General features: G+C 39.6%; 2 protein-coding genes across 4 annotated transcripts; both read right to left on the bottom strand.

Annotated features, from left to right (window-relative positions):
* Positions 1-17,331: 17,331 nt before the first annotated feature.
* Positions 17,332-62,205, bottom strand: LOC118805931 (POU domain, class 2, transcription factor 2). The gene is made up of 16 exons (XM_036567106.1): positions 61,155-62,205; positions 30,253-30,318; positions 29,667-29,701; positions 29,011-29,067; positions 27,652-27,765; positions 25,598-25,864; positions 24,824-24,929; positions 24,586-24,677; positions 23,877-24,077; positions 22,881-23,022; positions 22,600-22,748; positions 21,982-22,173; positions 20,695-20,743; positions 20,207-20,354; positions 19,248-19,321; positions 17,332-18,171 (listed from the first exon to the last, which is right to left on the bottom strand). The coding sequence occupies exons 1-16, from the start codon at positions 61,252-61,254 to the stop codon at positions 17,864-17,866; spliced, it is 2,100 nt and encodes a 699-aa protein (XP_036422999.1). The 5' UTR covers positions 61,255-62,205; the 3' UTR covers positions 17,332-17,863.
* A 19,377-nt stretch (positions 62,206-81,582) lies between these two features.
* On the bottom strand, positions 81,583-112,390 carry atp1a3a (ATPase Na+/K+ transporting subunit alpha 3a). 3 transcript variants are annotated; one of them, XM_036567105.1, is made up of 22 exons: positions 112,331-112,390; positions 112,042-112,180; positions 101,840-101,953; positions 101,089-101,148; positions 100,672-100,875; positions 99,762-99,875; positions 98,612-98,746; positions 98,354-98,471; positions 95,270-95,538; positions 92,887-93,085; positions 92,141-92,385; positions 89,737-89,929; positions 88,815-89,127; positions 88,311-88,461; positions 86,449-86,617; positions 86,126-86,280; positions 85,857-85,980; positions 85,074-85,219; positions 84,564-84,694; positions 84,032-84,133; positions 81,992-82,083; positions 81,583-81,858 (listed from the first exon to the last, which is right to left on the bottom strand). In XM_036567105.1, exons 2-22 carry the CDS (start codon positions 112,045-112,047, stop codon positions 81,830-81,832), a joined length of 3,069 nt encoding a protein of 1,022 aa, XP_036422998.1. In that variant the 5' UTR covers positions 112,048-112,180; positions 112,331-112,390; the 3' UTR covers positions 81,583-81,829. The 3 variants fall into 3 exon arrangements, 2 of the variants coding, with proteins under 2 accessions (XP_036422998.1, XP_036422997.1); XM_036567104.1 differs by having other exon boundaries at positions 112,042-112,349; XR_005007070.1 differs by lacking the exon at positions 81,583-81,858 and having other exon boundaries at positions 81,994-82,083; positions 84,565-84,694; positions 112,042-112,348.
* Between the last annotated feature and the right edge of the window lie 2,820 nt (positions 112,391-115,210).

Below are 115,210 nucleotides of genomic sequence, written 5' to 3'. Positions count from 1 at the left end.
CAACTCAGAAGAACTAAGGCCCACGTCTCCCTACCCAAAAAAAAATACTTACTAAACTGAAAAAAGATTCCAGATTTGAACTGTGCAAACGAATTTCTACAGATCCAACTCCACGCGACACACAGTCCTCTCCCTCCCCTTCTCCTTGTCCCAGCTGGTATTCACACATTTGTAATAGGATTAACACACTGTTTCTGAGGAAGAGAGGAGAGAGGGATGAGAAGGAAGAAAGGGGCGAAAGAGTAGAAAGGAGTTAGGAAGTCAAAATGGAGAAAATGAAAACGGAGGGAAAGAAAGAATATCATGCTCTCTTTAGTACTTCTGAACTTTTCAGTATTGATGTCGAATGGATACTTACAATTAAGCTGTACATGTTTGAAACAGTGAAATGTATATTGTTGTCTACAGATATGAATTGAGTCACACAGGCCAGTATGGGAATTTAGGGTAGCAGTAAGGTGATAACAAATGCATGGACAAAAAAGAAAGAAAGGGCTATTTAGCAGATAGGGAATGCTTCTCATAGCTACAGGCCACAGATAACACACAAGACACACGTACGGCTATTTTAAGTAAATATTTCAAAAGTGGTGCAGCCAGGTGCCCTGTGACCACTCAATAAAGTAAATAAAGTGTACTGTAACCCCACAGAGAGATTGACTGTGTATGTGTGTGAGGCCACGGTAAGTCAGTGAGGAAGAGAGACTGCGAGAGAGGAATTTTAAAGTTATATTTGACCCATTTCAGGCACGATGCCAAGTCTGTCTATAACACCCAGCCTGTGAGGAGATAGAGAGGAAGAAAGGGGGAAAGAAAGAAAGAGAGATATTGGGGGTGGAAAGTAAGAACATGAGACATGGTATAGAACTTAATGGAATAAAACAGCCTGTCACACAATGTTATTGTAAGATGTGGTTCATGAGTTATTTTGAAAATAAAAATAATAATAAAGAATAAAAAAGTAGGACAAAGAAAATATTTACCAGATACTTTTGCAGTTTTATACATATGAGCCACTGAATTCTCTATTAACACACCAAGTCATTAAAAACGACTGATGAACCACCATACTGATAAATGAATAGATGAGAAGAACCTGTTTTGTTTAAACTGAAGGGCTTACAACCCTAAGCTGACTCGGCAAATAGCTAACAGGCTAATCACTCATCCTTTACTACTTAGTGTTAGGCTTTAAACTGACATATTTACTGAAATATTCTCTGCAATATAAAAAGTAAAGAAAATGTTACTTGAATGTCAATGTCTGTGTTTTGCTAGATCTGCCATAAGTAATATTGACATAGTAGTAAAAAGGGATGTACAAACAGTTAGCTTGACGCTAACATAACCCTGGAAATTGCACAGAAGTGCTGGAACAAATTAGCACGATGGTTGCAGTGGTAATTTGGCAAGCTAAAACATATATACATATAAAGCAAAAGTTTCCGTATAAACTCCATAAGGTTGATGGTAGCACACAGAAAGCTCCAGTTCTACATGCTAAACGTTATAAAATGATGTTACTGTTGTATTTAAAAGATTTAAAAGAGCAGCTTCCTTTTTTTACTGCCCAGTACAGGGCCTGTTGGGTCCATAGGATTAAAAACAGCATAAAAACATATTTTCATTATTATATTACAACAATATAAAAAGTTCATGAAATGACTGCACTAAACATTGATGAGCGACTGAAAGCCCGTGTCCTCCTTCAGCCGTCCATGGTTGCATAGCAACAATAGCATACTGTAAACAAACTATTTCTTGGCAGAAGAACTGTCAGTTGCAATTATAAGTAGTAATAACTTTTTTTTTTAAACGCATATATTTTATCGTGTTTTAACATGCCACCATTTTAGAAAAGTAAAAAATCTGAGGTAGTGTGTTACTTTACCATATATTATTTATGTCTAAGAACACCTGCTTCAAATCACACCTAAGAACAGACGTTACTCATGCTAAAATCACAATAATCCATGGACTATAATGGCTTATTGCTTCAACATCATTGAAAGTGTTACTTGGATCACGAGGAGCAGAAAACACAACCAACTGCTGGGACTGAACTTTGGAAGTGCGGAAAAATATCCCTGAAAGCACTTCTGAATCTTAAATACTGAGAAGTGTGATGTTATATTTAGTTGTTGAGGCTTTTTGTGTAATTTTCTGTTTTTTTCTTGATGTTCAGTAGTTCAGAGTGAATGGGTATATGGATTATGTTGGGAAGTGAAGCATAAGATAGAGAGGTAGTAGGGAGGTTAGGGCCTAGCGAGTGTGTGTGAGAGGGACAGTGGTATGTGTGGAACGGTGTCAGTCTATATCGGGATGTGTGCGTGTGTGTATGTGTATGTGTGTTTACAGCGTCTCTCGTGTCTTCCCAAGGAACTCTCCCTTCCTCCTTCCATTGGCACTATGCATACCACTTCCCCGGTTCTCTCCTTTCCTACCATCCTCACATTCTCTCACTCTCTCTCTCTCTCCTAATCTTTCTCTCTCCATGGAAGACCCGAAAATAGCGACAAGGCAAAAAAATAAAACCAGCGCAAGTGGCCACAAACCGACGTCGCTGCTGTGTTTTGATTGGATGTGTTGTCAAAAAGACAAATGGAAAAAAAGACGGGTTTCATATTATAGAAACAAAGTATAGCTCTATTTGAACTCGGGCGAGGGAGGCCAGCGAGAAAAAGAAGAGGGAGAGAATTGAAATGATAGGGTCACGTTAGGCTATATGTTGTGTAGAGTAAACGAGAGAAGGCACAGCTAGTTCGGAAAGAGTGAAACGGTGCCCAGCTCTGAGTCTGGGTCTGGGGACTGTGTGGCAAAGCTGCTTCAACTGGAACCATCTACTCCTCCTTTTAATACATACGTTAAATGGAAAATGTGTGCATGTTTATGTCTATGCCTATGTATATCTCAACATGAGTTCATGTGGGTTTAATAGAACGTCATTAAGGTTCATGCCACCTCAGTCTGCGTTTCGGTGTTCAGTATATTCTGTTTATGGGCGTGCGTGTGAAGGTGCGAGTGGAAGTGTGAGACGGAGACTCAACGGGTCTGTCGTTTATGTCTGCATGAGCATGTGTGTGTGTGTATGAGTGTGTGCGTGTGTACCTTGCGAGGTCCAGTGCCAGGATGACTGTGGTGAGCAGCCGGCCTGCCAACGCTCCAACCGCAGCCACGTGCAGCGGGCGGCGAAAAAAAAACACCCTGCAGCATCTGTTGCCACGGTCACCACTCTCAGTCTACACAAAGGCCAAAGCCATGCTATTAATAACAGATTGTTAACAATAATAATAACAGCACATCACGTCATATTGCGGCCTACTCAATGGAGGAGGCAGAGTGAGCGTGTGTTTGTGTGTGTCCCAGGCATTGCATTTGTAGACTGGCCATTAGCTGAAAAGACTTTGGAAAACTCATTGTATGGCATCTCATATTAATAAATGCTATTCATCCATCATCTAAACCGCTTATCCTTCTGGGTCGCGGTGGGGTGCTAGAGCCTATCCCAGCTGTCATTGGGCGGAAGGCAGGATACACCCTGGACAGGTCGCCAGTCCGTCGCAGGGCAGACAGACAAACATACACATTCACACCTAGGGGCAATTTTAGCACGTCCAATTGGCCTGACTGCATGTTTTTGGACTGTGGGAGGAAACCGGAGTACCCGGAGGAAACCCACGCAGACACGGGGAGAACATGCAAACTCCGCACAGAAACGACCCTGGTCGCCCAGCTGGGAATCGAACCCAGGCCCTTCTTGCTGTGAGGCAACAGCGCTACCCACTGCGCCACCGTGCCACCCAAATGCTATTCATGACAAATTAAAAAATCGTAAGATTCCGCAATTTTTTTTTTCTAGACACGGGTCATAAGGTCAAATAACACCAAATGGCATTTTGGATCCAGGCAAAGAATGTACAACCCCATTTCCAAAAAATTTGGGACGCTGTGCAGAATGTACATAAAAATAGAATGCAATGATGTGCAAATCATATAAACTGTATTTTAAAGACAACATATCAAGTGTTGAAACTGAGAAATTTTATTGTTTTTTTGAAAATATATGCCAATTTTGAATTTGATGCCAACAACACGTCCCAAAAAAGTTGAGATAGGTGCATGTTTGCCACTGTATTTCATCACCTCTTCTTTTAACAGTACTCTGTAAGCCTTTGGGAACTGAGGAGACCAATTGCTGTAGTTTTGAAAGTGAAATATTTTCCCGTTCTGGTTTGTTATAGGATTTCAGCTGCTCAACAGTTTGGGGTCTCCTTTGTCATATTTTTTATTTCATAATGCACCAAATGTTTTCAGTGGTGACAGGTCTGGACTGCAGGCAGGCCAGTTTAGCACCTGGACTCTTAATACAGAGCCATGCTGTTGTAATACATGCAGAAAGTGGTTTTACATTGTCTTGCTGAAATAATCAAGGCCTTTCCTGAAAATGACATTGCCTGTATGGCAGCATATGTTGCCAAAACATGTATATATTGTTCAACATTAATGGTGCCTTCACAGATGTGCACGTCACCCATGCCATGTGCACTAATGCACCTCTATACCATCATGAATACTGGCTTTTGAACTGTGCACTGATAGCAAGCTGAGTGGTCTCTAGCCCAGAGGACACAGTGTCCATGATTTTCCAAAATATTTTCAAATGTTGATTTGTCAGACCACAGGACACTTCTCCACTTCACCTCAGTCCATTTTTTAAATGAGTTCGGGCTCAGAGAAGGTGGCAGTGTTTCTGGATCCTGTTTATATATGGTTTCTTCTTTGCATTTTAGAGCTTTAACTTGCATTTGTGGATGCAGTGACGAACTGTTTTCACAGACAGCGGTTTTCAGAAGTGTTCCTGAGCCCATGCAGCGATTTCCACTGCAGAATCATGTTTGTTTTTAATGCAGTGCCAAGTTTTTAATGAGAGTGCAAAGATCATGGCCAGCAAATACTCTTTTTTGGCCTTGTCCCTTGCATACAGAGATTTCTCCAGATTCTCTGAATCTTTTAAATGATATTATGTACCATAGATGATGAAAAGCAAACGTTCTTTGCTATTTTACATTGAGAAACATTATTCTTGAATTGCTGCACTATTTGCTTGTGCAGTCTTTCACAGAGTGGTGAACCCCTCAGCCTCTCTGAGGGGTTACTGACTGGTAACATGATTGGGTATAAAAAGTAATTAACCACCAGGTGTTTTTTTAGCATTACACAACTTTACCAGCCTTTTGTTGCCCCCATCCCAACTTTTTTGGAACGTGTTTGTTGGAATCAAATTCAATATGGCCAAAATTTTTTCAAAAAACAACAAAATTTCTCAGTTTCAACATTTGATATGTTGTCTTTGCACTATTTTCAATGAAATACAGGGTTTAAATGATTTGCACATCATTGCATTTTGTTTTTATTTACATTTTGGACAGCGTCCCAACTTTTTTGGAAATGGGGTACATTTCACAAGAAAGATAACACCATAATATATGAGATTGGGTCATTCTATGAAAAGAGTGCCACTTGAGTCCAAAACATTCAATGCAGTGTATAAGAGACAAAAATCTAATAGCTATAAGTTTGGCCCGTTTGGCACTAATCTTGTGGAATGACTCAATTATGTACTTCTGCATAAAAACATATGTAATGGCAACTGAGCTAATTTACCCTTGTGCCAGAGTGTAACATAACATGTGGTTTAACATTCCTCAAATCCGTTCCCATACATCAAAATGCAGCTGTCCAGAAATACTAAGTCAAGACAACTGGAACAGTTTTGAAGAACTCTTCTAATGAGCAGCCAGTCACTTTGACTTACTATTCTGGACATCCTCACCAACCTTGGAATCACTGGCTCTACATGGAAGTGGTTCAAGTCCTATCTGGAGGGTCGCTCGTATCAGGTAACATGGAGAGGGTCCATATCCTCTCCGTACAGGCTCTCCACTGGTGTCTCACAAAGCTCGGTGCTGGGTCCTCTTCTCTTTTCTCTTTACACTAGCTCTCTTGGTGATGTAATATCCTCTCATGGCTTCTCTTATCACTGCTATGCTGATGACACTCAACTAATGCTTTCTTTCTCACCTTCTGACACACAGGTTTCCAGTCACATCTCGGCATGTCTGACTGACATCTCTTCATGGATGGCAGCTCACCACCTGAAGCTCAATCCTAGCAAGACTGAGCTGCTATTCATCCCTGCAACTACAGGTCCTCATCATGATCTTGCCATCTCATTCAAGAATTCTCTGAATGTTCCGTCTGTAGAGGCGAGAAGTCTTGGTGTGATTCTGGATGGCCAGTTGTTGTTTTCGGCTCATATCGCGAACCTAACTTGGTCATGCAGGTTTCTCCTGTACAACATCCGGAGGATCCGACCCTTTCTCACTCGAGAGGCCACCCAGGTGCTAGTTCAGTCTCTTGTCATCTCAAGGCTTGACTACTGCAACTCGCTCTTGGCTGGTCTTCCTATGCAGGCCATCAAGCCTCTGCAACTCATCCAGAATACAGCAGCATGGCTTGTCTTCAATCTCCCTAAGTTCAGTAATGTCACCCCACTGCTGCACTCTCTTCACTGGCTTCCTGTAGCTGCACGCATCAGATTTAAAACGCAGACTGAAGACACATCTCTTTATACAGCACTTAAATGAGCACTGAGTTAAGTATTCATTGTAATGCATTGTATTGCACTTATTGAAATGTATTGTATTGCACTGCGCTGTGTTTAACTCTGTTCCTTTTTCTCTAGGTATCAACTTGGACTTTTGTTTCTAGCAGTATCTGAGCTCAGGACTAGCTTTCTCTCTAACCTATTGGTAACCAGCAAAGATACTTTCTCTAGATAGTCAAAGCACTTCTTGAAAGTCGCTCTGGATAAGAGCGTCTGCTAAATGCTGTAAATGTAAATGTAAATTCCATGGGAATTTAATGATCTGAATAACTGTAATCATTGAGTTTGGATCAGTTTGGTTCTTAGATGAATTTAAAAGAAACAAAGCTTATATTTGAAATATTTTACAACAATTATATCTGTCGTATTAAAATGACCAGCTGTCCTACTAATCATACAGTGGCCCACCTTTTTCTTTCTCTCTGAAAGTCAATGCGAATCTTAAGTCATAATGCATTTTTCTTCCATAACACGACATCATGAAACATGATTTCAGGTCTCTGAGCTAGCTAGGCATTTCGTTCAAGGGCTGGAAGGGTGAAAGAAGGGGCAGGTGAAACTGATGAAACTGTGAAAATTATTTTACTGTTTAATATTAAATTCCCCCACCCACTGGTGCAAGGTGATGTAATCAAAACTCATAGAACATTTTCCAGATGGGCAAATGTCATTACAATTTAATCAAAGATCACTGGTCATTAAAATGGTATGGTATGATAAATTGTGCTTAATATGATTAGATATGGTGTTGTGCAGTCTGATATGTCACAGACTGCACAACACCAGCTAGTTTCAGCTTTCAACTATACTTCACTTGTTCAGCTGCTGAAGGCTTTAGCCATTTTGTTCCCATCATTCAATGTTATTTCAGTAGCTTCAAGTCTTGGACTCCTACATTTGACTGAGTCATGTGAAGATTTTACACTGACAAAGAGGACATCATCACCTCAGCATGTGCACGTACAACCTTTAAGTGGGCATGCCTTTCATGACTCTTGCTTTCACAGTTAACCACATTGTGTAAAATACAGGTCAATAGGTCTAAATTACAATGTTTTTATTTATTTATTTAATCTGCAGTGGTTCCATTGTGGTCTTGAAGTCTTATTATGGTGACTTTTTATTGACTTCTCTGCTTATTTGTTTAGGAACGCTCCACTGCGGCTAATCATTTCTCTGACAGCCCCTGTGAGGTTCAAGTAAAAGGACAAAGGGCAAAGTCACTACCAGTTTGGGAAAGCCAAAAGTGAGTTATTGAAATGCTATGATTGTGGACATATTTCAAACTAATACAAAATGGGGGGTAATGGTAAACTCAGCTGACTAGATTTAAGGCACCAATCTTAAAACTTAACACAGCGATTATATCTGGACCATATAACATTCCCAATGGAGAGTGAAAGGATTTGAATGGAAATTATAGTCAAGGACAAGTCCCTTTCTTGGAAACCATTTCCAGCCATAGTGAAATTGGTGAAGAAGTTAACTTAGCTCGAGAGCAGAAAGGCTGATAACTTGTTTGTTTGGGACTCAAAGGAGCATTATATATAATATTTAACTTTCTTTTTATGAATAAAGCTCCTCATGTATTCACCCACTTTTGGTCTCTAATAGGTATTATTATAAACATAAATATACAAATGTCGCGATGTATACATGGAAACTGAGGAACAATATAGTCCGCGTTGTCATAGTGAGGTGAAAACACTGCAGTTGTAGTTCTTAACAGCCACAGCTAAAATTCAAATATGCAGGCTATTCAAAATAAGCTAACCGGCCAGACATGTTTGCGCTGGTTTTGTCACTAAATGGAAAGTTAACAGACAAGAAAGTATTTACATGAATTACCATCACAGTTACTCACTTGGCGTCCAAATTTTTTAATATCTGCCAAAGCTACAAATCCAGTTTTGTTAAACTTCGCTCGTTTGGAAACTCTTTAAAGACCAGACTTGGTTTCCATCTAGTGGTGCAAAGCGTTACTGCTGCTCTTCGCCCTTCGGTGAATTTCATAGTTGTGGGAGAATTTGGAGTGATACTGAAGCACAAATACGACTCAGCTAGTAGAAGCACTCATGAAATTAATTAATTAATTAATTAAATGCCTTCTTGGCCAAAATTCATTCATTTCGCTTCAATCTATTAAGGTGGGGGAAAACTTTTCTGTGTCAAACAAAAAAAGTCTTCCTAAATAAGTATGACATATCTTTATATTAGAGCAAGATTTCGTGAATACATGTATTAAACATGATTTGTGAAATTTAACATAACATAATCAACAGTCCCCATGTTGGTGCTGGTCGCCACAAGTTGCACAACATGAATTTAGTCATGAAGCACTAATTCCAACACAAACTCGTGCCGTGATTTTTTAAAAGTAATTTTAACACCTCATTTCTCCACTGAGTATTAGCACTGTATGATCTTTTATTAGAAAAGATTCTAAAACAGCTCCCATTTTATTCTCAGTGTACATGACCGTCAGCTCTGGAGTATATTTGCTTCAGTTGATTCAGGCCAAGCTTTTCTGCCCTTATATTTCTGCGTTGCCATTCCTCATCTAATAAAATCCCTGACAGTGGTGTTTACAGACTTTTGATGGCAATGATACTCTGATCATTTCCTGCAAAACCAGAGATCATGCCTTTGGCCCGTGGGTGTTCAAGACAATCTAGGACTCATTACATCACAGAAAGCCACAGAGTAATTACTGTGTTTGTAATTACGCTGTACAACCAATAAGCACCTGTGTTTTTGTCATTCACCATGGACTTTGTTTGATGCGTCATGCAGCTTCCAAAGACTTCCATAAACCACAGAGTTGAACTGCTCTCTGCATATTTGAACATGCAGGGCATTAAGAGCATATAAGGGGTAACATCAGGTCATTTTGTATTAAAACAACAACAAAAAAAAACTTTCTGAATTTCATATGGAGTGTGTTGTTTGATCAATTTTATCAACATAACCATTACAGGTTTTGACAGAGAGTCACTGTGGAAGTATAATTTTAGTGAAGATATGTCACGGTCCACAACATGTGGATTCTACCATTTGCCTTTGTCTCACACCGGCTCCAGCTCCATCCTGGCCCCATCCACTCATGGTCTATGTGCAACTTGTTACATCATCAGTTAAATAGAGCTTTTGGCTCCATGAAGATAAATACAATGATAACTTTAGAACTGACAGCTATGGAGGTGCAACTAGCTTTGGAAAAGCTGGTGCTACCATGGTGAGGTCTGCTGCCTGCTTGACTTCTTCTCTAATCAGCATGAGCAATTGTGTATTGGCAGCACTGAAAAAGACCTAAGGAAGAACCTGACAGATACTAAAGTACTTTCTGAGCTCCACATTGTGCCCTGAAATGCCTAAGAACAAGAAAAACAACATCTGATAGTGACCAGACAATTTAAAAAAAAAGAACTGGCCAAAAAAGTCTAGCAGCAAACTTGAGAGCAAGAAATAAAATTACAGAGACACAAAAAAATTAAAGAGTCTGTGTGCAAATTAGCTGTAAATATGGTCATTCCATATATTCACAATCGCTGTTGAGGAAGACCCATGTACGATTTATGACTGGTCTGATTGCCAAGACCGGTAGATTACAGAGAAATATGACTTGAGGGAGTGTAAAATTCTAAAATAAATAAATTAAATATTGTTCTTAAATACACATCATAATTATTGGCACCCCTAGGGCTAAGGGATATAAGGTACACTATATGGCCAAAAGTATCTGGACCCCCCCAATTATTGAGAATGGATCATACTGAAGAGCTACAGGATTTTAGGATGTCATCTTTTCCATAAGTTGGTTCATAAAATTTCTGCCACGCCAGATCTGTTCCAGTCAACTGTAAGTGCTATTATTGTGAAACGGAAGCATCTACAAGTAACAACAGCTCAGCCACAAAGCAGTAGACCACGCAAACTCACAGAGCTGTAAAAATCACCTATCCTCTGTTGCATCATTCACTACAGAGTTCCAAACTGCCTCGGGAAGCAACAGCAGCACATTAATTATGCTTTGGGAGCTTCATGAAATGGGTTTCCATGACAGCAGCTGTACACCAGACTAAGATCACCATGCGCGCCACCATTGGACACTGGGGCAGTGTAAACATGTTCTCTGGAGTAATAAACCACATTTCAATATCTGGCAGTCTGATGGACAAATCTGGGTTTGGTGGATACCAGGAGAACTCTACCCACTGGAATGCATAGGCCAATAGTAAAATATGGTGGTGGAGCAATAATGGTCTGAAGCTGTTTTTCAGGGTTTGGGCCCCTTAGGTCCAGTGAAGGGTAATGTTAATGTTACAGCATACAAAAACATTTTAGATAATTATATGCTTTCAACTTTGTGGCAGCAGTTTGAGAAAGGCTCCTGTGCACAAAGCAAGGTCAATAAAGACATGGTTTAATGAGTTTGCTGTGGAGAAACTTAAGTGGCATGCACAGAGCCCTGACCTCAACCCCACTGAACATCATTGCAAAGAACTGGAATGTTGATTGCGAGCCTTCCTGTCCAACATCAGTGCCTGACCTCACAAATGCTTGTTTGACCTAATGGGTTCAAATTCCCACAGACACATTCCAAAATCCTGTGGAAAGCCTTCCTTGAGGAGTAAAAACTGTTATAGCCGTAAAGGGGGGTGGAGGGGGGGGCACACCATATTAATGTCAGTGTTTTTGGAATGGTCCACCAAACTTATACAAGTGTGATAGTCAGGTGTCCACATACTTTTGGCCATATAGTATCTACTTCAAACACATTGAGTCTTTACAAATGACATACATCAACACAGAAAACATCAGAGAACAAATGAATGAGACAAAAAATGACCTTAATAAATCTTGTGATTGCAATAACAAAGCTTCACCCCTAAAAATACCCAGCTGCAATATTAAGGAAATATTTACCCTGAGTGCAATAATTTAAACAACTGGAGCTGTGATGAACATCCCTGAAAGAGGCTGCAAGTGTATTGTATGAATCATAGTGTTGAAGAAAGTTCTCTTGGATCATTTTATAAATTAAAAATTCAAATTTTTAGAAAGGAGTGGACAAAAAAGGTCTCCTGTCTGCAAACAAAGATTTTTGAGTAGACTGTGTTTCAAGTAGGTCTTCCACATTTGTTTAATCCACGTTCCACACCTCTCTGCTTGCATCTCCAGTTTAGGAAATGGGTCAAATATAGGTTGTTAAAGGTGCTTGTTATGGACTTTGTTACTAATTAATAGTGAAGAAGATGGTCTTGGTGGCAAACCTTCTTGAAGGATCACAGCTGGTCAACTGCAGGAGCTGTTTGTATCCTAATGTCACCAAGTCTGCAAAACTACATATGCCAAAAATCTTTCTGGACTGCTTTCCAGAAGAAAGACTCTGCTGGCATCAAACCACAATTGTGTACCCTCTGAGTTACCACCACTGGAACTTCGACTGTAAACAGGTTCTAAGATCAGACAAGACGAAAGATCATTTTGGTATCAAACACCAGAGTTGCAAGTGGCATTAAAACAGTCAGAAGTCAAGCAGGCAAGAACCTCATCCCCACTGTGAACTGTGGTGGTGTATATGTGATGTGAGGCTGGGAATGGCCCTGAGAATCACAAAAGGATACATGGCAACATGGACTCCAAGAAATAACAGGAGAGGTATTTCTCCTATTAATCTGGCTTCTTCTGACAAGAGGCTAAAATGGGATGTGGGAGATCTTCCTGAGGGACAATGATTAAGTGCCACCAAATCCACACTAAAAACGGTTAACATGAAGAACCTGAAGAAATTAGTATCTGGAGAGATTTTGTATGGATAAATGGTCTCAGAGCCCTTCTCCTCACCTCATCCAGCATTGTGAAAGAAAACTCACAAATATTATTATGTATAATACTGTATGAATAGGTGACAGTTGCTGCCAGGCAAGCCAATAGTTTAGGATACTACAGAAGAGTCAGAAGCTAGCAACATTGTTATCTGCATTGTTACCAACACATATATGAGACCAGTGATTCATGCAGAATGTAAATTGAGCATTGTTGTATTTATCTTTCAATATGTTTGTTCCTTAATATTTATATTTAACTTTATATCCTGACAAATATTTTGCTAGAAAACTGAAGTCTGGCTTCCACTTTGAAGAAACCGGTTTCAGGTTATGCACCAGCACTCATTCCCTCGAGCTTTTGTATATTCTTTGGTCTAGCTTTACACGCACAAGCACACAAGCACACATAGCTTTTAAGTAGACAGGTTTTCCCCAGACAAGCTGTTACAAAGGCAAAAGAGAAAGAGAAAACAAATCAGACTTGGACACTTCTTGGTCTAAAGTCGCACTTTAATCCTAACACATATTGGTTGGTTTGCCCACACCCTCCCCTCTCCATTCCCACCCCAAACAACAGGCACACAGAGAGCAATGAGTAAGGGACAGTTCAACAGTTTCTGAACAAAATCCAAAACGGGTTACAAACTCCATGGAGAGCTTCTGAGGTAAGAGCAGGAGAACACACAGACAAAGAGAGGGAAAAAGGATCCTAGCATATACAGAAATACAGAGTCAAAAAGTGACCATCATAAGAGTCGTTATCATCTACCAACATCAGCATATTTCATGAGGACATTTTCTGAGATATGAGAAAAAATGAAAGCTTCTGCATGTTTCATAAAAACATGTCAAGAGAAAAAGTTACGGTGGAACTCTTTGGTTTTCACTGTTGAGGTTCTTCTTTTTTAATCATAAGTAAAATCTTCCTTTGCTGCCCTCATCAAATTACCTTTGGATTAAAGCTGTATTGTTAAAACAAACAAAAAGGTAAAGAAAAAGAAAGGCAAATAATTAAAATGTTATCTACTTTTTCAAAAGGAAAAAGGGGGGAAAGGGTGTGTTGTTCTCTTTGTTGTAAATTTTCCATTCTGATATGTGGCATGTCACATAAATTTGGCTTTCAACCACTGTAAGGTTAGGTCACAAGTCTAGTCTAGGTTGTTAACAGTATAACTATTGAATTAAATATTTCCATAGGCCTAAATATCCCAAAGATATTCAACTAATACATGTAACTGTAACACTGGAACTTGGCCAAATAAAAAATTTGGCACTATAGTGCTTTTCTGAGGGATTTAAGAATCCAAAAATACAGAATGTGGTCTTATGACATCTCCAGCTGCACTTAAGCATGTCAGTGTCAGTTATATTTGACCTACATTATGAAAAAAGCTAATATGACAAACAAGGCAAATGAAGTCATTTTAGTTGCAGTGGCTGCTCCTGATCTGTTAGAGCTACTAACGTCTGTGTAAAAGGTCTGTATGTTTTATGAACGCTTGTGTGTCTATAACCTGTGGCAGTAGCCCTCAGGCGTTAACTTTGGTATCGCTCTAGGTTATCCTTTGAGGACACACATATACATGCACAAAGGAACAAATACACAACAAGTAAATGAAAAGAAACGGAACAGCCACCATTAACATATTAAGTTATTTTTCGTAAAATGTGTAGATTTCTATTGAGTTTCTTAATGTAGAGTTTGTGGGTCAGAAAGAATAGGAAGCTGCGTAATTGGGGAGAAGTTTGTGAACCCTTTTACTCACGCAAATGAAGCTAATCAAACCCTCTCCTGAGCAACATCTCCTCTGTTCACCTTTTTCAAAAAAGTTAAAGCTTTTGTATTCATCTATTTGGCATTTCTAATCAAACATGAGGTATTTGCAGTAAATCTCTCTTTCTCTCGTAGCTAACTCATCCAGAAAAAGAAAAAAGAGGACAGAGGAAAAAGGAATGAGTTAGATCCAGGGTATGGACGTTGGACCATGCTTATCAGTAACCAATCACTACAGGTAACAGGCTAACTATAGGCTGAGCAAGTGAGGCTTCCATGAGCCACTTCTCTCCGTTGGATAATTGTTCTTAACTTCTATTTTTTCTTCTATGACCCTTTGGTTCAGTTGGTTTAAAAGCAGTGGACAAATCAGGCGTCAGGCATCATCTTGCACCCCCCCAACAAAGAAACAGTCAATCTCTGTAGCTAATTTTGGTTTTAAAGAGATTGGAGATTAGGAAGAGATCATATTTTGCATTAATCTCAATTTGTTTCCCCCACATCTTTCCAGTTTGTTTACAAACATTAAAAAAGACCAAATCGATAAAGAAAAAAACTGCATAAATACATAAATAAGCCAATAAATAAAGATGAGAGTTGCTAACATACAAATTATCAAACAAACCATCGCAAAAACACCCCCCCCCCACACCCCCATTAACAATAAATACAAATCTCTGAATGAAAAGGAAAATCCAAAGAGAGACAGTTTAAAGCTTTTGGTCTAAAGTCATCATTATCGTCATTAACATTTCATAAGGACTTTTTTTTAATCACAGCCTTTTTTACATTAGCAATAAGTAAGCAGTAGAACATAGATCTTTTTTCCCTACAAAATCTATCGAAGCACTAACAGGTACATTCCCTCTAGAAGTGTATGACAACTGGTTTTACAGTTGATTTGAAACCCATTCCCTCCCCCCCTCCCGCTAGTTTTCTCATTGGTTTCTATGCGTCCGTGTTCTTATACATCTTTGAGCAAGATCACGTCATTAAACATTGTTTTTGGTGACACACTGGACAGAAGGTGTGTAGGCTAACTGGTTATTTTCAGTTTGGTTTACATGCTGGAGAATAGCTTCCTTGAACAAACACACACACACACACTCACAAACTCGCCCACACACACACACACACACACACACACACACACCCACTCTATCAGAGTTTCTCCCAGAGTCAGCTCACTTACATTCTCACTCTGTCTCTCCTCTCTCTATCTCTCTCTCTATAGAGCACCAATACAGTTAATAGTCTCCCTTCACCCATTGTGCATTGGTTTGGTTGCTATTTGGTTTGTTTATGTGTCAAAAAAAAAGTTTTGGTTTATCGGTTTTGGCTTATTTTTTCACAACATTCTTGATCAAAGAAAAACTTGGAAGCTACATTTTCACAGTATTATTTCAAACCACCTGATGAGAAACTCCCCCACAACAAGATCAAAACAATAAAACGGACAAAATATGAAAACAGGCAATACATTACCCCATCCCAAAAATAGAAACAATGAGACAAGGTCATACAGCATCAACGGACAGACCAAAAAAAAAAGCAATAAAACAAAAAAAACCCCAAAAAAACAAAAACAACAACAAATATATATATATATATATATATATATATATGTATATATATATATATATATATATATATATATATATATATATATTTCGAAGTTCAGTTCAGTGAGGTCAATAAATATTCCTCCGCCCAGGAAAAGAGAGTAAACGAATCGAGGCCATACATAATGGACAGGAGGAAAGAAGGAGCGGGCACGAAGCTCATCGGTCAGTCAACACTTTGAACTGTTGGACTGCCAATCATAGCTTGGTCACAACAGACAGACGCTGCCCCACCTCCATTCTCTAAAAAAAGCATCCTCCTTGTCCACCTCCTATTCGTCCACTCCTCGTATTTGGTTTTTGGGTTCCTGTGTTTTGTCATTCAGTCCTTCATTGGTTTTGCTTACGTTCATTTTTGGTTTGATCCTTGTGTTGGAAAAGGACAACAAAAAAGAAACGGAAAAGGAAATCAACAACAGCAACATTCTGCTTCCCGGTTTGGAGGCTCCCCATCCAGCTTGCGCTCGTTGAGCTTCCCCTGCACATCCCATGCGTCCTCTTCAGCCGCTGCTCCACGTGCTATCATTTTGTTTCCTCTTCTCCTCCTCCGTTTCGGCCTGATATTTTCCAAGGCGCAGGAGAGGGGTAGAGAGAGGATGGAGGGCAGGGGTTTGGGGGCTCAGCATGGGGGAACAGCATCGCTTTTTTAAAATGATAATTTCCTTTTCATTTCTTCATCTACTTGTGTGTCTGTGTTTTTTTTTTTCTTTTTTTGACATGTCTGAGGTCTTGTCTGAACACTTGTTAGCCAATGCTAAAAGGTCAGACAAATGCTTTGGTATCCAAGAGAATGAGGCTGAGTTATGGGTGTGTACAGGATGACAGTATGAATAATAAAAAGGCAGGTGATGATACGAAGATGATAAAGATTTGGGGAGAATATTTCCCGTGTTTCTGTAAAAGCGCATTATCTCTTAATACTCTTTTGTTTAAGCTACCATATTAAGCAGTAATGTCATTTGTACTTCACAGAGACATTTCAGAATCTCTCCAAATGCAACCTTTTTCATGCCATGGACGGATATGATGATGACAAACAGAAAGACAAAGCTGTGACTGGTTGGAAGTATCCGGAATAATTGTGATCTTAAATGGAGTAAATCTAACAGACTGACAGCAGAGGTAGACTGAAAAAGATCTGAATGTAGAGATTTTTTAAGAAAGAGTCTTAAGAAAGCAAAAATGATGCTCAGAAAAGTACAAAATTAGAAAGTGAATCTAAAGAAGGATACAAAATAAGCGACGTACTACAGAAAATGAAATGAAAAGAAACTTGAACAATGAGGAATATTTTTGGTGCTGTTTTGTGGAGTTGATGATCTGATCCTGGACGGGTCAGGTTTAAAAAGTCTTTCAGGTAAAGCTTTTCTCTCCGATTTTTTGGTTTCGGTTTTTGGTATTTTGTTTTTTTTGGCAATTTTGGCATGTTTGTCATTGTTTGTCTTTTTGTGTCTTTTCTTTCCACTTTCATCGTTCTTACTTTTTTTTTTTGGTTTAAACTCTTCCCTTCCATCCATTGACACATGTCAAATGTCCTTTCTTTCCTTTTTTTTCTTTGCCACCCATTTTTCTAAACACAGTCATCTTTTTGGATCTCATCCCTGCCCTCAGTTTCATCCATTCAAAGAAGTCTCTTTTTTGATTAGAAGGGAGTTCATGTACATGTTCATTAATGGCCAAAAAGGAAACTCTGTGATGCCACCTCTCCAAATGAATAGAGATCAATTTTTTTTTGGTTTAAACATCCTCCATTCTCCTGTTCTCTCCGCCTCCCCCGTTCTCTCACACTCATCCCTCCCTCTTTCAGTCTGTGTATTTTTGGCATTAAAAGACTCAGTGAGAGAGGGAGTGAAGGAGAGTAATGGAGGGAGTGAGAGATGGCTTTGGTTGAAAAGGCGAGGTTTTTTTCACGGTCCGACTGCTCCACTGTCTCCTCTCCCACAAGCGAGACGACAGATCACCGTGGGTGTCACTCGGCCATTGCCCCGCCCAGAGGCGGGGGAGAGGCTTCGCTAAAAGAACAGAATGAGGTGGGACTTGAGCATGGAGAAGCAGAGCATGAGTCAGGGCTCATGCGGCTGGCACTAGGAGGAGGAGATGCCCTGGCAGCACTGACCAATCCCAAGCTGGCGCCTGCTGCCATGGGCAACAGGGTGGGGCGGTTAAGGAAGAGGGAGGGACGCAGTCCGGCCCCCGGACCTCCAGCTCCACCGAGGAACATCTGACCACTGCCCTCAAGAGCTGTAATGGACATCTGGCCACCACTGGCAGCCAGAGCTGTTAGATGTAGAAAGGACAAGAAAGGAACGACAAATAAGCAAAAAATAAATAAATAGACCAATTAAACTTAGTGGGTGATTATGTGAACATAAGAAAATGGAAATGAGAGCATTCGACAGCATTGTAATTAAATACAACAATGGGCTCAGATGACAGTGAAAAGCTCTTTCACTCACACGCAAATACATGCACTCAGTGGGAACATGTTAGTGACAAGGATGTGAGGGGATGTGAAACAAAGTGAAATCCTGCTGTTCTCCAGCTTGTAATAAACTCTTAAAAATAAAGCTGCCAACAGGGCCTCTTTCAAGCAATGCCATTAAAGAACCCCCTACCTAAAGAACCTTTGGAATGATCTCTGAAAAACTCAAGTTCCTTTAGGTACCAAAAGTAGTTCTTCTGTTGCATCACTCCAAAGAGTGCTTTTTGGCACCTTTACTTTTAAAAGTGTATATCATGACGATGTTACTGTTTCCCAACAGTACACTGTTGTGAATCAATCAAAAGATCATTACCTGGTAACTAATGTAACTGTTGTGTTCAAATAATGTAATATAAACAACCTTCAATGAATTTATGTATCGCTGCTGTTGGAACAAAACATTGTATCTCCAAAACAGTAACCCTACAGGTGAAGGACAAAACACACTATATATATATATATATATATATATATATATATATATATATATATATATATATATATGCAGCTATTTTCGTGTGGCAGCCCAGCATTGTCTAAACTTTCTGCTCTTCCAGAGCAGATATACATTCATTTATTCAGATAAATATTCAAACATCAGCTTGAAATACTGGTCAAATCTAAACATCTCTTCAATGCTGATACTGATATAATTCCAGTATCATTGTGCATCACTAATATATTGAAATATATTGATAATTGTTTCTAAAAGCTGAAGAGGTTCTCTTGCTTCACTGCCTTTAACCAACACATTTCACTTGTTCTCTTTTAACAAGTTGTTCTTCTTGTTCTCTTTTGCTTCTTAACTAAATATGCATGTTCTAGACTTTTCTTTCTCCCTGTCTTGCCTCCTGCTCCTTCAATCACAAACCTTGCATGGTAGCCAAGGGGTTGCTGCTGATGAGAGCCTGGTTCATGCCTGTGCTTACACCCATCATTGTGTTCCTGCAATGTGTATGGTTCCATTTATACACAACCACACACACCCACACCAGCAAACATACATGTGCACACACATTCACACATGTGGGGAGAAGCGAGGATTTTAAAGGCATCTCAAAAGTCAAGCCTGTGTGTAAAAGCACATTTGTCTGCAAGAAAAAGATAGAAATCAAAAGAGCAAGAAAGCCGGTATGTGCATGTCTGCTGGCACATTCCAGAAAGATGAATTCTTTTCATCGGTCAGTCATCAATTCCGTCTTACTCAGCACTTCACAGGGTCTAAGCCGAATTTAGAGAGCCACATTCCTCGATTGCCGGAACACACTGCTAATAGACTGACAGATGTTTCTTCTGTACTTAACTGTTAGGACAGAGTGAACTTTGATAATGACTAGTGTATGCCTATGTGGCTGTGTTGCCTTGGAAGCAAAGTTTTATAAAATGCTTCCAGTAATAACAAAGGCAAACAAAAAAAATCATAAATTAACTGCTCCATGAGAAACAGAGGTGGCATGGATGAACTCGGTGGAATTTAGCAGATGCCGACCCCTGACTGCTCAAGAAACAACCTTCATGATTCATGTTGTCGCATTTTTCTCACTAGTACAGTGACAATTCTGACTGTGTCCCATCATCTTGTGAACACTTTACAGCTGACTTGCATGCTCTTTTTGATGAATATATTTTCTTACACTTTTTAATTAACACCAAGCATTTGTCTACACTACTCAGCCTTGCTTGTTGACTGAAGGACCTGTTTCAATTTGAATGGTAATTTGATTGTAAGTTTAACCCCATCCAATGAAGCTGAGACCATGCCATTAATCTTCTGTGTGAAAAAATGAACCAGACAGTGTGCAGGAAAGTGAGAGACAGTAAAGTGCTTACCCTGTGTTGAGACCAGGGCTGCTCAAATTGGGTGGGGCAGGGCTTGCTGTGCTGAGAGGAGGCGGAGTCACTGAAGGTTGAGCAGAGCTCATCGCTGCATGGCCTGTTGGGTTAGGAGGGCAAGCCACAGAGGAGGTGGGACTGACTGCTACAGAGAGATGAAACAGAGAAGCAACTGTGATCACTTCCTGAGTGCAGACACAGAATATCTTCTTAGAGTAAACTGCCAGTGGGGACTGATCTTCTGCTTAGGAAAATTGGAGTCAATATATAAATACATACATGCAGAAACCAGAACAGGTCACAAAGATGCTAAGCAGGCCCAGCTGACCTTGATTTTGGATCAAGATGGCAAGAGGAAAAGAGACTTTGAAAAAGGGCTCATTATCGAGTCACGGAGGACAAGAGCTTAATCACAAAGACAATTCACACATATAAAAATAAAATAGGCCTTCTATCAGATAAAAAGCAGCAGGTTAGGCTCTTACCTGTAGCACTAAGGCTGGTGGCAGCCTGAGCTAGTCCCTGACTGGACATCTGGCGAGGGAGAAAGAGAGAGATGTGCAGCGTTAGTCTTCATTATTCACAGCTAAGAAATGTTATGTAATATATCAGTGGTTCTTAATCTTTATTTGAGTCTCAAACTTTTTTTTTAACCGAAGAGTAACCAAAAAAAGTTATTTTCAGGGTGTGATGCCACAATGATCTAATGAAAATACATCTTATTTCAAAACTGATATGCCATTTATTCTCAACTCAGTCTACCTTAGATAGAAAGTGAGAAGCTAGCTGGCTTTTCAAACAGCTTGTGCTGGCAAAAAAGTTGATGGAAAGCATAGTAAGCTATTATAGCACTATTTGTGATTGCATTTTATTAGGTCTGGCATTCTTTCATGACATGGGAAGTCTTTGCGGATATCATTTTAGTCTCTTATCCACTTTACAGCCTGTCACTGAGGGCAAATCTGTTCCTCTCTCACCTCTGCCTAAAACTTTTAAGTGCTTTACTCCACTTGCCATTAGATGATATGTTTCACTGTAACTAGAAAATTAGAAAAAGCCTGTCCTTACAATTAAACTTTGCAAAATGAACAATTTTTTGTGGAAAACAAGTCTGTTTTATGTATACCTGGTTTTGTATTTGCATAGCAGCATAATGAACCAGGTGCAAATTCACACAAATAGTGGAGAATGCAGCCATAAGGGGGCACTGGTGCTAAATGTGTATATTTCAGGCCTACTAGGTTAAGCTGAGATGGTAAATTCAATTGGAAAAATATCAATGAATGTCAATTATGAACTGAATTTTTATAACCAAATTGATCATCTGAAAATTTAAATTTGATCAATTTCATCTGAAATGTAATGAAATGGTCACAATCTGAAGTCAAAGTCAGCTTCCTTCAGCAATTTCTAGTGAATCGTTTTAAAAATACGTTATATTAAAGAAATGATGGCAGTTGGTGTAATGTAGTGAGTAAAACTGCTGACCTCTACACAGCAGACTGGGGCTTGATTCCCTGTCAGGGCAAGCATAATACACTACACCAACAAGAGTCCTTGTGCAAGCCATCTATAACGTGATTCAACTGTAAGCTGCTTTGGGTAAGAGCATCTGCTGAATGTGAATGAATAATTTGACCTTTTTAAAACACACCTAGCACCAGAGAGACACATATTCCTCCAAAGCTCAAGCAGGGGGTTCAGGAGGGGAAGGATCAGAGGGTGTAAAGAAGTGAGGAAGAGGGTGGGAAAGGGGTGTGGGTGGGTCGTACCATCTGTGGGCTGTAGCAGGGGGGTTTGTGCGTCGCGGGGGGGGGCTGGCTGGGCAGGGGAGGGGTGGCGCTGGAGGGGTTGATGCGTTTCTCTTTCTGCCGGCGGTTGCAGAACCACACGCGGATCACCTCCTTCTCCATGTTGAGCTGCTCAGCCATCAGAAGGATCTCCTCTGAGGTAGGCTTCTGGTTCTGTATGGATTACCACACAAGTACCCCATAGAATGTTCAGTTTAACTATATATGATATGCAGATATGAATCTTGCTGGAAGGTCTGGTTGTAGAATAAATAATGTATAGTAGTTATAGCGTTGTCTTCAAACTATGGAAAAGTGTAGAAATATTATATATATATATATATATATATATATATATATATATATATATATATATATATATATATATATATATAGTATATACTGAGTTATATGAGCTTGCAGTTATCTTGGAAAATGTTGTGATTATTTAAAAAATCAAACCACTACAAGATTTTTTCAATATAGTTATGATTACTGTTAGCAGCCTCAAAATCATGCAGTATGTATTTTTCTCTGTTTGACAAAGACCCTGCAATGTTGTGTGGTGGCACTCTAACAAATTCTGAGTGTGTGTCTCACCGTCATAAAGTTGCGCTCCAGGGCCACTCGGACATTTGTTTCGATGCTGGTGCGTTTCTTCCTGCGTCTTCCAGGCAACCCCTCGAAGCCCAGCATTGGAGAAGACAAGGAGCTGGGACTGGGCAGCATGTTATCTATCGCCATGGTTTCTGTGCACACACACGCATGAGAATTTGTAATGTCAAAAGCCAATTTCTAAATAAGCATTCAAAATGCACTTATGCTACCTTACACATTTAGCCTGTGCAGCTTACACCCACTACCTCTCAAACCACACTCACCTGCATCACTCAACCATTTCTCCAGCAGTGGTTTAAGCTTGCACATGTTCTTGAAGCTGAGGTTGAGTGCCTCAAAACGAGAGATGGTGGTTTGACTAAAGTCATTGCCATACAGCTTCCCCATAGCCATCCCCACATCACCCTACAAGAGAAGTGTGAATAAAACACACAAACACAATTTGTCATCAGTGTAATTAGTGTCAATCAATGCCACAGTATGTTCAGTCCACTTGTTTAATGTACACACACACACTGCAAACTATAATACGCTGTTAATCAATTTGCTTTTAATTAGTTCACTAATTAGTTTAATTAGTTTAAACTAACACACAGATAGAGAAAAAACAGTACAAACATTCTTACACATGCTTGATTGTTGTATTTAAATTTACAAAAAAAGAAACAATTAGGGATCTGAGGTATATCTATTTAAAAGTAAACATCTAAAAGTAAATACCCGTTTGACCATGTTCCATTATATTGATTTCATTACCATGAGAATACCATGATAAACTCAGAAACAGCAAAATATAAATTGTCCTGCCTTCAAGACAATTCAAACATGAACAGCTTTAACAATTCTTATATGCCTAGCAAAAAGCACAATTACAATACATTTACATTACAATAAGCATTCTTTTCCCTTTTTTCCTAGTATCAATTTTTTTTGTTATAGCAAAATACCGTCATAGCGGGGATATTAAGCTTTTAATCTTGAGTTCATGCCACACAAGCAGCAAAAAACAAGAGCCTACTGCAAAATGCATAGTAGCGGTGCACTCACAACTTCTGGTCTCAAATGAGCTTTAGTTCAGTTTACTAAGCTGTTTTCATAGAGCTCATGTTTAATTTGTCTTGGGGGCAGGGCTGTTTGTTTTTGGTCTTATCGTGGTATGAACAAAACGGTAAAATCTAGTATACTGGCATACTTCCAATTAGATACAAAGGGCCATGACAACATTTTTTATTTTTTGGTCTAGACACAACCACACACACCTGTGTGAAGCCCAGTTTAATCCTCCTTTGTTTGAAGGTGCGAGCGAACTGCTCCAGCTCCTCCAGGTCATTGGGCTCTTCGGCGTGTGGGGTCACTGCAGCAACTGAGCTCATGGGCGAAGCTGCCGAGGGGGTTGAGCTTACGGCACTCTCAACGCTCTTCTCCCTCTGTAACGACCACAGCCTGTCGTCATGACGGCGCTACAGCACAAATGGGACACACAAACTGTGATCTTGAACACTTTTGTAGTTTGAGACCACAACCCCATCTGCAATAACACATTTCTCAATCTAATGGAATATTTTCCGAATTAAATATCATCCACCCTTCCGCCACACACTGAAGTAAAATGTTACTAGATGATAGCATTATGCAAATCTCCAAAATACAGCAGAAGGAAAAAACATTATTTACTTTTAATGTTGAATATTAAATGTGAAGTTAATGTAAAGAGTTAATTCCAAGCAATTTTGGAACATTTCTATTGGTCCATTCATCATGAAAGAAAAAAACGGAGATGCGTGTTTTTTTTTTTTTCTTCCATGCACTTTCTCTTACATGCTGTAAGTGATAGTTTAAAGCAAATTGAAACACTAATTACTTTAAATCTAATAACCCTTTTTTCAGTCCACTCGGGTCAGCAAGAAACAGACCTAAAGAAAGGAACATAATGGCTATTTCAGAGTGAAGCCTGAAGGTGTACTCTACCTGTGTCTGCATGCTCAGTCTGGGTGGGGTGGTCAGAAGGGCCCCTGGACTTTGCTGAGGTAGTGGAATCAGATTTGGTGTTGAAAGTAGACCTGAGTGAAAAGGAGAAAGATAGAATAAATATGCACAAAAATGAAATGAACATGCAGGATATTTGAATGGCAGTCATTAAAAATGAAACTTAAAAATGAAAAAAGTAAATTTGCATCGAGTCTTTATATGCATGTGTGTGACTCACCCTGCTGACTCTGTTGAGCCTGGGGTAAAAGGAACTGGGTGGGAGACTGCAGAGGGTGACCTGGCATCAGCACCAATTGCTGCAGCTGTAACAATTGTTGAATGTCCTACAGGGAAGTTAAATATTAATTTTAATTATTTTTCACTTGAATTTCAGTCTTTCTTCCATAATAGGCACAAACATGTCATGTCTATCATATCAAAACCTTCTACTGATATTTTTTTCTGTCATTTAAAATCAGTAGCCACCAATGACACTATGAATCTGTTGAATGAGATAACAGAAATGGGCTAATTGACTTAAGTTAAGAAAACATTTCTCTTCTCATTAAAAAGTTAAGATTTTCAAAAGATATATGAGGTTTTGTTACAAAATTGACAACATCTGTTTGAAACTAGCTGCATTGCATTGTTGATTGCTGCCCTGTAATTGGCTGGCATTTGGCATTGCAGCAGGGAAGACTGGAACCTGGGCATCCTTCCATTGCAAAATGCTGCCAATTGACTTCTTGGGGTTACCCTACCATGGATGCCTCCTAGGACTGCTGGGACCCAAACCTGAATCTAAGTTGTTAGATGCACCTCTGCAATGCTAAGCATGAGCTTCAAATGCTATTAACCATTACATACAAATAGCAATTAAAAGAACATTAATCACAGTATGAGCATGTCTTGTTCCTGCTGCGACATTTGAAATGACAAATCAAGATAAAGAAGCACATAGCACATTCTCTTATACAAAGAGGAACCATCCAATTTGAAACATCAGTCGTACCTGGGCAGTGAGCTGGATTGGCTGCGAGAGGGCAAGCGGGGGTGGGGCTTGAGTGGGACTTTGTTCAGGTTTGGTTTGCTGCTGGACCTGCACTGGGGCCTGGCTGACTTGCTGCTGCTGGGCCTGCTGCTGCTGATTGGCAGCAGCGGCAGCATGGGCAGCGTGGGCAGCATGTGCCGCGCTGGACTGCTGGACAGCAGCAGCCAGGAGCTGTGCCTGGGCTTGCTGGAGCAAAAGCTGTTGCTGTGCTGGGAGGAGAGCTGCCAGCTGAAAGTAGGAGCAAGGAATGGAGAAAAAGACCCAAAGGAGGGGAGAACAAAGGAGACAACAGTGTCACCGAAGCAGCAGCAGCTGAAGCAGCATGAGTGAGAAGGCTTCATAAATGTTAAAGTAGCCTGTGTGTGGAATTGCAGGGTTGTAGGATGGTAAGTTTAAAGGTGAGAGCAATAAAGGGTGAAAAAAATCTAGAAAATGAGAGGGAAAAAGAGGGAAGGAGTGTACAGCTCAGTTCACGTATGGTCTTAGCAAATTACTGTGTTATAAGTCATGTGTTATAAGATGCACTACGAAACTAATCAACTATTACCTTATTATCTGTCATTATCTATAATTAACTTACATGTTAAATACAGTGTGACCTGACACTAAATGGACAGCATCTCTTTTGGCTGTTTTTCTGCATATTGACAGTGGTAATGCAAGGACATTTATTAATTTATTCACATATCACGGAACAAAACCTCATATCTCCAAACAGGAACATGAAAAAACATCCTTAACTTTTAATGTAAGTTAATAGAGAAATTATTTATTATTTAATTACTAAATTATAGTAAGTTTGGAGCATTTCTATTGGTCCATTTATCATGAAATTCTGACACAATGTAAAAGACACAGTTTCACATTATGCAAAAAATGAAAAACGACTAAACTAAAGATACAAGGTTTTGTCCCGACAGCGACGATATATTCATAATATGGGAATCATATAGGGATCACAACCCTATATGATTGTCTACCATTTTCAGGAGCTCAGCTGTAAGACAATTAGCTTCTAAGTTGTTTCTTGTCCACCTCTCTGGGGTTGTAATCAGTTCATGCACAAGAGATGATGATTCTACATGTGGTGCTTGCATCTGGAGACTATCGCTGTGTCTTCTCAACATGAAGGTCAAAGAAGTGCAAATGGCAGTTAAGTAGGCCATTATGAGGCTGAAGGGATCTAAAACACTCACACACAGACACTAGCAAAACATTAGCTGTGTCAAAATCAACTGTTTGATGTATTGCTAAGAAGCAAGAACATACTGGTGGTCTTAGCATAAGCAAATAACCACTCTGACCATGGAAGACCCCAGTACTGGATGACACAAGAACTCTTTCAATCATGTAGAAAAATATGTATTCAACTGCTAAACAGATCCAAAACTCTCTCCAGGATGTGGGCAAATATGATACCAAAAATGAAAGAGTTCACCAGCATGACCTCAGAGAGTTTACCACAATATGCAACCAAGTACAAAACATCATAATTTTATTTTTTAAATTATTTTAGTATGATTATGTGTGATCCCCCCCAAATGAAACTATGAAGCCCAAAACGGGAGAACTTCTTGAAGCACAATGTCCTATATTACACTTATCATTTACAACAGTATCTTCTCTGTCATTTCTCTTCACAGAAAAACATTGTTTAGTATTGAGCTAATAAGAGGTGTTACAACACGCTTACACATGAATGTACAATGATATCAGAATCATTATCAATATCAGTACTGGCAGATTATTGCTTAAAAAATGATGTTTAGATTTGAGCAATATTTAAAACTGATATTTGATTATGTATTTATTGTAAAGCACAGAACGATTAGGTAAGGCTGGGCTTCCGTGCTAAATTCCCTCCATTTTACTCATTTTACTGCATTTCACTGTATATATTAAATATCAGATCTCAGCATCAGCCCACAATTCCCATATCGGTGCATCCCTACTACATACCCACAATGTTGCCATTTTGTGTGTGCGTTTGAGTGTTTTTGGGTGCATATGCATACCCCAGCAAGCTGACTACCAGCCAGCATGAGCTGTGTGTGTGGTAGGGTGGGCTGAGCAGGGGGAGGAGGTGGAGCATGAGAACTGGGCATCTCGGGTGGTTCTTCTGTTTTAACCTGTAACACAAACACACACATACAAGGTAATTAAAATGAGTCTTATTTGAAATGAAATATATTAATTCTACATACACTTCAAAAGAAAATCCATCTATGTTCTACTAGGTGCATTAGAATGTTGCCATTTGATTTTTTAAAAATGTGCAACAAATCTGCAAATTAATCTGGTGTGCACCATGGGTGGACTCTAAAATAGGAAGTTATATGGCAGAAACATTTTATGATACACATCACAATATTTTGACACAGACACAACATATTAGCAGTGCCGCATTTAAAAATAGCCAGCAAAAACTCTGGGTACAATGATTTTTATTTGACTCCTTAAAATGGCAGGTTTATTACATACTAAAGCTTATTATTCAGTAACTATAGGGACTTCAATGCAAATGGGTTGGGCTATTCTTAGGTTATAGAAGTGTGTAATAAAACTTTGGGCCTGCCAGTGGGCCCTGGCCGTTTAAGGGGTTAATGTTTGACAAAGCATAATACACTTTAAATTAAAAAGGACTAATTACGCTCATTTTGTAATGAAACGTGAATGTTCTGTGTTCTCCATGTTAAGTAGGGACGTTATCCGCAATGTGCTCAGAAAAGCGAACAAAATGTATCATGATAATAATAAAATTTCATCTTATCGCCCCCTTCTATGCTAAAATGTTACTGAAATATGACAACATGCATTGTCAAATTAACCAAAATTTACACATACACAGAATATTAGTAATTCTTTCTAATCTTTCAAATTCAGTCACTTAGTTGTCTACAGTACTGAGTTCACAGTTCGTAGTGACACATCACTCACAAATTCACTCATTCAATCACATACTCACGGATGTTTACAAAAAGGTAGCAGCAGGGCCTGTCCAAGCAGTTAATGCTATGCAAATAGGTGCTCCAGTGCCTGTAACTGTACATCCACCACCTTCAACCGTCTCACTCTCCTCTACGCTTTACCACTTCTTACTCTTTGCCTAACACTCACTTACTCACTCTCTCTCTCGCTCTCTCTCTCTATCTTGTCAGACATCTGGGCGGGGAACAGTCGTTATGAGACAGTCATTCAGTCTTATTTGCATATTACTGACTCTTTAAACAGAATCACCTGAGGGTTCCCACGCGTCAAAAGAAAAACATTCCCACACTGGCCAACGCACACGTTCCAAAACAAATTCACATACCTCCACGTGAACGCCCCCATCTACCTACCTACCAACCTACACCCCACACTGACACACTCACCTTTGTGTGGCTTGGGGTCGGAGAGAGGCAGAATGGACTCGTTTTCATCGGCTGGGTCTGAGTGGAAAGGAGGAAAAAAAGACCAACACACAGCAGGCGTTAGATTTCGCATGATACCACAGACGTAATCAGGCCTAAATACAACCACAAAAACCTTCCAACTGCATCTGCGGAACACTGGTGAAATGCTTGCAAAATCAAATATTTCTGATAGATAAGTGGCTATCGTAGACTGTCGGTAGAAATCCTCAGACCTTCTGCCCCAATTCATTGCATTCAATTTACAATTATGATTTAACTGAAAAAAGAACAAGAACAAATCAAAATATATGTTGTGAAATCACAATATACAATTAGGACAGAGTAAATTGTTTTAGTAAACAAAGAAATGTATATGCAATTCTTTTGCTATCTAATTAATATTAATCTTACCCATAAATCAGCATAATTATATGTAAATAAAATACAACAACCCAAATTTATTACATTGTTAAATACATTACTGATAACTTAGTCGTCTCATCTGCCCATGCATGCTTCTTTCGATAATGTCGCTTTATTGCTAAGACATGCCTTTTTATTCATTGACAATACAAAGTCATGATAAAATGAAAAATAAAGCATGTGGTATCTAGGAGAAATAAAAAATAACACACCTGATCGCTAGCCTCAGGACTGTTCCTCTCTGAGTCTGTAAGAGAGAATGCGCATAAACACACACACACACACACACACACACACAAGGTCAGAGTAGTGCCTCAGGCTTCGGCCCTCACATCAACAAAGAGTCAGCTGGTTAGCCAGAGGCATCACATTACTGGAATACCACAGAGCGTTTAACCTGTGTTTATGTGTGTGTGTGTGTTTGGGTGTGTGTGAGAGTGAGTGAATGCGTGTGTTGTGTGTGTATGTATGTACACATGTGTGTTGGCCTTTATTGTGGCAAAATCAGAGACTCTAGCTGACTAAAGTGTTCTGCGGATCTGATTCATGCTTAGTGGAAAATGTGAGAAATGTCACAAAACTGGATCCCATCAGAAATCCACAAACACACACACACACACACACACCTACAAGTACACTACATGAAGAAATTAATCACTGTGAGTAAACGTGCACAGTATGCCTTATTTCTCCCCCACACGTGCTCATGTAATAATGAATCACAGAATCTAACACAAATTCACTGCCATACACACGTTTTCAAAGAAGCAAACACACACACACACACACTATTTTTACCTGTGCTGTCTGCAGGAAAGTCAGCCCCAGTCTTCTCATCCTCAACTGCTTTAGACATCTTGATATCTACTGTGAAGAGAGTAAAAGCGAGACAGAAAATATCTATTGTGAAATCTTTGGCCGTGTCATTGTACTGTTGCAAGAAATGTCAGCGAGGCTCAATGTCCACTCATCAAGCACGACTGCGCTACATGGTACCAGCATCACGCTGAGACCCTGCATGAGGAAGGGACACACTAGCAAGGACAGTGGACAATATTTCTGTTCACACTTGGCTAGAAAAACAGTATGTAATCACTATTGTAACAAAGCCTAGTATTTCCAAAATAGTTGTGTACATTGTTAACTTTAATGCTGAATTAATGATTTTAATGTAAGAAATTCAACATGAAACGTTCACACAATTTAAAGACTGACTTTTTCTAAAAGTGTTAAAAAACAAAAACTGAAAAAAGTTACAAGGTTTTGACAGTGACAATATGCAAAATGGCTCGCTGGACTGCTCACATTAAAATAAAGGAAACGACTTCACACACACACACACAGCAGAACAAATCAGTGTCAAACAAACATGGAACACAAGGCAAATTCAACAAAAAGCACAAATGCTGTGCTGATGAAAAAGGGAAAAAACAAATTGTCTCTGTACTGTTAAGAGATAAAAAGAAAGGAAAAAGAAAGTTTTAAAAATTCTGTTACTATAAAAGGTAAAATGGTTTCCAAAAGGTAGCAGGAGAGAGGAGATTTGTTCCTAGATGCACTTTCTTCATAGCTGTGACAAATATATGAGATTTTAAAATAATCAAATTTAAAAAGAAATATAAAATTATTCTAATTTCTTAGAATTTGGGACACCCTCAGTGTCCTAAATGTTTCTTAACTGCCAGACACTGACCAACTGCTGTTCATTTGAGGTGACTTAGTGAATTAGCTCACCCTTGTATTTCAGTTTAGTTAGGGACTGATGTATAGAACTAGTAGACAGACAAAACGAGAAACTGGAGGAAAAAGAACTCAAATCTCAAAATTCACGAGTCGCCAAATAAATGTTAGCATGTGTTTTCAAATAAATATTCAGCTGCCATTAAATGCCACAAATCAACACTGTAATCAGTAAAAAGCTGGCACTGTTCAATTTACAGTAGGAAAAAGCACTAAGCACTGAATTTTGTTCCAAGATTTATGTGAGAGAGAGAGGGGGATACATAAGACCATAGGACTTAAACAAAAAATGACTGAGCTTTTATATTATATATATATATATATATATATATATATATATATATATATATATTTATATATATACACACACACACACACACACATTTTTTCCCTGTGGAACGGAAAGGTTTAATGCACAAACAATTACAGAAATTGTAATTTCCCTTGTTCACCATCCTTCTGAAGCACCTGTATTTCCTACACCTTTTCTGATGGAGAGACATGCCTTGTCCTGCATTTTACACACACACACACACACACACACACACACACACACACACACACACACACACACACACACACACACACACACACACACCTCAAGCTACTGGGAGAAAATGAGAAAAGGGGTCTCATCTAGCAGAGAAGTGCACCTTGTTTTCCACAGAGGGACTCCAAGCCTCTTTTGTTCCATCAAAGCCTGAAATCTGCACTTACCTCAAATAACCCCGAATCAACTAAAGAGCATTTTGCCATAAACAGGCTTAGATTACATTTCCCTATATTTCACAGATATGGACTAGCACTGGAGCACATCACCAAAATAACTTATGGATGTGTTACACCAATAAATTCTTTGATATATCTAAGCAAGAGAATCATATACAACAAATTTTCCATTACAGAGAAGAATATTGTAACCATGCAAAGAACCGTTTAGGCATTCAAATGTTTTTTTGAGTTGTCATGGCTCTGTATTTATCCGTTGCCTTTACTAAAGAGCTCCTGGAGAACAGTTTTACAAATACAGACACAAGGCCTACATGTTTTTTTAATGCTTAGGTTGGACAAATAGAAATTAACCTTCTTTTTGGGTGGACAAAAATGCACACCGTGAGGAACATAAAAAACAGCCTGATACTCCAAACGTAAAAAAGGCATTATAGTGTGAGTGGAGAAAGCAGCTGAAATGCCCTGAAAAAGACTCACGTTGCTGAATAAATCACAAAATCTTCGTTGTCACTAAATAAAGGGATAAATAAGTCTGAACACATAAGGTCAACACCGTAGGCCGTTTTTTCTCTCGTAAAATGTAATGTAGATGTAATGTCACCACATTCTGCCTACATCTCCTCCGCACATTTCTTCATCAGTGACATCCGTGTAATGAGGTGAGTTGTCTTTTCTCTTCACCTTGTGTGTGACTGTGAGACTCGGACTCCGTTACTGTGACTCTCCAGCATCCTCGCGCTTCGCTCTCCTTCTCCAAAACGGCGGGAATGCGCTAAAGCTAACGCTAACGCCTCTGCTCCTCTCAGCGGTTCATTGACTTCTTCTCGGTTGCTTTAGTCACACAGGCCGCCAAAGCTGAGCGGACAGATTCACTTTCCGACCGAGGTATTTGTTGTAGGCAGACTGAAACTCACAGCCTCCGCCACCCACGGACTTTGCGTTACTAATTTCGTCTGGCTTACTCACTGATATTAAAAAGCAAGCTCGCAAAATTCAACGAGGTTTTCCAACAGATATTGGCTTTATGTGTTTAAGCATTTCAAGACAGCAAAGACATACACGGATGCCCTGAAACTCCCGTCGATGCTGAATCGCCCCAAATTTCACAAAAACAGTAGAAACAGAGGTAAGTACGCCATGTGAGGATGAATAAAAATTATCTGAGCGTAAAATTATTTTGGTCGATGCAATTGAAGCAACCTGAGTAATGAACGTGCTGATTTGAGTCTTAAGGCTTCCTTTAAAACATAAAATATTTAAAATACCATTTGAAAAAAGAACACGTTTATGACAACAGGGACGTTTCAGGCAGTGTATCCAAACTCATCTGTCAGTGAAATATTATTTTCATCCAAGTACACGTTTATCTAAATTTGCAAAAATGCTAAGGCGGTTTTAATGACTAAATACATGCAGGCTAAATGACATACAAATCACATACGTATAATACTTATTTTATCTGGACACTCCTTAGACAGTCCCGCTCAGTGTATTATGAATTTTAGAGAATGGATTTCCTTTCTGTAGGTTAAAGATTAGAAACCGATGAGATAGTGGAAGGTAATACGACCGTATGGCGAAGACGAATGAGTGTCACTTTCTTACCCACAAATATCTCTGCAGTGACTCACTGTAACGTTACGTACAAACTTCCTGCTTCTTGTGGTCTTCCACACACCAGCACATGCATGTGGGTTTGTGTGTGTGTGTGCGTATGAGAGAGAACTGTTGATTCACCCAATAAGTTTTGTCAGCCATATTGCAGTTCAACAACTTGTTCATGCTTACTATAAGTTCTAAGACTCAAACATAAAATGCATAAATAGATTCTTAAATTGCAGGTTGACAGACTCATTGGGTGAACCATGCATGTGCTGGTATGTGGAAGAGAGACAGAGAGGTAAGTTAACAGAGAGGTAAGTCAACCAGACTGCAATTTAAGAACCTAAATTCTATGACTCACACACACAAAAAAGCATGAAAATATCTGGAAATTTCTAAATATAAACACTTAATTATACATGCATAAAATAGTCTCCTTACATAATCTTTAACTTGTGAATGTGTTTTTAAGTGAAAATGATTCTCACTACAGACAGTTTTAGGGAAGCATGACTAAGAGTTTAGTTATAAATTTAAGACTGGACCTAGACTTTATTTCAGGCGTCAAGGTCATGAAACAACTTAGCAGATCTCTGCATGTTTACCAACTAAATTTTACTGCTAACTAAATACAAATAAAATACTAAAATATTACTAAACAAATTAAGCAATATTAAAAAAAAAACTACTAGCAAACAAATTGTATAGAATAAATGCAAATCAACATAAACACAGTAAAAGGGTTATTTTTTGCTTTCAAAAAAGCAGTTGACGTAAACGAGTTAGAAGAACACAGGTTGGTACACCAGCCACAGCACGGATTTGTTTAAATCCAGCACCTGATTTAACTTAATGAAGGCTTGGTTAGCCAAACCATGTACTGCACGATAACTACACTGGTAGTATATATCAGTGAGTGTAAAATATGCCCAAAATAAGTAAACATACTGACATACATATATTCACTACTTACTGAATTAATATTATTTGTATTTATTCTAATATTTGCATTTTTTTGAGCAAACAAATGCATGATGCCCATTCAGATAATCAGCTTTTTACGTACAATTATTTTTCAGTGCCTATAATGTTTACACCGCATTGCTATATATTTCATAAAATAACCAAATGCACAATCTTCTGAAAAAGAGATCAGTATCACAGAAAAAATACACTTAAAAATGATTAAATAAGCAAACGTTTCTTCTTAAAAAGTAAATCTTAATGAGTGTAAGTACTGTGCATATAAAACAATATGGTTATATGGCAAATATATGTTAGCATGTCATAGCAGCGGAGGAAGGTGGCAGCAAGAGAGCATGTTCTCTTCCAAGAAATTCTCACATATGGAGTAAATGATGTCAACACACGTGTGCCTCTGAAAGCAGGTATGCACAAATGCACTGACCTCAGGCAAACATTAATTCATAGCAGTTACACCACTGTATGAAACCTAGAACACACATTTTGTGGACAGATAGATGGACACACACACACACACACACACACACACACACACACAGAGTAAAGTATGTGGTGTCCCACATTCCTCTGGAGAGTTGGCCTTGACATTTCATTACTATTGCTCTTACTCCAGCTGGTTTTGATGTTCTCTCATTAGCAGAGTACGTTACCAACGGCAAAGCTAATTAACCCCTAAACCCCACCTCAGGAGAGATCATTAGAGAGAAAGGGAGAGAGGAGAAGAGAGCGAGAGAGAGAGAGAGAGAGAGAGGGCAACACACTCACCTGGAATCCAGACATTTTGCCATGGCCGCCATTTTATAAATAAACTGCAGTTCTTTGTCTTCTGTTTCAAAGCTGTAAATTTGTCAGCATGGAGAGAAGCACTCACTCTTAAAATCGTTCCAAACGATGTTGTATGGACCAGTGAAGCAATGTCTTGCCATCCACTGTTCTAATTAACCAAATGAATGCAAAATCCAATATGAATATTTGTTGATATAGTTCAGCTTTGAATGGTGAGAACTTTAGCCTAAATCAATAGTCGTATGACTCTGAATACATAATCTGAATCTGTGTGAGGCCAACAGGTCAGAAAGATGAGAAAGAGTGATTGATGATAAAGAAGAAACACACACACACACACACACACACACACGCACACACACACACACACACTCACACACACAGTCACTCTCTCCTAACCTCCTCCCAGCCACCTCCTCCCTCTACTCTCAAAAGCAGTTCTGTCCTTCTCTCCACCACCTCCACCTCACTCAAACTGGCCGTGTGAGAAGAGAACAAGCGAGAAAAAAGAAAAGAGGAGACTGAGGAGGAGAAGGGGGCTTGCGGTCTGCTGGTATGGGGGCTAGAAATTTTAATGTGTTTAATATGTCGAAGAGTGCGAAAAGGACAGACAGAGAGAACAACCTAGAGACCAAGAAAAAGAGACAGAGAGAGAGAGAGTCATCACTGGAAAGTGCTGGGGTGGCTGGAAAGTGCTCATCACTCGAATGAAAAACAAGTCTCTGTCACTCTCGTGCTTCCTTTACTTCACCCTCCTCCCTTTTCCACTGCTCTAGCACAGCGTGCCATTATAACTCATGGAAAGGAAACTGCAACAGCGTGCCTTGGCCACATGGAGGCAGCCTCACCATGCAAGACTGATAGAAAATCAATCTGTCGGTTCATGAGTGAGGCCAAAAGTGCACTGTTAGTGTTGGCAGTCTGTAACTAATTATGAGTTAATACTGATATTTATCTAAAAAAGTACAACATTCAGAACCAACAAACAAAAAGGGAAAAAAGACCACTGTGTCAATACTGTTAAACACTGAACTGCGTGTACGCTCACAAACAAGCCCACCTGACAGCTTAAGCCCAGCACCCACTCAGTTTCATGATAGATCTGTCTTTGGGGCGCTTGCAAAGTGACAAAGACCTAGGATTTGTGTGTGTGTGTGTGACACTGGGTCACAGTCAGGAGTTTAGCAGATTTTGGGAGGCCCTCCTCCCTTTTGTACACTCATAACCTCCTCAGCAACGCCTGTCAGGTCTGTGACAGACGGCGCGTGGGTGTGTATGAGTGTGTGTGTTAGGGACAAGAAAAGAGGGGTGCAGGGTGACGTGTGTTGGGATCAGAGGTCAGTCCAACGCTAGCCCACTGCAACCATCCTGCCCATCCACACCCCCCTCCAAAAACCGGCCCAGCCCTCTGACCTCCGGAGAGGCCAGCCAAGGGGTTTGTCTGCCCTTAAGCTGAGGAGGGGGTTCAGAAGGATCACCAGCCAAAACAGTGACAAGACAAGAGCAGCTTATGTTAAGTTACAGTGCAGATATACATAGGGTGTAACTGAAAAAACAATATTTATTCTATATTTAGAATTTTTTCCAATAGTTAAAGTGAAGTATGACAGGTTCATGCTACAAATCTGAAATTTAAATTGTGCGTAAGTCTATGAATAATTCTAAGATGTTTCTCTCTCTTTATATTTAAATATTTTTTTCAAAAAGCATTAAACACCAATTTTTGCTTTCTGTTATTTCATGACATACATTGTTGGGAGTGGTTTTACATAAACAAGAAACATCAGTGCAGTGTTTTGATTAATGCCATCTTTATTAGTGAGACAGAAATGTGTTAAAAGTGCGTTATAAACCAGCTGTTATTCTTTTCAAGCCTCGTTACAAATATATATATATTGCATTGTGGAACAAAACTCTTCGTATATAAAAATTTCCTTGCTGTCCCATATCTTCAAAGTGGTAACTTTACAGGAGAAAAAAAGTTATTAATTTTAGTGTCTAATGTTAATATAGTAGGAGTTTATTCAAAGTTACTTTGGATTTTGGAGGTCTGTTGGTCCATTCGTTATAAAATGTTCACACAATGTAAATGGCAGCTGGTATTTTCCAATGATGTTAAGAATAAAAATGAAAAAAAGATTTTGCTATGTCAGTGATAATGTATATTTTTAATGATCTATTTTAAGTTAAATTATTTATGTATATATTTTTATGCATTTATTTTTACAAAAATTATCTTTAGCTATAAACACTGATTTAAAAATTTGATTTTCACACATTAAAAAAAATCTGAACTCAGTCATTTAGAAGTGGACCATCAACAGTGGTTAACACCACCAAATAGGCTAAGATTTGCAACTGCCGCAAAGGTGTTTTAAATATGGTTCATAAGGTTCATGCGCATCTACTTCGACTGCGCTCTCTCTCTTCCCAAAGGTGAAGTTCACGCTTGGATCCCCCTCTCTAAGAGGGGAGACGAAGGCAGGCGGGTTGGGCTGTTAAATCTTATTGGCTGTTGACCTGATTTAAAGACAATGGAGCAGAACAATGGAGGAGTACAGGTTTAAAATTAGAACCCCGAGTTCCTCCCTCTCTCTTTTGCTTCCTCTCTTGTTCCCTCCCTCTCACCAAATGGCCCAGGGAATGTGGCCAAGTCATGATCAAGTTCAATATTCACCATCTTGTTCTGTCACACAACATAGAGCACATAACGTTTATATAGTACACTTTTTTCCTAGAAAAGTGGCTGACAGACACTTGCTGATTTCTTGAACATTTCGTGCAAATTACTTTAATTTTTTGATTTTGACCCCTGAACAAAACTTTACAAGAAACTGTAAACTCTCTTCCTTCTTTTTTTCTCTTCCTGGCTGTTTTTCACTATTTTACTCCCCATCTCTCTTCATTCACACCCCCCCCCCTTTTCTCTCTCTCCCCTCACTGCAGCAGTGCTGGTCAGCAGCGGTCATGACATCACCGGACAGCACTGTTCGCCGATAGGGCACCAAGCCGCGTTGCTAAGCAACAGCAGTGATAGAGGAGTGTGTATTTATATATATATATATATATATATATATATATATATGTACATGTGTATATATGTGTGTGTGTGTGTGTGTGTGTGTGTGTGTGTGTGGGCATACATGTGATAGTCCAATCAACCTAAGGGCAAGTGCTTTCACCCATAACTAATAAGTTGTTTTGTGTACAGACTTCAAACCATTAAACTATTACAAGTCACTGTACTTTGACCCACAAACAGTTTTCTTCTTTTCAACGTGTAAAAAAATATATCATTTTAACAATGGGGGAGTATACTCAGTAAAGGACAAAGTGCTGATTTTTGTATTTACTTGGTAAAATTGGGGAATAAACAAGTGTACAAGGCACAAATATATGTGTACTAATGGATGGGTTTGTATGTAATTGTAAAGGCCTGAAAATAGTTATGGATTTATTAAGTTGTTTTATATCATGCTTTTGCCTGTATGGAAACCTCACTTAAGTTGTTTATGCATATTTATCTGTTTTTCAGATGAGTGTACATCGACGCTTTTGTGTGTGTGTGTTTGGTGCCTTTAGTTGGATACATGTGCACATGTTTGTACATGAATGTCTCTGGCTGTGCTCGCTTCTCGAAGAGAGTATTTGTAAGTACATATTTGTGTATGTGTGTGTGTGTGTGTGTGTGTGTGTGTGTCTCAGTGGGTATTCTGTATTTGTACATAAGTGTATGGGTGTGTGTGTGTGTGTATGTGTGAAAGAGAGAGAGAGAGAGAGCGAGAGAGAGTGAGTGCAAGCCCTGCGTCTCAGGAGTGTATATTATATCCGATACAGTAGCTCTTTCTCGCACCACATATTTCTGGGCCGATCGATACTTCTGACTCCCTACAAGACAATAATCGCTCCCCCCAACACACACACACACACACACACACACACACACGCACACACGCACATCCCTCCACCCCCTCCCCACATGGCTACCATTATTACAACCCTCCCCAGGGACCAACACAAAACAGGCAGAGAGGGCAATGCTGGCTGCCTTCCTCCTTCCATCCATCCATTTGTCCAGCCACCATCTCTCCATCCTTCCTTCATAAGGCCCCAATAAGATTCAGAGGACAGAGAGAGAGAAAGAGGGAGAGACGAGATGAGAAGAGGTAAGGGTAAGGGATGAGGGGAACAAGAAGAACACGGGGTTAAAGTGTTCAAAGGAAAAGGGAAGAAGAATAAGAGAGAGAGTGAGAGAAAAGAGGGAACAAGGGAGAAGAGTGACGGTGCATTGTGATCTTATAATAAAAGGAGGGAACGACAGGGAGGGCAACAAAGACTTACACAGCTGCCTCCTAATAAAGGAGAAGGGGTGAGAGGGAGGAGGGAGTGGGCTGAGAGAGAGAAAGAGACCAAAGAGAGAGAGAGAGACAGCCTCTATCTAATACATAGTGAATAATTATGGCCACTACCTGCTAGCAGTTTGGCCCTTGTTCGTTGGCAAACAGGGAATCCTGAGCCGGCTGCACATCAAAGTACGGCAAGAACAAGTTCAATGGCCAAAGGCGTCGGGCGAAACCAATACGTCTCCAAATCCCATCAAGGGCTAGAGACAGTGTCTGTTCATGACAGTGTCTACTAAGCAACTAAGCGCTGTGATGTATGTGTTATGGGGGCCGCTAGATTGCTCGCTATATGGCTCTATCGATTGGACCAGACTTAAATTGGCTCTCAATTAAAGAGAACGCTTATTTGACCCCCGCTCACACACACACACTCCTGTCTTTCTCTTCTTGTCCTTAAATATTCCCCTCTTCCAGCACCCCTTCTTCTCTCAGTCACTGGGACATCCATCTCTCTCTCTCTCCCTCTCTCTCTCTCTCTCTCTCACTAATACCTTTCCTCCCTCCCTCCGTCCTCTAAGGCCGGCACCTCAACCCCACTCCTGCTCCTCCTCATCCCCTTGTCTTCAACCCTCACATCCCTGGCTCTTGTCCACTCTCTCTGTCCAACTACTTCCACAGAAAAAAACGCTGTAATGAAATATTAAGTTTATTTATTCAAACACTATCAATAATATACTTACATGCACGACACCTCAGCTCATGCCGAGTTGTGAGGCGGCTGAGAGAGAGACAGAGAGGGAGGGAGAGAAAAGGCCAGGGAAAGAAAGAGAAAAGGTGGTGGTGAACGTTGTAAGATTTGGAGGGTAGAAAAGGTGGTGGTGGTGGGTGGGGGTTAGGAAATTGGTCTGGCTAGCGGAACAGCTTTTCACCCCTTTCTCGCCCCCCCCATCCCTCTATCCCTCCCTCCCTCCCTCTTCCCCATTCTGCTTTGTATTCTGTGGAGATGACAGGGAGAAAGCTTTATTGCTCCGAGTTGGTATCGATCGGGGCCCCTCACACGGGCAGCTCAGACACATGCATGTTGGAGGCACTTTTTCAGCGCCGGCTCTACTTTCCTGTTATCCACACTGAGATTCAATTCTATCTTTTTTTCTGACGTTAAGAGGCAACAAGCAAGTGCTGTGCTTTATTTACCCAACTGCCTTTACTTTTTTTCCCCAACATGAATGAATTAAATACACATGTAACAGCTCCTTCACCCAGAACCCTTTCCCTCTTCTCCCTTTTGTCCACCTTTCTCTCTTCAAATTTTGTCCCTCTCTTCATTGCACTGTAGTCAATGAACATTCGGCAACTGGTGGAACATAAAATTGCAGAGAAGCTTTAGTGTTTCCATTCAGTTGCAACAAAAAAGGGAGAGGTCAAATGTTCTTTTCCGCTTCTTCCTCTGGTTTGTTACTCAGGACAGGGGCTTTTGGTGGGCATTTCTATCAAAGGTTAGGGGAGGACCAGCTCGTGTATAAAGGAGAGGATGAGCTCGATGCTGGATTTGGGGATAAGAAGGGGGGTCAGCTTGATAGTTTCCCTGAGGGAAACAGCAAGGGTGAGATGGAGGGAAGGATGGATAGATGGATGGAGGGATGAAATGCCCCCCTGCCCTTGGGCGAGGTTTTTCACCCCTGCTCAACCGTCCTGTCCCGCACTAATTCTGTTGTTTAATAAAACCTTGCTCTGTGCTGCCATTCACTCAACATGAAGCTCAGGGCTGCTTGTGTTCTGATGCTGACTGCAACTCTGCCGGTAAAAAAAAAAAAAAAACAGAAAGAAAGAAAGAAACGGCGGACACCTTTCTCTCTATTTTTACCTCTCTCCATCAGCTGCCCTTCTGACCGCCTCAGAGCCACTTATGTTCACTCACCAAATGACACATATAAACCCCCCTCCCTCCTCTATCCATCCATCTATCTATCCGTACATCGCTCACACTCGCTCTTCATTGCTACGTTGTTGGCTATAAGGTCGTCAAGAACAGTAATTTCACAGAGGACACAAAAATGGAGGTGTGTGTGTGTGTTACTGTGTGCAATACTGAGGGCTTCAAGTTGTCTTTGAACACTTCACTTAGTAAATATGTAAAAGAAATGAACCAAACTTTATTTGTTTTCAGATAGCTTGAAAGTTAGAATAATTTATTTTAATATTTTTGTCTGGTGAAATCCTTGTGAAATAATCCATGAAAAAATCTGAAAATAAAAATCTAAAAATAAAACTGTATATGTGTGTGTGTATATACATACATATATATATATATATATATATATATATATTTATATGTATATGTGTGTGTGTGTGTGTGTATTATTTAGTGTCAGAGAATAGGTGTAAATTCATGATGAATGTATCCTATCAATTATTTATTTACACCAAGAAAGGGAGACCTCTATTAACTGCAAAGAAAGGCCTAGATCCATTTGACAAATTTGAGAGCACAAATCTAATACAGACCTGACCGTTATAACAGTTCATACAAGAATAATGAATTTCACCCAAATTCTGTTATTGAACAGAGATTTATACACCTACAATATAGCAAAGCCTTAATCAAGGCTGCAACATAGCCCTAAGAGCACTGAAAACTGAAAAATGAATGAAGCCTTTTTCCACTCAAATGAACAGAGTTTAGTTTGAAAACTCAAACTATGTGTCTGAGCTCACATGCTATGTGGCTGCTTGACGGTACATACATTCATTTTCATCTGATGCATAACACTGATGGTGTAAAAATTTGTATTTTTATATTTTTTATAAATAGCAAAATCTTTATTAGCACGCCTGCCAGACATGCTGTAACCTGTGTGAAAGAGTCAAAGCTTTTTAAGTTTTAAATATCAAAAGGTCAAGTGACACATGAGTATGGGTGTATGTACCTGTTGGTGTGTGTGTGTGTTTGTGTGTGTGTATAAAACCACATAAGTGTTGTCTCTTGATTGCAAGGCTGTGGTCATGCTGGGTGCATGCCGCTGCCAGGATAGTGAGGTGTTTGCTGAGTGGCATATAGAGAGAGTGAAAAAAAAGAGAGAGGCAGACAGAGGGAGAGAATGAGAGGGACTGAGAGGCTTTGGAGAGCTCCCGTCCCCCGGCCGACCGCCATTTCACACTGGTGACCAACACAAATTGGATCAGGCCGTGTTCTCATTGCACCAGCAAAAAAATAAGACACACAAAATGGCCGAATCTCCAGCACTGTGGTGCTGAGTGCCGAACCGCCAAGGGGTGCATATACCAACCAGAAATGGCCATCAAATAGTACATAAAAAAGCTTAATTTCACATAACACTACATTAAGTTGTTGAAAGGCATACTGTGGTCTTCGTAATGCCTGCCTAAGGAATACTCTAAGATGAAACTTTCTCTTTCCCTAAATTTTTAAAATTAAAGCAAATTTACAAATCACTAATACAGATAACCATCACCATGTGAAGCTGTTTCATTACATAATTACATAACGTCAAAAAATGTACAACAGTGACAGGATCTATTTATAGTTGGAATGAATCACCTAAATATGTAGCACATCTGCAGTGTTAAATCTTTTAACTTACAAGCTAAGTCTGATAATGCTAAATGTTGAGGTTTGCTATGAAGGCATCTGATCTTCCATTTGCCAGCAACTGTCACTCACTTGACATGGGTGACACGTTCATGGGCACTAGGATTCACAGCAAAAAACATAACTACAGAATTGTCCTTGCATTCTTACTGACTAATCAATCAGGCCTGCATTTTAAGCTTTGCCACTATGTGAGAGCACTGCACTATTTTCTTACGGGATTCAACAAAGCCTGTGAAACCTAACGCCACATTTTATACCTTTGCAAGGTCCAAGGTCATCATTGTATACTACTTCATCGATAGCTGAATAGGCTGCCGTGAAATGTATTAAGCGGATGTGGATGATGCTTAGGTATGTTAGGACTATAAATTGCCTAAGATCACTGTTATGTAGCTGCTTATCATTGAAAAGAATGGTTATGAAGGATGCTTCTTGAGATGTATTAAGTGTAAGATATGACTACATTAAGGGGCACAAGGCCATCACTTATTCAGAACTGAGTGACTGTTTAATGGCCTAAAGAAAGCATTCATGTGAAATCTTTATTTTTTAAATGTTTTAACACTAAACTGCGGTAAAAGGTGTTATGCTGAATTCTAAAAAAAATGTAGTGTTGGTTTCAGTCACACAAAAAAAAAAAGTAGAAACGAGAGAAATTCTGAATGTGCTGTATAACACTTAAATATAGGTCTATGAACAGTTCATAAAGATTTAATGAAGTGTCTTGAAGGTTCCCTCAGCATCTCATAAGGCCTCAGGTAAATTTTGCCAGAAAGTCCACCTCAGTTATAACTGTGTAACCACTGAGGCACACAAACAGTGCAGCGTCACCACTTGAGCTGCATAGGGGCCGAGCAAGTGTGTTTGTCTATTTGTTTATGCGTGAGTGTGTGTGCAGTCTTGGCGCCACGTGCGCGCTGTGTTTACACTGAGAGAGGGGCACGCAGGCCGATATCTCACGGCAATCGATGAGGATGGGGGGCAGAGGAGTTGGAGAGGGGAGGGGAAAAATCGGTAAGGAAAGCAGGTTATCTCCTGTCATTAATGGGGGGAATCCCAGGCGGGTGGGGTTTGTGTGTGTGTGCGGGTGTGTGTGCGGTGAGGGAAGACCTGGATTCATTCAGAAAAAACACAGACTGTTTGGCATCGGGAGAAAGCAGACAATTATCTGTATTGATTAAAGCCAGCCAGCCAGCACACTGAAGACAGAAAACTATGACTAGATCAATAGACAGAGAAAGAGAGAGAGAGAGAGAGAGAGAGAGAGAGAGAGAAGGGAGGAGGAAGGGTGCTGGAAATAGGGCAGGTTGTGAGTTTGCAGAGGAAAAAAGAGTGGAGCAACAGTTGGGTGAAAAGAAAGGGACAATATGAAGAAAAGAAAGAAGTGGGGGGAAAGTTTTGGGCCGTCTGAAAGAAAGCATATGATGAAGTTCAGAAAAGACTGACAGCTAACATAAGTCGTACTCTGTTCAGTACAAATCATGGTCACAATCCATCATGATTGGCTGCAGCACTGCACAATACTGCTGAAGCATTCAGTTTAGTCAATAAAGTGGTTTTATACAAAGTGAATATAAAATACAGCAGTAGTAAGTGTTTAAGTACTTGTTATAGCTGGTTCATACTGCTGATGAGAGTGTATGTAAAGCAGGAGTAAGTGCATGTATGAAAAGAAACACCAGCTTTTAGTATAGGGATAACATCTCATTTCTTATTTCTAGAGAGTGAGTAACACAGTCAGTAGAAATTACAGTGTGGCACAAATCTAAATGCCAGCTATGACAGCAAAGCACCGAAATTGCTATCATGTTTGCTGAATTGTGGTCTTAAATGTGAGAGTGGAGACAGAAGGTATGTTTCATCAAACCTGAAAGTTTAGGCGTTGACAATTTGATGTTATTTATCGTTATCGATACAAATTAGGTCGCAATAGGCTTTTCTGAGTGGATATTGTCAGTACTTCAGCCCTTAAGTGGCCAGGTCCCATCAGCAGGCCCAAAGTTTTATTACACATTTCTGTAACCTAAGAATAGCTCAACCAGTTTGCACTCAATTATCTGTAGTTACTGAATATGTAATAAACTTGGGATTTTTAGGGGTTAAACAACACTGACCAACTGAATGTTTCATTAGAGAGCATACTAATGTGCCGCTACTTATCAAACCTTTGAAAAATTGAGAAAATACCCAGAAAATCTAAAATAATAAAAGTATTGTAATGTTATATTTTTTGCAGTATCACAGATGCCTACTTGAAATTTCAAAAATCTGGAAGGTCCGAATTTGAAAGGTGTGAGGTTCAAATGTTAATGTTGTGACATGTGGCGCTAAACGCTAATATAGTTGAATAGTTGTGTGCAAAGTTGTGAAAAGCTATTGTTGGACATCACAAAGAAAATACTGTAACAGCTTCTAAGTTCTGAGTTGGCCTTTAAACCTCAATGAGACTGTGTCAGCATGTATATATATATATATATATATATATATATATATATATATATATATATATATATATATATGGAAAGAGAGAAGGAAGTGTGCGGGTGTAGTGACACAGTACAGGTGTATGCTTATGCATGGTTGACATCACAAGTCCCCGCCTCCAGCCCGGGAGAATATGGGCGCCTTGGAAACGGTCGCTAAGGGAACAGACGGCTAAAGAGCAATGTGTGTATGTGTGTGTGTGTATGTATGTGTGTGTATGTGTGTTTGTGGATATTATCAAGGATGTGAAGAAAGATTAGCCAAGATGGAGAAAAAGGAGTACTGAAAAAAAAAGAGAGTTGTGTGTATGTCCACACAAGTGTGTGTATGTAGGGTTTTTGTAGATTTGTAGATTAAGAAAAAAAAAACACCTTACTGCAACTAAACTTATGACAACCCCACTGTGCTAGCGCCTGTAAAAGGCCACTTCAGAATCAACAAACAATCATGGACACACACACACAATTACACACCAACCTGTTAGAGAGCCTGAAACCTTAGCAACATGGTAACACACAAATCTCGTCTGATTACTGTGTGTTTGTGTGCATGCTGTGTGTGTGTGTATGAGAGAGAGAGAGAGAGAGAGAGAGAGAGAGAGAGAGAAAGTGTGCACACAGGTCTTTCCTAGACTGTGAAGCCTGGGAGAAATGGAGCTTAAATGGCTCTCACTGGCTCTCAAACTCCAGTTGGCTTTATTGATGCGCTGGCCTACTGCCAACCAGGGCCCATTTCCACTTCAAAGGGTCCTCATTCTCACACACACGCACACACACACACACACACACACACACACCCTCACCTGTGAGCATGCAATGCACTTCAACCTCTATCTGTAGTCCAGGCCTCAAACCATGAGCTGTGCCTCCATGTGTAATCATATATAGAAAAAAGTGCACTCCAAGTCTGATTCATCGTGCAATTCAGGCCTCAGCTCTCTTTTACTCTCTGACCGGCACACAGACATATAGGATACTTCGAGCGCAAAGAACACTTAAGATTTACATGCCAGCTAGACAAGCTTTTATGCTTTTATTATTGCCCCTACTTTCAGTAGTGTAATGCGCTGTGGCTACAGACTGCTCGAATTTCAACTCATCTCAAAGAACATGTGCTTAGACTATGCAGTGACTGATACACACACAAGCTTGCATACCACCACAGGAACAGCTTATAAATCATGCCTTATTGCTTTTAAATTAAGATACTGTTCTATGCTATTCTACGCTCTATGCTTCTGCATCCACAGCAAAGACATATCAAAACAAACAAACAAAAGGGGAAACAAAACCCAAATCTTCCAATCTGACATTTGTTTGATATGCCATTTTGTATCAGTGTATTGCAAAAATAACAACATTTACAAAGCTAGTGCTTCATGAACAATTTTACAGTACAAGACACTGGGATTCACGGCAAACTGAAGTCAAATAAAACCTCAGAGACAATAACAAAAATGTATTTAAACTGCTTAAGAAAAAAATAGGCTTATAATGATTTCCAAACTACACTATATAGGATTCAGGTGTGTTTAATCCTTTGAAGTCACAGTTATGCAAAACATGGTGTAATCTGATTTACTTGTATCTTGTAGCTCCCTAAAACAAGCAGAGAACTTCTGTTGAAAGTGTGGATTCTAAACTTTGAACAGCTTCATACAATAGCAGACATTTAACTACATTTTGAATTTGCTTAAAAGGTGTGCGCTCTTGTTTTGTGGAAATAAATATTTTTGTCATTTTTTTTAACATCAAAACAAACGCAGATCAAATATTAATGTTAGGTAACTGATGATGTTTCTACATTTAAATAATTATGTAATGTAAATGGAAGGTACAGCTAATTAGACTAGAATAAATTACTAATTAGATATCTTATAAAAGTCAGGAATACATCAACATGAGGAGAAAAAGTAAAAGCATGTAAGCACTGAGCACCAGAATAATCTTACTCCAGAAGTTCTATGAGCTTTTAGTATTACTACAGAGGAATTCCATAGATTTTTCTAAACTTCTGCATAATTCCGTGGTTGAGATGTAATGAAGTAATTTAGGGTGGTTTTATGTAAAATGCTGTATTGTAAAGAAACTTTGCTCTGATTTCTCTACAAGCATGATGATAGGAACTAGGAGTCACTATGTCTACAACGCAAATATGACCATTTTATTTAGCATCCAAAATGACGGGTGAACCTGAATATGTCTTCTTTTCATGTGTAATGTTGATAAAGGTACATCTGGTAAAAACATTTTCTTTGCACACTTTGAGCTATACATTTCACATTAAACCGCTCTAAATTACTCTGTTTACATCTTCACAATTTAATTATGCAGAAATGTGGAAAAATTGCTGGACTTCCCCCACCAACATAATAGAAACTATAACTGTGGAAAGAAAAAGTCATGGGTCAAATCTTACAAAGCCAGAACAAATAAAATAGTCATAAACATGCACTTGAAAAATAGGCTGCAGTTTAGCATAAGCTAATGACGCATATGCAATTTCTCATAACATAAGCCTAAGCGTATGCCATGCATTTGAACTTCAACCAAAATGTACATATAAACAAATAGTGTGAGCTCAGATTAAATTGAAATAAAATTGAGAGACCTATGGATATTAGATGTAGGTATATGCTAACAATCAGTAACATTTTGGCTCCACAGGTAGAGGTGGAAACACCACACTCAGTAGATGATGAAATTCACAAACATCAATACAGTCCACATATCTACGCCTCAGCCTTTGCATTTCAATGCTGTCTCCTTAAATTATTTATGATGCTTTACCCACGTCAAAAAAGCACCGGCCTAGCCCCTTTCACACCTATCCCCATAGTAACCAGTTGCCAGAGCCCTATAGGTGCACACAGACACCCCCTCCCTACGGAATATGTAGTACACACACACACACACTCATGTCAGAGTGTGTGTTTATGTTTGATGTATATGTATATACATGTATAATGGTCAGTCGTTGTGTGCCTGCTGGAAAGGTGAGAGTGTGGTGAAGAGGGGTGTGCGAGTATATATCCTTGAGGTTTTTTCCACAGACTGAGTGTAAACATAAACCTGCATGCATGTATATGCTTTTCTGCGCAGAACCAATGTGGTCATGTAGTCAAACAGTATCCATGAACATGACAAGGCACGTTTGAGCCACAAACACATATTGTTGATACGGTTTTACGTTGAAAGTACGTTGGCTTGTGTGTTGGGGTTGAGCAAGTGTGGGCATGAACGTTTGTGTGTGTTTTGTGTGCAGGATTACTGTGACCACATCCACACGGCGACTCTTTCAGACTGTCCAGCTTTTTCCAGCATCTCCTCCCTCGAGTGTGGCTGGACAATAGCCCCCGCTCCTGCAGCCCTGCTGAGGGGTCCTCTCTTCTGCTGCTTACACTTAATGAACAACAACCCCCCCATCCTACCACCCCCCACTCTGCCTATTTTTACCTCCTCAATCTCTCTGTCTTTCTCTCCCCTTCAGTCCCTCTACCCCTCAATTGCCCCCCCACCCCCGACCAGCAACCACTGTTGTCCACTGTTCACCTCATCCATAGTAGACAGTATTGATTTTCAGTGAGCAAAATAAAAAAGGCCATGAATTTTAATGCCTTCTGTCTGCCCACCCTTTTCCACCCCCTTCTCTTCCTGACCCATCCCTCTGCTTACTCCCTCTCTCTCACTCTATCTCTTTCCTCGTTCTTTCCTGGGGGAAGGATAAAGGAGAGGGGGATGGGGCCAGGGTGGAGGAGGAGGAGGAGGAGGATAGAGGGAACAGTGTAGGGGGTTTGGTGTGTGTTGGTCATTTCTCATTTCCAAGCCCTGGTCTATAACACACACATACACCTACCCAAACACACACATACACACCCCCTTCTCTCTTAACTAGGCTCCTCATTGTGAGACAGTGAGAATAACAGGGAGAGATGGACAGAGTTTGAGTTTTGAAATTTAGCCTGTTGGGGTGCGTTTTCATTTCACTGGCCAAACTGCGCATGGATGTCCATCACACCACATCTCATTCACTTCATATATTGTTGCTGTCATGTCAAAACTTCCTAACTCTCTGTTCTCAGTTTTTACCACATCAGAAAACACCAGCTGTCCTTTACATTTTGTGAATATTTCATGATGAATGGACCAGTAGAAATGGTCCAATATTACTTTAAAGCACCAAATATTACATTTCCCTTATATTTCATTTTTATATCTCCATTTTTCCCCTGAAGTCTATAATCGTTTTGTTGTTTTAGGCACTGAAAATGGTCAGAATTTATTTTTATATGACCATTTCCTAAACCTTTCTTTATGCCTGAGAATTAAATTTTTTGTTTTTATTACTGTGGCTTTAAGACTGATATATGTAAATGACCTCTATTCTGACTGGCTGTGCTATACTGGGCTGAAAGATTTGTTATAACTTCAATGTCTATGGGCAGGGCTAAACTGCTGTAGGCTGACTAGGCAGAAGTATGTGAAGGTGTTGGTTTTTGTGACATCACAAAGAAAAATCAAGGGCTGTTTTTACAGCTTAGTTTTATATAATACATGGACTGTGGTGTAAATGATATGTTTTGGAGAAAAATTCCATTCTGTTTTTCCATATAGGCCTTTTAAAATTAAATCAGTTTGCTTGAATTTACATTAAACCTTTTTTTCTCTTTCTCCCTTATCAATTCCAGTTCAGAGATCTTTTGTTATGTATTACAGATTTATGAGATAAACTGTTTTCTCTGTTGCTCTCTTTAATGCCGTTTCTTTTTGATCCACTTGTGTTCAAGTGCGCTTGTCATGTAGCTGACAATGAACATATAGGCTGAATAAAAAATCCCTTGGAACGTGCTTGCTTCTTAAAACATGCTACTAAGGAATATTTATTCAGGCCTCTTTATTTATAGATGGAATCTGAATGCCTGCACTAATTTCGTCATGTATACAGTAGAAATAATGTAGGCACAACATAGACAGATAGCCCCTGCTTAGAGCACTCCATTGGCTTGACAAGTGTTTTAATAATTCTAGCAATGAAAAATGACAGTGCTGATGCATCACTGCTGTTCTCCTCAGCAGGAGGACTACAGATGGTCACCCATAGCTATAATTTCACTTCAGCATAAATAATCCAATATTCGTATTTGTTATGTCGCAAATTTGGTTAGATTAAAGTGGAACACTATGACTTCTCTTTAAGTAAAGGCATATGAGGTTTGAGATCTCAAAAGCACATTTTTTATGTGTTATTATCTGTATAGTGTTTTTCAAGGCCATCTGATATAAAAGCGGAGAGAGAGAGAAGCATGGAGAGAGGGAGAAATGGACAAAATTGCAGGAGCAAAAAGAGGGCTTTTAGGACAGAAAGCACAGACTGTGTGTATGTGTGTATGTGTGTGTGCGTGCACACATGTATGTTCGTGAAAAATCGAGAGAGATCTTAAAACTCCATCTGCAGATGGCACAGACATATAGTAATGTATTTCTGTTCTTTTAAGGGCCATATGGAAAACTGTAATTACACTACACTCTACAGCAGTTGTGACAGATTAAATTTTGTAAGTACATTTTCAAGTGCCTTTTAAACATCTGTACACAGTTTGGTTCGAATATAAAAAGTATGATTTTTAGAATAGTATGCTTGTTCTTAGAATAGTAAGAATAAGCATACTAGCAATTAGCTTTTAGGTTAATGAAATCTGTAAATTAACACAGTACTTTGTTAACAAATAAAAAAATGTAAAAAAAAAAATTAGAACGCATTGTTATTTGCTGATAGACCTCTCTGATAAGACCTCTTTCTAAACGATTTAGCTAGTTTGTGGAAATTTAGTTTTTCAGTTTTCTACACATCTAAGAAGGCTTGAAAGGCTTGAATATTGCAGCACAGTTCAATGCATTCTCAAAGATTGTCTTTAATACATCAACATATTTCACATAGTCACTCTCCAACTGGCTTAAATGCATTTCACCCAGAGGGGACCTACTGATCCTGAAACATTTTCGTGGTCAATTCTCAGCATGACCCTTTGTACTCTGTAATAAGAAACATTGCAGAGTCCCTCCTTTACAGCCCGCTATGTCTCTATTTTACCTTTTATTTGTAGTGAGGAATTTTTCAGGCATTAGTGTCACACCATTGCTAACTCCAGCCTCGAGGTCACTTTAGTAATCATTCAATTATGTAGCCTAAAGACAAAGCGGATTTATCCACGTTTTGTGCTATATATACATATATATAGAGATAGACAGATAGATAGATAGATAGATAGATGATACACACACACACACACACACACATATATATATATATATATATATATATATATATATATATATATATATATATATATATATATGTATATGCCCTGTGATGGACTGGCGACCTGTCCAGGGTGTATCCTGCCTTCCGCCCAATGACAGCTGGGATAGGCTCCAGCATCCCACCGCGACCCAGAAGGATAAGCGGTTTAGATGATGTGTGTGTGTGTGTGTGTGTGTGTGTATATATATATATATGTTCATAAAAAATTTAGTAATCAGTCAACTTTCTTCAGACTGGAGTTTACTTATTTAATTTTTTCTCTCTTTTTGTCCTTTCACAATTTGCTCTCTATTCTTCCTCCTGTCTGAGTGAACATGCTGAGGCACAAAAGAAGTGCTGCATGTGAATAAACACTTATGGACATGTTTACTTGCACTATGGGGTTCCTCCTTCAAAAGCCGCAAATGACGACAAGTATGTAATTGAAGTGTTTCAGTCCATTCAATAAAGCTGAATGTGCTGGTATTGCATTTTTTGTGCTCCGTTGTTCCATGCCACATGAGGAGGTTTATAAAATTGCTTTTATTTTATTTTACAGAATGTGACATACCATAGATAAGGTTTTCATCAAAGAGTTCCTGTTTCTTTTTTGAGAGCTGTACTGCTGAGGTGAATATAACCACAAAAGAAGTTTAAATTGCATTCGCTTTGTAACAGACATTAAAATCAACCTTAGATAATAGTGACTGAAAAAAGCATTACGTTTTTTTTTCCTTTAAGGCAAAAATGGACTGTTTCTGGGGGAAAATGAGTACATTCTCTCTGTGACATTACCTCAGGATAAAGAACTGAATGTCTGAGAGTTTCACTGGGAATTTGCACTAAGTACTAAGTAAAAATTCTTCACAGAGGATTCAGGATTAGCTTCAGAATATGGAACAGATGCTCATCCTGCATATGGAACAGACAATATATAAATGCATTTATATACTATCAAAACCTTGCTCTGGGTTTTGACACTATAGAAACACATTTAATAATATCATCTTTGAGAAATGGATTCTAGAACAAATTCATATCAGTGATTAATGGGCAGGTCTCCAAACTGACCAATAAACAGATGTGTTTTTGCATGTTAAGGTGCTGCTGAGGTCTTGTCTTAGCTGTGGCAGCCAGGCTAGGTCCTTGAACTTGAGACAGACACAGGTCAATACGAGACGGATGGAGGGGCAGATGAAAAAGTGGAGAGAGGTGATGGGCGTCTGCATATGAATGGAGGGGGCACAAGAGAGGGGAGGCAGAGTGGAGAGGCAAAGGTCAGGGGTCAACCTGTCGACCCCCACCACACAGACAAAAGGAGGTGAGAGGGGTTGGGCAGCTGAATGAACAACTGGTGAACGCATTCCAATCAAGAGCACCTCTTTAACCACACACACACACACACACACACACACACACACACACACACACACACACTATCTAACATCTCCTTTTAAAGATCTTTTTACCACTATACTCAGATTCTTTTCAAGGTCTTTAACAAGATACCATCGAACGCATACTTGGTCTTGACTTGTGCACAAAAGGCTTTTTCTACTATTTGATCTTATTAATATAAAACTCTAATAATGTTGCATAACCCACACATCCTGTGAAATGCTGAAGATATAAGTAGGTAAGCCAGGGTTAAACAACAGCCTCTGTTCATTGTCTCATTTATCTCTTCAACAGAGTGGAGAAACAGATACTGATGACAATACCCATAAGCCTTCACCTTTTTTTTACAAATGCAAATATTAGCATACCACAATTAAACTTACTGCTTACTGCTTTTTTCCTTCTCAAAAAAACTGTCACTCAAAAAGAACCCCCTAAAGATACGTTTAAAAATATATTCATGTGAACATACAAATGTATGTGCATGTGTGTGATGCCTCCCTTATTACTTAAACGCATGTTGCCTTGCAGAGCAGGAGGAGGGCACGTCCACTTTCGCTACACAGCGTGAATGGCTATTTATCTTATCTGTGGTATTAGCTAGCTGGCCTGTCAGGTAAACTCCACCCAGCTCCAACCAGCCGCTTCCGTGGCTGCCCCCTGGGTAATCAGCAAGACTTTCTTTAGAGAATTATGCAGCTGACCTCTCCGCATATTCACCATATTCATCCTGCATATGGAACAGAGGAAGAATAACAAGAGTAGGAGGATGGGAGGCAGGGGTTGTCACCTGGCCTAGTTATAGTTACGCACACAGGAAAAAGAAAACACAGCCACTATTACAAACACACACACACACACACACACACACACACAAACACACACACACAAACACACACGCTCACAAAAATGGACAAAAGTCCATTAGAGATCTTTCTCGTCTTTTCTTACTGACAAATATTAGAAAATGATATGTTATATTTAGAAGGATGGTAGATGTCAGGGCACTGATACACAAAAATAGTGGAATAAAAGAGTCCAGGTAATGTATTATGTTGAACAAACAGTGGGCCGATAGCGTTCCCCTCACACACACACAGGTTTGGATGAGAAGCTGTGTGCTTTTAGCTGAGCAGCCTGCTGGGCAGCTGATGTGTATCAGTGTGTGTGTGTGTGTGTGTGTGTGTGTGTGAGAGAGAGAGAGAGAGAGAGAGAGAGAGAGAGGGAGAGAGACAGAAAGAGAGACTGAATCCCCTGAAGAAACCATCAGAGGATGGCTTGTCAGGTTGTCAAGAACATGTGAGTGTGTGCATTTGTAGGTGTGCATGCCTGCGTGGATGTGTTTGTGTGCTGGCTCAGGTGTGTTTTTATATGCTTAGCCTACATGTGAGTGTATATAAATGCAAAGTTTTGAGGTGAGGGCTGTCTAACCGATTCATATCCAATATGAAGACATTCGAGAGAAGACTCCAAACCCTTCTTTATGAGAGTTGGGGGGAGGATGAAAATTGGTGTAGTACAACAGATTAATTTCATTTCATGGATTGAGGGAAAACACGCAAGAATGAAGACAGAAGGGAGGAGGGAGAAGCAGCAGAGGAAATGGGAAAATTACCTTTTTCTTCCAACTAGCTGTGTGCTTGTATAAAATTGCAAATGCTCATTTTGACATTGCACTCGGATTGTGCATGCCACATACCAATAGCTTTAGATACAGCTTCATGTTTTTGCCTTTTAACGTCTGCTAAACATTTTTAAAAATATTATCAATTTGAGCTTAACAAAACATTCAAGTGCAGATTCCAATTTTTACATGACATCATGGAGGTAACAGGACAGTATGTGTAGTCAATTTTTTTCTAAGTATACACATGAATTATGTGTATTTCAAGATACATTCAATGGTCTGTATTCATCTCCCTAAGTGTGGAGGAGCACACACATGTATTCTGTGCGTGTGTGTGTTTGGAGGAGGTTAAGGATGGGGTTACTTTGGAGAGATTGAAGTGCAAAAGCACTCAGATTTATTAAAAGCTGGCCCTCACGCCTCTCTCCCTCACTCTCTCTCTCTGCAGCATTGTTGCCTCACTCGCTCGTTCAGTGTGCATACATTGTGGGGGGATATTAAATTTCCCCCTTGGACCCTGACTGTAACCCCAACACTGCGAATGGTGGCCACTGGAAGGGCAGTGTGTCCCTGAGGTCTCACACACACATGCTCATTATCATAAGGCTTATCTGCTAAATTAAATTGGGTGCTTAAATCCCTCCCAAAAATTGTAGTGTTTCAGCGAAGGGCAGGATATGAAATGAAGGGGCAGAATTCAATTAGGCTTTTGTTATTTTGTGTTATGGTTGGGCTATATGGCCTGTACACCTGTACTGGTATTGCATATCGTTGCTGTCCAATGAAAAACAAGTATCTCCAAAATAGTAACTTTACAGGAAAGGGCAAAAACTCTCTTACCTTTCAATATAAGTAATGTAAAAAGATTTTGTTGCAAGTGATTTTAGAGCATTTCTATTAGTCCATGCATCATGAAATTTTTGCCCAATGTAAAGTACAACTGGTGTGTTGACATGATGTAATAAACAAAAAATCGACAAAAATGGAGATACATGGTTTTCTTTGGACAGTGACGATATATTCATATGAAACACACAATGAATGTTCAAAATCTTATGCTAATTTCAGCAGCTGTAAATATCCCCAAGAAAGTTAGGGACAGTGCAGGTATATCATCGTCCACGCTATGTGTATGTTTATATTTATTTCACAGTCTTCCATCCCTCCAGTCTTCCCTTTATCTCCTTCCTCCATCTTCCTCCCTCTTCTCCTCTCAATATTGAGGCCCAGGAGGAACCACAGTCTGCTCCTACTCTGCCACATATTCCCCCTTCAGCCAAGCCAGTGAGTGAAATGTTACGTTTTTTCATCTGCCAATAAAGAAATGCGTGAATGCCGGCATTCTTTCTTTCTCAAGGCCCAAAGAGCAGGATTTCCTCCTGATAAGAGGAAAGGTCTCATAAAGAAAGAGAGGTAGAGATGGAGAGACATAGAGAGAGAGAGAGAGAGAGAGAGAGAGAGACGGCATCATACTGTGAATGGGCCATACAATGAGTAAGTATATGTGTGTGCACGGTTTTATCAGTAAAGTGTGAAATCTAATTCTTCACCTTAATTAACAAGCAGAGAAAGCCTGACCCTGATGAGGAGGCTAATCAGCTACAAGCCCTGCAGCTTGCTTTTCACACACACTGCTCTCTTACAGGAGAAAGAGAGAGAGAGAGAGACAGAGTGAGAGAGAGAGAGAGAGAGAAAGGTGAAAGAGAGGCAAACTGTCTCTAAAGAAAGTGAAGATTTAAGCCACAAAGGCATATAGAAAGAAAGAATGTATGCCAGGCACAATCATGACATTTTAGCTCATACTTAAGTGACATAAAAATTACGTAAATTTAAATTGCAATTAACAAATTGATTTGTTTGTGTTCACTATGCGCAACAATTAAAGTACAAGCCAAAAGGCACAGCTGCAATAAACAAACATTACTTACTGCTACACTAAATGTGTTATAGCACCAGCCAGAGGTTTTGTGCTCTCTGCTTTCTTTTATTCACGTTTTATCTCAACCCAACAGATGAAAACACACCCAATTCAAATCCTGTTTGTTGTGACGTATGATTGAACAACTGTGGAAAATAATTGCAGCCTGCTTTAATAACTGTGATCAAGTGATTATGTAATAACTGTGAAAAGCCTTGCACAATGCGGATGTGATTGAAAACGGGAATAAGTGTTTGAGCAAACTACAGACAATGTCAGTGAATGTGGCAGAAAAAACTGACACAAGAGAGAAAAACGGTCGGAGTTAGTTGACCAGTAAGTGTATTACCATGGCTGCAGTTTGTTATTTGGTTTATGAGTCTGGTAACAGGCCAGACCAGGTGAGAGAGATAGAGAAGAAGAGAGAGATAGAAATTTCTTCACCCCTCGCTCTAGCACAATATGAAGATTGGATTCAATTTCTGACGCTCGGCCGGTCAAACTGTTCAGTGTGTTAAAGGCTTTCAGAATCAGACAACACACTATGCCCTTAGCTATCACTAGGCATATGTGCCCCCCCCCACCCTCTCTTTCTCTCACACACACACTAATGCACACTCTCTTTGCCCTGTCAGATATAAGAGTATCAGGGACCAAATGAGGTCCATTTCGTGGCCGATGGCCATGGCGGCATTTTCCACTGGAGAGGTGAGGCTTCCGTGGCAGAGAATGTGTTTACCTACATATTTTTATTGCTATCTGCTTAATGGCCTATGAATGTCTCCATGGATACATGAAAGGGAGAGAGGAATAGAGGGATAGGGACGGGTCACATCGAAGAGCCAGGTGCTCAGCAGGGGACTTATGTGTGTGTATACAGACAAATGTGTGTGGGTGGGTGAGCGAGGAAGAAGAAAGATGTAGAACTGCACAGTGCACAGCTGAACTATGAGAAGGTAGCGATAGAACATGAGAGAAAGAAAAAAAGAAAGAAAAATATTACATTGGCTTGGCACCTGCATGATCAAAATTGACTAAAGGAGGAAGTAATTGATGCGTGAGTAAGTGAGTGAGAGTATGTATGTATGCATGTAAGCGCCAAGCAGACAGAGAGAGAGAGAGAGAGAGAGAGAGAGAGAGAGAGAGAGAGAGTGTAGGTGTTGGGACAGGGATGAGAGAGGTAGCTTAATGCAATAAAGCATGTTGTATTGACATCTCTGTTGTGTCTATTGATTCCCCATTATGTCCCTAACAAACCCTGGTGGACATTTTGTCATTCGCAATCACGTTAGCACTGGGACTTGCTGACGCTACCGCTCAAATCCGATCTATACACGCGCGCGAGCGCACACAGACTGCATGTGGACGCCTAACTCAGTGTTGCTTAATCAATACCAGTTGGAGGTTAAAACACCTCATGCAGCATCTGACTGCAAATTTGTATTGATATGAGCTTGGCACACAGGCACACACACACACAGTCTTGTACACTTTAATTGACCACTAAGTACACTATTCACATTCCCACCCACTCATAGCATTAACCTCATGCAACCCCACAGCAAAAAGGGGCAATATCCATCACCCCATGCCAACGAAGGGCAGTAATGTGAGGATTGCTGGAGGTAATGGTGGAGGAGGTTTTTGTGGAGAGACACAGTGATGTGCATCTGTGTACGGAGTGGAAAAGTGAAGATCATGGGTTGGGAGCAGAGGGTCGAAGCCTGGAAGATACGTGTTTAAACCCTGAGTGAAGGGTCTTAACCCAAAGTCCATCAGTACAGTTCTATACCTAAGTATGCCTCAAGACAACTTTCACCCACCACAGTCTGCTTCAAACGTCTCCATGATGATTGAATTATATGAAATGATTTACTGTGCAGAAACTTTTCTTTTGTTACATTTTGCCTTTGGCCAAAACTTTCTCAAAATTATCATAAGACAATGTCTAAGGCATCAGGAAGCATATTCATAATCATTTTATGCAATTATATTCTGTTAGCTAACTTTTAGAGGTACTAAACTCCTCAGATGTCTAGTTCCTATTATCACCACTGTGAACAGTTCTGACTCAGTAAGTCTGATGTGGAGTACTTCAAATCAAACCACTTTAAATCACTTTGTTTACATCTTAACCATTTAACTATGCAGAAGTTTGACACTCTTTGTATAAACTAAGGAAAACATTTTTAAAAATCTACCATTTCAAACTGTAGAATGAAAAGCAGTCTATATGCTGCTATACTGAGGATCTTGATGCAAAAATGAAATATAGAATTTATTGAGGCATCAAATTCTTCACAACCTAATCTGCAAAAAAACAAATATCATACACCAAAACAATACAAGAATCAGAGTAACAAGAAAATTAAGCCATGGACAAGAACCATCTTCAGCAGTTCACCGAAATGTTCACCCTAAAAAACATTTAGAGCTTTTAGCCAGATACATTTGTAATGTGCTCGTCAACCTGAAACCCTGACAGAGCTGGACAGTCTGACCAATGGCACAATGGCCCCCAAAACTATTATTTCCTATTGGCTGATCTACCACTCACTCTAGCTGGTTCGATGTCTTGCCATTTCACTAATGCCAAGTGTCCATTTTGAATTTCTATAAGTTTCAAAAGCCGTTATTATTCTCGTCCTCGGTTGCTCTAAAGCCGTTATTATTCTCTTTTACAACATATTCTTCCTTAGAGGACTGTTTCATCTTAAAAATAACACCAAATCCTATCAACACAAATACATACATATATATTACAAAGGAAGCAGTCAGCAGCCAGTAAGGAATGAGTTAGTAATGAGTGAATGCCATGATCTGAGACATCAAAGAAAGTAAGACAACCTGAGGCGTGGGCAAACACTGCACACAGACACACACACATGCATTTTCAAAGCACACAGGGAAACGCCATGGGAACCATGTTTAACAAAGATCTTTGAAAATCGGAGTCAAGAAGATCTAAAACTCTTACTTTAGAAGAGTGCTATCTCATTGGTGTCATCTTTACTGGCAGCGAACCTTTTCTTATTGTAAATGCAACAAAATTCTATAGACCACAGAACTCTTGCCTGAAAACACTCTACACCTCCAGACTGAGCACCTAACTGACTTATCCAAACTGGCTTAGGAGGCCACTTGCCAATCCAATTTTAACACTACCTGCCCAGGGAGAAAGGGCAGCACCATGTGGCCCATTCTGCGCTGTTTTGGAAGATGTGTGAACATCTGGACCTTGGCCCATTTAGACTACTGAAAGGGAGTCCATGTCTCTGTTCTTGAAGGGGGATGCAAATGCTTTGGTGTCTGTCCTTCTCTCACCCGAGCAGAGGGTTTGAGGGGGGGTCATGAGTGGGGGCAGTCTGCTTAGCTTATTTTAATTTCATACTTTTTACTAGTATCATGGACAGAAGGAGACCTACGGTCACTGCCGAAACTATGGCCCCTGTTCCCAATCTCAAACCAGCACTTAAAACTAAAACTGATAATGTGAAAAATGCGCTGTTACTTTGTGTGTCAGTTATGTACTGTTACTAAGACAAATAACGAGGATAACACATAAGGCAAACTTGGGCTCGAAATGAGGCCACAGCAAACATTCCTGGGTAAACTTCAGAGCGCAAAGCACTGAAAAAATGATAAAATGTGGGAGGAAAAAAAGAGCCGTGTTATTCTCTCCCGTCGCTAAATTCTCCCCCTCAGCGCCTCGTTTCTTCCCGCGGTCCCGCTATCGATCTCGGCGGAATCGATGGATTTCCATGAATATTCCCCAAACCGGCCGGGAGCAGAGACAGAGAGAGAGAGAGAGAGAGAGAGAGAGAGAGAGAGAGAGAGAGAGAGAGGGGGGAAGAAGAGGGAAGAGGAGAAGAGAGGAGAGGCAAGTAGAAGAGAGGAAAAGAGTGGACAGGAAGAAGAAGAAGAGGCGAAAAGGGGACAGATGGACGAGGAATAAAGACGAAATAAAGACGGACAATGAGGAAGAAGCCGAGAGCCAGCCAAACAAGCGCCATTAGCTACTTATCAGCACTCAGCACTGCCTTTCATTACTATTGATGGGGAGAAGAGTGATAAAGAGGTGGAGAAACTGAACCGAGGAAGGATTTAGGAGGGTGTGTGCGTGTGTGGTGAAACAATGAATAAAAACAAACGCAAGTGTGTGGAGGCTCTTACCGGAGCTGGAGCGCAGAGGCAGCGGAGCCTTGAGGCGCCAGGCGCCGAAGTCGCGAGAGCTTCTCTGAAAAACCAACGGCACCGGCAAGGGAACAAACATGATCCGCTGTCGTCTGGCTTTTTGTGGGGTGGGTGGTTCTATAGGCGCTCGTCCTCGGTTGCTCTATTCTTCTTCTTCTTCGTCTTTGATTTCGTCTAGTTTTCAGGTAGACTGGTGGAAACGCTCTCGTCAGTGTGCAGAACTGGAGGAGGAAGCTGGTGTGTGGATGGATGCGCGCGAGCTGTGTGTGGAAGTCTATGCGAGCTTTCTGTTTTTGGTGTTGCGCCTTTCTGTCATTGTTACGGCTCCTTTGCTGCTGTTTTTATTTTCTTGTTTTAAACCTGATGCTCGGACTCGCACACGGATGGTCAGGAAGCAGCTCTTTAATAAATAAAGCAGCGCGTTGTTGTTTTTTTGTAATGGATCTGCTTCACTCTTCTTCCTGCGCTACGTTTAAACTGTGGTCGCAGTAACCGGGCCGCGGCTCGTACACTTTAACTTTAAACACACACACGCCGTCACTCGGAGTCACTTTTCCAGTCTTCTCAAATCTCATTCAGACTGAGGAAAAATACGCCGCTGTGGCCTTTTGCTTTGGTTTCGTGTCTAAAAGAAAAAAAATCTCAGGCACACACTCGTCCCTCCATCCGCCTGAAAACTACCCGGCTCGCTCGCTACAAAAGCATCGGGATCGTAACCCGTTTAAGCAGAAACATTTGGCTTTTTTTTGGTTTGGTTTGCGTATCGCCCTCACAAACATACGCCGAGGAGCATGATCGGATATAAAAATCTATAATTTAATCCCTAACACATTCAATAAGTGTGTCACTAAGGTAAGGCTGGCGCTGTGCTCCTCCTTCCTCCCCCCTTCACTCGCAGTCACAGGCCACTAATTAAAACGCAAGCAATCGATAGATAAATAAAGCGGACCCGTCTTCTCTCTCTCTCTTTCTCTCTTTCTCTCTCTCTCTCTCTCTCTCTCTCTCTCCCTCTCTGTCTCCCTCTCTCTCTCTCTCTCTCTCTCTCTCTCTCTCTCTAAGCACAGCGGTGAAACTGAAGGAAAAGAAGGAGCACGGTACCGGTCACGCGGATTTCGCTTCTTGCCTGTGTCCCGCCATCCGTGTGCGAGTGTGTGTGTATAGTGAGTGTGTCCGTGCTTGGGGAAGGCCTCGCGCTCTCCTCCCGCTCCGTCCGCCTCCCAGCACGACGAACGCGCTCTGCAACAGAGGGAGGAGGAGAAAGAGAGGAGCAGCGGCTCTGAACCTCCCCATGCCCCCCTCCTCTCTCTATACCACCCCCCACTCCCCTCCTCCCTCTACTCCCCTTTTTTTGACTAATCCTATGGAAGAGGGGGGGGGGGCTCTCCCCCGTATTGATCCCTTGATTACTCTTCATTATGGGCGGCTCTGATGATTGCGGTGAGCCGCTCTAATCGATGAGCTTTACACAATATGGACGCGATGTGGATTACAGCAGGTGATCGCGCGCTCACTTTAACGCGCAGGTAGAAAAGATGGAGGGATAGATGGATGTAGAAATGCCATTCAGGGCCGCAAGGGTTTTATATAAGAGACTGAAAGGGGGGACACCGCAGTGGAGAAACAGGGAAAAACAGCACTCGTGTAACTAAAACTCTTCTTTTCTCATTCGCTTCCTTAACTTCTATTCGCTCCGTACAGGAGAAATGAACGCTTGTGAGTCCAGAGATCAGATGCCGTGTCTCTTTTCTCTCCCTCCCCTCGTCCCCGCCGTCCTCCCATACGCCGCGCGCTGTCACTTATAAAGCTACAATCTGTGCCGCGCACTTACACTCAAGATTATTGCCCACATAGATTTTTAAAATAGAAAAATCTATACGCTAAACATCGCGGTCAATACGGGGAAATCGAAAGCGCAGAGCCAGATCCACCCACCACCTTGCATCCCTCCCTCCCTGTCTCTCTCTACCTCTCTCTCTACCATCCCCAGCGTTTTTAATGAGCTATCGATCAATTATGGACCCACGGATCATAAAAACTGGAAGCATTATTTAATGACGAGATATGACAGATTTATTCATGACTGGTAATGGCAGCCTTGTTAAAATATTATCACGCGCTCGTTTTTTGGAATTAACGCTCGTTTCTCCTCCTTTCGGTGCGGGCCTATAAAGGCGCAGTGACTGTGGAAGCCTCACTGTCCCCCAAGTCCATCTTCCTCCTCCTCCTCCTTTCCGTTTGACAGATGACATCCGCGTGTCCAGCGAGCAAGAGGGAGAGGGAGAAGAGGGGAAAAGGGAGCGCGCGGTTGTCCTTCTCGAACCCCCCTGAGCGGAGAGGCCACTGCCCCCCCATCCAAACTCCTTCCAGACAAAAGCAATTATTTCTTGTAGAATATAGTGTGTTTTGCGCGTCTATCGCGCGGAGAAGGAAGGAAGGTGGATTGAAGACGGTGTTGAGCCCAATACCGTCCTGCGAACTCACACACACACATACACACACACACATACCACAAACACACATCTCTGACATTTTCTAGCGTAGCGTACCTGCCCAGTGTCCACCTCACAGGTTACAGCAGCTCTTACCACAAAAACGTCCACAAAGCGCGGAACCCTTTTATTCTAAAAGCCGAATGACACAAACAAACAAATAAACGTGGTGTGCACGTGTCCGTCCTGGTCTTAATAGAAATGACACGAGGCGCAGTGATTCAACAGCCGAGATCTGTTGTGTTTCTTAAAGCTCTCCAACGACTGACATCAAGGTATTAATATATTTTGCTATTCAGCAACCGATGAACAACATGCCTGAGATAAAGAGGGGGAAGTCTTGTCTCTTTGTGTGTGCGCGCGCGTGTGTATGTGTGTCAGAGCGAGAGTGAGAAAGAGAGAGTTCATTGTTAAATGGCAATGTCATGTTGACAAACGAGCTGGTTGAATTAAATTCTCTCTCATCAATAACAAGGCGCCCCCAATCAATACCAGCTTACAATTATATCACCACCCCGGCTCACTCTAACAAGCAGCTAATACTGCGGCCTGTACAAACACACACACACACACACACACTTCTGTCCTCGTTACATTCAGCTTCAGTACAATTACCTAATACAGAAACACAAAAGCATGCACACACGCACGCGCTTCTCTCCTTGTTACACCCAGCTTGAATACAATTGCCAAATGTAGAAACACACGCCCACATATACACACAACTAGTCTGACTTTATCCTTTCCCTTATCGCCTATCCGTCAGCGCCTTTCTAAGTGAGAGAGAGCGAGAGAGGTTGGAAAAGAGAACAGATTCAAACAGAGACACTTTAGTTCACTCTCACGCTCTCACACACAGGCTGTCTGTCTTTGTGAGCTTGGCCTAATGATCAGTGCTGACATATTGTCAATAGTCAGCTCAACCCCTGCCAATACCTCTAATACATATCCATTATGTGAGTCGTGGGCTTGACAACACCGACCAGCTGTTGTGGCCAGGTGAAGTAATTATTGCAGCGCTATTGGTGTTGTCCTCTCTTCATCACCAGCGCACACCAGCCCGCAGCTCATTCACAGATATCTAAGCCACCAGTGCCACGGAATGCCGAGACCCAAAGGAGTGTTTGTTTATTTGTGTGTGTGTGTGTGTGTGAGAGAGAGAAACTCAGTTATAAGTCAGCATCTGCGGAAAAAACCTCTACATCCCTTAAACGCGTCATGTCCGATCAAAATGTATAAAGTGAAATTCTTCACGAGCTTTAACTTAATATGAAATGTGCTATTTTGACACGACTTTGATACACTTCTAACACATTTCTCTACTTTATTCAAACTGTATCACCCTCTTTTCCCTCAAATAAGCTAGATGCCTCACGCAACATGAAATGTAAGCTAGTATTTTGATTTCACGCGCGTATGGCGGAAAACTTCAACCATATTCATACATTTCACTCACTGTCACTATTATTAGGGTATTTATCTTAAAGCTGTCCAACGTCCATCATTCTTTCAAAAAGGCTGAACTCGGAGGTTGATTAAACGCGCTTGCTTATGGCAGGGAACTTTAACCATGTTTCCCCCATTTCGATCATACTAAAACACCAATGTTACGGCATTTAGCACAAATCCTCACCGCGTCCACTTTTCTCCGGAAAAGCCGCCAGACCGCGGCGCGGTGATCACGTCTATCAGCAGCGTGCAGGCCGCCGGGCTGCGGGGAGCCGCTGGACTGTGATCTGCCGACACAGACGAACAGGATAAAGGGCCAACACCGAGTCTCTGATCTTTACGGGTGTCTGTGACAGAGTTGCATGGTGGCAGAAAGAAACAGCTAGGGCGTGTGTGCATGTGTGTTTTCACATGTGCCCGTGTGTGTGTGCTTGTGGCCATGTATTCAGCTCTTTACGAAGACCAAATGTTCCCAGGACGGTAGGAGAACTTGACGATTGTTCGGACATTTGCACTTGGTTTAAATACAAATGAAGTTTGACTTGTATATATATATATATATATATATATATATATATATATATATATATATATATATATAACAACCTTCCGGTTGCTGAGGTTTAAACATAGCAGTATTTTGCTGTACTCATAGGATGGAAATGTGCCACAAACATAGGAATACAAACGTGTTTGTGTGTCTGAGAACTAGAGGAAGAGATCAAGGAATGCAGCATGGATTTGCTTTTGTGTGTGTCCACGTTCATGTGTGTTGAGCATGTGGTGTGTGATAGGGCAGTGCTTCTCTGTTGGGTGTGTGTGGGTGGATGTGTTTCTTGTGTGGATGGTATCATTGTTAAAAAAATCTCCCCACACTTGATTTCCCAGTATTTAAGTCAAAAGACTGTGTAAATCTACATCATGACCCATCCAAGGCCTTATAAGCCAGGAGTTAACGTTCTTTTTTTAATGAGAGATTTTAAATACATCTCTTTTTTGCATTCAATTTTCCAGTGTCGGTCAAGTGCAAACAGGTTTGTTCTAATACCTACAACAGATTCCTTCCGTCTCTATCTCTCTCTCACACACTCTCTCTCCCTGTGCACTGAGACCATGTGTGGGTAGATTTAGAACCGGGATCAATAAGAAATGTAGAAATCAATGCACTTAGCACCAGGAAATCAATGGGCTCTAATCGGGATGCCAATGGCACAAGTCAAAACAATTAAGAGAGAAGAAAAATGTTTAACAACCTCCTCTCTCTTGCTTACACAGCGAGGAAGAGAGAGAGAGCATGAGAGAGAGAAAACGAGGGAAAGAAAGAGGTACAGAAAGCAAGACGCAGCGAAGATGAGATTACAGTTGGGAATCGGGGAGCGGGAGACGCAGGGGAGGAGGAGAAGAAAGCTGACAAGCTCAACTGAGAAAGAGGGATTGGGAAGAAAGGAAGGGAAGGACAGAGAGACAATGAATGGGCAGCTGATGAAGGTAGAGAGGCAGACATCAAGGGAGGACAATGATGCGTAATTGTCAGTGAGAGACAAAAGGTGAGAAGAAGAGGGAGGGAAGGCTTGGATTAAGGAAAAGGTTTGACACAAGTAGTAAATGCTTTCTGGCAAGAAGTGTCACCATTATGGCAAACAGCCAACAAAAGAGTCCATCATTAGCTTCTCAGTGGTGACTAAGCAAATTAGGATGTCGAAGGTTAGCCTGTGTGTGTGTAGCAGTTGGCTCAATGGTTCCATCAGATGGTCAAACACAGAGGCACTCATCCATAGGTAAGTGTGTGAATCTGGCTGTCAATCAAACCAGGCCCAATTATCAATGCACAGTGACAAAAATACCACCCAACCAATCAGGCAGGGAGCATCTGACAGATTAGGCGATTGGAATGAATACAAGTTCTCTTCACCTCTGAAAGCATGAGAAAGCGGAAGCAGGTCGGGTCAGAGGCAGCCATATAGGGCTGAACTGGGGTCGATCAATACCTGAACCCCCATCCCACCCGACCCCTACCTCTCTCCCAAAGGCAAGCAGAGAAAATCAATGGCGGAGGGTTTATAACTCCTGACTAGTGTGTGGATTAGTGAAGTGCCAACTAATCAGTGACTTACTGAATCTGACACCATGGCCATTAACCTATCGATATGACACTTGGCACCCTGGCTACACAAACACATACACACACACACACACACACACACACACACAGGCTAACATATCCACACACATTCTGTACTGAAATACAAATACTGGCACTGATACAGTGCAGGAATGAACGCTCTGTAATTACACAGCTAATGCTCTTCTGTTTTTTTCTTATCACTGAAAGAAGTACTGCATTTGTAACATTTAGCAGAAAGTACAATCTAAAAGTTCAGCATCATTATTAAAAAAACATTTTTGCTCTATGATTTATGCAAAGCCACAAGTGTGGCCACTCTTCAGCAATTGAATCTCAAATTAGCTCAATTCTTTTTTTAAGTTGGTAAAATATAATTAATTCTTGGTCACAAATGTGACAGGTGGGAAACAACAAGTTGGACCAACTGATCAATTAGACCTAAAAAAAAGATAAAACAAACTGATAAAACGTAAACTGTATAAAAAAAGAGGCAGCACATCAATGCAATACGCAAATGCTTCATGTAGTAGTTTAATCATTTAGTTTTATCAATGTGTCCTAGGATGTCCAACGTTTCATACAAGGTCAAACAATATGAAAGACTGCTCTCTCTGGATAGACAAAGCACTTTTTGTAAGTCGCTCTGGCTAAGAGCGTCTGCTAAATGCTAGAAATGTAAATGTAAAATGTAAATGTAAGAAAACAACTGATAGACAGGATTATTAAGTGCAAATGCGAGCCAATGTGTTATCCCACTGGTCACATGTTTACATTTTCTGTGAATGGAATTTAAATGTGGCAATACAATACAATTAAAATAACAATAATAGACCTTATAAAGATTATATATACCAGATATGGTAGTTGTATCTTTGTTATATTTTGCTGACTACCTTTCTGACACCATCTCTCTCAGGTGCATGTTCCAAGTAAATGGTTGTAGTGTTGTGACCAGTTACACTCACATAAAAATGAATATAGGAAATCAAGTCAACATGAAATAGAGTTTGACTTCAAGCAAAAAAACACAACAATTCTTTTAGATCATTACAAAGTCAAAACAAAACTGACTGGTGTGGAAAATTTAACCAATACAGATACAAATACCACATTCATTTAGAATTATCTGCTGCATATGCAAGTGTGACACTGATTAAATTTCGGATCGATTACATTTACTTTATCAGTAGTGTGAGGAAAGTGAAAAAAGGATAGAAGGTAAAGAAAGTGATAGAAAATGATTTCAGAATTATGTGAAAAGGATAGAAAGCAATGGGGGGAAGGAACAAGGTGAGGAAAGGATGTATAGGACATGAGAGGACAAGCACAGGGAGTGTGAGAGAGTGATAAGAGAGAGAGAGAGAGAAGGAAAGAGCGAGAGTGAGAGGAAGAGACTGGATATTGAGGATACAGCATTACAGCTACAAAAGGCAATGGGGGTGGTGGTCTCGGATATTTGGGATTAGGAAATGTGGTAGAGTGGGGAGGGATTAAGTTACGGAAAGGAGGAGGAAGGAGAGGAAAAAAAGAGAGAGGGATGTTTCAGGGAGGAGAGGGGGCCGCACACAATGGAGCCAAAGGCACTTAGTCAGTAGAATGCTCACGTCCATCACTCTTTCTTCCACTCCCCTCCTAGGCCTCTTGTTCACTTGTCCATTTCTCATTCCTTGTTTATTGGGAGGTGACAGTAAACCTAGCCATGGTGGCAGACGCTCACTATTGCCACCCATAGATTATGGTCACTCATTACAACTTTACTGCCACTGTCAAACAACTTATAGCATTTTTCAAGGGCAACTTGGTTCTAAGGGCAGATCTTAATAGGCAACTCTGAGGAATGTAGATTACACATAGATCTGTTTTTTTTTTTAATTAAAAATTATGTTCTTTAAATGAAATGCTTAATGTATGTGATCTGTAGGCCACAAATCACAAAATACATGTTGCTTAAATGCACTGTTTAAATTCAGTCTAACAGCTGGGAATAATGGTAAAGTACCAACAAGAAATCACTGTAACTGACAGGCTGCTTTTTGGGGTTCTAACACCAAGAGCCTTCAAGCGGCAATAATACTCTAACACTGCTCTTGATAAAATGTGGCAATACACATTTTCCATGCTCTCTGTTAATAAACTCAGTTCATCCTGGAGCAGTTCTTACCACCTCCATCTTGTCTGTTTGCTCAGGGCATGCCTCATTTTGGACTGCCCTTTATGGAAACTTACCCATGTATAGTTTGTACATAAATCAGAGCTAAAAAATATCTCCAGATTTCAAAATTATTGCAAAATGATTTCACTGGATCAAACAGAGGTAAGGGAAAAACATTTGTGGAATTTGTATTGTTTATGAAAACAAAATGTTTTCATTTTAACTAAACTTGGTCGGGTTATCCAAAAGCATCTCTAGACAATAAGACTCAAGGCTTCTCGGGTGCATAAATGTGCATTATGGACAAAACTGCAGAATTCTTTTGTGTGCATGTCTGGGCAACAGAGAAAAAGAAAGGACAGAAGAAATAACACCTCTGGAAATCAAATGTTTATATAAAAGTTTTTTTTCATTATTCTTTAACATACACCCATTCATTTCATTCATGTTTTATACTGCAAAGATCCATTATGCGCTAAATCACTTCTATTAACACCAGAAGCACGATCAGCTAATCTGTGCCATTTTATAATTATCTTTGTTGCTGAACCTGCCTTAGACTGCCTCAAAGTGGACATGTGAATGCTTTTGTCTTTGTGTGTGTGTGCGTGCATGTGCATTTATGTGTGTTGGGGCAGTGGCAGTAGGGGTGTATGGACTCCAGGGGTTTAGGGTCAGTGCTTGGGTGGGGTCACCAGTCAAGGTCAGGTGCTAATTCATGGACAAAAGAAAGCAAGTAAGTATAGAAAAAAAGACAGAAAGCATTTATAAAGAATTATAAAGAAAAAGAAACACTGAAACACTAAAGAAATGCTAGCTCAGAAAATGTGGGACAGCAAGATGACCAGTTAGAATCTCTCTCTCTCTCTCTCTCTCTCTCTCTCTCCTCCCCCTACTTGCATGACCACAAGGGTGAGCCACCAACGAATGAGGTCATTTGTCTGGGATGAAACTGACCTTCGACCCCCTTGGCTTGATCGCTAGCCCGCATCCTAAGCACCTGGTTGGCCGAGCAGCACGGGCTCTGTCCGTCCGTCCTGCAAGTACTGTGCATATATGTCTGTGCAACTGAACAATCATATTCAATTTATCTATCCACATCATAAACTTTTGACCAGCAACGGCTGTGTGGTGGACATCACCTCACCTCAGCTCAACAGAAATGAATAATTTATTTGAAGAATGTCAGACATTTTGTTAAGGCCAGGGTCATGCTTAACGACTCTTCGATGGCCTCTGGCACACACAGACACACACACACACAGACTCCCACTGCAGACTACACCTACATACTGACGCCAATAACAAAAATAAAAAGATCAATGTTAGGATCAATGTTTAGCTGCTCCTCCTCTCATGATCTCCTTTTGATTATTCAAAGACCAGTATTGGAAAATCAAAGCCATTGATTACACTGATGTCAAAGGAGAAAAGCCCAGAGTGCATACTGCCCTGAATAACTTACTATACTGTAACATGCTACACTCAAAACAACACTGATAATCAAAAGTGAGTAATTCCACCAAAGGGCCAGAAATGATTGATTTCCGTAGTGATATAAGTAATGTTATTATACTGGTGTTTTTTTAAGTATTATTATTGTTTTTATTATTACTTTTTACTCAAGAAAAGAAATTAAAAACTGTAACACAAATCACGTGGCGATCAGACGCTCTTTGAAGTTTACCGACAGTTAAAGCACGTTTCCAAACGTAGAAATTATGCATTTTTGTGGAATACAAGTGCAAACGAATTATGCACACACACGATGTACTGATTAAGCGGACTAATATGAATGTGCTGATTAAACGGACAGTTATGCTGTGTACTTGTGAACAGTGAAACGGTGCTGTTTTCAGATCACTCTTAGTGCTCATTAACGCTGGTGGTTTTTGCTCTGCGCTACTAAACCCAGAGAAAAAGATCGGCTCCTGCTCTGCTGCTGTTTTTCGTCCTCTGCTCTTTGAGTGGACAAAGAAAAAAAAATCTGTGTTAAAACAAACCACTGCCTTTTATTTAGTTTAACGCTGTGTATGAAATCTAAGACTGACCTTCATAGCAATAGCGTAGCACATGTTAGTATGATGACATGAGCAATGAAAAACATCCATTAATGAGTAATGAAGAAACGACTGTTACGTAAACATCTGATTCTATCTAATTTCAATAGTTCAAAAACGTAACGAGGGCAAATAAAAAAACTGTTCACTCACACTTTCTTTTACAAAACAAAACAGCAGAGTTACATGAACCCAATCATTTTCACCACAACGTTTTTAAAACAAAATATAAACCAACAATAAAAGAAATCTATGCTGACTTAAAAAAGAATGACTACTTCTGTGTATCTTTGTAACCGGCCACAAAATGCAGAACTTTTGGTTATTTAAATCAACCTTCTATCATTATCATTATTTTTCAAACATTTATTATTATTATTATTATTATTATTATTATTATTATTATTATAATTATTATTATTATTAAATCTTACAGGAGTTCAGAGACTTATTTTGGAATAAAGGCTACACGGTTGATTTGCATAAGCAAGTGTAGGAAAATTAAACTCCAGATTATTACCAAAAATACTGCGTTCTGGTTGCGCTGAATAATTACCAGGAAATCTCTTTGCTGCTCAGAAATAATGCTGAAGTAACTTTCTTCAGAAACACGTTTTTTAAAAAATTCAAATGACTATTATCGTAATGCAAATTAAAACCAGAAAGTGTGCAAATATTACTGCTTTCTGCTGATCAGTAACTCGCTAGATTTATTGCTAAATATTCATCTATTTATTTGCATAATTTGCATAAATACGTTTGCGTTGATTTTTCCACCGATATTCGTGTTTTCATCCGATTCACATCTAAATATTAATGTCAATAAAACTCCAATTTAAAGCTCCAGTTTTGACACAAAATAAATGACGTTTTAAGACATGAATACATGAATATTCTTCTTTAATAAAAGCAAGTTTAAGTTCATGATTCTGTACACGCATTTGTGAATCATTGTGAATGAACACGGAGCTGTAAATATGAAAAGCGAGCACGTTTGCATATGCAAATTTTAACTACCGCAGTTATGCATAGAGCAGATCTGAGGAAATGTAAGTTTAAAATACAAATGCCATAAATGTAATTTTAAAGTAGTTTCATTCTGCGAGCATGACTGTACAGATTTTGGAGACCGTCAAAAAAGTCTTCTGCACAAAACAGGTTGTATGAATGAATATTTGGGAATATATTTCTATATTTCAGAACGCAATAAATGTTCTTAATCGTTAAAGGACGGCGCACAGCTTCACCATCTCTATCATCTCCTTTTCTATTAACAGAAGTTTCTCTCACTGTGCCTGTTATTTATCACATATTCTCCATAATTATCCTGCAGCTGCGCTGACGTTCTTCTGTCTTTCCATAAAGATGTCAGATTCCTCGACCGAAATGACGCGCACATGCCAAGCCAGGCTTTAGTGCGGACACGGCATCCAGATGTGTAGAACGTGTGATTCGGCGTGACAGCAGCTGGTCGGGAGAAGCTCATCAGTGCTGTCTCTCCTGCAGTGTCCGCAATTAAACTCGGATTCTCAGATTTGTTCGGCGTTCGTGTTAGACACTTACTCTAAACTGAAAAACGCCACCATCTCACTGCTATTCTCCTTATACTAAAGCACGCACAGAAAGTTTGGAATGTTATTCAATTCTATTTTTATTTTAAAAAACATTATTTATAAGTAGATGTTAGTCTTTTTAATCAAGAACCTATAAAAGAGCCTATAAAGGAACCATTCGTTTGTATTTAAATACGTGTATAAAGTTCAAGGATGTTAATATTAAGTTAATAATAAAGGCAGTTATGAATTTGACCAATTCTAATCTTACACATTTAAAGTGGAGGCATTGATCCCATTCACGTTTTACATATTTCTTATACATACACGTTTTCCTATACAACTTTTATCATTTGCTTTCGGATTCTTGTTGTTACACTAGAAATTTCACGCGAAATTACATTACAAACACGAGACGTTCTTTTTTGAACAAACAAACCAACAAACAATAATAATTTAAAAAAATTCTAAAGCTGAGGTCTCTCTGTACCTCGTGAGGACGTGAAGGAGGTAAAGGAGCTCAGTGGAGGAACTGAGAAGAGATCACTTCCATCTCCTCCTCGTCCTGGTGGTGCTCTGCTCTTGTAAAGCAGCAGCTCCCTCCTCTTAATTGATTTCTCATAATTAACTCAGTGTGTCCATCGATTTTTTTGTGGACGGCGCGGCGGCCCTGATGCCCCCCAACACAGCGGCCTTATTATTCTGCAGTTAGCGCCCACTAATGCTCAGCACATTCAATAACAATTAAGGCCCAACAACACTAAATAATCCTGTTTCGCTCTGACACAGAGGAGCAATCCTCCGCACAGGGGAGGACACAGTGCACAGGGCTGTATATAATCTGGATCAATATGGAAAGTAAGTTAAAGCTGTATGACAAGGCAAAAAAACACCTGTATCTCACACATTTTTTTTTATTTTCACAGGCTTAGACAGATTTTTGTGTTCTTCCTCCACAAGGTAAAACACACACGTGTGCTGGAGTGGAACAGGCTCGTGTGGAACAAATTGCAGCCAGTGATTCTCAGAGATAAAGAGAGGAAAATGAAATATAAAAATTCAGGGGTATGAATGACATAGGAAGATGTTATTTAACCATGTGTAACTTACTGTATATTAAAAAGGATGCTAAGACATCTGAATGTTGAACGTGGACTTTTCTAGGAAATTAAAGAAGAGAGAAAAATGAAGTGTAACAGATAAAAGCAAGAAAATGATGAAAGAATGGAATTAGAGTGAGGGACGGGGGAGCGACAGACGCAGGATAAGGAGAGTATGGGTGGTACATGAAAAGAGAGAGAGAGAGAGGGGACGGATGTTGAGGCCCCTTTGCTGTAGAATCAAGCCTCTCATGAATTAAACGCTTTAAGGCTTTCAATAGGAGGCACGTGCAGGAGGGCCTCTGAGAATAAAACAGCTCACCCCATCTGGCCCTTTCAGAGAGAGAGAGAGAGAGAGAGAGAGAGAGAGAGAGAGAGAGAGAGAGAGAGAGAGAGAAATTATAGAAAAGTTAGCCTTAAACCACGATATAGTGTATAGTGGTGTGAGTGGAGAGAGAGCAGGGAGACAGTTTAATTGTTTGTTCTGAAATACAACAGATGACTCTGAAATTCTGATCGTTTCCTGAAGCGGAGACCGGCAACTCAAACGCAGACACACATACACGCGCGCGCGGTCAAAACCGCCCACCTTTAATCCGTGAGCGACCTTCAGACACTTTTTCCTATTCCTCTGGCTCACCATCTCTCTCTCTTTCTCCCCTCATCTTGGCTGTTTCCATGACGACCGGGTAGCCGCTGAGGAGGTAGAGGGGCACGTGCGGAAGGGGGGTAAAGAGTTGTTGGAGGGGAGATTGCTGGTGATTGCCACTGGCACATTAGAAATCCTATAATATAAAAATTAGGGAGAGAGATCACAGGCTGGAGATGGCTGAGGGTTCCTGTAACTGTGAGCTTCACCCAGCGCTACTCGGCCTGCTGGAGACCGTCAACTCACGTCCAGTTTATATCGTTTGTCGGTGCGCAGACATGCTGAATTAGATTACAAACTAAATCCTGAACAAGACCTAAACGTAAATGAGAACATCAGTGAAAAACTAAAGGGCAGTGAAGATAAAGACTGCTAAAACCATAAAGATTTTACAGACATCTTAATTATGTATAGTGCCGATCAATGGGTACTTGTTGGAACAAGAAAACTAGCCAGCTACTCTGAGTAACACTTTGAAAACGACTTTTTGCAATATTCCCAATGTTAGCCTGTAAGTCACCAGCCTACAGTAAGAGTAAGTACTGCCAACGGCAAGAATTCAACTTCCAAAACACAAGATGAAAGTACGACTGCAAAATGTTAATACACAGCACACTTTAGCCTTTAGGCTACTTTCTTACCAAGGAGGATTTCATCTCTGTCTTCGCCATTTAAATGATTTCGTTGACTGCCGTTTTGTGTCTAAAGACGATAGCAGAAAGATAAAAGATTTAAAAAAATAAAGAATAGTATGACCTTTTAAATGGTTGTACTGGTTTTCAACTGCACCTGGATGCCTCACTGTTTCTTTCTAGAATTGTTTTCTGCTATATTCATTTAATGGCGGGATCCAGGCGAACTCACTTGTCACGTGACCATTTCCTAATTATTGCCCGTGCTAAAAGGCTAAGCGCGCCCAGTTTCAGGTGGTAGAAGATGCTAGAGCTCTTTTCCAAAATAATTTCTGTTCCATGGAGATATATTAGGTGAGCCGATGTCTCGTCGTTTTTTGCCTCTTGCCGAGACTGTAAACAGTCTGTAAACTATTATACACGACGAATGGAGCTGTTTTCTATATCTGATTGTCCTTGCTCTAACTAGCTTCGATGGTTTCATTTCTGTCACCGAAAATGTTGCCGTTTTATCAGCAAATCTCAATTTACTGGCTACGACAAAAGTCTCTGAAGTAAAAATGTAATGTCGAAACCAGCCTGGTCTTGTTATTTCTGTGTCATATTTAACTACAACGAAATATTTAATCTAATAAGCTATTATTATTGTAAAAATGTGAACTTTTTGTTCTGCACAGCCTCAGGACCTCACCCGCTATTATAACGGAGTTTTGACACCATCTACTGGTTACAGGGCTGTCCTGCAAATCTCAGACCCTCGTTCAGTGCCGTCGCTACAGAACTGCTACTCCACATCAGACTCGTTTCAGTTTACACACTTCTTAGTACAGAAGTGCTCGATTGTTTTCGTATTTCAGATCTGCACACACAGCTCACGTGAAAAGGCAGCAAAAACGGAACAAACTGTTTTTCTCCCGTGTTCTCACTTTGCCTCATCTTTTTAAGTGGCAGTTATTGATTGTTATTCGTTGCAGTTTTTTGACTGTAATTCAACACTAACAATTAAGTGTGAATTAAAGACGGAAGAAATTCGATGATCACACATTCTTCATGAAAAAAGACACGTATATAATTGTATTTTAGCACAGTGGCGTGTGCTTTCTGTAGGATTTTATATTGGTATTGATTTTAGATTAATTCAGAAAGGCAAATAATCGAAACATCGTTAGATTGTAAAATGAGAAACGTTGAGCTCTTGTGAAGAGACACTTCAGCATGATGTATATTCTAAACCTCTCCCTCTCTCTGCTTGTTTCTTTTTACTTGAATCGAGTTCTATTTTTTCCTATTGTATTCTTTTTTGTTTCTTACTTTCTTTTTCCTTTCTTTCTGTTATCACCTATTATTGTCTTTCTTTCTTTCTTTCTTTCTTTCTTTCGTTCAAATCTCGAATGTAAGCTGCCTTTGGCTTCGCTTGCTGCCACTCACACATAAAGCCGCACTGATGATTTGTTGCTGTTGTTTACTAACTGCACACTGGAGATGCTACCAGGCAGGTTACCATAGGAACCTGTGAGTTCAGCTACAAACCTGAAACTACATGCAGCTACAAGCACCTGTATCTCAAAAGACTAATGGAGTCGCATGAATTCCCCACACACCTTTTTATATCTCTTCATGAGCTGTCTACTCAGGTATTCTTATTTATATTTCCAGTGGCCAAGTACACATATTTACCACGTTCGGAAACCTTGATGCTTTTTAACACTTTGGTTTAGAAAGTGAGGCCAACTTTTTACAGTGAGTTTAATCCAGTTCTTATATGTCTAGTTTGAGTGTCAAAGCTTACTATAGAATCAGATGCTAAAAGAAAAGAGACCTTTACTGTACGATTCGGTAGAACACAAGATTCCTTCCCTTTCCTTTGACACCATGCACACACACCCCAACCCCACATCCACAATTACTCATCGCCCGAACATTACTGGCCATCCAGATGACCCCTCCCCCCGTCATGTGACCTTGGCGACCTAGGCGCCATGGCAACCCTGTGACCCATCCGGCAGTTGCCTGGGAGACGACCTTGGAGCCTGTCTGACCACAGCCCCCCCTTTCCCCCTCTGCTGAGAGAATGCAAGCGATCGATATTCTATCACACAGAACAGTGGAGCGAGAGGCGGAGAGAGAGAGAGAGGGAGAGAGAGAGAAATGGGGGTGCAGAGAGATTATAGGCGGGGGAGGACAGCTGACAAAGAGAGTATGTGTGTGTGTAAGTGCGTGCGTGTGTGTGTGTGTGTGTGTGTGTGTGTGTGTGTGTGCACGCATCATAATGAGAGGACATATTTCTGTTGTTATGGAGAGGTGGCTTCAAGGCATGTTGGTAATTTTGTTTAGTAGGTGTGTGTATGCGTGTGAGTGTGTGCGTGTGTTTGTGTGTCCACGTGTGTAAGCCTCATTGCTACTCTGTTCATCATCAAACTGAAAAGCAGGCCGCGTCTAACTAAGGAATTCATCAAAGCTTTTTCAGGGCCGGCTGTCTTTTCCTTTTTCCATACTGCTTACAGTGTTCACTTCAAAACCTCCTGTTAGACGTGAGTGTAATTTATCTGTTCCCCTGAAAGTAGAATCTCACTGACGATCATTCTGTTTTAAATAATGAAATAAATTTGTTTATGAGGTTGTTGCTGCTGTAGTAATTAACAATCTATTTAAATGAACTTACTTCGAGCTTAGTTTGAACCTGTCGTTTAACACAAATGCAATAGCTGTAATCCTATAGTTGTATTTTGCAGCTTTTTTCTTTCTGTTGTCAAGCTGCACTAACACACATAGGTGTTTCCAAAAATGTACATACTGTGGGATCTTTAATTATTTTCATGGAACCTAATAGTGTAACATGGAGAAGATGCCTCTCTTATTTTCACTCCTGACAAAATGATGGGGCCAAACTCATTCTGACATTTCATCTTGAAATAAAATATTTAAGGCTCATTTTTTCTAATTTTTAAACCGTTACAGTGATGTATGTAGCTATAATAAATTGTATAAGATAATGTTTTTAATATATGATTATTATAGAGGTAAAAATTCAGTCATTTTTAGAGAGAATTATTTTTTCTTTTGAGGTGAGAATGTAAAATGCAAAAAAGTTCCCCAGACAAGGGAAAAAGCCCCCCTTCACACTCTCAAAAAGAGTCCCCTTAAGGTTACATCATCAGTACCTTTAGCTAGGGAACATAATTTACATAGTATACTCATATAAGTTGTATTGATTCCACACACACTCTCTTGTCTCCAGGTGTTTTATTTCATTTTTGTGTTTTAAAACATTAGGTCATGAAAAGGTACACATATAATAGGTACATATATAAATTTAAACCACTGTTGTACCTTTGAGGGTACATTTACATTGTACCTTTCCAACAGGGTAGCATATTGCCCCAAAATAATATTTAGTTTCATTACAGACTCACAAGTTCACTGTAGTTTCACTGGGTAGCTAGCATTAGTATTTTTGCTAGCTAGGGCAATTGTTAGCATTGCTAAAGAGTTTGGCTAGTATTGGTAAAGATTTTTTTTTTTTTGCTGGAGATGAGTTTGTATGTAAGGTAATTTACATCCACACCAAACGTGTTAATCATTTGCACTTTTCAATCAGATGCACTTACCAAATAAATAGTGAATTAATGCTTTCTTTATTTTGTTATCATTACTTTTGTTATTACTATTATTAATAACATTATTATTATGTTATTTAAATAAATTATTTCACATAATATCATTTGAAATAGTTTTTATCTAATAAGCCAACAATGACACTGTTTTATTTTTCAGTGCATTTTGCTGTGATTGGTCAAAGCTTATATTATAATGAAGGGTTAATGTTGAGACATAAACTGATCAAGGCCCTTAATTGTAATTAAAATATGTTCAGTGCTGTACTTCAGAGTAACAGCAAAGTTTGTGAAGAATGCAAAAATAAGAAATGACTTGATATATAAATTATATATTGTGTCAGTTGATGCCATTTTATGAGATTTTTATGGATTCTGTTTTATCTCCACTATCTGTGTGTGTAGGTTTCTGCATCATCATTCTGTACTGTACTATTGGACTACTTAATAAATTGCATCACAGACTTACAGAGCACACACACACACACACACACACACACACACACACACAAACACATACATATGTTTGGACACAGCTGATTGGATGTTTTTATAATCTTAAATAATTCTTCAACTAAAAGCTTAAGTGTTGATTAATCAAATAAAGTTCAGTTGATGTTTATATAAATATAAAGATTAACTACTAAAAAATGAATTGAAAATATAACAAGTATGGAGCCTCTTCAAGCATCATAGTTGAGAAAGCATCCCAGATGGCTCCTCATGAAACTGTCTGAGAGAATGCTAAAAGCGGTCAAAGCTACATCAACACAAGGAAGGCTACAGGACTTTTTTGGTCACCGCAGAGAAAAAATCATAAAGTTGAATGTATATTAAGGAAAGACATTTTAATTTTGGAGGATTTCTATTGGTCTCATGGAAAACAATGAAGTTAGAAGATCAGCAGCAATATATGCAATAATTAAAAGATTAATTATTTATTAACTGATATGTGGAGAAATAGCTGTTTGTCAATGTGTGGTATATGTGTTAACCACATTACATGAACTCACCAAGACAGCAGGGCCATTTCTTGCTATAAGCCACGTTAGCAGTCACTCAGGGCCCCATAAGCACATATTAATTAATTATTTATTTTCAACACACAAACACAAACACACACACACAATTTAATACAATTTAATATACTGTACCTTTTGTATGTAGTTGTTTTATTGTCTTTACCTCAGCATTTCTTAAAACATTTTCCTAATCAAAATTAAGCAATAAGCCAAGTAGGAAATTACCTAGAGCCCCTAAATCTTATGAAAAGATCTTGCGAAGCAGTCTTATGTCTAAGTCACTCTGTCATAGGCTTTAGCTAAAAACATTCTGACTGGAATAGATTAAATTGGACTGAATGTCACCATGAATACATGTTATAGGATGTGTCTGAATTTGATTGAGTCTGATCTCTTTTAAATAAAATAATCACATAAATCTCACAGACTATGCTTCAACAATGAATTGATTAAAATAATTAAGCATTTAGAAAATGTGTGTGTGTGTGAATTACATGTATTACTGAAACATTATAGCCATGTCTGATTGTTTTATAAACCACACATAAAAACAAAATTGACACCAAACTGAAAAAAGAGATCCTTCTTTTTTATTTCATTTTCTTGCTGCTGTTTCGCACGTAAGGTACATTACCTTATTCTGCTTTTTTTCTATTTTCCTCACTTATTTAAATAATGAAATCAGAGAGAAATCTCTTTTTCCTAGGACACAGAAAGATTCTATTTTCTTCTTTTTCTGAACAGGAGAAGAGGGAGGAGAAGAGGGAGAGGAGCAGGATCAGGGAAGAAGGTTTGCTCACGGAATTCACAAACAGACGGACAGACAGACGGACAGAAATGGGGAAAGAGGGAGGAGGGAAGAGAGGGCAGCGCAGGAGAAAGAGGAGGGAAATAAGGAATGAGAGCACGAGAAATAGATAGTGACAGTGGCAGTGTGCTTTGTCATGTCAGAATAAAAAAGGAAAAAATGAAAACAAGCAGCTCTCAGACCCACTCATAAAAATGAAAAAAAGTCAAATAATTTTAACGATTGTTTTCTTAAAAAAAACACTGTATTGTCTATCAAAACAAAAAACAAAAAACATAGTACCAGAAACAGGAGATGAAAGAGAGAAAGGGCAATGCAGGTGTAATGAAGAGAGAGAAAGGGACTAGAGATAAGTGGATCTTATTCCTTTTTTTCCCTGTAAAGGGGGAGAGTGAGTTGACTGTGAATGGCAGAGCTGTAGCGTCAATCCTTTACAATACTCTTTACACACCAAGAGGAAAACAAGAGCACTACAGATGGACAGAGAAAGAGGAGTGAAAAGAAAAGACAGGGAATGGCTAACAATGACTCTGAGGGGGAGAACCAAAGTGGCAGTGTGTTCACAGCAAGCTTGGTGCCCTTGTTGGTAGCGACTGAATTTAAGTGCCGCTGCCAGCTACAGCTTTGTTAAGTGACACTAGTGTTCATTATAATATTGGCAGTGTATTGAACAATCTTGATAACCAGCACAATAAAGACATTGGCAGACTAAGCTGTAGTCTTTGGGTCAGAAAAGAGAAAGAAAAAAAGGCAGTTGGAGAGAAAGGAGGGTGGACTCCTTCGTTGTTGGTCCTCGCATCCTCTTGACATTTTCTGTTTGATTGATTTTGATGAAGGAATGTAACATGGGGAATGATGGTCCTTTTTGTGGGTTATCTTATAGTTGTATAGAATAAGAGGGAATAAGAAGAAGGTGAAGGAGGGAGAGAGAGACAAGAAGAAAGACAGGGATGGGTGCAGGAAACAGGGACTGAATGTAGAGTAAAGAATGAATTGATAATTTAATAGTAGGTTTCCTTTTCAACCCAACCTGAAAAGACAGAAAAAGTGAGAGAAAGAAAAGATCTGGTTAATGCGACATGTCATTGTACATCACTGTGTATAAAATGTGTGTGTGTGTGTGTGTGTGTGTGTGTGTGTGTGTGTGTGTGTGTATACCATACCTCCTGGGTTGCGGCGCAAGATGAGTTTTCGGATCTCGTCATAAACAAAGATTAGGAAACTGTATGGGAATGCACAGAACCACCAGCTCGGCCTGAAGGACAGAGATGGAGAAACAAGACGTGAATGAGTTCAGCACTTAATAATCCAGTGTTATCGAACTAATCACATCACTTTCCACCTTCAAAATTTTTCCACTTTGCACCCTTGCCATTTCCATTTTTACCACTAGATGGCAACTGTGCTTCACAGCACCAGTGAAAGATGGAAAATTCCAGAAATCATCAAAAACAAAATGTAGTACACTACATGTTCAAACCTATGCGCACACCCAAACATCACACCATATATGCTTGTTGAGCAACTAATTCCAAAACCATGGACATTAAAGTTGACCTGAAATGAAAAATTATTATTCTTTGGTTAGTTCATGGTCCTGGTCAAATGAAGCACAATTAATTACATAATATCATTAAAACAACAAAATCCTGTAAACATCTATTCAAAATGTCTTCTGATTTTTGGGTACATCATGCATCAATGGGCAGGAAAGAATAATATTAACAAATAATATCTTGTTTCACCCCACACTCCACCATGAAGTTAAAATTTTTAGGTAATCTCTAGCTCAAAATCAGCATTCCAATTCATACCGAAGGTTCATCATGGCTATAATAATTCAGTAATATATGGATTTCACACACTGATCAATTCAATTAATTCATCATTGAAGCAAATGGTGTGTATGTTAAGAGACTGGTTTCTCTCTAAACTAAAAAAATTAGAGATATTTAAATACATTGTTTAAAACTTTCATAGTGACTCTCAATTTAATCCATTACAGCTAGGATGTTTTTAGCTAAAGCCTATGATACAGTGACACGGACAGAAGACTGCCTTGCAAGGTCGTTTCCTAACATTTAGGGGCCGACATCCAACTTGGAGGCACCCTAATCATATTATTTTTTATGTAAGGATAGAAAATAATACTTAATTTTGATTAGGACAAAAGTTCAGTGAATCCTGAGGTAAAGCCTAAATCACATTATTTCGTAAGGTTCTGTGCAGACCAGTTAAGTCTATTTCTTTATGGACCTCACTTTGAGCACACGTCCACAGTCATGCTGGAACAGGTAAGGGCCTTCCCTGAACTGTTGCCACAAAGTCAGAAGCACACATTTCTCTAGAATGTCACTGTATGCTGCAGCATTAATATTTCTCTTCACTGGAAGTAATGGGCCCAGTCCAAACTACCTCTGGACAGGTGCTAATTTGAAGTCCTGTTTTGTCGGGCCCTGTCAGGCTCAGGTCAGGTAGCAGATCCAATCCAAGCCATGAAAAATAGCTGCAGACCATTATTCCTCCTCCACCACACGTTACAGTTGGCAACATGCATTAAGGCAAGTAGTGTTCTCCTTGCATCCATCAAACCCAGATTCATCAGTCAGACCTCCAGATGGTAAAGCCTGATTCATCACTCCAGAGAATGTATTCCCTTTGCTTCAGAGTCCAGTGCTGGTGTGCTTTAAACAACTCCAGCCAACACTTGGCACTGCACATGATGATCTTAGGCTTGTGTGCAGCTACTCGGCTACGGACACCCAATCCATTAAGCTCCTGACAGATAGTTCTTGTGCAGACATTACTTCCAGATGGAGTTAGGAAGTAGAAGTGAGCGCTACTGTCCTGTTCGGTAAGCTTGTGTGGATTACCACTTCGTGACTGAGTTGCTGTTGCTGCTAGACATTTCCACTTCACAATAATATTTACAGTTTACAGGTTGGCTCTAGCAGGGCAGAAATTTGAAGGAATGCTTTGTTGGAAAGGTGAAGTCCTATTAAAGTGCCATGTTGACACACTAAGCTCCTCAATATGACCCATTCGTCTATGGAGATTGGCTATTTGAGCCACATCCATTGCTAACAGACACATAAATTCAAGCATACAATCATACAAACCCAGTAATTAGAAGGAATAACCATATATTTTTGGCCACATAGCGTACATCAAATTGTGGTTGCGAGTGTGAGTGAACAACTCACTTGAGTGGGTACATCCTAAGAGCCACGTCCATGCCTGGGCAATAAGAGAGGAAGGCAGCCAGAGCTGTTTCCTCAAACAGACCAAAGATCAGGATCTTATTTCTGTAAAGAGTGAAAGAGAGAGAGAGACAGGGAGAGAAAGAGAGAAACAGAGAGAGAAACAATACACAGAATTTCATTACGATTATACACTGCTATAAAAAGTAATTATGTTTTAAAAATTCAACTTCTTAAAAACGATCTCAACAATGAGGTCATGGAAGCTAGTCGAGGCCAATCATCATAATAGTAAGATCATGCTAACCTTGCTAACCTTTATTCACAGTCACCAACTTATCTCTTATTACTTCAACGTCAACTATGAGGACAGCATTTCTAGTCTACACATGAACTTTGAAAGGACAGTGCACTGAAGAGCTGGAGGAAAAAGAGATAAGGATACCACAAATAGGGCAAGGGAATGAGAGCAAAGCAGAGGGAAGAAAAGAGAGTTACAAATTAAAAAGAAAGAAACTGGAGAAAAAGCACTAACTTCATGCCCTGCTGGAACACAGAGTTGCGTCTGGTCTTGCAAATGATGACGTCAGCCCACTGCACCACCACAATGCTGACAAAGAAGGCTGTGTGACAGGTGAACTCCACAATCTTCCTCTGCTCGTAGGTCTGAGAAAGTGGTAGAAAGAAGGGTGGAAATGGAGTGTGAAAAAGAAGAAGAAAGTGTGAAAGAGGAAGAGAGAGGGAAAGACAAACAAAAAAGTTAACAAGTTAATTTTGATACATATCAATAATCTTCACATTATAACACAGTGAGATCATGCTAAGCTTGTTAGACACATTAACACTGCATGAACTGCCATTTTGAGGCTACTGCAATCAGTTTTTTTGTCAAAATGTGTGTATTCGAGGGAATGCTGTATGAGTTTTGTCAGTATAAAACATCATGGGGAAAAAGTTTGGCTACTCATTTGAATACAGGTAAAAATCATGCGTGTTTCTGTTGTATACGGTACATAGCAGGACCATTAAGGTGTTTTTTACTTACCCACTGCTGGCCATAGCTGTCCTCCAGATCATTGTTTGAGCGGTCGTCCCAGTTGAGCCGGATCCCCACCAAGAGTGAGGGCAGAAACCCATTCTCAGCCATGATCACAAAGTAGGCAAAGAAGCCTCCTAGAGCCTGAATCATACCTACAGAAGCAGAGAGAGACAGAATATGACTGTCTTGCAGCAGTTATAAATAAAAACAAGAGGATGAAGTGCCTGATTGACCTGAATTAATTAATGACAACCCTACAACATGCATTAAAAGAAAAATGCATTTCATCATGGAGATTTTAGTGAGGGTAAGATATAAGTTATCCCTGTCAACATTTGGCAAAGCCACAGTCTAGGAAGGCAAAACCTTATAAACACATTGTTAAGTGGCTTAAAGCACTAATAAATCTGGGTATAAAAGAACGGTACCAAATCTTTACTCCTACCCACTGAGAGTCTAGACAGTAACATCATGAACTGTATTTTTTAATAGAACAATGGAAGCCATTACAATTTATGTCAGATGTCATGAATATTTTGTATAGCAGAAATATATTTGTATTCAGTTCACAATGCATATTGTCTCACAACTCCTGTACACAAAAAAATTATGATTAATATTAAACATGGCATAATGATAGTGATGGGTATCGGTATCAATATCAGCAGAAATACTTGAGGGGAAAAAATGAAGCTGATGCACTCCTGTAACAAAACTTTTCTTTTTGGTAGTTCTAATAAACTAGGCAGTAAACTGACCCTAAAATGTGTTTTGTAGCTGTGTACTAACCGATCTGTCCATAAGCAATGCTGATGAGACGCTCATTGACCAGTTTGTCCCTCAGAGGATTACGAGGCTGACGCTTCATGATGTCACTCTCTGCTGCTTCATAAGCCAAGGAGATAGCAGGCACCTGGGATTCAGCAGACAAACTAGTAAGTGTGTGAATAAAGTAACTGAGTTAGGGCTGGTGATTTCTTTGGATGAGTTTATGTCACACATTTTTATACACTGAGCTTTGTGTCTTCATTGTTCACATGTGAATGTGTGCGTCTCACCATGTCAGTACCCAGGTCGATGCAGAGAATGGTAATGGTTCCAAGGGGAAGAGGAATGTTGACCATGATGAAGAACAGGAAGGGAGTGATTTCAGGGATGTTGCTGGTCAGGGTGTAGGCAATAGATTTCTTCAGGTTATCAAAAATCAGACGCCCTACAAATACAAAACACATACACACATTTATGAACAAACTTTCTGTTTGTTCAGACTTTACCATCAATTCAGACTTTAACATTCACTCAGACTTTGCCATCAATCTTTTTGTTTTTTTTCCTTTTTTTATTTTGCCCCTTCATCTCCACCCATCATTTAATCTCTCACCTTCTTCCACTCCAGTGACGATAGAGGCAAAGTTGTCATCCAGAAGGATCATGTCAGCTGCCTGCTTGGAAACATCTGAACCAGAGATTCCCATGGCAACACCGATGTCCGCCTTCTTTAGAGCTGGCGAATCGTTCACACCATCACCAGTCACAGCCACAATGGCACCCTGAAAGTGTTTTTTTATTACAGACGGCATTAAAATGTGACTAAGTGATCAAATATTTTCTCGTATTTCTACTGGTAGAACTTTGTAGATCCATTGTTTTATAATTTGCAAATGAGGCAAGGTGCCACTGATGGCTGGCATGAATTTTTGATACATACAATTAAACCAGCTATGAATTTTTTTTTTTTTCCAATTCCCCGTATTAACAATCACTGTTCTATCTAAAGGTCTTGGCTGATGAAATTTATTTTGGGCTACAAAAAATACAAAGCTTCCAAATACTAAACAGAGAAACAATACCAAAGTAATGATCAAAGTATTCAAAGTACCAAAGCAACGATCAAAGTATTCAAATTATTTGGGCCAGCCCTAGAACTACCCTCTTGAAGCATACCTACTGGCCACTTTATTAAGACACCTTCCTGTTTCTATAAACCTTGTCCATTTTATCAGCTCCACTTACCATATCAGAGCACTTTGTAGTTGTACAATTATAGACTGTAATTTATCTGCTTATCTGCAATTTTTAGCCCCCTTTTACCACTGCTGTATCTTATCCACTTGTACCAGCGCAACACACACTAACATACCACCATCTCAGTGTCACTGCAGTGGTGCAGTGCCATATACTTGCTCTGTGGTCCAGGTATGAATTATGACTATTGAAGAACAGAGTGAAAGGGGGCTAAAAAATTCTGCACAGAAACAGATGAACGACAGTCTGTAATCGTAGAACTACAAAGTGCAGCTATATGGTAAGTGGACCTGATAAAATGGACAAAGAGTGTACAAGGTGTACTTAATGAAGTGGCTGGCCAGTGTATATTAATGTATTAAGGGTATGCAGTGTATATTGAGTATATTAAGGGTTAGGGTTATTGTTAAAATACAATTAGTTTTTAATTGGAGGAAGTATTTGCCCTTTTTCCAGCTTCTCGAATGTTTCAGATCATCAAATTACTTTTAATATTAGACAAAGAGAATACAAGTAAACACAAAATGTTGTTTTTAAACAATGATTTCATTTATTGAAAAAAAAATGCTGTCCAGCCCTATCTGGCCCAATGTGAAATTGTAATTGCCCCCCCAGCTACTAAAGCAACCAGTTAACCAAATTCAATCAACTATTGGGTTCAATTTCACCAGCCATACCCAGGCATGATAACTGCCAGACCTGTTAAATCTAAACATCACTTTGAACAGACCCTCTCTGGCAAAATGGAGCAGGCTAGAATGTCTCAAAAAGCAGCACATAATGCCACGTTCTAAAGAGATTCAAATACAGATGGAAAGTCATTGAAATCTACCAGTCTGGAAAGGGTTACAGAGCCACAGATCTGGGATGCCAGCAAACCACAGTGAAAACCTTCATCCACAAATGGAGAAAACCTGGAACAATGGTGAACCCAGGAGTGACCGACCTACCAAAATTTTACAAAGAGGGCATCAACGACCCATCCAGTAGGTCACAAAAGAAGCCAGTTGAACATCTAAAGAACTGAAGGCCTCATTTCCCTCAGTTAAGGTACATGTACATGATTCCACAACAAGAAAGACACTGGGCAAAAATGGAATCCATGGGAGAGGTGCAAACCAATGACCAAAAATGACTAAAGGAGCAAATATATTTCACAGCACTGTATGTACCTATATGTATGTCAGTGCATTAATGTGTTTATGCTTTTGTATGCACCTGTCTCTGGCAGCCCTCTACAATGATAAGCTTCTGCTGTGGTGAGGTTCGGGCAAAGACAATCTCTGTGTGGTTCTTCAGCACATCGTCCATCTGCTCCTGGGTCATATCCTTAAGATCTGAGCCATGTATCACACAAGCTTTGGCATCCCTGATGACACATAGCCAAACAAAACACAAAAACAAAAATAACCAAAATCAGTATTATCATCATCTTAAGATGCTTTTGTAGTACACCGTACTCCCTGCCGGAAGTGCCGCTCTAGCATAAAAAAGGACTAAGCCTTCACATGCTAAACCCCACATGTTTTATCAGGACCAAGTCTAGATACCATTGCTCAATTGTGTAAAATACACTGTGTAATTAAGATAGGCCTGATGTTTGTATTTCTGTTGTGACAGTCTGTGATGATACTATAAGTATTGAGTTTTAAGTGGTGTACTTCAGCATTTGTTTGTGTGATTGTGTGAGTGTTCACAAAAACCATGTCAATGGTACAGTACCTGGGGTTAACCTGGCTAACAGGGATATTAAGACGAGCAGCAATATCCTCTACTGTCTCGTTGCCCTCAGAGATGATGCCCACCCCCTTGGCGATGGCTTTGGCAGTGATTGGGTGGTCGCCTGTCACCATGATGACCTTAATGCCAGCTGAGCGGCATTTGCCCACAGCATCAGGTACTGCAGCACGGGGTGGGTCTATCATGGACATCAGCCCAATAAAGCAGAGGTTATCTGTCTGGAAGTTGACATCATCTGTATCAAAGGCAAAGCCTTTGGGGTACTGGTCCTCAGGCAAAAACAAATGGCAGAAACCTGCAGAAACAAAAGGAAAGAAAAAGAGACAGACAGACAGAGAGAAAGAGAGAGTGATTGAGACAGAGAAGGAAAGAGGTACTGGGTTCAGTCTAGTATTTTCAAAAAAGCAAACCATTTAAGCACATAAGTGTTTTACTCTCAAGAGCTCATTTTACGGTTGTTTGCCCTGAATTTGCTGTTGCAGTCATCAGCTGGACAGCTGAAAGCTTGGGATATTCAGGATGCTTTTTACAAAATCATAGTTTACATAGTGACCTAGAATAGATATGCAGAGATATAGGAACAAGTTAACGGCCAATGAAAGCAGTAAAAACATGAGAACACTCTACTTTTTGCTACTTAAGTGAGATACATTTTAGTGACAGGGAAGTATTTCAGTTTTTGATGGAAAGAGAAAATTGGATGCTGTCAGTTACAGTCTTTTACAAACTTTTCACAGGCAAGAAATACTTGCCCTTCACTTTTACTGTGTCCTAAACATACTGTTAGCATTTACTCTGAATAAACTCCAGTTTAGTATTTCAGTTTGCACTGTGCTTTGATATCTCTGCCCTAATAATTCAAAAATGCATTTTACTCTGCTTGATTTACTTCTCTCTCACTCACCCAACACTCTCTCTCCCAGTCCTCCCAGCTCCAGGTAAGCATTCTGGAAAGCCTCCTTCATCTCCTCATCCATGGGCTGCTCCTTGCCCTGCACCATGATGGTGGAGCAGCGGTCCAGAATACGTTCTGGGGCCCCCTTCATCACCAGCAGGTAGCGGTTATCATTGGGGTCTTCAGTCTCATGAACTGAAAGCTGGAAGGATGTTACACACACACATAAAAACAACTTTTAGAACATTAAATTGTTGGACATACGAAAACTAAAATCTATAGCTTTCACCATTTCAATATTCTATTGATTACGAAAGATTGCAAGTTCTTGTCTTTTATGCATCCTATGTCCAAATACTGCTCTGCCCCATTATGAGGCAAAATGGTAAAAACAGTTTTTATTGACCATTCCTGACAAATGTACAGAAATCTTTTCATTATCGCTCTTGGATCTTGAGTCTTGTTTTTAGAGCACTGTAAGAATCAAACATACTTACATCCACTCAATGTTTTGGAAAACCCAGCAGTGGGGCAGCCATCTTATTTTGAAAATCAAATTCATTTATACTTTTTAAAGAGCTCAGCATAACTAAAATAATACTATTTCCACCATATAAATTTACGCACCTCCAACTATGAGATATATTAAATATCTATTTAATTCTAATCATTGGGTTGAAAAAAACATATATGTATGCTTTAAGGTTGTACAGTCCTTACACAGTCTTTTGAATGTTTTTAACTTTATCAGTTCTGCCGTCCTCTACCCTTTCATAAGTGGTCAGTTTGGACCACAGGACCACCGTCGGCTGGATATTTTCAGTTTGCAGACTATTCTGGATTAGTTTAACATACAAGATGACTCGATTTTTAGGCATCTTCTTACAGTTTAATTAGCGATGTCCCAATTAACTTTTTGCCCTTTTTTATCAGAGTTCAGTTCACTTTACTGTGTGCATAATTTGACATTCTGGACTAATTTGTTTTTTAATCTGCTTTTTCAAAATGAGCATTTTATAGTGTGTTTAATATTGGCTTATGATCAAATCTGATTAAGTACTTTCATATGATGACAATATCACTTCATTTTCTATTATATGCATTGTATTATACAATATATAATTTATATAACTGATTTCACTTTTTATGTAAAATAACCATCTTATATGGTGAATAAACTCTCATGCTATTATAATGCGAGCGCAATTGCTTCACTTTTCGCTCACCTTTGAACGAGCTAACGTTTCTGCTAACGCCAGTTTTAAACCAGAAATGTTGCACACAGACAGTAAAGCACAATGTTTCTGCAAAGCATTTTTAACCGATGGTGATTCAAGGATAAAAACATGCAGGAATGGTTTTGGTGGCATGGCGCCCACAACAAGAGGTACAAACAGTCTCTAACTGCACACACACTTTACATTGCAAGGTGGCTACTTTAAACTGGAAATGCTTGAGCTGCAGATATGACATGTTTCAAGCCTCTTTAAACAGTTCAACACTGCAGACATTTGAATTTTTTGCATTCTGAAAAAACTCCTCGTTGCTGCAGGTTGTGAATAATGTCAGTTTAAGGCATCTCAACGCAAGTGAAGTAAACAGAGCACAAAAACTAAACAAAGGATACAAATCTGATTGACCTTATTTTAGCCAATACCTGATCAAATAAAATATGCCTTGACATCCCTACACTGAATAAGTTAATAAATTAAAAAAAAAACATTTAAAAATAAAAAATAAACGTTTGACATTTTATGACGAAGTTTTCAATATCCAATTTTTTAAAGATCAGTGGAAACCCTGTTAAATACTTTAATTGTATCTTTAATTGTCTGATTTGTACTGAGTATTAAGAGTTGGCTTATATATAATTATCTAGGCTGATACCGATTATTGGTAAACATTGAGGCCGATAACGTTACATGGGGCCAATGTTCAATGGCCATTAATGGAACGTAATGTTTAATGACATAGTAATGCTAAACATTTGATTATTATAAAAATAAAGAGCATAGAGATTCCATATAATATTAACATATAGAAATTATGAAAAAATGCAAGGAATCAAAGTCATTAAAAAGACAATAGATATAAATAATAACTTGCAAACAGCTCTGAAATATATGTAATTAATTAAAGATCTTCCTGATCCAGTATGGCTGTGGGCAGAAGTGTTTTTTCAGTTGCATTAAAGATGAACATTCATCATGTAAAATACTTCTAATGGGCAAAGACACAAGTTTAAATATCAATTTTGATTATCATAAAATGAAAAATATCAGCTCAGATTACTGGCAGAGCTGATAATCGGTTGACCCTTACTAAATATCTAATTCGTAATTATATGTTTTCTGGCCATTAATTACACCAAAATGGTATTATGTTACATTTCACTTTTTAGGTTATTACTAACCTGATACTTATTGGTGGAGTTGAAGGGAATCTCTGCCACCTTCTTATTCTTGTCCCTCATGGCTTTGACTGAGCCACAGGAGAGCTCGATACACTTCAGCAGGGCTGACTCAGAGGCATCACCAGCCACATCTCGCTTCAGGATTGGCAGAGATTCCTGCCCTGCCTTAAACACCGCTCTATTACAGAGCGCTGCCACACGGGCTAGTGATACCCACGTCACTGATGTCTTATCAAAAGATGTCCCTAAAAAAGAAACAGTTTGTTGAACATTATTAAAAATGCAACAAGAACAATAAGAACCATTTTGCAATAATGCATTTTGTTATCCAGTCATATGTTAGTGCATCATGGCTGGTCACATAATCCAAGAAAATATCAGAACATGCAACTAATATAACTGTACTGTACTGGACTGGGCTAAATTTCTAAATCTGAAATGAAAAATATGAAGAAATCTCTGTAAAACTTCCTTAACATGGAGCAAGAGAATTGTAATTTGAAAAATATTCACAAAGTGAATATGCTCATCTATGAGTCCTCCAGCCTCTCTATCTCATTCTGGTTATGAAAAAGCACAACCGATATTACGTTAGCTCTTTCACATTGAGACATTTAAGATGCATGACCTATAAAATAATAGAAATAAATAGAAATAGAAAGAAATAGGTATCATAAATAATATTGTAAACTGCTCCCTAATGGCATTCACTGTAAACAGATAGCACTGCAGGTTTATCCTCTCACCAGACTGGTCCTCAGTGGTGTCTGCCTCATGGATCTGATTGTCAAACCACATGTGGGCGACAGTCATACGGTTCTGCGTTAGAGTGCCAGTCTTGTCGGAGCAGATGGTGGAGGTAGAACCCAGAGTCTCTACAGCCTCAAGGTTCTTCACCAGACAGTTCTTACGAGCCATGCGCTTAGCTGTAAGGGTCAGACACACCTGACAGAGAAAGAGAGATAGAGGCAGAGAGAGAGAGAGAAAGAGAGACAGAGAGAAAACAAAAGACAAAGAAAAGAAAGAAAGAAAAAAAAGAGCAACAGAAAGAAGGCCAGTGCAAGGGTGGACAGTTCAGACATTGAGAAGGAGAAAGGAAAATAGGGTGAAAAACAGAAAGTACAAGAAAAAAGGCATGAGTCAAAGAGAGAGAAAAAAGAGCCATAGTTGGAGAGGTAGAAGAAAGATACAGAGTTTGAAAGAAAATGTGGAATAAAAAAAGAGAGAAAAAGACAGTCTGTGTTAGTAAAAACCCCGACACAATTTTACTAGCACAGTGTATTGCAGTGCAGTGCCGTGCAGCAGTGCACTTGCAGAACATTCTAGAAAGAGGGCCCTGAAGAGCTAAGCACAGGTGCAGCACAGATACCTAAAGCACATTCTGGCTTTGTAGCGCAATCAGTGGGCACAGGCTAGCCCAACGCAGCCAAGCACAGCAACAGCCTACAAAAATGAGTGCCAAATCTCTCCCAATTTTCAGCCATTAGCAAGCGCAAGCAAACTAGAGATACCACAGAGTAATACTTTTTCAGCTTTTCACACTGGCCTAGGCCTTCAACAGTGAGAGTCTGAAAAAGAGGACAAAAGAGAAACAGGAACACACACAGAGAGACAGCGATAGAGTCACATTCACAAAGAGTCACAGAAACAGAGGATTAGAGAGAAAGAACACAGTAAAAGAGAATCACATACAACAAGGACACAAGCTGTCACAGACAGACATGACAGTAACATGGACCATCAACACCACCACCAAGTCACAAATAGTACCACTGACACTACAAACGGTAATTAGTAGGAGAAAAGTAGAGAGTTACAGAGGGAGTCGGCTACTGAAGCACAGTGAGCAGGATGTAGATACAGTTTTTAACACCACATTTAACTAGGGCCCAACCAAAATGAAAATTTTATGACCATTACCAGTACTGATTTTAAGGAGCTAAAATTTCAGATAACTGATCATTTCAGCTATATAATTTCTATTTTCTATTTTATTATTTTATACTCCAGTAGTCAGTTAAACAATGCTTTACTAGCTGACTGGATTGTGAGTGCTTGTCACATTTATTTAACACAAATAATAAATAATACTATTTATTTATTTAACGTCATATTTTTTATTATGTTTCTTTAAAAAGCAAAAATAAACTTAGATTATAACATGCTGTCATCATACTAAAGGTTAAATCTGGATGCACTTTACACATTTTAGTCATTTTAACCACGATTGTGTTTTTAAATGTATCAATTCAGTCTGTGCTGCTGTGATAAACACTAGCACATCAATAAAAAATTAACTCTGCAAAAGTGTTTGATCTTCTGAAGGCTTTCTTCATGTCAGACGCTTGTTACAATATTGGACTCAATGACATTTTTGAGGTCTACCTGTTCATCTAAATCAGTGTGTTAATTTTTGTTCTTATTGATTTGAACAGGAGATGAGACGTAGATGAGACACAGATGTCACATAAGAGAGCGTTTACAGATGTTACATGCAAAGTAAAGATATGACCAGCTGTATGTGAATCAGTGGGAAGACGAGGAAGGGAAGTTTGTCTCTTCCTTGTTGTTTCTGAGCCTAATGGTACATAGGTACCTGATGGGATTTACATTCCTGTTCATTAGAAATGAACAGGAAAGTAAATTAACACCCTATAGTAGGCAAGCAGGTAGACAAGGGAGGGAAGTCATAGGCAAAAAGTAGATCTACTATACTTACATATACTATATGTGTACTATGCATTTATGTGAATGCTAAACGTTGCACGTGTTATTTTAATCAAGGATGTAGATGTGCTGGTAGATGAGGGAGGTCTTAGGCAGATTATTGAACCTGTCTGCCCGTACTATAAAGGTGAGCAACTAATTATCAGAGGTTTTACCAATGAGTCTCTAAGGATTCAAGACGTCTGATATTATTGGCCTGAACCATCAATACTAAACACAAACACACACACACACACACACACACACACACACACACACAAACACACACACAAACAAACACACACACACACACACACACACACACACACACACACACACACACACACATATATACCCAGAAATTAAAACAATGAGGAGGCAACAGGACAGAGAACAACAACAAAAAAGCAGAGCAGTTCTCACAGTGACAGTAGCCAGCAGGCCTTCAGGCACATTTGCCACAATAATGCCAATCAGGAAGATGACAGCCTCCAGCCAGGTGTAGCCCAGGATGATGGACAGGATGAAGAAGGTGACGCCCAGAAAGACGGCCACGCCGGTGATGATGTGGATGAAGTGCTCAATCTCCTTGGCGATAGGTGTTTTGCCAGTCTCAAGGCCAGAGGTCAAAGTAGCGATGCGGCCCATGACAGTGCGGTCTCCGGTGCACACAACAATACCGCGAGCCGTACCTGCAGAAAGAAAGAAATAGATCACTTCAAATGTGTTTCATATAAATTCTTTTGTCAGTGGTTATTTTTAACATCTTTAATTTTTTTTTTCATTTTTTGTTCAATAGACAAAAGTTCTATTATTGGAAATTACCTGCTTTGAAAATGCTTTGGTAATTTTGCCACTTTCTCCCATTTACACATAGAAGATCTTTTCTATGGAGTTTCATAGAAGTCACTCAGGATATACATCTATCCTTCTATTCAAGAGGACCATGCTAATAATTATCACATTAGTATTCCTCCCTGAGTATTCATTAATTTTTTGTCAGTATTTCTCATCAGCACTTACATACATATAGCAGCTATCACTGAATAATTCGTTGTACATTATGAATTTTGAGTAAACTTGTCCAATGAGTACCTACTCCTTCAAAAGTCATGTCTCACAGTCTCTTATGTCTCTGGCCCACAGTACAGGACAATCCAACCATTTTTGAGGCCAATTTGTCTGTTCTGACAATCACAAAAGGTGTCCCAATTTCAGGACGGACTTTCCAGATTATCCTGTGATGTGAGGTATAATCCAGTCTATACATCTTTGCTTTATTCATAGTCCAGTTGTGGAAGCCCCAGTTTTTAACTGTAAATATAAAACATGCTCAGTATTTAAAACAGAAAATCTTGTTTTGGGGGTGACCACATAAATAAATGGATAAATATACATTTATAGATAGATAGATAGATAGATGGTGTTGACATCATGTGTGGACAAGAAGCTTAATGGAAAGCCTGGAAAATAAAAAGCTGAACAGACATAGTATATAGAATATAGTATAATGCTAATGTCCACTCAATTGCTTACTTAAAACTAGGATAAACTAATTTTATTCTTGTTATTACAGACATAACTGCAAAACTACCACAGCAACCTGTACTTTAATGTCATCCACCACATTTGTTTTGAACTAAAGGCACTTCTTCATGAGAAATTCTGAGAGATCCCAGGTTGGTCTTGACTTGTAAGGCCTCGGTCTTAGTTTGTAAAAATAATGTGAAAGCGTGTGGTGTTTTATTCTGACTGCAAGATGACAAAAGAGGACAAAAAATCTGTGAAATTTGCCAAAATGATTTCAAAATGATGAAGCTTCATAGCACTTCAAATTTATTTTAAGAATTAGCATCTGTTAATCTAGAGTGTGAGCAAAAAATAAGCAATGCTATATTAGTTTTGGTACTGTAACATTTAGGCTAGAATCTATTTAAGTTAGCTGTACTGTATTGATCATATCTATAAATCCTAGGCGTGTAACACTTCACAAAAAATAGATAAACAGGTATCTTGATTCAATACATGTTTCACTACAGCAAAAACAAGGAATGCTTGAAAGTCTTATGTTAATATGTTAATGTTTTCATTTTTAGCTTATTATAGCATCCCATATTGAGCCACGAGATAATATGTTAGCCCTGAACTTATACACTTAAGAAGAGTGTGCTTTCCTGCTCTTGATTTTAAGGTAAAGAAGAAGCAATATTTTCAGAGGATGCTGGTATCTATCCATCTATCTATCTATATATACATATATATATATATATATATATATATATATATATATATATATGTGTGTGTGTGTGTAGTCCAGTTACTGATATGGTGTTCAACCCTAAGTCTGAAACTGAGTTACCTAAATGTGTGTGCCATCTGGTAATGCAGAACAGCTTTCTAAGTTTTTTTGTATTACTTGTATCCACCAGTGGGGGGCAGTAGATCTCCATTATGCAGTTAAGCCAGTCTCCTAGTATTAGTGTCAGGAATTATTGCACAGCAGCATCCTGCTGACAACCTGAGCATATGCAGTCAGCCACTCTTTAACCAAGAGCATTACACTGTTGACCTCTGCTGAGGCAGGCACTTCAATGTAAGAGTCGCAGTCAGTGACTGAAAGGCATACAGAGGGCCATGGCTCATATGTTCAAGCAGTCCAGAATGCTTTTTTATAGAACAACTGTCCTGTGTCAATCAATGACACTTGTTAGGTTTCGAAAGTAAATCTGAACCTAGATCCTCGCTTCAAATACACAGGGCAGCCTGACTGAGGAATTCAAGTTGAACTGTACTGTTGCTCAGTCAAGCATTGAGCATGCAAACAATCTAAACTTTGAAAAAGAAAACAAAGGCCACATACACAGTAGGGATGTTTCAGGAGTAAAACATAAAACATTTTTTTGGTTTCAGTTTGGTTTGTTCTGAATCATCAGACCATCAACAACCTATTAATTTACATTTTGAAATGAACAATATTATCATTGAGGAGTTTCATTTTATCACCAGGTGTTTCAAGTTATTGTATTCTACACTGACTGCATTAAATGAGCAAGTAACTTTTGCACATCAATCACTTGTAAAAGTATGGCTACATCAGTCAAATGTAATTTTTGTTTCATTATCTTTAGCACTAAAACCACAGGAGAAGTGAAATTTAATCCTCAACTTCACTTGCCTATAGCAAAAAAAAAACAGTTAAGGTTTTTTTTGTAGAATGACAGAGAACGTTTTTGATCGTAAAATCTCTATTTATTACATAATGTGATTTTTTTTTTATTTCACTCAGAGTTAGAGAGAGAGAGAGATTGTGTGGGTGATTGATTGATAAGTGACAAGATAGAGTGAATACATGGAAAATAAACTGCAAAGGTGGTTGTCATGACAACACTTTTCCATTTCAGCAAACAAGGACAAAAACAAAAAAATCAAAACTATAGTATGAATTAGACACGGGGGCAGAAAATGAGTCCAGAAGCAGCTAATGAGGTAGGTGTTATGATGATATACCTTCAACACAGTTGGTCGAGAAAAAGGCGATGTTACGGGTTTCCAAGGGGTTGTCGTGGGTGCAGTCAGGTGACCTGGTCTGAGGCTCTGACTCACCAGTCAGAGAGGAGTTGTCCACCTGAAGATGGAGATAATATTATATAAAAATCCATGTTATCATACAATTTCTACCTAGCTAGCCTTTAAGCAGACAAATAAGAATAGTTTTGACACACTGAAAAATGAATGGCTTCCAGAGCAAAAAATGCATATGTATACCTTGCAGCCATGAGCAGAGATGATCCTAAGGTCAGCAGGGATCCTATCTCCTCCTTTCACCTCCACCAAATCTCCAGCCACCACCTCCTCAGCATTAATCTGTAGCTTCTCACCCTCACGGATCACCAATGCTTGCTATGTCACACAGACACATAAATCATACTTCTGAACACAAGAAGAGGATTACATTCAGGCATCTGTAGAATTTTTGGACCCTCTTCCTTAAACAGAACTCGGACTAGGAGGCCAGCCTTGCATTTGTAGCACTTATCTTTATTTCTTTGCTGTGTGCATGTTTCACAGACGCCATGCTGACCCATCCAACATAGAAAATGGCAGTGTTTATATAGACTGGCTCTGGCATATTGTTGCCTGGACCATTGCCAAACTAAGTACAATAGTTCTTAACCTATACGTAGACAGCTAGACATAACTGTTCGGAATGTCCTCCCTTTTTCCTCCCAGGTACAGCTTACAGGAAACATACACAGATCACACACATATTATAACACATAATGTCGACAATGTTGGGTTTCCCTTTTGAGTCTTGGTTCCTCCCAAGGTTTCTTTCTCTTACTCTTAGGTAGCTTTTCCCTTCTACTGTCACCATTGGCTTGCTCATGGCAGCTTAGACTCGGATTTTTCTGTAAAGCTGCTTTGCGATAACACCTGTTGTAAAAAGCTATATATAATTAAACCTTGACTTGACTTGACTTACTGAACATAATATTACACATTAAGCATATAATACAGCAGATCCTTCCCATCTTTAGACAGTTACAGGATTTTATGTTGTGAGACAGGACAAAATAACTGGGATTGAGATTGAAGTACACATTTAGTGCTCAGACTGTTTCAGTATTAAAGCAGGGTTATAGTCATTTGCACTCTTTAAGGTGGATTTATGTTTAGGTAAGTAGGTCTGAAAGCACTACTCTGGCAATCACTAAACATGTCATCCTTGATTAAAGTCAGAGTGGAATTTTGATCTTCATGACAGTTAGTGATACAAGTATGTTTAAATTAGTGAAGAGAATGAGAGATCAGGTCTGAGATTATGATCAACGCTGACACTGGAAGTGATGTGGGTTTTGGTAAAAAAAAAAAAATTAAATAAATAAGTTTTTGCATTTTTACTGACTGTCAGTACCTGGGGCACCATGTTCTTAAAGGACTCCATGATCTTTGAGCTTTTAGCTTCCTGGAAGTAGGAGAAGCAGCCGGTAATGATGACCACTGCAGACAGCACGATACCCAGGTACAACTGAGGAAAGAGCCAGAGATTATGGATTAGGGTGTGCACAATCTAGTGATTATGTTCTGTTGAGGGATTACTTACCTATCCCTACTTTTTCTGTCCTTGTGTTTACCTGGTTTCCTAGAAACTAATTGCAGCTAATTTGATCTGCTTTGAGTTCATTTTGAGAACTACTACTGAGCAAAAAGTTTTTATACTTGCTTCTCTGTCTTTGTGGCTGTACGCTGTTCTGTCTATTGGTGTTCCTCTTGATAAGTGGTGCACAATTTCGTGAGATCTATGCTGCAGCAGAGCTTGGTTCCAGCTTCTAACAAGCCTGGTTCTAAAACAGAGATGCTCCTAAACAGCTTGGTTAGTTGTTTTAGGTGTGTTAAAGGAGGGTTGGTATTAAACTCTTAGGCAGTGGTTCCCAACCCTAGTCCAGGAGTACCCCTGCCCTGTACATTATAGTGTTTCCCCTGCTCCCAACACACCTGATCCAACAAATGAGCTCATTAAAAAGCCCTTCATAACTGAAGTGGGTTTGATAGAGCAGAGAAAACACTAAAATGTGCATGGCAGTGGGTAGTTCAGGACCAGGGCTAGGAACCTGTGCTCTAAGGTGAGGGATTTCCAGCATCAAGTAGCATTCAAGCTCTAAGCTTCTAGCATTGTTTTTATCCTTGTCTACAGATCAAGTCCTGAAGTCCTATACTAATACCCAACACTATCCTAATACCCGTGGTTCTTTCCAAGCTCCCCCATCTGCTCTCCACCAACTCTGCGTGTATATGTGTGTGTATGTGTAGGAGTGCGTCCTCACATTGTCTCCAGCTGGCTCATCTTCGGTGGCAGCCTGGATGGCATAGGCCAGGAAGCACAGGATGGCTCCAATCCACAGTAGAATGGAGAAACCCCCAAAGAGCTGCCGGCAGAACTTCACCCACTCTGGGGTGGTGGGGGGAGGGGTCAGTGCGTTTGGACCATCCCGGGCCAGATACTCGGCTGCCCTAGCGTTAGTCAGACCCTAGAAAGAGAGACAGCATGCAGGTATCATCACTAGTGTAACCAGGACAACTGTTTTTAGTTGTGACAGCTCTACACTAAACCTGGACAATTTGGTATCTAGATCAGCAAAACATTGAGAACTGTACAGTTTCAATATTTTGATATTGCCTGGATCCTCAGTGGAAGATTCCTTAAAACAATAAAGGATGAATAAAACATCTGTGGAACTCACCTGTACAATGTCAGTGTTGTACTTTCGGCACACTTCCTCAATTGACATCTTATGTTCTGTCTAATAGAGAGAGTTGCATGGATAGAATGTAAGAACGCGACAGAGTGGGACTGAATGTGAGAAAAAGAGAATGTTCACTTCCAAGGATGTTAATCATAGTGAAAAATGATAAAAACAGCTACATCTAGACAGATGATGTTGAGCATAGAGGTAAAGAAAGGATTATGCTAAATATGGTTTCAGAAAGCTGATATTAAGTATTGTTTTTTCATGTTTGTTTGTAAATCAGATTTTGCTGGCTTGATGCTTGTGTGTCTAAAAACACAATTTAAAATGAGAAGTTTAGCTCTGGCAACATATGAGTGAAGTCGTGTTGGTCTGATAATGACACTAACTCAAATCTATTCTGGTAATATTACTAGCTAAGCCTAAATCTTTTCATAACCAAAATGAGTGAGGGTGAATATATCAGTATGTAAGTATAACATTGTTAAAAAGCCAGCACAAAACAACCAGTGCATATGAGCAGATGAAAATATTTGTGGTTTTTTCAGTTCAAAAATATTTTATTGTCCATGATGAAAAACACAACACAAAGTTTTATTTGAAATGAAAAACTTCTTTTTGGCTCCTTTGATTAGAAACAGGTTAGAGGCTCAGACATCACAGTATTTAACTGCTAAGTTCTTTGAAAGAATCCTCTAAAGAGAGTAATACAACAGTATTTATGCACCATGTGTTTGTGTCTTACCAGTGGCACTTCCTTCTTCAGGTCATCCAGATCCTTCCCTCCTTTCTTTTTGGGAGATTCCTTCTCATCATTGTCCTGTGTGGTTGCCACACGGTAGCTGTCCGACCGTCCATACTGCAGAAACAAAAAAAGAGGGGGGAATCTCAAAGTCCAGATCATTGAACACAACATCATCTAGAACAGAAGCCTGAGGCCAGGACTATTGTGCTAGAAAAAAGTCACACTCAAGGCTTTAATACCAAGCCTAGTTGGACAGAAATTTATTTTTCGTTTTTAAACAGTCCACTTGTCTCCGTTACTTGTCTCTGTTGTCGTCTGCCAGTAGTGGTAATAGATGATTAGAGCTGATGACCCTTTTGGACCAGAGTCCTGTTAAGCTGGCAAAAGCTTGTTCCCTCACGAGCTGTCAGTGTTTAACCTTTTGCAGAGAAAATCTCACCAGAGACAGGTTATAAAAACAGCAGACTGGATGGTGTTGGACGCCACAATCAACAAGTTGCTGAATCTGAACTCATGAAGATTATTTGCACTAAATCTTCCATAGTTCATCACTTCGGGCTGGCTTACCCAAAACCACATCTACTACATTTTCAAAAAAATTGTAAGCAGTAATCAAACTCTTTGCTCTTTGAGATGGACATGAGGTTTACAGGCACTGTCAAATCACTGATTTTTCCATTAACAGCACAAGGATTTTTTGTGATGTGGCTCAGTAATACAGAGTTTATTTTATAATGTATTTTACAACGTCTTCGAACGTGGCCGGAACTATCCTTTTATAATCCCAAATTTAGCATGTTTCTCCTGACAAAGGATGCATTAGACTAGAATGGCAGTGAAGTATTGAGCATTTACTGCACACAGTGTGATGATAAAAGAAAAGAATGAGTGACCAACATGAAAATAAAAACGACAGGTACAGCACCATGTATACTACAGGTAAACTGACTACAGCTACCACAATGCAATGCACTCAGAACCTTAACCCTTCACATCCCTAACAGTAGCATGAAACATTTGATTTAGTTTGCCTTACTTGACCTCGTACATCCTGTGATGTGACTTTTGCACATGCGCACATTGCGATGGCGATGCAGAAACAATATATTCTGCAGTCCTAGCTGGTATTGCTGCCATTCATATCTATAAAATGCAACTAGTGGATTTAGCAGTTGGATGCTGCTAGTTACTGTTAACAAGCTATATTCATGCTATCACCAGAATAAGCAGTTATCCAGGTTTGTGAATGCTGAAATATGCTAAGCAGGAGAATCAGGAGGTAAACATCTCCCACACTACATTTATATAAATGTTTTTTCTTGTTTTTTCCCTTTTTTTGCAAAATACCTGCATCTAAATTAAGATACACACAAACAGTCTCTCCCTTAGGCCTCACTGGGCATATAATTTCTAAAAAAATGTTTTTAGAAACTGAGCAGCAACTAAAATTCTCCAACAATTGTGCTTTTATTTACATTTTATAGGATTACTATGCATATGATCCTATAATTTGTCTGGGATTATTTTACTTATTTAAATGTTGTAAGTAGTGTTTCTTTGTCATTGCTTGCCACATTTGCTCCTTCTCAGAGAAACACAGGTAAACAAAGGTAGCAGGGTCAGAATAAAGACTATCAAGTGAACAGGTAAATAATTTTGTGGGCACATAATATTTTTATTGAAAAAAAGTCACTGCCATAAATTTAATTAATAAAACATATATTCTTACATAATATATAATATTCAATCCTTTTTCCTTATATAATACAACTCTGTTTCCAAAAAAGTAGGGAAGCTATGCTACATTTAAATAAAACAGAATGCATACATTTAAACCCTATATTTAATTAAAAATAATATAAAGACAACATATCAAATGCCGAAACTGAGAAATCATGTGTTTTCTGAAAAATATATGTCCATTCTGAATTTGATGCCAGAAACACATTTTAAAAGAGTTGGGACAGGTGATGCGTACCACTGTGTTGCATCACCTCTTCTTTTAACAACACTCTGTAAGCATTTGGGAACTGAGGAGATCAACTGCTATAGTTCTGAAAAAAATGTTTTCCCATTCTTGCTTGATATAGGATCTCAGCTCCTCAACAGTCTGGGGTCCCCTTTGTCGTATTTTTAGTTTCATAATACGCCAAATGTTTTCAAAAAGGTTGACAGGTCTGGACTGCAGACAGGCAAGTTGAGCACCTGGACTGTCTTAGGAGTCATGCTGTTGTAATGCTGTGTTCAGAATGTGGCTTGGCCTTATCTTGCTGAAATAAGCAAGGCCTTCCTTGAAAAAGACGTTATCTGGATGGCAGCATACATTGCTCCAAAACCTATATATAGTTCAGCATTAATGGTGCCTTGAGCACTAATGCACCCTCCATACCATCACAGATGCAGGCTTTTGAACTGTGTGCTGATAACAAGCCAGGATGTTCCCTTTCCTCTTTAGCCTGGAGTGTCGCAGTGTCCATGATTTCCAAAAATTATTTTAAATTTTGATTTTTCAGACCACAGGACACTTTTCCAATCCACTTTAGTTTATCTTAAATGTGCTCTGACCCAGAGCACTGTTTCACCAGGTGGTTTTTCTTAGCATCACACAACTTTATCAGTCTTTTGTTGCCCTGTCCCAACTTTTTTGAAACTTGTTGCTGGCATAAAATTCAAATATTTTTCAAAAAACAAAACATTTCTCAGTTTCAACATTTTATATGTTGTCTTTGTACTATTTTCCTTTAAGTACGGGTTTTAAATGAATTGCACATTATTGCATTCTGTGTTTATTTACATTTTGCACAGCGTCCCAACTTTTATTGGTTGTAGAAAGCATTTGAAAATATGCAAACCTATAATCTCAAGAACACAGCAAATCAACAATATATAAAGTACTTCAGACATTTAATTGTGAGATAATCATGACAAACTCATGTTTCAGTTTAAGAGTCTTCTTTTGGTTTACTGTAAAGGTATAGCCTTCTGTAAACAATGTATATCTTTTACTACAGAATTTACAACTATATGCATGCAAAGCACCTAGAAATCACCTGCTAGACAAGGAGAGGAAGGAAATGCCACTAATTCGACATGCTCAGTCCCTCTGAGATCCCCAGAGATGTGGGAGGGATCTGTGTGTGTGTGTCTGAGTGTGTGCGTAGTGAAGGGTGGTCTAATGTAGTAATGTGGTTAATCCATACTAGGTCACTTTACTGACGTGGCATGCCTGTATTCGCTGTTTGTGTCTTTGTGACCTATTTGGAGCTGGTAACCAAACCATAATGCATGATAAGACCATCCACCACACAAGCAAAACCTCCATTAGCTTAAAATCGGAATTCATATTTTGCCATTAATGATTGCAAGATAAAAAATAACTGCTGTTGCAGCCTAATAAATAAGTTTTCATTGTCTACAATTGTTTCTTGCATAATTTTAATACTACTTTGCAAATTAACAACAAAACAGTTTAGTCCATAATAGTACTAAGCCTTAAATAAGGGCAACAAACACTAGGAAACAAAACAAATAAATGCACAAAAAAAGCATTTATGTGTGTGTGTGTGTGTGTGTGTGTTGTTTTGGGTGAGGTTGTGTGTGATCAGTTTGGCCATCTGTCGAGACTTCCCTCATTTTATCCTCTGGCTGCGACAGTAGAGCAGGATTATGGTTGTTTACTACAGTTTGGATTAACCCACTGAACAATCGTAATCTAAGTCTCTCTCTCTCTTTCTTTCTCTCTCTCGCTCTCTCCCCCTCTCTGACTAAAATGTTCATATCTTCTTTCATTCATATTAATTTAATATAATACAATATAATATTCTGCATATTTGTCACGTCATTTATTCATTCACTGAGTTTCTCGCTTACTATATTAGTGAGGTAATCTGTCTCACATGGCTGACAATGACCACACTGAGCCCTTGGCTCAAGTGTACTTGTTAATGAAAGTCTCATAAACAGCAAACGTGTTCTCATTAACAAAGCGTTTTCCTTCTGACATTTACTGTTCAATCCTCCATGCTCATGCGCACTGTTCCACAGACACCCTCCTGAGTGCAGCCTCATTCATCTCGAGCAATGTCGGCCAGCAGGCACACATGTGCCCTTTTATTTCAAGGCCCACTGGTTGCTATTCTCCTTTAAGACCAGCTGAAGTGCACTTACAGAAGTTTCTGGAAATACCTAGATCTTTGACATTACCAATTCCAAAGCCTGCAGCATTCACACTTTAGCCCAACATATAGTGTACCAGAGGCTGGGAGAGAAATGACATTTTATGCTTATATATCAAATTACAGTGAATAACAATGTCCTCTTTCATCGTCATATTAATCCATATCCAGATTCAACAATGTTAATCCATTTCATTTCATGGATGTCAACACAAACATCCTACATCTGCACTCCAGTTAATTAGGGGAGACTTTTTGTAAAAAAGAGAACTCCCTCCGCTCCCTTGGTGTTTCCTAATGACCCAAGGGAAAAAACAATATGAAAAGACTTATTGCACCACACCATGCCCTTAAAGGTAAGCGATTTTAACCCAATACACTTTTTGTCAAATTCAGCAAATGTCTCCTCACGGTATACTAGCTGTCAGTGCTGTGCGTGTGCTGGAAAAAAATCCAGTGTACATACACAACCCTGGCTCAGTAAAGCGGAAACAAAAAAGTGGCTGGGGCCGAACCACACAACACTATTCCAGTCAATCACCAACATGGGGCATTTGAGCTTGTGCACAGGACAGGGGGAAGAGGAGGGGCTATGTGCTGAACTCCATGCATTGCCAAGAAGGAGAGATGGCCAAGAAACAGCCATAGAGGAGAAGATCCAAAGAACAAAGACTGAGAAAGTAGTTCTTAGATCAGGCAAGGGCAAAGAGTCGTATTAACATCAGCGAGGCATCTCAACGGTGGGGAGACCTTCAAGAGTTGATGAAGCTGAAGCTGGCTTCCTATTTGTCAGCTTCTTGTTCGAATTTTCCCATTCTACCTTAAATGGTGTAGCAGTTACATTCAGGTACCTCTTGTTCGAATTTTCCCATTTCATCTTAAATGGTGCAGCAGTTACATTCTGGCGTGTCTTGTTTGAATTTTCCCTGTTCCACCTTAAATAGTAACTGTAACTGCCCTGCTGCACTATTTAAGGTGGAATCACATCAGTATCGGCAGATATTTGCTTTAAAAAAATCAACATCAGACAGACAAATGGATTTTACCGATACTTCAAATCAATATTTGATGATGTACTGATTGTTTTATGTAAGAGCAGAACGTTTAGACCAGGGGTCTTTAACTAAAATTCAATAAGGTCCAGTTAGAAAAAATTTCCTCAAGCAAAGGTCCGGAACATCATAATGTCTAACTTGTATTATGATTCATACACTGTATACTGAAGTAGCCTAGTAGTTAGATCAACATCTTATGCAGTCAACAACTGAATGTGAAATCAAATAAAGAACAATTCAGTAATATTTCAACAACATTTATTGTCAGTTTTCTCTTTTTAGAGCACACCATGTAAAATTATTTCCCTCTGACTCACTTCTTCTCCAGTCATGTTTCTCACCTCTGTCTATTAGTGACCTCTGGTTTAGACAATACTGGGCAACTGTGCTTTTTATTTATTTTTTCTGTACTGGTAAATGTTATATTTGTCCGTAATGGTAATGCCTTTTATAAATGTTTATGAATCATTGTCGGTTTTGGCATTGGCAGATATGTACATGAATAATATTGGATAGGGATGTATCAATATCATTTTTTCACACTGAGTATGAGCACAAGTACATGTTCTTTAGTACCCAAAATACCAAGTCTGATATCATAATGAACCTACTTAAAATTAAGTAGTTGTTAGAGTAAATGAGTGCAATGTACCTTAACAATTAAACTGTTAAAATCTAGCTGATTTTAAATGAAATGCATTAGCTAGCTATGTTACATTAGATACCTTGAATTGAGTAGTACTGCAGTGGAGAATTTTGTGCCACGTTAGGAAAATGCTTCTGGACAGCTGTAAGTAAAGTACATTTCATAGTTTTGTTCTCATGCTCCTCAGTGGTCTCTGTGACAGTAGGACCATCTTGTACGGACATGCCCACACCGTAAGAAAACGCTCCCTCCATGCTATATGAAATGCAGTCCCTACAGACAGCTCTGTCTATGAAAAATGTTAAATAAAGCTGTTTCATTCAAAATAACACGCTGCACACGAGTACTGAGCAAACATGTTGATAAACTGAGCTACTGCAGCTCTGCTAAGTACTAAAACCAAGTGGCGATGTACACAGTAGAACAATTCTCTATTTTACAAAGACAGCTTAAAAAATCACTGTATTAATGCTTATAATGTAAAGTCGGCATATACGACCTTTGGTAACAAATGTTGACTTGTTTGGCCTGTTTTGTTAACCTATGTGTTTCCACCTGTACTAGGGAAGCAGTTGTGATTGTGTTTATGTGTGCTTAAAAACTGGCCAAAATCAGGCAGTGTATGACTGGTAGGGGTGGGAATCTCTAGGCACCACACGATTGGATTCGATTACGATTCAGAGGGCTGCGATGCAATTATAAAACAATAATCGATCGCTGTGTCAGCAAAAAATATGCGCAATGGGACGTTTGCAACATACCGTGAAAGCCCTGGTTCTCAACAACTGAGAACTGGCGTGCAGACTGCAGGTCACACAGAAATGCAATCTCGCCTAGCGTAGCTAACGAAAAGCCTTATTCGCATTTATAAGCACTGCAGTTGGTTTCCTAGTACGTTAAATCTGCAATAAGAGACTGTCAAACACTAAAAAGTTGCGAAGATGAAGTCAGCTTCTCTTTTGAATTTTCCCGTTCCACCTTAAATGGTGCCGCATTTACATTTGGCGCCTCAGTCAGAATTTAAGGTGGAACGGGAAAATTCAAACAAGAAGCTGGAGAATGAGAAGCTGACTTCAGCCTCGTTAAACAGTCGAAAGTTGAGAGACATTTTACAAGAAACTATTCAACCTTTGAGGAAAAGTGTCCTGGCGGAGATGGGAGGAAAACAGCTATAGCTAAAGCTTAAAGCAGAGCAAAGTAAGTCTGCATTTTCATCTATATTTTTTAGCCTATACTAGGACACTAGCACGTACTGAGACATATTGGACATAAAATGTTGTGGCTCCCAAGATAGTTTGATTTTTGTTGAAAGGACAAAATGGCTCTTTTTATTGTTTGTGTTGTCGACTCCTGACCTAACTTAGCTTTTAATGCTAAGTGTTTTTGTTATGTGCATGCCACAGACTGTCCGGGTGCTGCACTTCCGCACTTCCAAGTTCCGCCTTTTGCATTCCGTCAACATTACGTTATGAATTAAAATTTAGAAAATCAATTTTTGAAATTTGTGAATCGATTCAGAATCGTCTCGTCTGCATCGCGATGCATCTAAGAATCAAATTTTCCCCTACCCCTAATGACTGGAAGAAATATGCAAAGGCGGAATGTTAAAAGTGACCAGCACCTTTGTGTACACTCTCCATAGGGTTAGCAACACTTCTCTGTATGAGCAGTTGATCACTGCCAGCTTGAACTGTTTGTTCATTAGTGTGGCAGCATACACGTGGTATCATAAGGTATTAGGTGGAATCGGATGTTAGTATTGGAGCACTTTTATGAGGTCTAGTACAAGTAAATGCGCATAGTATCGGGCCGACACTCAATACCAGTATCGATATTGATGCATTCCTTATATCAAATATCTGCAACAGCCCACAGTTTCCAAATCAAAACATTTTTTAGTTTAAACCACTAAAAAGTTCATTACACTCACAAATCACTTCTTTAAACACAGTTCTTACAGGAACTAAATGTAGTTTTATTCCATCACTCAAAGTACACCCTTGTGGCAATTTTTTAAAAGTGTAAACCTCCTCATTATCTATGTAGTCATTTTGTTGTGTAGTTCTTAACCTTTGTGACAAGGCTCAGCAATCAGAAATGTTTATCAGTCTGTTATTTTCTGTTTCTTTAAGAGATGGTGGATCCAGGTAAGTAAAATAAGAGCTGTCTAGTGATGTTATCTTTTGTTACCCATTATGATCAGTAAAATAAAATCTAAACAATTAACTTTGTAGGAGAGAAAACAGATTGAATTGCTGTTGAGAGGATCAACCAAATTAAGCTTCTTGATCGACTGGGGGATGTCCAAACGGGCATGACATCACCACCATCAATGCGTAGCACAACAGCCTGTGTGTATTGATTGGGAGACTGTGGGCTATGGCATAAAATCATTATGGATACATAAATAGTGGAAACTACATAATACACACATGCCTACACACACTTTTTCTGTCCCCCTCGCTCACCGGGAACAACCAGTCCTGTCGATGTGAATGATATATCGAACAGAGTGTTTTACACAACGATGTATAATCACACTTCTTGTCTTCCAGCTCTGACTCATTCTCTCTCTGTCTCTGTCTGCCTCTCTCTTACACACTCACACACACACCCCTACACACTCACTACACACCTCCTCCTTTGGGTTGCATAACATGCTGATTTGTATGCATCTCAGTAACGCCTACATTGTTTTGCATTAGACTGCATTATATTGAAAGAAGACATCAACAGTGAGGCAAGGAAGTGAAAAATGCTTCTCATGGCTTGTATTTTTATGGCACTGTATTACCTCTCTCCTCACCGCCGTACCTGCCTCGACCCTCTATCGCACCTGAGCCTCTGATGCCAAACCACCGGCTGAGGCTACCTCAAGGTGACACAATCTCCATCTTTTCCCCCTCCTCCTCTGTCCTCCCCCATTTCCTGTCAAGAAATTACCACCCTTCCACATGACCCTTCGAGTGCCTGACCTTCGTTCATCTTTACTCAATGCACCAGCTGGACGCAGCTTCTGGTCAATCAACCTTTGATTGGCTTTGATGGTTTGTCTAAATTACCTACTACCGTTCAACATTATTATCCCTGTGGTGCAAATGAATGCATGACAGCAGCACCAGCACTGGGAATTTCCACTCTGACTGACCAACATCCCCCTTGAGGCAGTCACAGAGTGTCAAACGCAGTCCCTGACTGATATGACTAAGACTGAACGACACCATTTAGAGAGTCTTGACAACATACAGCATTCATAAAATACTGAGCAATTAAAACAGCGGTGATTAAAGGATATGCGTCAGAGCTTTGATGAGCCGCAGGTATTTTCAAGATGACTTCAACATATGCCTTTTTGACCAATCCAACCGACTGAATATTTGGAAGGACACTCTGATACCACAAAACTTTCAATGTATTATTAACCTTAATGTGAAAGAAATGTGCTTATACTGCATCTTGACATCTGCATCTGGACTGTAAACACTAATTTGAACCAGTAATCAGCGCAGAAACTGGGGGGGGAGCAGGCATCCATCTTGACGCAGTTGTCTGCACCGCTCTTCACCAGTCCTTTCTGTTCCCTTTATCGACCATTTGGAATCGATGTATGTCACGAATCCAGCAAACACTGTGTGGCTGGGAAAAGTATCAAAAGAGGGCAGCGTATGTGCATCCTTTGCACCAATTGGAGTCCCCACCCTTAATTTTTAATTTATCTGTAATCGTTGACAGAACTGCACCACATCTTGTCAGGACTATGCTAAAATCATACTAGGATATTCTCTGTAACATACTCTGCAATTAATTCTGCCTGAACATATACTTTACAAAAGGGATTGAGAAGATATGATGAAGCTTCCTAAAAACGAGTCACGTATTCCTAATAAGGTAAATAATCAGTTCGTGTGTTTTCGTATATTTCTAAAACCATGTGCTGTAGCAAAATGTGTCCATCTCTTGCATATCAATCGTGTCTCCAGTATGTAATATGTCTGCCAGTGTACTGAGCTGGATTTCGACGATGGGTTTCCCGTCTTCTTCTAACCGCATTATGACTTATTATGAACCGTCTTGTACTGAACAGATCTGAAGCGTCCTGCACCATTATTTTATAATGTTGGTGATGTAAAACCCATCCTCTGTCCACCATAGCTGAAAGGTATGAAGATTAGACGAAGAGGATGGATATTGCTGATGGGGGGTTACAGTGCATTCCCACTAAGGTAACCGAAATCTGGGATGGAAATCAAAATATGACAAAAAATATGGTAAAATAAACCACACAAACAGGTGCCTAATAGGCTAAACATTAAGTTTAGTGCTTACCCCCATTTTGGCGCAGTCAGTCGGTGTCTCTGCAGTCGTTCAGACGGCGTTTGCTTTCTCAGTCAGCCAGGAGAGACGGAGAACGACGATGTAGGAAGAAGAGCGCGGAAAAGAGACCCCTTCAAACAGAAGGTCAATTCTAGAAAAGATAATGAATGAAATAAGTGATTTCTCTAAGATATCATTTATAATAACGGACACGGCGGGGCCGTCATGAAGTAACTCGGTTAAAATACAGCGCGATGGGTTTGGTTAACTAAGATGATTTGGGTGCGCGCGACACTCTCACCCGCCAAAGCAGCCGGCCAGCTGAAGAGCCAAAGCGCTTCGTCCTGTGTTATGTCTCCCTCCGCCTCTGCTGCTGCTTGATGCCGCGGCACACCCCGAGCCGCTTAATCCGCGTCTGAAAGAAGCGCCGGCAACCAGACCAAACTTGCTAAGAACAATTTCGTGACATACTGTGAGGACAAAAGTATGTGGATACCTTACTCATGCTTTTGCTGTTATAACAGCCTCCACTTGTTCCACTAGATTTTGGAACAAGGATGGAAGGATTCACTTCCATTTAGCTGCAAGATTCTGGCTCACAGTCACTCACAAACAAAAAAACCACCAAAAATGAACACAACTGCAACAGACACAAGATGGGCCTAAAATAATCAGTGAATGGAGAAACAGGTATGTGTATCAGTAAAAAAAGTCCCTCCTATAATTTCTCCATGCAAAACTTGGCAAACTGTTTTTTATGGACTTTATGCACTATTTCTTTATGGCCTTTGCGAATGGGGGCACTGCCTTGCTGAAACAGAAGATGGCCGTTCCCAAACTACTGTCACAAAGTCCGAAGCACGTGTTTTTCTAGAATATAACTGTATGCTGTCGCATTAAGATTACCCTTCACCTAAGAGGGGCATTGTTCAACCATGAAAAACAGGCCCACATATATTATTCCTCCTCCACCAGACTATACATTTAGACAAGTAATGTTCTCCTGGCATTCACAAAACACGGGCTGAATCTCAAATGGCTCCTATATAGAGCACTGCACAGGCCATGCAACTACAACTCCTACATGAAAATAGAGCGCTAAATGTTAGATAGGGAGCAGTGCAGCCTTTGGTTGAATATATATGGCTTTCTATTAGACACATGATGCATTATTAGGGTGTAGAAGCCATTATTTTATGTCCTACATAGTGCACTACATATGGTAAAGCATGATTCATCACTCCAGAGAGTGCTTTTCCATTGCCCCAGAATGATTTTTTGAGAGAATTCGACTGTATTTTTCTTGTGTGGCCTAACACTTCACAGCTAACTGTTGCTTGTAAATGTTAGTACTTCACACAAACAGCATTTACAGGTGACTGGGGCAGCTGTAGCAGGTAAGCAATTTGACAAAATGACTTGTTGGAAAATTGAACAAAGAGAGTCCATGAGTCCATGACCCCATTCTATTGTCAATGGTCTTCTATAGAGATTGCTTGGCTGTATGCAATTGAAAGGGGTGTCCACATATTTTTGTACATGCAGTATTTAACAAGTATAAAATACACAGCTTTGCAAGTGCTGTGTTTTGAAAGTGGAGCCAGTAAATAGTAATGGTGTCAAACCACTGAAACTTACCCATGCTTTTATGTCATGTTTTACTGTGTTTTGTTCACTCTATGTTAATGGGTTAGCCCCGGAAACTTAATGCTTTTATCCCATTAAAATATGAATTACAACTCTCTTCTTTTTAAGTGGGCATCAATCTGCTATCAATCTATGTAAACCGACTGCAGTGTTTATTTCTTTGTTAATTCTAACACAATAATAACAATGAATAAAACATACACAATTTGCACTGGAATGTGTAAATCGTAAATGGAAAGTGTGCAATTAGGTTATTAGGAGTTTTCTTTGCATATTTAGACACAAAAAATCAGTGCCAATTCATCTTTGGTCCCCTTTCCAAATATTTTATATTAACTGGTTATAATACAACAATGCACTGTGCACTACTAAGTAATATGTTCTCACCAGCTATCTATCTCTTACCCTCCTTCAATGGTGTACCATGATATCATGGTATGGTTGTGTGTTGTATAGCTTGAAATAAGTAAGTAGAGTTATATAATCATGATATTCACCTTGTAACTCCTTTATACGAATTAATTGCAGATAGCCTGCTTCTCCAAAAATGGAACAATAATACTTTCGATCCTAAAATCTGATTAGCAGATTTTTAAATCTCTTTTCTCAATATCTTGAGTTATGTCATCATGACATAACAAATGTTCTTTTCTTGAGATCTTGAGATATTTATGCAATAATCACAACATAATGAATGTTATCTTCATAAAACAATGTTTGCTGTGTTGTGATATAAATAACTCAAGATCTTGAGAAAACATTTGTTTTGCCATGATAATGCCATAAATATCAGAAAAAGAGTTATTATGAGGTAAAGGTTTCTGTATTAAACATGTTATGCTAAAGTCAAAAATGTAAAAATTCATGAAACGGCTTCAATATACAATGATGACTGGAAAGCTCATGTCCTGATTCATGCCCATGGTTGCTTGATTTTTTTTATGTGGATGCAGCTCAGTATGGAAAACATGCATACATACAAGACTTACAAGTTGGTTTTGGATCAAACATTACACTGGGCAAAATGTATGATCTTAGAAACTATATACTGTGACTGATGATTCAATTAATGATGGCTCCAACAACCTCATTGGATTTCATGAACTACAACATGTGAAAATACATGATTAGAGAAAGTATAGAGGAGAATAGCCAACAAAGTACTAAAATAACAGATCTTTACAGCAGTGATGTGTGGAAGTGAATCACTGAAAGCAGAATGCATCAAACCTCGAATCAATTACAAACGAAGTAGACCACGCTCTGTTCCACTTCATGTTAGCTATGAACAGAAATATGAGTGGGCATTTGAATTTGGCAGACACAGCATGAATTCACGGATGCCTCCTGTCTTGTTTTAGTGGGACAGGCTATTGCTGGTGGAATAATGCTGTGGTGAATGTTCTCTTTGTGCATTAGATGCTCAGCCAGGATAATATACAAACTGTTTTAAGGACATGACAGTGGCTTCAGTTTACGTCAATGACCTGCACAATCCCCCAGATATCAGTCCAGTGGGGCACCGCTGGGATGA

The sequence above is a fragment of the Colossoma macropomum genome, unplaced genomic scaffold, assembly GCF_904425465.1.
Source record: "Colossoma macropomum unplaced genomic scaffold, Colossoma_macropomum, whole genome shotgun sequence".
In the NCBI taxonomy this organism is placed as follows: domain Eukaryota; kingdom Metazoa; phylum Chordata; class Actinopteri; order Characiformes; family Serrasalmidae; genus Colossoma; species Colossoma macropomum.
This window is presented reverse-complemented; position numbering and strand designations above follow the sequence as displayed.

Bases quoted from the DNA above. Each gene is read 5' to 3' on its own strand.
- LOC118805931 (XM_036567106.1), bottom strand. From the start codon at position 61,254: ATGTTTGTTCCCTTGCCGGTGCCGTTGGTTTTTCAGAGAAGCTCTCGC. The intron at 25,865-27,651 runs GTATGCATATGC...TCCTACTTTCAG, and splicing joins CTGGTAGTCAGCTTGCTGGG to CTGGCAGCTCTCCTCCCAGC. The intron at 24,078-24,585 runs GTAGAGTACACC...TTTGTGCTGTAG, and splicing joins GACTGAGCATGCAGACACAG to CGCCGTCATGACGACAGGCT.
- atp1a3a (XM_036567105.1), bottom strand. The intron at 98,472-98,611 runs GTATACATATGC...CTCCATCTTCAG, and splicing joins TCTCTGCTCATGGCTGCAAG to GTGGACAACTCCTCTCTGAC. The intron at 84,695-85,073 runs GTAAGTAAAAAA...CCACTTTCTCAG, and splicing joins ACAGCTATGGCCAGCAGTGG to ACCTACGAGCAGAGGAAGAT.